General features: G+C 57.7%; 1 protein-coding gene across 4 annotated transcripts; it reads right to left on the reverse strand.

The window, feature by feature from the left end:
- Nucleotides 1-10,938: 10,938 nt before the first annotated feature.
- Nucleotides 10,939-111,025, reverse strand: MID2 (midline 2). 4 transcript variants are annotated; one of them, XM_054838965.1, is made up of 10 exons: nucleotides 110,925-111,025; nucleotides 89,066-89,787; nucleotides 41,240-41,335; nucleotides 32,391-32,498; nucleotides 27,439-27,587; nucleotides 26,810-26,937; nucleotides 25,639-25,782; nucleotides 22,556-22,717; nucleotides 16,037-16,244; nucleotides 10,939-14,424 (listed from the first exon to the last, which is right to left on the reverse strand). In XM_054838965.1, the coding sequence occupies exons 2-10, from the start codon at nucleotides 89,729-89,731 to the stop codon at nucleotides 14,022-14,024; spliced, it is 2,064 nt and encodes a 687-aa protein (XP_054694940.1). In that variant the 5' UTR covers nucleotides 89,732-89,787; nucleotides 110,925-111,025; the 3' UTR covers nucleotides 10,939-14,021. The 4 variants fall into 4 exon arrangements, with proteins under 4 accessions (XP_054694940.1, XP_054694941.1, XP_054694942.1 ...); XM_054838966.1 differs by lacking the exon at nucleotides 110,925-111,025 and adding an exon at nucleotides 90,061-90,076; XM_054838967.1 differs by lacking the exons at nucleotides 32,391-32,498; nucleotides 110,925-111,025 and adding an exon at nucleotides 90,061-90,076.
- Between the last annotated feature and the right edge of the window lie 29,538 nt (nucleotides 111,026-140,563).

The following is a 140,563-nucleotide window of genomic DNA, read 5'->3' on the forward strand; positions in this document are numbered from 1 at the left end:
TTCCTGCTGGCAGCGGTGACAAGGCACAGCGAGCTGGCTGGGTGGTTTTATCACACGCGTTTCAGCCACCGGCAAAACGACAGGCAGCTGGATCTTCTCCAGAAAGCCTTCTGCTCCTGGCTTGGAGGTGGTCTGTGGGAAGGACTGCGTCCACACCGGCCAGGCCGCTTAGGAGGGTTTCACACCTCTGCCAGCGTGTCCGCAAGGGCCGTTTCCTCCGGAGGCCACGGAGAAAACCCGCCAGCTTTGCAAAGCACGCGGTGCCCAGCCGGTCCCATGGACTTTGGGGGTCTGTAGTCAGCCTGGTCTCCGTAGCGCACCGAGAACCAGGGCCTTCGGGTGGTCTTCCCAAGTCCTCCCTGTTCCAAACTCTTCTGGAAGTTACCTTTACTATCGTAACCCTCCGGCTAGCTGTTCCCGTACAGTACCACCACAGCTTGCCCGGCTGAGCCGGCACAGCCCACGCGCTGACGCGCTGCTCCCCACCAGCAAAGCCCTGCTGATCCCCCGCAGCAGCGCGGCTCCTGCCCGTGCAGGCAGATGTCTGAGGGCTGCCTGCTCTCTGCCTGCACGGGCAAGTGCTCCTGCCTCCGCCCTGGGCACTCTGAGCTCCAGCAGCCCTTGCCAGCAGTCAGCGGCTTTGTAGCTTGTGTAAACCTGGTCAGCCGGCAGCTGGAGTCGTTCCTTGCCCTCTTGTCCTGGAGGATCTGTGCTGCTTTGCCTGGCTGCACAAGCTGCCATCAGCCCTGCCGTCTGCCATGCCAGACCGCCCCCCCCCCCCAACAGTGTCCGAACCCCTGGTCTGGCGTCGTCTGCCCCGGGGTTTCCCCTGAAGTCGGGTCAGGCTGTGAGCACAGCACAGCAGGGCTTGGAAGGGCCACCAGCCCCTCCGTCGGACCCCGTCTGAGCTGGCCGCACGTTTGAGGATGAAGAGGAGAGGGTGGAAGAGTTGCCGAGAGGGATGCGGTGCGATGGGAAAGGAGCTGAGCACCCTGAAGCCTCCATCCTGCTCCATGTGCGGGTCGGGTGAGCTCCGGTGGCTGTCGGTGCACTGGGGGCAGAGCCAGGAGGGAGCAGAGGCTGTCCTGGGGACCGAAGCGAGATGGAGAGCACTGTCCTGCAGACAAAGAGCGCAACTTGCTAGAAGATAAAAATCTGGCTGGAAATTAGAAGTTAACTCTTGCCCACGAGGGCAGGAGAGGTCCTGTGGGAGTAATATGGACAGAACCCTGATTTTTTTAATGACGGTGCTCATTAAAAGAAAGAGCTTGTCTGACACAGTACCCAGAGCTGGAAGAAGATGACTGCCAGCTCTTTCCAGTGCAAGGCTCCTCCGCTCCTCACTCAGCTTCCAGGTTTGTCCATCTCCTCTTCTCATCCAGTGCGCTATTCAATTAATTAAATATTCTCTCCTACAGATTGCTGGCTGAGGGTGACACACGTTTAATGAACAGCTGCAGGTCCCTAATCACATTGGCAATTAGGAATGTAATTAGAGCACTTGCAAATGGTTTTCATGCTGATAAAACATGACAGAATGGAGCGGTTTCACTCACTGTCAGCTGCCAGACAATCTGTTACCCATCTAATGGCAATTTAATTACAAATTCCTTCACTACCTTTGTTTCCGATTGCTCAAGTCCGTGGCTTGACTGGGCAGCTCTTGAGTTCAAGTGCAATGCTCCCCGACATCACTGGTCCAGAGCTGCGCATGGAGAAGCCCAGGTTAAGAAGAGAAGTTTCAGGCAAGCGGGTCCAAGAAGCTGTTCCCTCCTGCCTGCCTGCTCCTGCGCCCGGCAAGAGCCTCCTCACAATAATGGTTTTTTTTAACAGGCTGAGCTCAAAACCCCACGGGAGCCACTTTTGGAGGAGGTCCTGGCTGGCGTGGCAGCGAGCGAAGCGAGGGCAGGGCTGGAGCACAGGGAAACCCCCCCCGCCACCCGAAACGATGCCGATGCACCCAGGCGAGAAACATCGCAGAGCAGCAGTGAAAGACTTTTGCAGGCACATCGCAAACAGGCGTGAGAGCTGGCTCTAAAAGCTTTCAGTTTCGGTGAAGGCTCCCTTCATTTCCTCTTCGTTTCAAAGGGTGACCTGGTCTCTTCTGTGCAGTACCGAAACCTGCCCCTCGAACTCGCGGTCCCTCACACCGCGCTCAGGTCCCAGGTGAGGGTTGCTCGAGCCCCCTCCTGCCAGCCCCAGGGGTTCACGCCTGCTGATCACACGTGGCTTTTTTCCTACGACCCCGTTTTCAGCTCCCAAATGCCCTCTGCTCTCCTGGGCTTTACTCTGAAGTGCAAACCCTGCTCGCTGTGAGCTGCCGTAGCCGCAGGACAGTCTTCTTCTTCCCAGACCAACCCCCGGCTGGGCTGAGACGCCATTTGGAAGTCAGAAAGCCCCCGAGCCAGCACATGGTACTCCCGAACTGTCCGACCGTGGCTCTCGATCCATCGTGCCCCGTGCGGCACGACGTGACGGCCCTGCGCAGGGGATGGCGAAGCCGCACAGACCTTCGCCCGGTCGGCTCTTCAGCTCTGGGGCCACAGCTAATAAACCTGAGAAGCTGCCCCTGCCCCAGCGGTACCCCGGCGTTGTCTTTAGGAAAACCAAGCATCCTTTGTTCCTTAAAGCCTTTCTTGCAGCAGCAGCTCCCATTTACCTGGCAGGTCAGGAGAGAGAAAGCGAGGACAGCGTGGACAGAAGGGGCTCCCATTTTAAGGGGATTAAGGGTCAAACCCAGCGCTGGAGCCTGTACTGGATGAGGCAGGGGCTCTTCTGGGCAGCCGCAGAGGTGGAGGGCACATGGGAAGCTGACCCCAGCGCCCACGGAGCTGCATGCTCAGGGGGGATTTGCTTACCTTGTCCTCACTGCACCACAGCCCGGGGGGAGCGTCCCACCGGGCCAAGGAGCCCTTGAGGATATAGGCATTCCCCACGATGATAGGAGAGGCATCCAGTGTGCCCCTGTCATCAGGGATACTGCCAAAAAGGCTCCCATCCCATCAGTCGACCCCAAATTGCTCCAGCGCCGCCTGTCCTGGGCAGGCACGGGGATGCAGTAGCAGAGCAGGCAGCATCCCAACCCTGCCCACCTCCCCAGGCCAAGCGGTGCTCGCGGCCATTTCCACGCCTGATTTCTTGCACCGTTGTGGCGGTGACTTAAGTGGGAAGCGCATGTGGCTGTGAGCAGCGATGCTGGGGCTCAGCTGCGCCCTGGGGCCACGGGGCCAGCCTGGCTGGCGTGAAGAGCAGGGGCCGGGGCTGCAGAGCACAGCCGGAGGGGCAGAGCCGGGGGGCAGAGCTGATTCGGATATAAAATATAACAAAGTCTGGAGAGGACGGCCTTGCAGAGACAGTGTGTGTGTGTTTTCAGTGGCGGGGGGGTGTGGAGGGGAAGGGGGCTCAGGCTCCATCACAGCGTGAGGATGAAGGCACGAGGGTGTCTCAGTCGTCTCGGGGGATGCTGCTGTGTATCTGTGCAGTCGCTGAGCTGAAATAACACTGTAATTTTGTCGTCAACAGCACTTCCCCTCTCTTCTCAAGGTGCTGTGTAAATGTTAAGAGTGTGTTTAATCATTATCAGGTAGAGCAGGATTAAGAAGCCCATTTTACAAATGAAGACACTACTCGAGAGAAGTTATTCACATCAAGGTCGCGTACCGAGATGGCTGGGAACAGAACAGAGGGCTTTTAATGACAAGTGAAGGGCAAAGATCTCACGAACGGCTGCCACGGTTTTGGTACATAAAACATCAGCGCCCACGTGTCATCTAAAGCGTCGAACTGGCCGAAAGTGGTGATGCTTCCTCGTAACCGCTGGTAAACGCAGCGGCTGCATTCACAGCTCTGATGGCCTTGTAGAAAGCCTGCGGGTAATTTTTTCGCAGTTCCCTAAACTCGCAGCTGCTGTTTAATTTGGCTGCGTACACGTCGCTCCCAGCCCACGGCGTGGGCACCACGGGGAGAGCCGACGCTCCGCTCCGCCAGCCCCACCACCCAAGGGCTCGCGTCCCGGCAAATCGCCTCACCCATCGCTTCTGCCCCGGCAGCTCCGCACTGGCCCTGTGCTTGCAGGTAATTAATGAAGGATCGTCACGGCAAAGGCGCCCGCGCGTTAGAAGCAGGATAATGATGGAGCCTCCGAGGACACAGGCAAAGGCAGCGGCTGCGTCGCTCGGATCCGGGCTTGGCACCGCCGCATCGGGCTGATCAAAGGCAGCGAGCTGAGGCGGCGCAGCCCCTGTCAACGAGCGAGCCGCAATGAGGATTTTCGCACGGGCGGCCCCTGCAAAGAGAATCCCTGGCAAGGGATGTCAGCCTGCTCATCTCCGTAAATAAAAAAGGGCCCAGTTCAAGCCAGGAGAGACAGGGGAGCAGGGGCCACGCGAAGAGAAGGCGCTCGGCTCGGCGCGGGTGAGAAACGGCGGGAGGGATGCGTTTCTGGGGCACGGCTGCTGAGAAGCCAGGCAGCGACCGTGGCTGGGGGGGGATGGCTGTGCTCACGGCCTCGGTGCTACGCTGAGCCCTCGCTCCGGGCTGTTGCACGCACCGACGACGTGACTCCTCTCCCTCGGGCAGCGCTGGGGGACCCCGCGGTGCTGGCTGACACTCGGTGGGAGCCGTGATTGGGCTCTGGGGGTCCGAGGTGCCCGGGGCTCGGGACCCCCTCGCTCCCCCCCCCCCCCCATCCCCGTGGCTCTGTGTGCCTTTCCAGAGGGGTGTTTTACTTTTAAAACTCCTGGGAGCGCTCGCCTCCTGGCATCCTGCGGCTGACCCAGTTCTCACTCGTTGCCATGGAGAACTGGACTCGTTTCCATCGAACCGTCTCTGTGCCGCTCCTGCCTTGACCGTGCGGACCAGCGCCGGAGCAGGGAGGACGCTGCGACGAGCCGTGACGAGGCGTTCCCAGGAGAGGATGCCGGCTTAGCTTTGCAAATGCCGCCGAATGGCTGGAAGATGGTTCCTGGCTGCCCGTCTCCAGGCGGGTCAGCACGTGTTTCTGCGGCTGTCACGGCCGTAACCGCTCCCAGCTTCTGCCACTGGCGTGTCCTGCTGCTGAACCCGCCCGGCCGATGGCTGCTGGCTTTGGACTGGTGCTTCTCGGTGATGCTTAACATTTCGTTTGCGCTGCCCTGGGACCCCAAGAGGAACAGAAACATCTATTGGCTCCTTATGCTGGATGGGGCGATGCTTCGTGGCTTGTGATCCTCTTCCCAAGCAGAGGCCAGGTCCTGTAGCGTTGTCTGCACGGAGGCATCAGCGCCGGTCCCGTGCCAGCCTCTGCCCGTCGCACCCCGCACACTGGGACGCGCTGGCGGACGCTGGGATGTGCTGGTCCGTAGGAACAGCAATGCCGTTGCCCAAACGCTCCTCCGCGCCCCCTCCCCTCGGCAGCCCCCGATGTCCTCACCTGTAGGTGACAATCTCGGTAAGTGCCCGTTTCAGCGCACCCTTTAAAATTCAGGAAAAGGCTTCAACAAAGGCTTCCTGGTCTCATTTCGGGTATTGCCCGTCATTCCGTAGCCAGACCAAGAGAATATTTCTGCAAAGCTGTGACGTGTCTAATGATCAAGAACAGTCAATTTTAGGGGCTGGTACTTCGGATGAGTATTTAAAGTCTCAATTAGAGTTCTATTAGGGAGAACTAATTTGGGGCCAGTTCAGACAATGTAGCACAGCCACTATAAATCATTTACCCCCTGCAGTCTGTGAACAGCTCAGGGGTGTAATTTTCTGTTCTGTCCATTTATTAAACTGTTGGGGTTTTTTTGGGTTTTTTTTCAACCTGCAGTGAAATCACCAGTTAAAGGAATTTTCATTCACGGATGGAGGGACTGCAGCTTTGTATTCCTGGCTAGGATTATCACATCTCAGTGCAAGCCATTGTTGTCAGTAGACAGGAACAGATGAGGCAGTCTTTTGATGTCACTTGCTATATAAAAATAGTAATTTGTCCTGTCTCTGCTTCGCAGCTTCCCAGGGAAGGGGTGAAGCCCCAGGGCTCCCGTGAAGTCAGTGGGATTTTTGAGCTTTGGCAAGGGAGTTTTTCTGAATTTCCTGTTTCATGAACTCCAGAGGAAATTAAAAAAATAAAAAGCCAACATCGCCCTTCCCCTCAGCCCAGCCCAAAATGTGCCGCTAGCCCTCCCAAACCCATGCCAGAGCTTAGAAACCATCCTTCTCCTGCATCCCCCCACGTCTCAGCGCCTGGGGGTCTCAAGACGAGATCCCCCCCCCAGAGCCCTGAGCATCGGTGCCGTGAGAGCGACCTGCGCCGGGGCTCCTGCCCGTCCCCGCGGGAGCAGCAGCTCTGCGGGAGCCGTCCCTGCAGACCCCTCCAAGACACGGCCACAGCTCCCTTCACTGCGCTAACGGTTTGCAGGCTGATTTTTTTTTTTTTTTTTCCCCTCCCAGCTGACTCGAAGAAGCAATTTCGAGTTTGATTTGTGGCGCTTGTGACGTTGACGCCTCATGTGTTTCAAAGTGCGTTCCTGGAAAGCAGTGGCAGAGCTCATTTCATCTTCTCAGTGAAGTCTTTTTCTTTCTATGAAGCAACCTGCCATGCCAGTAATGGTTTTAAATTGACTTTCACAGGTGCCCATCAACAAGAGAGATTGTTTCCTAGAAACCAGAGGTTAACGGAGAAAGGCACCAAATAAAGCAAGAAGACAGAGGAAAAAGCTCCTTCCAGCTCTCTGGCTAGCACCAGCTGCTCCGTAAAAATAAAGATGACCAGCAATCACATCCTTTTTACAGGGTGAAGCCTCCTTTGCCTTCCAGGAAACGTGGATAGAGAGCCCTGGACCCCACCCCGCTTGCCGAGGGGGCTGAGAGGAGCATCCCGGTGCTGGGGCTGGCTGCGCTCATCCAGCGGTTGCCCTGGGACACTGGCTGGAGGGTAAAGCCAGAGGAAGGAGGGTCCCACGGTGACGGTTGCTCTCCAGAGGCGCTGGACGCAGCCAGAGGGACGTGAGAGGAGACACCGTGATGTTTCGGCCCAGGGCAGCCATCTCGCTATAGGCTGGCCCCGCGCCATCTGCTCTCCCTCTGCCCCGTACCCCCCCCAGCCTTCCCCGTCACCCCGTCTGCCGCGCCACGCCACGCAACCTCGGCGAGAGCGAGCCTCCCGCTCTGCTGCGCCAGTGCCCGCCGCTCCTCGTCCCACCGGGACCGTGCGGGGGTTTCCGCTGGAGAAGCGGGTTCAGGGTCGGGCTAACGATGCTCGGCTATGAAAAGCCTCAGCAGATAACGCGTACCTCCCAGACACGTCTCATTTCCCTGATTAACGCCGTCATTAAACGGACAATAAAGCAATCTCCGGCGTGACGGTGTGGAGTTTCCCTTCATTCGCCTGTGGTGGAAGGCCGGGGAGGGCGTGATTCCCAGCACCCCCGAGATGCAGGGCTGGCATTTCCCCGCGGCTCCCAGCGCCGGACTCACAGCCGGCCGGCGCAGCGCTGAGGCTCGTTCGGCGAAAGGGCGAGCGCCCTGTTTAGTCACGGCAACCCCAGGGCCAAGCTGGCCCGCCAGCGCCGCGATCCCTCCCGGCGGCGAAGCTGCTCGGCTGGCGTGCGGCTGGGGCTGGGCAGAGCGTGTCTGCACCGCAGGCTTGGAGGTTTCCCCGGGTGGGAAAGCGGGGAGAGCCGAGCGCCTGGCATTTCCCACGGGAGGGTGCTGCTGCCTGCGCGTTGATTGCCCATTTGTAGCCGTTCGGGTAACATTTCTGCTTTGGAAGGGTTTATTTTTTTTTTCAGGGTTTGTTTTTGGTTTTTTTTTTTCAAAAAAAACACACCCACATGCTCAGTCAATCCCTGCAATCACTGGGGTGAGCATTAACCACCACCCTCTGAAAGCGTTAACAGCTCCGAGGGACGCAGCACCCTGCACCGCCGACTCTTGACAACGGTCGCGGTCGCCTTCCTGCGCTGGGTGCCAGCGCTCTGCAGAGCGGGGATAACGCCGCTGCCTCCCGCGGGGCTCCGCAAATAAATGAGGGTTTGTGAACCGCCCCGCTACGGCGGTGCCCAGCGCCACCGAAAAGTTCACGTGGAAAGGACAAACTCTGCTTTCTGCACAGCGTGGGAGTGCTGAGGGTGGAAAGGTTTGAGAGCCGCTGCGGTTCAGCGAGCAGCTTCTCTCCCAAGGGGGAGCATCCTCTGCTGGAAAAGGCCGAGCCGGTGAGCGTGCAGGTCAGGTACCATCAGCTGATGCACGGGGGGGGGACGGGACCTGTGGGCCTCTCGGCCAGGCCTGAATTTTGACTTTGCAACGCTACCGTCATTGGCAAAGCGTTTTCTCCTCTGTCTCTCCTCTCCACACCCGTCGGCAGAGACAGCGCGCTGGAAAATTGGAAGGGAATAAATGAAAGTGAGCGTGACTCCTGCTCGGGAGCAGAGTCTCCGGCGCTGACTGAGGAGGCAGCTGAGTGCAGATTTGTCCTTGATTCGTGGGCAGGAGCTGCGGCCCCTTGTGCAGACTTGGGGAATAAGCAGATCTCGCTCTTCTCGCGTCCTCGCTGCTCCTCGGGCGCTCACCCGGGCTTGGCGCAGGGCTGGGCTCCGCAGCTTGGCGTCGCTCCTGCCACGGGGTCTGATCGCCCGTGCTAGCATCACCTCCAGCTTTTTGCACGTGAGTTAGCGCCAAGTGGGAGAATGGCCTCCTCTCTGACTTGGCCCATGCGTCATTTGAATTACCCACGTGAGAAGGCAGATTGAAGCTGCACCGAAACGTGTGATTTCACGCGCCGCTACCTCCCAGATCGTTGAGAAGCATTTGCTTGAACTCGAAAGTCGGAGGAAACATTGAATATGAAGACAGGGATATTTTTTCAAAAGCTGAGGCCTATTTCCAGTCTCGCTGATGTCAGCAGCACCGCTCCGGGTGATGTTCGCGAAAGCGGCACCAGGCTTATTTCCTGTTGAGGCTGTGTTTGGAAAGCCTGCCTGGGCTGGTGGCAGCACGCGGTGAGAGGAGCACAGAAGGCAATTTGTGCCGGAGAGCAGGTTCTCCAGGCGGTCCCCAGGCAGGAGTGGCACCAGCCTCATGCTGTGCTCCGTCCTTGATGGCAAACGAAGGTGAGAACATGAAGCAAGAGAGTGACCCCATACGAGTGACGGCTGCCTCAGCACACCCTTTGCAGCCTGACGGTCTGGTCCGGTCCTGGGCTCAAAGACCTGCAGCCTCCCGGCGAAGGATGAAGATGCTGCTCCACTGCCAGGGATGCCGTGAAGTGGGGACAGTTGGAGATGCGGTGCCAGGACAAGACAGGAAGGGCTCAGGTTGCTGTCTGTGCTCCTCCAGCTGTGTGCTGCCACCAGATTTGTCCCATAATAAAAGCAGCTACTCAATCTTGAGGCCACTTTTCATGTGCTGGTGGTTAATGTTTAATGGGAAAACGCCTAGAGCAAAGGAATAAAGTAAGAAATATTTAATCCTACAGTGTTGGTTTGCACCATATGTTTTCCACTTAATAAATATTTTAGGCACTTGTGCTCAACAAAGATGGGCTCTGTCGTCCGCGGGCTTGTGTGCCTTTGCTTCCCCTCGGCGAGGCAGGTGCTGGGCTCCCCCCGCTCTGCCGATGCCTCTGCTCCAGGCAGTCGGGGGGCGGGGGGGGGGGATTTCTGCCCGGTGGCCCCATCTCAGCCTGCAGAGCCCCTGCACAAGGTCCAGCTTTGTCTCAGCCAGGAGGGATGGGGCAACACAGGGGTCCCAGCCCACCTGGGGCTGTTGGTGGGGTCCAGGGGAGACCCCGAGGGACGTGCTCCAAGGGGGGGTCAGGGCAGGGGCTCCGTGCTGTTTGGGGCTGGCAAAGAGGGGAGCCCAGTGCTGGGGGCTGGGCGAGGGGCCCCGCTTGCATTTCTCCTCGCTGGGGCCGGCTGGACTCCTGCCTCTTGGAGCAGCTCTCTGGGGCAGATGCAGCAGGATCAGACCCCGCGGCCCACAGCCACAGCCTGTTTTACCAAACACAGCCCCACGCTGTGAGCTCAGTGCTGGGGGCTGTGCCGGGGCAGGGGGACACCGGGAACGCTGGCATGGCCCCCCTGCGACACAGCCACAGACAGCAGAAAGGGAAACCAAGCCGCAACGAGGGAGACGAGCCGGCTGTCAGACACCCCGGGAGAGATGTCATGGCCGGTGCTCGGCCCCACCACGAGCTCAGTCCAGCACCACAGTGAAGGATGGGGTCAGCCTCCATCCCTGCCCTCCCACAGCTCTTGAGGCACGGCGGGGGGGGTGAGTGGGACCTGGGCTCAGGAGCAGCAGAAAGAAGGCTCCAGCAGTATCTGGCTGGCACTCAGAGACTTCCAGCAGCCCCTGTGGCCACCAAAGGCTGGGAAAGGGAAGGCTGGAGCACTCGGTGAACTGATGACCCGGACAAGGTGCCTTCGCATGACATCCTCTGGGGGCTGACAGCAGAATATTTACATGTACGGACTTTTTTGGACAGGGCTGTAGCATCCCGTGTGACCTGCCACCCCCACAGGCTCTCAAGTCCGAGCTGCGGTCCAGGACCAGAAATGCTGCTGTCGGATGGTGCCACGTACCCCCCCTCTCCTGTGGATGCACAGCCATTTGTCTGGCAGGTCCCCCATAGCAAACGTGACACGCAGCATCACCCCCGGGGAGAGCCAACCCTCCCACCACCTCCAGCCAGGACTCAGCTGGGCTGGCTGCTCATCCCTCTCCCGGGTTATGTTAAGTAAAGGCCTTTTCCTGGTGTTGATTCATTGCTGCACCCCTGACTCGGTGACCCTGAGGTTCATGCTCCGCATTGTGTCAGCAGTTCGGGGAACGCCAACCCCGACTGCCAAAGAGAGCGTCCCAGGTCCAGGGATGTCCCACACTGCACAATCTCTGCCACACACAGACATATCCAGTAACATATATATATTATATTATATTTTTTTATATATATATATATATACACATTAACAAAGAAGTTGCAAAAAAAACCCAACAGAAAAGGGAAAAAACATAACAGGAAGAACAACCCTCCCCCAAACCAGAACGGAACCAGTATGTTACATGTGGAAGAGGAGAGTCTGGCGGGTCGCACGGTAACCGGGAGTTCACCACATCCCAAGTCTATCCAACGGAGTCACCGGGAGCAGAGGAGCCAGCAGCAGCACCCAGCCCCGGCCCCCCCCACCCGCGTCCTGCCCCCGCGGGGGCCGTGGGAAAAGCGTTCATTCATAACCCAGGGTGCAGAGCCTGGCGGGGCTCGGATTGGCTGAAACCAGTGCCGCGTCATCATCTCCCGGGCGGTTTTAACCAATGGGATCGCTCGCTCAGGGGCTGGGGGCAAAGGCGCCAAGCGGCAGCGAGGGTCGGGGGTCCCGTCCCGTGTCCCCCCCCCGGGTCCCCTCCCGGGCAGCACTCGGTGGGTCTGGCTGCTCCAAAACCGGGGGAGGGAAACGTGGGTGCCCCGAAAAGGGCTCCCAGCCCCAGGAGCGCCTTGCCGGGGTGCGGGGCTCCCCTGGGCACGCGAACCCCCCCGCTTCGTCCTCCTGCCTGGCCGGGGGACGAGACGCGAGCGGGGGGCAGGGGGATCCCGCCACGATTAGTGCAATTTCATCGGTGCAAATGTCACATTCATGGCTCGTGTGCTCTGAGTCGGGGATGCGCCGAGTCCTCCCGCAGCTGGGCCGGTCCAAGCGGGGCGGGGGCCGGCGGGAGGCTTGGCACCTGGGTCGCAAACGCTAAAATCCAGCTCCGGTGCTTGGGCGTCTGTTTGAGGGTGACACTCTGAGCAGCCCCAGGTGGGACCGGCACACGGGGAAAAGACTTTAATGACAGCCCCACGCGGCTTTGAAAAAACATCCAACTGAAAATGGCAACTGAGCCTCCTAAAATGCATTGTGTTTGTGCGCTGAGCTGCAGGGAACGGCGGACGCGACCCTGCCGCGTCCCCAACCCGGCGCTCGCGTGCGCTGGGGGCAGAAGCAGCAAATAAACCCACCCTGTCCGCTCGGGAGGGATGCACCACCCGCCATGAGCCCCTGCCAAGCACCACGGGAAGGCAGCCTGGACCGGAGGCAAAACCGGCGTCCGCTTGGCAGTGCGGGTGGCAGATCCCTTCCCCGCGGGTGACACCAGCCTCCCTTCCCACAGCGTCAGGCAGCCAGTCACCAGAAATGTCACCCAGGTGAAGCGGAGGGATGCTGTGCTGGGAAACGGGCTCTTTATACCCGCTCTCCCTGGACAAAGCTATCGCCCGGCAGCTGCCACCGCCAGACTTAATGATGAGCGTCCCCCGGGCCGGGTCGCTGGCAGGGAGCACTCGCTTTTGGACAGGGCCAACTGGCCAATGTCAACCAGCCACTCCTGCAGCCCGTGTGGGACGAGCCGCTGTCGCCCTGTCCCAACCGGCCACCTACCCCCCCTGAGGCTGGGCTTTGAGGTAGTTCCCTATCAGCAAGGTCCAAAAACCGAAAAGCAAAGGCTGGCAGAGCTCTCAGGAGGTCTCAGCCTGACAGTCCCCACGCAACGCCACCGAGGCCTCTGACAGCACCACGTCCAGAGGAGTAAAAAGAGTTTTCAAACATCACGGACCAAAGCTCAAGCACCGGCCCATCGTGGGCCACCGTGCTGCCCCCGGCATCCCCGCCACGCCGTGTCGCCTGCCGACGGTGCGACGTGGACATCGGCACGCCCACCTGCCCCGAGTCGTGCCGCGGACCCTGGCTGCAGGTGCCCACGCTGGGTCTTTGCTCCCTGCGACACGGGGACCGGTGTGCCCAGCCCAGCTCCTCCGGGCTTTTAAGCAAACATGGAAACTGAGGCTTGGCCAGGGGACTTGGTGCTCGTGGTTACTGGGAGCACTGGTGGCAGCCGAAGCGCTCCCAGTAACCAGGGGCCGGAGCCCCTAGGATGGATTCGATCCTTTACCACAGAGCAAACAGGACAGCTCCGCACTCACACCACCGTGGTGGAGAACAAGCCAAGAGCCAAGATTTGGGGTCATAAAGCGAGATATTGGGTCATAAAGCACAGAGACGGTCTTTGGGCAGGACTTGACCCTCTGCTCAGCACGGGGAGATGTGTTTTTTCTGCAGGGACACCCAACACGAAACCAACGGAGGTGTACACGCAGCCGCACGCGGCGGGGCACAACCAGCCGGACCCCGCGTGGGGAAGGAGCATCTGCCAAACCTCTGTGCCGGGGGCGAGATGCACCTCGGCTTACTCCTTAAGGGGGGGTCCTCCCTGACTCCCGGTGAGCTCCCGAAGGAGCAGACGTGGTGGGGCGGGGGTCTGCGGCTGGCTGCCCTCCACCGTGGGACTGCAAACCCAGGCAAGCACAGGGAACACGGCCAGCAGCAGCACGCACGTGGCCGGGAGAGGCAGCAGGACCGTCCTCAGCACCGCCTTCGCTCTCGCAGACCATCCACCACACCGCCACCACCACCCACCACATCACCTACGCCGGCGCTCGCCGAGCACGAGGGGTCCATGCAATTATCTACCACACCAGAGAAGCTGCCAAACTTCAGCCAAACAGAAAGTCCTTTCCAGAAGACGATGCTCAGGTCCCACCTGGCTCTCGAGACAAGCCCCCAGCGGGCACCAGAAAGCCAAGCCCTCCTGCTCCAACCTGCACCTTGCGGGGACGTGCGAGACGACCCCCTGACCACAGCAGCCCCTCACAAGGTCACCCCGAAAAACCTGCCCCGGCCTTTCCAGCCCCCAAGGGAAGACAGAACCATCCAGGTGACAATCCGCTTCGGGAGAGATCGGAGCACACCACCAAGGAGTTGCACAAGCCGCACTCGCACACAAGCGGAGCTCGCCAACAGGAGTTTATTTTCAGCCGCGGTTAGAGGTTCTTCCTCTTTCCCCTTAAAAAAAAATAAAATTGAGCTGCGTGTGGGTGGGAAGGCGCTCGCTTGCTGGAGCGTTACGGCTGCGCGGCGGCTCTCCGGCACGGCTGCCAGCAGGCTCCCGTCGGCCGACTCCGACCGCTGGCACCCGCCAGCATTGCCGGTGCCACCGCGGGGCACGCGCAGGGCTAGGGCAGCCTAGTGACAGGCTTTCATCCCTGATACGTACGGGGACTCCTGGGGCCTGCAGTTACACTCCTGCTGCTCTGGGTAATCGATGAAGTCCGGGGCGGGCAGACCCGAGAGGATCATCAAGGATTTGTTCCAGATGGTGAAGGTCGGACACACCGGTAGGATGAAGGAGACTTCGAAGGTGTGGAGGTGGAGGGAGTTGGCTGGGTCGTAGAAGGAGAGCGCATTGTTGTCGTAATCCAGGAGGACGCCGAGGCGCTTCATCTGCGGGTGGACCTCCACCAGCATCTCCTTGTTGTTGTGCCTCACCACGAAGTTGTTGTTGCAGCGGGAGAAGACCCAAGACGAGGAGTTCTTCCCGATCCACTCGTTCTTGGGGGCTGACTTGTAAGCCACGCCGATGGCGTACCTGGAAGAGAGGAGAAGCTTTGCTCAGCCACCTTCAGCGTCGGCACAGGACAAAGTCCAGCCCCGACGGCTGCTGGCACCCCGTGCTGTACGAGTCCGCCTGACTGCGGGGGCAGCACGGCAACAGCTTTCCGTGACTGAAAAGCCGCTTGCAGAGGCTTGGCTGGGGAAAGGCATCTCTCCCTCCCCACGCAACCTCCTGCTGCCAGGCGGGCGAGAGGCAGAGGTGGCACGGCTGGGCGCTTTCGGCAGGAACCGGCCGTTTTAGCCCCGTTGTGCTGCACGAGCAGCTTGAACAACGCAGCAGCTTGACAAGGCTGCTGTAACGCCTCCCGGCTCGGTGGCGCAGCCTTTCCGGGGATCTGCCTGGTAGGGGCCCTCTCTCAATAAACCCCAATTGTTTCACTTCCGAGCGTGCTTTGTGTGAGGGCATCTTTCATCCCTGGGGTGGGCGGGAGGCCGAGCCGAGGTGAGTGAGCGCTGGGAGCGGTTTCTGAGCTGGGGCTGCTGCTGTGTTTGCTCCCTGGGCCCCCCTTCCCCAGCGGAGAGGGGACAGGCACGGCCAGAAACCAGAGCCAGCTCTCTGGGCCAGGAGAGGGGTGCTCTCTGTTAGCGACCCCGAGCTCAGCTCTGCTGTTCTGCCTCAGGCAGCAGCCGCAAGCACAGGGTTCAGGGAAAGGCGGGGAGTGACACCCCTCTCCTCCAAACCCCCGGGACAAAAAGGCTCCTGATCCGCTCCCCCTGCCACTGCAGAGCAGAGCTGCCAGCGCACCGCGAGACCTTCCCTCCTGGCTCTGCCCGAAGCCCCTGGGAGAACAGCATCGTTCCCCGAGGCTTGTGGCCACACGTCGGGGGGGGCATGAAAAGAGCCACGTCTCTCTGGGCTTTGGCTGCTGCCACCCTCTGTTCTCGAAACCCCTCTGGTCAGCAGAAGAACCAGCAAGCTTTGGTCAAGAGTGACCGGCTGGGGAGAGCAGGATGGGGGAGAAGGGCAAAACCAGGCGACGATCCGTTCCCCAAACCAGGCTGGTGTGCTCTGCGTCCCTTGCGGATCTCTTTGAGGGAGAGGAGCCGTGTTTTGCAGCAGCACTCAAACACCAGTTCCTCCTCGGCTGGAGCTCCCAGACACACGTGTTGGTTTCTAGGACATCCCTGTCTCCTCTGCTTGGCCATGGCCCCCCTCTGCTTAGCCTTCCAGCTCAGACTTCATAACCACATCTGACCCAGCTAAGCGGGACCTTACACGAGACAGCCCAGGGGACGGCACTGCACGTGGGAAAACCAGCAGATTTAAAGCTCCGTGGCACCTCTGCCCTGCCGTCGGGTGAGATTTGAGCCCTGGCAGGCGTTAGCAGGTTCAGCAGATGAGGGAAATGAAGGTACAAGCTTCACCTTGCAGCCTGACTGGGTCAGACCCAAAAGCTTCTGGCAGAGAGCAGAAACTCATAAACCTCTTGAAAGCCACAGCCACGCAGATTTAAGGTCTCGACCACCTCCCTGCCCACGAGCAGCTCTGCCAAAACCCTGGCCTTTAACCCTAGGGTGTCCCACAACATCTCTGAGGAAACCCGAGGGCCTCTGGGAGAGGGAGGGGAGATAACGGTGCTGCCTACCAGGTCGAGGATCCCACCACCACCTCCCAGTAGTGGCAGCCGCTGTCAATGAAGACGTTGCCTGCCGCGCCGTAGCATCCTGTCCCACTGAACCTCTCGGGCGTGTGGCTCTTCTTCAAGGAGCTCTCGTCCTTCTCCATCTGCAGCCCGTCATTGGAGATCTTCAACTTCTTGTGAGCCATCTTGGGGTCTAGCTTAAAAGGCTGACCTGTTAGAAGAAGACACACGGATTAGGATCTGTGTTTGTTACCACCATCGTGCAGGCAGAACGTGGCAGGAAATGTCTGCCAGGGCGATCCGGACATCCTCCGTGAGCCAAAGGTTCCCCCACCAGCCAAGGGCACTGGATTGCAGATGCCCAGCACGTGCCTCGTGCATCTATTGTCACGGGATGATCCATAAGCCATCGGCCCCTGGGCTGCTCCCGTGCCCCCGGTGCCTCCAGCGGCTTCCCCAGCCCCGCTGGAAGGAGAAAGCAAGTGACTGCTGCCCGCGTCCACCGCCACCGCAGGCACCCAGCGAGACGGGGGGAGCAGGGGCGAGAGCAGCACCTGCACCTTGGGCTTATTCCCCAGCCCGGGAATCGCTCGCCTTCCCAGACCAAACAGAGGGAACGGAGGTGAAACTGGAAAATGCGGAGAGAAATGAGTCAAGGAGAGCGAGGTCCCTGCGCCCCGGGAGGATCCGGACCGGAGAGCAGCCAGGCTGGGCAGCGCTGCGTCGTCCTGGCAGGGATCCTCAAGCGAGGGGCTGGGGCATTACTGCGCATTACCCCCTTCAAATGCCTCATCCCCCATCAGAACAACTCCCCTTCGCCCTCTATGACACGAAAAGTGGCGGCAGAAACGGGGACGTTTCCAGGTAATGGAAATGGCACTGAAGATGCCATCGAGATGCACTGCGAATCGAACCTAGGCAGGGCATAGAGCCTGAACTCCTGCACGAATCCCCGCGCTGTTAGCAGTAATGAGAGTTATACGAGCACAGGGAAGGGAGAACAGACCCTTAAGTGCTCATATAACAACCCTGAATCGCAGAAGCAGCACCGCAGCATCGAGCACGTCCCCGAATCCCCACCAGCAGCCGACGCAGACTGCTCCCCGTAGCGCGCAGGCTGCTGTTACATGTTACAGGAAGCACGCCCGAGGTTTTCCAGTGCTTCTCCACTGCCAAGCAAGGTCTCGCCGCTCGGAGAAGACAGTCTGGGCCGCGCAGGCAGCGGTGGAAGCAAATCAAAGGCGCCGGCTCCAGCCCGTGTTTAGCGGCGCTGGAAGGGAGGTGTGAGCACAGGGCCAGGCAGCGAGCGCATGCCCCAGGGCTTCCTCCGCAATTAACAGAAAGGAGTTTGATGGATTTTGCAGATCTTTAATGCTGGCTTCAAACCCAACTGCAATTCCTTTGTAACGTTACCAGCACACAGGAAGCCAAACTGTTTCCTAATTGACACGCACTGGCTGTCCTGCTCACTTTGATAAAACCCTCCTACGACCCGCAAGGCCAGGGGAACGTCTGCCCTGCCTCGCAGCGACCAGCACCGTCTCCTCCGGGCACCAGCTGTGCCACACGGTCAGCCAGATGGCTGTGGCGGGAGCCGGCTCTTCCGAGCCACCGAGCCCAGCCGGGGACGCCAGCGAGCAGGCACCCTGCTCCGCCGCAGCCCCTCACCGCTGGCACCAGCGGGGACCCCGACGGGGCGAGGGGCCGCACGTCGAAGGCTGCTGCATAACGCAGCAATAGCAGGCATAAAATTACATTGCACACACAACTTAATTCTGGTGCTTCTTAAATCCTGTGCTCTTGCCTTTGCAAATGTAATGGTGTTTGTCTGCCCCCCCCTCGCCCCGCTGAGATTTTCCATCTGTAACTCCCTATTTTTTTCTTAACGGGAACTACAAAGTGGAGCCCCGATATATTGGCAGCTGCGTGCGAACCCGCACCAGCAGCACGGTTGAACTAAAGCAGCTGCTGAGCAGCAGCGACAGCGATCTCCTTCCCACGGGACAGAAAAAAAATCCTCCGTGCTGCGTCCCAGCCCACATCCCTCCGGGAGAGACGCGTAAGACGACGGGGCCGCGTTCAGCTCCGGCTGGACAGGTAACCCTGCGCGGCGCACATGTTGGCCGTGTGCCTTCTGCGGGGCCGGGCGGCTGGGACAACAAGCCACGCTCTCCTGGACGCTCCCGTTTTCGGCCACGGGCACCGAGACTCGGCAAGGAGCAATGCCCATGCCAACGCAATGCGGCGAGGGGGTTTCCAAGCCGGGGCCAGGAACCGTTGCAAGCAGCCGGCAGCATTAGCTACGGCAAGGCTGGAGAGCTGTCAGGTGCGACCCCGTAATGGAGCTCATCCGTGCTGCTCTCTGACACCTGATGGTAGCTCGTGTTGATTTTCCTCGGAGCCCAATTTGCTAGATAATTGAGTTGAGAGGCCTGAAAGTAAAGCTGCAAATTGGGAGTGACCCCCGCCTCCCTTTCCTCTAGCTATTTTAATATTTCTGTAGCTATCTTTTTCTGGCAGTAATGCAAAGAGACAAGCTCTGAGGAAGGGAGGTATAAAAATACCCGGCTCCGTCAGGACAGAGACAGTCACAGCCCTTCTCCCAAAGACGGCCCCTGTTTAAGGTCAGCGTGAGCAACGGGAGTCCAACCCTTGGCGCTGGTTTGTGCTGGCACGTCCCGGCCCAGGGGCTCGAGTAATATCTGCAGACAGCGCGCTGCGATGGGCAAGACGGGAGTTAAAAAGCACACAGGCTGGGTTGTAAAACCTCGCTCGGGACAGAGGGCGTTTCAGAGGACACAGCCGGGTGCCTGCTCCCACCCGACCCCTTCCCAAAATACCACCCCGGCACTGGGAAACAACACAGATTTCACGGAGTCTCACCGGTCCCGACCCCAGCTGCCTTCAGTCCCCGCGTGGTCCCTCTGCATTCCTGGCTGCCCGCAGCGTGCGCCCCAGGTGAAGCCGTGCTGGACAGGGGGGAGGAGGATCCACGACCCGAGGACGGCGCGGCTGGGAGAAGCAGAGGTCCCCGACACGGGGCGGGTAGCGGCAGCGGGGTTCAGCCGCCACGGGAGAGGGGGCTGCCCCACTGCTGCGGGATGCCCTCAGCGCCCCAGCTGCACCCCCATCCTGGGGCAGCTCCGCCAGAGGTGAAGGGAGAGGAGAGCGTTTCATTTTTCCTGGGCAAGGGAAGGCAAAGCAAGAGAAAAGAATTGCTTGGCACTGCTGGGCTGGACGGAGGTGCGGGGTGCCAGCCAGGCTCCCCCCACGAGACGGACACCGCTCTGCGATGCCTTCGGGGGGGGGGGGATTCGGCTGCACAAGACAGAGCGTGGGCAGAGCAGCCGTCAGGTACCTGCTCCCAGCCCGAAGCCTCCATCGCCTCCCCCTCTGCTCCCAGGTTACCGCCCCTCTCCAGCCCCCACACAGCCCCCCTGGCAGAGAGCTGGGGGTTCCGGGGGTCCCTCCCATCAGTGTTCGTTAACATAAACATCCGGGGCCGGTCACTCCGATAAAAGTTATCTCACAAATTCAGCTGGCTGGAATATTCCCTAGAACCTTTTGCTGGTTCATCCACCCATGGTGCCTGCGCGGGGCTTCAGAGCCGTGGGAGAACGGCCAGCTCCGGCGCTGGACACAGCAAGCTGCACCCTCCGGGGCGTCTGTCAGCTTAATTGGCCTTCCCTTCTTCCCTGCGAGGTCTCGAGCGGTGCAGAACTCCTGGCTGGCCTGGGGAGCGCGGGAGCAAAGAGGGAGGAGGGGGCGGCCGATGCTGCCGCTAGGAAAATCCTCACGGCTCGCGAAGCAGGTCAGGGACGTGCTGGGAACGGAGACGGGCAGAGGGGAGGTGCTGGCACCCCTGCCCGCGGGACTCCCGGCGTCCGCTCAGCTCCCCTGGACCTCAAGACTCCTGCCGCCCATCGAGGTGAGCGGACGCACGGGCTCTGGGTGCTCCTGGGTGCCCCTTGCTCCCTGGAAGAGGGGCAGGAGGGAGGGCGGCGCGGAGGCAGGAGCACGTGAGGCTGCAGATAAGAATATTTAGTTTTCTACCTACCTCAGCAGTAAGTTGTCTGCAAGACAAGGGCTGTTAATGGGGCAGCTACACTGTCAGATTTTCTTTTCCTGATGCTTCACGGAAGGAATCAATTATGGTGAAGCTCAGCAGGTCCTGCTAACCATGCCAGCTCCAGCGTGTCAAGAAAAGCCATCCAGAGGGACAGCCAAGACAGGGCTGAGTGTTGGTTTACATAAGAGCTACAGAAACCACTGGACCGAGGTCAGGAAGAGACAGAAATGTGAGAATAAGACCAGTCTGCAATGGTCAAGGCAAGGACCGTAAAATCCACCTTCCCTGCGCTTTATTTACTGCCAGAGCTGGGACCGTCCCTGTATTCTGGCACTTTCATCCACTTACGGACGCTTGCTAATAAATAAGACCTACTCAGGCCTTGACTCAGCAAAGAAGGTTTCTCGCTGTCACTAAACCAGAACTGCTCTCCCAGGCTCTTCTCTTCCGGCAGTTTGGGAACGCAGATTTAATGGCAGCACTGACAGCACTGGTGCTGCAGAAATCAATACGTGTCCTGACACTGACCTTCTGGCGATGAAGGAATCTCTCCAGACATCACTTCAGGAGCAGAAAGAGGGCTGTGAAATACGCTAATTGGCCCGTCTCCTCGTCGAGCTGCTGGCATTTCCGCCAAGGTTACAGCGGCCGGAAAGCGTGCGCTATCTTCTAATCGCCCGCTCGGAAAGGAGAAAACCCTGTTGCCACATAACGACAACCACGGGCAGGAGAAGCGGCCAGCGAGGACGCGCTGGGGATGCAGCACAAAGCGGTGGCACCTTCAGCCGGCACCGCCCCCGACGGTGAGCAGCGACGCCCCAAAGGAGCCCTCGTGCACCGAGGCTGCCCACAGACGGACAATATATATATTCTATGCACAGGCACTGCTAAATCAAACATTCAGTAATTCAGAAGTCTCCCTAAACACTGTTCACAGGCTGCAGATAAACGCCGAAGCAGCGGGGGAGAGAGCTGCGTGCCCACCAACGCCGCACGCCCCCGTCGCCCGAGCAGGAGGTGCCGGGATGGGTCCCTCGGTCGTTCGGTCGCGTGAAAGGAGCCCCGGGCACGCGTAACAATTCCTGCGGCGCTTCGGGTGAGCCTTGCTTGGGATTTTAAACACGCAGGAAGCTGCTGCAGACACAGCCCTGCAACAAGGGGAGCTCAAAAACCTGAGTGGGCTCTTATTTAATCTACTAAATCGAGTTCATCTCCAAAGAGGAGCCCTCAGCAGCGTGCCGGCATCTCTGACGACTGACACTCGTTATAAAAAAACAAACGAGCGAGCCCCGTTCCCCCGGGAGCCGCTACCGAAGCAAACCGCCCTCGCTCCCCTCTGTGCGGCTGAGTCGATCATCGCTCTCGGCTTGTCGAGCCACCCATTCCTTACTTCCAGAGCGAGCGCCTTTCAAAGCACGGGGAAGCACTTACAAACAGCAGCTGCAGGAGGGATACATTTTTAATAAACAAGGCGGAATTGGATTGGAGTTTGCTTCTCGGCAGCTTCCCTCCAGCCCCATCGCTACACCGCCTTTACTTAATTTCATTTGGTTTAAAAGAAAATGAGGAGGCGGAGGCGATAAATCATCTCGAAAGCCTAGTGAAGGCAGGAGCGACCGCAGCGTCGGGAAAGGAAACGGAAGGGAGGGCTGCGCTCGCCGGGGCTGGCAGGACGGCCTCGACGCGGCCACGGAGCAGGCAGCTTTGGGCAGGGGCCCGGAGAACCCACTTCTTACCCCGGCAGCATTTCGGGCTGTCTCGCCTGTGACACCCCCCGGCAGCTAACGGCCCCGTGGTGTTTGCGGCCCTGCGATGGGAAAAGCTTTCCCTCCTCCCACTGCAAACCCAGAAACTCCAGCCTTGCCGGGACCAGGCCGGCTCTGCTGCCCTCTGATCTTTGATCGAACCTGAATTCCCTAAACATATTTGGCCGTCCCTGGGGCGATGCGAAGCGCGTCCTCCTTTCTGCTTCGCGTGTGGCTGCAAAGCCCCATCCGCTACCACAGAGACACCTCTCAAGTCTCCTGAGCCCCTGGAACCGCAACCCTCCGGGAGCGAAGCCACGCACAAGCGCACGACTGCCCCAGGACTCCGTGCATCGGCCCCAAAAAGCCCAGTGCCATAAAGCGACCAGAAAGATGGACCTTCACGATCTCCTAAAATCCCAGCTGCCCCGGGGACCCGGAGGGACGGGCGCTGATGGGAGCAGAGAGCTGACGCGAGCCGCAGGCACGGTGCGGGGTAGCAGGAGACCATCCCTCGAGGCGGGGAAGGAGCCGAGACACGGAGTAAGACGGGCATGTCGGTGATGTAAATAACCTGGGGGTCTCCGTCACGCTGCCAGCGACCGTGGGCTCGCGGGGAGCAGCTCAGCCCCCCCCCTTTGGCCTCGAGCGCCGCTGAAGCTGCTCTCCCACCACCCCTCAGCGCAAGGCGAGCACCCGGGCACGTACTGTTTGTCTTGAGCCGGGCGGGCTCGCTGTTCCGGCTGCCCGCCTGGTTTATGGCCTTCACGAGGAAGATGTAGCGGGTGCCGCTCTGGAGCCCGTGCACCGTGTAGTGGTTCTGCTTGATGTTGGGGACGATCATCCAGCTGTCCATGGAGTTGTAGAGACCTGCGGTACGGGAGAGGGAGGGGAAGATTTATTCACAGGAAAGGACAGAATACAAAGACCACCTGCTGCCAACGCAGAGCTCACCGACCACGCGTCCCTCAGGCTGATTTACCGCCCGCCTGCGAGCTCGGAGCACCTCCGGGAAAATTTCCATAGGTGACCAACCCCAGCAACTCAAAGAGCCGCTTTTATTACCACAGGAAGGCAGTGCGTGGTAAGGCAAAGCCAGGGGTGGGACGCTGGCATCTCAGGATGCCGCTGTGGGAAGTGATGGGGAAAGGGTGCAGAGAGAGAGGAATTCAGCCGGTGGCACCTTCCAGCCAGGGCCGAAGGCACAGGCAGCTGCCGGGGCCCGGGAGAAGGCGATGCCCATCATCATCCTCTCTCGTTTCTTTGCTCCTGCAGGACAACCTCCCTGCTGCTCTGGGGGCTGCAATGTGCAATGCCGGCAGCAGGAAGGGACGGGACACGTTTGCACCCTAATTGTCCCCCCTAATTGTCCCCCCTACGTGGCACTCAGCACTCCAGGGCAGGAAGCAATAACCCATGACCAAGGGATGCTGATGCTTTGGCTCCCTGCATAGACTGGTCTGCAAAGTGAGTCAAAGAAAATTACAGCTCCCAGAGAAGGGAGTGGGATCCGGATGCCTGGAAAACATTCAGGAGCCTAAACTCTTTCTGGAAATCGAGAGGAGCCCAAAGACCTTGGAGGCACCGAGCCCTAACGCTGCAGCGGTTTGTGCTGCGGCGCCCAGCACGTACTGAGAACGGAGCGTTGTACGGAAGGCGGGACGACACGGGGCTGTTGCTTTAAACCGACAGACGAATAAGGAGGAAGCTCAGAAGCAGCAGCCGGAGGCTTCTCGGATCCAGCGGGTCCGGAGGTGAAAGCAAGACGACGCGCGAGGAGCGGGTTGTGAATCGAGGGCGACTGGAGGAGGGCTTGCAGCCTCCTGTCGCCAGCGTACGCGTGCACGGCTGGAAGGCAGGAGCCTGGAGAACGCTCCACACCTCCTCTTTTACGGCTGACACCGGGGTGTGTGTTTATCTCCGGTGGCTCGCCCAGCCGGAGGACAAGGGCAGGTTGCAGTTGTTGTCAGCCTGGATTTGGTTTAAAACACACGTGGAAAGGGCCTAGGGGAGCAGTGCAATGTTATTTGAAGTAGGAAATAGAACAGATGTGATACCGATTGCATCCTACACGCAGAGCTGCTTCCATCAGAGCACGCGGCGTTCAGCCAGGCACGGGTAAGCGTGATCTCCCTGCAGACTGGGACCAACTTCGGATCCTTCGTCAGAGAGGACAAGGTGGCTGAGAGACGACAGCCTGAGAATGATTTGGCCTCCCAAGCAGGTTTCTTTCCCTAAACAATCAAGAAGGGGTTGGCCTTGAAGACTGAGGGCTTTTACCCTTGCCAAAGCTGAAAAAAATCCTTTTTATTGCAGCTTTCGTCATCCATAAAAATGTCCGACCCCTGCTTAGCTCTTGGCTTTAAAGAGAGCGTGATGGGGAAGGTTTCCACAGGCCAACTGTGTGCTCTTAGGAAAGGTATTTCCTTTCACGGGAAGCCTCTCGTGCTCCGGCCGGGCGAGCCCTAACGCGCCATTTCCAGCGTCTCTTCATGGGTGAGTTCAGCCAGGACTCAAACGCTCTCATCACCCAGGCCTGACTGTGTTATTTCAAGTGACAATATATTATTCATTTTTTCTCCTCTGAGATGTTAACTGATGATTTCCTTACTCCTCCTGCGAAGAGCTCCCCGAGACGGCCAAGGAGGACGCTCCTGACGCATGCCCCTCCGCGCTCTCCTCCGGCGCTGTCCTTGCCGCCGCCGCAGCTCCCGTAGCCCTGCCAACGCCTCTGCAAGCCCCCACGGCCCCCGAGGGTGGCGGGGTGACTGATGCCCCAGCCCCTCGATGGACCCCCAGCCCAAAGCGCCCTGCGGGGAGAGGCGGGAGCCAGACCCTTCCCCGAGGGGCACGGGCACAGGTTGCAGCGGGGGAAACCCTGGTCAGATAAGGAAAAAGTCCTCCTGGGGGACGACCCCGAGAGCTGGGGGCTCTCCATCCTTGGAGACTGTCAGCGCTCAAGCAAGCCCTGAGCAACCTGGCTGGGCTGTAAGTCAGCCCGGCGTACGCAGAGCTGGGGCAAAGACCCTCAGGTGTCCCTGCCCACCCGAACAACCGGCCGTTCCGGCACGGTCCGCGTTTCCTCCTCAGCTGGCAAGCGCTGGGGAGGTGGAGGCTGGAGCCCGGGAGCTGCTGAGCTCGCCAGGGCTCTCGGGGCAGCGCAAAGCGCCGCAGACAACGCGCCGCGGCTGGGGGAGGAGAGCGGAGCTGGGCAGGGGAATCGGGCTGCTGTGGCACCGGGTACCCACAACTAACCTCCGGCCAGGAGGAAATACATCATCTTGTTTTCCCAAACGAGGGCAAAGGCCGGGGATGCAAGTTTGATCAGCTTCGGAAGTCACAAGCGGTAACTTTCCCTGGCAGCTTCCTGCATATTTCAAAGTGCACTTAACAGCCTTCCTGTGCTGCGACACCGCGCTTCCAGCACCGATGTCTTCCTGACCGGGGAGATAAACTAACAGCGGCCCGAGAAGTCCTGAACTCTGAGGCTTTTTGTCAGCATTTCCTACAACAGCAAGCGCTACCAAGGAAAACCGGGAATAAAACCTTCTTGCACGAGCCGTGCTGCGGGGATGCCGTGCTCTTCCAAGGCGCGACTTCAGGTCGGACAAACCACGATTCTATGATTCTAACATTTTGTTTACAGCCCCGAGCGGTGTCCTCAGAGGATCCTTCGCTGTGGTTTCCTCCCTTAATTCCCAGCCTTTAAACCTGCTGATTCTCCCCAAAAGCCCTTTTCTTCCCGAACCGGACCACAGTCCCCCAAACCGAGCCGGCGCGCAGCGACTTACTGATGAAGTTGGCTTGGCCGGTGAAGATGGTGTACTGTAGCTCATAGGAGCTGACGCTGAACTCGTCCTCCGAGATCCAGTGGACGGTGATGGTGTCGTGGGAGGCCGTGCAAAGCTCCTCTCGGACAGATGGTGGGTTGGGCGCTGCGGGAGATCACAGGTAACACACTTGGGTAAGTCTGCGCTCTCCTTTCTTAGCGTACCTCGGACTTTTTTTGGTCCCTTAATGACAGAGGTGGGGAGCAGAGCGTCTCGACACAAACCGTCTCATTTTATCTGTCATTGTGTTTCCCGCTTAACTAAAGGTTTTAGCGCGATACCAACGTGTCCAGGGGCCAGCGTGTTTTCAGGCGTGCCGGAACGAGGGGTTCTCGCCGCTGCCTCCGCCAGGTCTGACACCCCCACCCCGAAACAAGCTGAGGAGCCACTTCAAAATCCACCTATTTCTCGGCACTGGCTGAGGAATCAGTATTTTGTCCCCAAACTGTTCTGGACACATGGGTTTTGTTAACCTTTCGTCGAAAGCTGATCTGCTTCGCAATGAAGCAAATCGGATTTGGGTGAGTAACGACACTCTCGCCTCTCCGGAGCTTTCGTCCCTGCCCCTGGTTTTGCAGCACACGGCACGGTCAGCAGCAGTCGGCTGCGGCAGGGCTGCTCCCGGGCACCCGCATCGCCCCGGATGAGGCTGAGAGCAGCGTTCAGCCTGTGCCACGGGCATCGAGGCAGCGCCAAGAAGCCCAGCAAGGTCTCTGCCCACAGCAGTTCATAGTTTAGCACCAGGAGAGCCACAAAAAGGGCAGCAAAAGGGAAATGCTAAAGCGTGCAGTGCGTTAGAAGTACAATAATCGGTTAATTCGCTGTTCCCTCTCTGTAATCCACCTTCTCGGATCCTTATGGGCATCAGCCTCCTCCCCGGGTCACGCAGACCATCATTTCTGGCCAGCTTCCCGAACTCTTCCACCTGGCCCCCGGGAGAGGCAGAGTGCAACAGGAGGACGGGGCCATGGTGACAGCACGGCCTCTGCTCTGCCGCAGCCGACTGGGCGCTTTTTACCGGTCAGAACGAGCGGCAACCCAGTTTGCTTTAAAACACGCCAGCCAGCCCTCGGCGGGCCGCAGGGGAGGAGGGCTGCGGGGAAGGCGGGGGGGAGCGCGCCTGGGCACTCACCGGTGAGATAATCCAGCCCTTCCAGCAGCTTCTTCTCTCTGGAAAAATCTAAAGCAAAGTTTTCAAAGGCGTCATTAAAATTGATATCTGGTATCAGGACTTGAGAGGATGCAGTTGCCATGGCGACCCTGGAAGAAAAGATGAGCCCATCAATACGCATCAGGGTGCACACCGCTCCCGACACCCAGCAGCGGCGAGAGGGGGGGTTAAAAGGGTGCAAGCAGCCTCGTGGTGACATTACACGCCGTCGGGAAACCGGCTTGCACCTACTGACCACTGCTCTGCCCCAGGAGCGTGGCCCAGCCCGGGGACAGGTCCCTAGAGAGGTGGGGGTGCTCCATCCTTGGGGGGTCCCAGACCCGGCTGCCCCCAAGCTCCCTTCACATTGGCGTTTCCACCGCTCTCCCGCCCTGGGAACGCTGTTTGCCCCCATAGCAGATGTTCGGCTTCCTTAGGATCTGCCGTGCAACTCCCGTCCTGCGAGGGACGGGAACCGGTGACAGCCCTGACGGGTTTATTTGAGGGCAGCACGCCGGAAGGCTGCAGGGGGGGGAGGACAGGGCATCCCTGGGCAGGGAGCTGTGACCAGGGGACGGCTCCGGCTTGCTGAGCCAGGCGTGCCAGCCCACCTCTCGGCCACGTTCCTGGCTGTCTGCAGGAACCGCGCGTGGTCGTTCTCCTTCAGGATGTGCTCTGCCTGGTTGATGAGGACCGTCGAGCGCTCGAGACACTGCCGGCAGTTAGCGACCTGCTGGGCCAGCTTCCGCAGCTTCATCACCTGCGGGAGGAGCAGAGGGAAGCACAGGCGCTCAGGAGCCAGCACGCAGCCTGAGAAGCACAGAGGAAACCCCATCCATCCCCGTTCGACACGGGACGTGAAAGGACTCCAGGGACCGCAATGGTCCTATTTCTGTAGGGTCTACTGAATTAGAGGCTACGGCTCTGACAACAACATAATCGCACTTCTCTCCCTCCTGTCTCCACGTGAACACACACACACACATGTGTGCAGCCACCCCGGCACTCCCTTCCCATCAGACTGCCCCCAGGTAAAATTCGGTCGCCCTGGGGCTCAGACCCTGCAGCATCCCTTCGTCTCCCAAAGAGCGCGGATGGCACCGAGCGGGAGGCAAAGGGCTGGAAACCCCGAAGCGATGGGGACTTGTCGGAGACTGGCCAGCTTCATGCTGGAAACGGGAAAACTCAGATGTGAGCCAGGAGCAGAGCAGGTCGGAGGGAGAAGGAGGTTACAGAGGAGCCGACGCTGATTTTGGGGTGGTTCTCCTGTTGAAGCTGGGAGCTCAGGAAAGCCTGGAGCTGGAGGTGGCTGAGGTCAATACCCTGTGTTTAACCCCACCGTACCGTTGCTCCGGCTGGCTGAGGCTTTGCCTGTGCCAGAGACAATGTTTTGGTTCGGGAGGAGGAGTCCTGGGTCCTACACTGGCTCCAGCAAAGACGCAGAAGAAAGGAGGCGAATCAGCACCCTGGGAATTACATTGACAGCCAAGCTGGAAGTAATTCTGTATCTGGAAAAGCATCTTCAGAGGGGCAACGAGGCACTTGCTAATGAAAGAGAAATTCCCACTGCCCTGTTCCTGCGTGCATCTGCAGCCGAGGACCCCACAGACACCCAGGGGACGGGAAAGCAAATTTCAGCAGATGAAGGTGCACCTTAAACAGCAGATTCTGAAATGATAAATCCCACCTCCGTCCTCTGCCCTGTGCCCTGCAGCCGTGTCCCATACGAGGCTCTCTTGAACGGCATCACACAAATTTATCTTAAAATGAAACGAGTGGCGCTCCAGGAATGTGCCTGTGGCACCAACCAGAGAAACACCATTTCCTCTTGCTTATTTAGCAGACACTTGCAACCAAGCATCGTGCAGGACTCATCCTGCGAGAACGCGACGGCAGAGATTCAGCCGTGTCCTCTCCGCTCCACGCGACCACCCGCAGCTCTCCCAGCCCGCCTCCGAAGGGAGCAGCCCGCGCATCGTGCTGCTTGTCTGCACGCCTTCAGATTATTTGCTTGTTTCCTTTTTTTGACGAGGGAGCGGGACACTTGCAAGCCTCACGAAGCCGCCGTGACAGCGGCTCCCAGAGCTCCTCGCTCGCCGCCGCTGCCCTGCAGCACGCTGTCAATCCACCTGCCCGTCTGCGGTTTGAAAATCCGTCAGGAAGCAAGAGCAGGAGCTCCCGGAGGTGACGGGACGCTGCTCGAGCTGCTCTTCTGAGGTGTCAGCACTGTCAGTGCATTCACAATTAAGGAGCGTGCTAATCCCCCAGCCGACAGCAGGGCCCTGCTCCCCTGGCACGGCTGCGGGCGTCCACCCACAGCCCCTGGCACCTCCGCAGCAGCTCAAAACAGACAAGACCAAGGGTGAAAAGCCAACAGATGAGCTCTGAGCACCCCAAGCCAAGAAAAAGCCGTGACTTTGCGCCCCCACCCACCCCACACCTATGGTTGCACCCTGCGCCATAGCTGGGCGCCAGCCGGCAGAGCCCCGTGGGACCAGCGTGGCACCCACCCGGCTGCACCCACCCCAGCACCGGCCACGGAGCAGCACGCTGGGCTGCAGCAGGATGGGACCTCGGGGAGAATCACCAGCAAGGTGAGGACACTCGGCACCCTCCAGCCAGCGCCACGAGCTCTGCAAAGGCGCCCAGGGTGAGGCATCCCTTGGGAAGCACCCACTGGGTGACGGGACATCGCCCATCAGAGGTGAGGACGCCCTTGGTACCTGCCTGCTCCATCCATCGGCAGAAACACCAGCCAGACCCCGGCACCCATCCCGTGAGATTTACTGCCCGGAGCCAGCCGCGTGCCGGCTGCAAGCAAGCAGCGAGGAGGCTCAGGTTAAAGCTGGGAGGTGACGACGTGTCACGGCTATTTGCACAAGGAAGCGACTCTCCTGCTGGGGCTTAATGGGCCGATAGATGGTTCATTTTATGACCGGACTTGTCAGAAAAAAAATATCAAAATGAGAATAAGGAAGAGGAATAAGATGAGTTTTGTTTTGAGGGAGGACTCGGTGAGCTGTCAGCGTCAGGCAGGGAGAGCCCCTGCCCTTGCCACCATCGCTCCCAGGAGCTGCTGGCGTGTCCAGACCCAGCTCTCCTCGGCCACGTCCCTGCAACAACCGCAGCCTGCAGCGTTAATCCCAGGCAAAGCCTCCGCTGTGGCCAAGGGAAAAGGAGACGCAGATGCCGTGGCCCACGGCCAGCGGGGCTGGGCTGTGACACCGGCACCTGCAGCGCCCGAGCAGGCGACGTGGGTGCTGGCACCCGCCGGCCGGATCCGCGCCGTGGCAGAGAGCTCTTCAGGGCAGACCCAGCTGCCTGCTTCCCTCCTGCTCCTCCTCTCGCATCCTCCCTGACGACTTTCGCTGCCTCCCGGGTCCTTCCCGCGTATCCCCACCGCCTCGGTGCCACGTTCGCCACGGGGAGCTGCCCAGTCCCACGGGCGGTGGTATCGAGCCCCGGCAGAGCACGAACCCGAGCCCTGCGAGGTGCAAGCCCAGCTTGGAGCTGCATGTGGGCTCCTCAGTATCTAATCTCCGGGGGGTTTCCAAAGATGGGCGTGATGCATCCGGGCAGAGCTCTTTTTTAGGATTACCGGAATAAAAGACACCTAAAGGCTGGGCATGGTTTCCTTACGGCAAAGGTGGATTGTCCGGGAGCACGGCGGGCGTCATCCTCCGGACACCCTCGCTGGGCATCCCTCGCTCCCACCCGTGACCAAGCACAAACGTCAGGCTGCTGCTCCGCTCCTTCCATCTCTCTCGCTGCCTTGCAGAGGAGCTCCATCCCGCAGCTACCAAAGCCTGGGACAGAGCCGCCGGTTCCTCCCAGGACGGCACGCCGGCTGCGCACAAACCACTGCCTCGGCGCTTTTGTCTCCATTGACTTTCCTTCTCAGGCCCGGGGCCGCCGTTCTTTCCAACGCCGTGCAATCAGGCTGCTCCATGCATCCGTCGGGCCATTTGTCAGGAAAAGCAGCCCAGAACAAATGGAAAATGAAATGACAATTCAGCAGGAAAGCAGTATTTCTCGCTCCGCAGTCGGAGCGCTTCAAACCAGCCGCAGTCTCCAGCGCTTCCTCCTTTCTTTTGTGTTTGGAGCTTTTTAAACTCTCCACTGTCTGCGGCTCCTCGGAAAGGCTGCTTCCCGCTCACGCTTGGAAATCGTTGCTCAGAGGTCTCGAAAGCGGTGGAGGAAACCTGCCCAGCCTCCCCACAGCCAGCAGCACGGGGGGTACGGAGGGGCATTGCAGTGCTGCAAACCCGCACGTTTCTGTCTCCGGCCCGATTTCACCAGCAAAGAGGCTTGTTCCAGTTTTCAGGTAACTTTGGAAACCAAACCCAGTCCCCTCCCCGGTACTGCCAGTCCCACCGTCCCCAGATCCGCCTCCCGCTGGTGCGGTGCTGGGTTTGCAGCTGCACGGGCACAAGCTTGCTGCTCCTACCCTGGCAATTTATAAGCAGCTGAGCGCTGCTGCTGGTTTTGGGCACTAATCAGGGCCCCTCTCCTCTGCCCAGCTGCCAATTTGCAGGAAAATCACATCTTGGAGCCTTCCAGCTCCCTGCCAAGTACGGCTGAAACTGGACAACACGGTCAAAAGATGTTAGGGGGAGAGGGTGGGAAGCGAGAGGCAGACAGACAGATGGACCAGCAGAAGGCACCGTTACATAAAATATGTTCCCTGAAGCGCCTGGGATACAAGCAGGCATTTTAAAGCTTCCGCTCCTGCCGAGGGTGTCCGAGCGGCGTGCCGGGTGGCTCTCTTACGTACTCACGTGGCGCAACCCGCTCCCAAACCTTTGCCTGCAAAAAAATCCGTATCCAGGGCGATGCTGGTCCCTGGCTTCGCTATCGGCACCATCGCGACGGGTGCAGAGCTGGACCCTAATGCACGTTCCAGCCCAGTAAGAAAGGCAAAGGGCTCGTGCACGTGCACTGTAAACTCCCGTGGGCGCCACTCAGAGCTACAGCCGACCCCTCCAGCCTCTCCCCATCGCACAGAAACCACCGGGAAAAGCCAGAACACCTGGAACCGCTGGAGGAAGGGTCCAAACACCCCCCAAAGAAAAGGGCGAGAACCCAGCTCACCTATGGCTATGCTGCAGTGCGGAGCGTGGAGCCTCTCCTTCATCTGCAGCACAGGGCTCGGACGGCCCTTCAATATTAATTCTACATTATTATATTAGCACTGCAGTGTTAGGAAAGCCCTGAGGAAGCTGTCTGGACTGATCCAAGCAACTGCACCAATTTGTCATCCTAATCAACACATCTTCCCTCCTCCGGCCACGTCGAGCACGCGCCTTGTCCTTGGCGGAGGAGCCCTGGGGCCGGCAGCAGCAAGGGACACCCGGACTCGCACACGTTTGGGGCGGCAGGGAGGCGAAGCTGCGTGCACCGATGGCTGCCCAAAGCCTTCCCTTCACGGGCAAGGCCACGCATGCCACTAGCAGCCCCTGTGCTGGGCTGTGCCCCGAGGGGAAGGACAGACCCTGCAGCAGCCACCCCCCCGGGGGCAGGAGGGAACGCTCCGACCGCGGACGCACGAGCCGGCCCTCCTTACCTTCGTCTCCTTGATCTTGACAGCGATGACCTGCTTGCGCTGGCGGATGATCTCCATGAGCTCATCACACTCCTCCATCAGCTTGGCCTCATGCATGGCCGTGTTCACCTGGCCAGGAACAGCGAAAGCACACGCCGTTAGGAGGGACACGCTCGTCCCCGAGCCCGGCAGCCCCCCCAGCTCAGACCGGGAGAGATGCAATATATACCCTCCGTGCCGGGCCCTGGCTCTGCTGGCTGCCAGCGGCTGAGCCGGGCAGGAGATAACAGCCCTGCGACGCAGACAGAAGCGGGCTGGCTCACCTGCACCCATTGCCGCTGCAGCCGGAGGAAGGAAAAACGCTGGGGAAGGGCGTGAAGCCCTCCTTGCTGCACGCCCACGGTCAGCGCTGGGTGACGGAGCCGTGCCGGGCGGCTTGCGGGGCACACGCTCCACCGGGTTCTGCCCCATCCCTGGGACCGGGGCGGGGGCTGCGGGGAGGCGGCAGCCCGGGAGCAGCGAGCCCCCACGGCCACTGCCACACGGCCCGGCGCAGCCCTGCCGGGGTGCCGCACCCCGCGGCCACGGCCGCATCGCTTTCCAACAAAGCCTGGGCACCGCCGGCCACGCTGACACCCAGCGCCGGCCCGCGCCAGCTCCGCGCAGGGATGCTCAGGGACCTCTCCGTCTCCCTTCCCTGGGCAGGCTGTACGTTTTGGGGTGCTCCGCACAGCCGCGGCTGCAAGTGACCCCCATCCTGCCCTCGGCTGTGGTTGTCCTGCCCGTTGCGTTGAGCAGCGCAGGCTTCTTGCAGAAGCAGCGAGCTTCGCTGGCCTCTCCTCCCGAGCCAAACGCACAGCGCGCTCACGCACCCGCACCGAGGCAGTGCCCGTGGGCTAGTTAAAGCAAGAAGTTGTTTAAAAATGAATGAGCGCGCCCTGCTTGGAAGAGCAAGGGTGGCCGTGACTTCAAAGCATCTGCAGAAACGAGACCGAAAGCAACGGCTCGGTGCGGGCAGAGGGAGGGAGCGCGGGCAGAGCCCGCGGGGGGCTGCATGGCTGCGAAGGGCACATCGGGAAACGCTGTGTGGGATCTTAATGAGAGGGCTGAACCAGCTCAAGGCAGCGACAGCTACGGGCAAAGCTGGGCTGGCGTAGCCACCCGCACCCTGCTCCGGCCGCTCACCGTGCCGGGCTGCAGCCCCGAGCTCTGCAGCGTGCCGCAGGGCCCCGGGGAGCAAAACTCTTCCCCCTCCCGGTGCTGCAGGACACTCTTGGCAGGGCCAAGATACTCCAGGGGCTCCAGCACCTCCTCGGAGGCGGCTTGCAGCCCACGAGCAGGGAAGCTGGGCAGCGGCTGGGCACATCACACCGGTGCTGCCAACGCGGCGGGCAGCCCCCGGCTCCACGGACGCCTCCATTGCCCTGGTTTCCAGCCACAGCACGGGGCCCGGTGGCCACGGAGCACTCCTCGGGAGCCGCTCCTTGAGCAAAGCCTTTTACAAATAGCCATCTTCCCCCTAGAAAAGCTAAAAAAGTACCAGATGCTGCTGGCAGCACCTGCTGCTCTAAAAGGCCCCATTTCTTCACAGCGCGAAGGTTTGGCAGGATGACTGCCCAGACCACAATAAATCTTTCAGCTTTCTCAAGGCTGAAATCTCCTACTGCGCCTGCGGTTCGCTTTCTAAACTGGGGCACCGTCCCCTAATGGATTTTGCTCCGGGCTCACGAGGAGGGGAGCCTGGTGATGCTCAAACCCATCATCTCCTCCCTACGCCATCCCCTCCTGACCACGGCTCCCAAGACGAGACACGCGGCTTCGGCTGGGCCGGTCCCCGGCGGAGTAACGAGTGAGCATCAAACAGCACGTTCACGATCACAGCCATCTTCCAGGCTGCCGCTGGCGTTCCTCCCTCTCTAACCTCATTCCTGGTACTTATGGTTCAGTGGCAAAGAAACACAACTCGCTACGTGGCACAACCAGCTCTTCCCCCCACCCTGCCCTCCAGAATCGCCGCACCGAGAGGAGGGACTGGAGCCCGGAGATGAGGAGACCTCGTGTAGACCTGGGCACCTGAGTCAGTCCCAGTGGTGGACTGAAGACGACACAATCAGACTGGCCAGAGCTTCCCAAAAGTCACCTGCAGGTGTGACCGCCGCGAGCCACCTTGGACACGATCTGGCCTCTTCCAGACCAGGTCTGGTCTCCTTGTGGCCTCTGCCATGTGGACAGTTGGCCAAGGTGATAATTTTGCTACTTAGCGTCTACCAAAACATGACCATGGGGAGATCGCATGCGCTCTCCCTGCCCTGCTGACCAGCAGATACCCACCAGCCAGGCAGGGCATTACCAGCGGGCTGCGTGGCTCTCAACGTGCCTTTGGGGAAAGCAGCAAGGAGACGCTCCAGCTCCTTGGTCACGAAGGGGCGGATGCTGCAAACACGGGAGACCAGCACGTGTGGCTCCTCCATTTGGGTTGGACTCTTGAGCGACCGATTCTGAAGCCTTGCTCTGGAAGATGCTACTCCAGATGGCCTTCTCACCCTTGGAGAAAGGACCAGTAAACACTCGTTACGCCGGGCTACAGAGCCACGTTCCCTGGATGAGACAAGGGTGGGGGGCAGCGAGAGAAGGCAGGAGGACACGATGGCGGACTTGTCCCGTAAGACTTCAAAGAAGAGCAGAGAAGCCCAAGTAGGACATGCCATGCATTGACGATTCCTTCTTCACAGATCTCCCAAGGCCGTCGGTCCTTCTGCACAGACGTCACTGCTGTGCCCAGCCAGGCTCTGCCAGGAGCCCGGGGACAGAGAGCAGGAGCCCTCCCCAGGGCGCTCAGGACCGAGGTGCTGGAGGACTGGTCCGAACTGTGGCTCCCCCGGCTAATCCCGAGCTGGTGCTGCCGGCAGGGAGGTGGAGCGTGTGTCCTTCGGAGAGACGGGATGATCAGGATGCAGGTAGCAGGGGGTCAGCGAGCGGGGGACACAGGGGGTCCCTCGAACGGGTGGAGGTGAGCACGGTGTCGGCCCCAAAAGGAAACAGTGGCTTGTTTCCACAAAAAAAGCTGCATGTGTCCTGCTTAATTTAGGCTAATTAATCGCTGCTGGACCTCCTTTGCAAGCTTCAATTACACATTTTTTTTTTTTTAATGTTAAAGCTGAAAGGCAGGCATGCCAAGAGCAAAGTGAAAGCAGAGGCAGAGGTCTCAGTCCTCTGTCTCCAGGAAAGGTCAGCATCCACGGGGGATGGAGAGGAAAGGGGAATTGAGCCCTATCAAACTAAACAGCGTACCAGAGCACACAAATAGGTTTTTCTTCATTTTGTACTCTCAAAGCTATGTGAAACAGTGGAGAAGTCTGAAGGCAACCCAGAGTTAAACATATTTGAGACAAGATCTTTTTTTAAACCTGGCCAGCAGATTATGCAACACTGAAGTGGGAGACAGCTGGTGGTCTGCAAAGGCAACTCCACTGAGAAAAAACAGCAGACGATCTTCCAAATCTGCTGCAAGGTAGCGGGGGGGGGAAGTCAGACCCAGGGCTGGAGCCTGCAGCAATCTGTGCTGCCTTGCAACCCGGGACGGTCGCAGGGGACGCTGGCAGCCCGCTCGCCCCTCGAGGCACGAGTGCAGACAGGGATGGCCATCACCCAAATTTCCCGGGAGCACAAAACCGGGGCTGTTTGCAGTGCTGGCAGGAGGGAGCCCCGGGTGCCAGGACTGCAAAAACTACAAAGGGGGGGGGGCATCCTTTAGCAAGTGCCGCGCTCCCCTCCAGCCTGGCACGCCAAGCGGAGATCCTGGGCTCCTGGTTCATTGAATCCTCAATCTGAAAACCCACCCAGGGCACGAGACCTGCAGCTCAGCCAGCGTTCACGCTCCGGAGACCGAAGGCAGACGAAGCCGCAGCGGTGCCGCAGCCCCTTTGCCCAGCTGCCTTCTGTCCAAAAAGGAGCGTTTTCGAGGCCAGGGTCCCAGCCCCAAAGTGCCAGCAGAGCACGGAGGTGGGATTTCAGACCGACACAGCTCTGCTGGCTCAGGCACGGTTAGATACTGGCCAAAGCGCTCTGTGAGGATGAACTAGATCCCAGGTAAATGCTGCATTTGGGGGCGGGGGGGAGTCTCAGCGGGTGCTACGATTGTAGGAAAGGCGGCTGGGGGGAGAGCGTTTAGACACACAAAGGGACAATCCAGCCCTACGATAAAAAGCAAATGGTAAAACTCAATCCCGGAAAGAGCTGGCGCTGCAGCTGGTGGAGGGATGGGGAACATCATCTCAGCCTGAGGCGTGATTCACGCAGACAAAGCTCCTCCTCCACACCCAGGCAGCAGGAACCCACCCCCACAGCGCTGCCACCCCCAAAACCATCAACAGGGTCTTGCCCACGTAGCGAGGCAGCCGCGCCTCAGGGGACACGCACCGGTTTGCGCCGAGGCCGCTGCCATGGCGCAGAGGGCCACCATCCCACCGCGCAGCGCAGCTACACGGGCAGCACCTCCCCGCTGGGATGTCGGGGTGGGGACCATCTCTGCTGCCCACCCGCCACTTCACAAACTCGGCTTTTTTCTAGGGTGGTTACCTGCTCTCTTGGGCTCGCATCTCTCCCGCGCACCGTACAGGAGGCGGTCGCTCCGTGCAACGGGCAGCGCGGGCTCGGTGGCTTGGGGACGCTTGCGACGGTCTCCTCTGGAGTGCCTCCCGCTGCACCTCAGGGTGCTGGTGGCACAGCTACCTGGGCACAATGTGGGACCGACGTTGGACCTGCCCTGACGGACGGAGTATGTGGGGATCGCACGTGTCTGCCCCCGTGCCCTGTCCGCAAATAGCTCGACAGCAAATTCCCCTGCAATCAGACTCACGGGGGAGCGTAGAGGCGCAGAGATATTTTCTGCTTCACACTTTAACGTGCTCTCTGAAAAGGTGCCTCTGAAGGGCAGGACTGCGTGTTTAGTAAGGCTGAGAAATGTATTTCAACTGTTATTTTAAGCAGAACAACTGGCAAAGCTGAAAACTCCTAAACTATGTAGAAAATGACGGCTTAGAGGTCTGAAACTTCCAGAATCAGAAAGAAATCCCAAATAGCTTTCAATTCATCACAGGTCAGCTCATTAAGATGCTGGAGCTGGATTCAGAGGAGGAAGAGGTGTGGGAGGACGTCCCGTCATCCTGGCACATCCAGATGCACCCCTGCCCCATCCCTGGCGGGGTCCTGGAGTCAAAGCGTGACGTGTAAGAGCAGTGAGTGCTGGCGACTGTCACCAGGGCTCCGCAAGGACCTTCTGGCTGCTCCTCTGCCAGCAAGACATCCACTCGCTGGTTTACCACCGGCGCTGCAAACGCCCTTACCCCTGGGGGAAGAGGCGGCCCAAGGAGACACCTCCGACAAAAGCCATTCCTACTGCAGAGCCAAAAATCCCCCTCCCCACCACGGCGCACCGGCAGGGAGAGGAGCAGGACAAGGCGAGCAACGCAGGAGCATCGGCGCAGCCACGCTCGGGAAGGTCAGCAGTGCTGCAAAACCCAGGGGTGATTTTTCTGCTCCTTATTTCGGTGTGGAAACTCAGAGCACGTCTCAGCTCCTTGCTCCTCGCGCACCGGCTGCGCCCGACGGTGACTTGCAGCTGGCAGCGTGCACGGCACCGCTGGCACTCTCAGGAAGAGGCGTTGCACTCTCCAGATCACCGGGACAGCAACAAGGACCTTTTCAGCGAGCAGAGGACAAAACGCGGATGCTGCCTGCAGGAAGCGTGGGGGTTAGGAAGCGCCTTCCCGGCCTGAGAGCCCCAGTTGCTTTCCGAGATGCAGATGGTGAAGAACAAGCTGCAGCTCCCCGAGCAAACGCACCCCGCGTGCTTCGCTACGGGCAAACGACTCCAGTCAGCACACGCAGCGTGCCCGCATCCCCGCCGGCTGCTCGGCCCACGAGGCAGCTCGGGGCAGTCGCGCGGGAAGCCGCAGGGCTTGCATCCCCCCCGTAAGGGCTGGAGTGATCAAGGGCGAAGCAAACCACCGTCACGTTTGCTCAGGCGCTGGCAAACTCCCCCCCGAATCCACGTCAGCAATCCCTGCAGCAGCCTCGTGTCTTTATTCTCTGGAAAGGTGCTGGTTCAAGGAACCGGTGCTTAATTTAGCGACGGAAAAATCAATAGCCCATTAAGAGGAAACTAATTGCAACAGCCTCTCTCCACGTATCACTTCAGTAAACAAAGCTGCAAATTAATTTCTTATTAATTGGTACGTGCACTTTGAAACACCAGTAAAGTATTAACTGCCGCCTTCCTCTCGAAGGTTTTCCACGGGAGTGCATCGCTTATGAACTCCTGACTCCGGAGCCGCGGCCAAGAGCAGCGTCAGTCTGCTGGCACGGGCTCTGCCTGCGCACAGCTCGCACAAACGCTTCCCTTGGCGATGCAAACAAAAGATGCCTGATTGCACACCGGGAACACAAAGAGTTTTGTAGATCAAGTGGTCAAAGCAGCAAGGTCAGCGGAGTCCCTTTCTTCAGCAGGATTAAAGGTGATCTCCTCTCTTCCTCGACGCTTGCTGTAATCCCCGCCACAAAGCCTTTCCCCCTTGCTGCTGGCTTCAGCCTGAACGTTGCTATTCTGCTGCGGAATTCAGGGCTCGGGCAGGAGCGACTGCGATCGCCGTGTCCGACAGCAGGGCGGATGCAGGGGGGCAGAGTACGCGTGTTTGGAAAGCGAGCAGAAGACCAGCCACCGCAAACCGGCAGAAAGGCTGGGACCAGCCTTGCCCTGCAAGGGGAAGCTGCTGTCGCCGGAGACAACGTCCCCACCTGCACCGAGGGGCTGGGGACAAGTCACTGCCTACGCGGGCACAGCGAGGCCGGCCCCGAACCCAGAACGAACGAGAGAGATGAGGAAAACAGCCCGACCGAGCGGCGTGAGGTTCGGTGAGGACCAGCGCAGAGAACAGCAGCCAGGCAGCCTGCCGAGAGGGTCGGAGCGGGGATGGATCAGAGACTGCCTGGGAGACACGGCTGTGAAAATTGCGGCCCTGCCCTGGGATACAGAAATGGGATTACAGCCTGGAGACAGCCAGAATAACCCTTCCCTCTCTCCTCAGAGCACTGGAAGAAGAGCAGAGCATTGCCCTGGCTGGGAACCGTACCAGTTCAGAGCACCGCATCTCCAAGAAAGCGTGCACAAAACGGGGACGGTCTGCACTGTAGAGAAACCGAGAACAGTGCTGTCAAGAAATATGGAGGAAACAAACCCCAATAACAAAACTATCTCAGCCCAGAAACAAAAGAGAAGGGAGGATGGGCTGTATGTTATAGGCTGCTGGAGGGATGAGCAAAATAACTTTCCCCCTGTGTCCACAGAGAGAGGACGGGGCAGAGAGTTACAGGCTGAAACTGCAGCAGGAAAGTTCCAAGTTGGACTTGGTGAAAGCTTCCTGGCACGGAGGAGCACGAGATGCCAGATGCCACGGGAAGAGGCAGCGTCTCCGTTGCACATTCAGGACTGGGTGGGACGGCCATCGTCACGATGCACCTCGGGACAGGCACCCATGGGGGACGATCCCTTCCAGTCCTCCTTGTCTGGGACCCTCCACCTCCACATTCAGGTCACGGAGCGTTTGAGCGGCTCAGGGAAGAGCTGTGCTTTGGCTGTAGCACAGCCCCATCCCAGGAGCGGAGCCAACAGCTCGAGACAGCCCCGGTGAGAGCACACCCCACGTGTTAAACGCTTGCTAGCGGCTGTGGGGACTTCACACTGCTTCCTTGCCAGCCCCTGCAGGCACCCGTTGCGTCCCTCCTCCTCTCCATCAGGCTCTGGAGGGGACTTTTGCTCAGCCCAGCGCAGCGTGGCGGGGTCCCACCCTCTCCTTCCCAAGAGGAAGGGGTTCAAATACAATCATCACAGCAGGAGCACCCCGGAGCTGAGAAGGACCACTGCGACAGCTCCCACGCCTGCCTGGGCAGATGCAGTTCTGATACGAGCTGCAGTTACGTGACCACGACTCCCTCCTTGGGCTGGTCCTGCCCCAGCCGCGGCTGCTCCACGCCGCTCTGCCGGCACAACTAGCAATTTCCTTCCAAGCTTTCCCGGAGCCCTTATCGCTTTGATAATATTTGCAAAGCACTTGGATAACTAATTTACTTTAACAGCACCCCTAGACAAGAAAGAGGAGGTGTAACTAGCCCAGAGTTCCACAGGGAATCTGAAGCACGGAGGCATCACGGCCAAACGGATTTGTTGTTTCTGGGAGCGCAGCTGGAGATGCCCCAGCCTTTGAAGGCAGGGTGCGGGCTACAGCACGCTGAGCATCCAAAGCAAACTCCCACTAATGCCTTCCAGCTGCCGGCGAGGTCGTGCAGTGCTCAGCCCCACCGAGTCCCACCGCGCGCCGAAGGAAACAGGAGCTGCTGGGAAAACCGCACCTGAGGCAGCTATGAGAGGGGCAGCTCCGCTTCCCCTGTCCCCGAGAGCTGAGCTGTGCTTGCACGCTCCGTGTCACCCGGGCTTCCGCCAAAAGCACCCTCTGCCCCCGTGCGCAGAGCGGACAGCAGGTCCTCCCTTCCTGAGCCGGCCCAGCAGCCTGCGTCCTTTCCCAGTGACTCCCAGTCGTGCCACCGTCTCCTCCAGACCCTACAGACCCCTGGGAACCAGCCCCACATCCTCCATCCTTTGGGAATAAACTCTCTGAAACAATTCGGCCTCAGCAAAGCCTCCCACCGGCCCCTCGGCGTCAGTGACGCTTCCCACCGCACACCCACCTCTGCTCCCCAGGCAGCCCCCGGCAGACGGACACGGGAGCAATCCCGTGCATCCCGTCGCTCGAGCCGGGAGGGTCCCGGCGCACCTTCCCCATGGCCCCCCCGGTCCCCCGATCGCTCTCACCAACCTCCACTTGCTGGCAGATCTGTATCAGCTTGGCCATCTGGTTTTCCAGTTCGCTGTTGCGTTTAACCAGGTTGGTGAGATTCGTCTCCAGGGTTTGCTGTGGGTCCAGCAAGAGGAGGGGAGAAAGAGAAAAAAAACCCCAAAAAGATCAGCAAAGGCAGAGGACCGTCCCCCTTCCCCCATCAGCAACCGAGACCACTTGCCACCCAACACGCCGCCTGAGGGAGCAACAGCTTGAATCACGTTGGGCCAAGGCTCTTGGGTTTCTGGGCAGCTCCTGCCCACGCCGGGTTGTGCGAGTGCTCGGCCCGAGCCGGGGGAGCCACCGGCCCCGGCACCGCGGTGGCCCCGAGCAGGTCAGCAGCCGGAGGGGACAGCGTGGGTCTGCCCTTGGCTGCTGCTCCCTGGAGACGCTTTGAAAAGCCAGGGTGGGTTGTGTTCCTGCAGCAAAGCTGAGTTTCTCCTGCCTGCCCTGGAAAAGGTTACGGGCAGCCGGAAAAACGTCAGGAGCATCTAAGTTTCTCAGAAACGTTCTCAGACCACTCGCTGCTGCTGAACCCTCTGACGAGGCGGGAGAGACTAAACGTGCCGCTCCCTGCTTCTCTACCAGGAAAGAAGCCAGCACGGCTATTTTTGTCATCAGTTGTGTTTTGCTCGTGGTGCGGAAGCCAAACAAGAGCCTGCTGGACCATCGGAGCGGGATTTCTCTCCTTTGCAAAGCACCTCTGCCCGAGCAAGGCAGGCACGGGCAGGGAGGACGACGTGGCAGCTCCGGACCGAGCCACGGGGACAGCTCGCCCCGCGCGGGCAGCCAGCCGTCGCCGGAACCCGGCCGAGTTTGGCCGCTCCCCCCCTCCCCGTCCCACCTTTTCACAGGCGCGTAAAGAGCCGTTCTGCTCCAAGGGCCAGCCTGCCCGCTCCGAACGACTCGCCGTTAGTCCCCATCCCCGCCCTGCCCTCCTTGTCCTCTGCTGGTACCCGAGAGGAGAGGCCCCAGGGGAAGGTTTGGGGTCCCCGCACCTCCCTTCCCCGCTCCCCGGCCACGCTGCCTTTCGCTGGTGGGAGCGATCCCCGGGGATGTTTTGGCACCCGCGGGCTGCCAAATCCGTGGAGCAGAGCAGGATCCAGCGGAGTGCGGAGAAAGAGCCTGTTTGAAAAGATTTCGATACCTGTGGACACGCAGTGGACTGGTATTCTTTTGGATATCAATAATTCAAGTGACACCGCATTTCCATTAAAATACGTGGCTCCGCTAAGAGGAAATGTTTTATAACAAAGTGCTCACTACCTGTTGCAACACTTGTCGGGAAAATGATATCCTATTAATATTTTAAACTTCAGGGCTGGAAGAGGATCCCCGCGGTGTTTTATTCGTCCTCAGCTAGAAACTGCAGTCCGAGGCTTTCATCAAGGCTCCAGCAGACCCATAAACACGGCCCTTCTCTGCACACACAGAGAATTTGGGGGCTAGTTAGCCCAGAGAACTTGAATCATAGTCCTGAAGCACAGGCAAAGCATTCATTCCTGAAAGACCACCGGCTCCTGAAATACTCTGAACCCGCTCGCAATCCTGCAAATTGCTAGCCAACGGCAGGTGAAGCAGAACGCAGAAACAGGCTTTAAAATTGAAATGAAACCCAGGGTGCCTTCATTAAGTGGAAAGTGCTTTGCACAACAACGCTGTATCGATAATGAAAAAGCCAGCTGCTAACAGTTCCTGCCACCCACTTTCCTTATAGCTCAATATTATTAAACATAATTTGACGAAAGCATTGAACATTTAACTTGCTAATTATCTTCCTCATCACCGACTCGGCTGCACTGAAGTCGCAGCTTTGAAATTGCAGCCGATCTGCTTTAATGTTCCAGGGCTGCTGACGGAGGGCAGGGAGGGAGCTGAGCTGGAGGTACACCCTTTGAAGCACACGAGTCCAAAACGCATTCGCAGCATCCCCAGTTTTCCAGGGGACAGCGTCACTCCTCCCATCCAGAAACGTGCACGAAACCTGCCCCTGAGCCGTTCGTTAAGCGCGCGCCGATGCTGCAGCGATGCTGAAGCAGTCGGCAGTGGTTTTGCTCGTCGTAACGACGGCTCGAGCAGCAAGCACCCCCCCCCCCCCGTGCCGCTCCCTGGTTCCGCAGGGCTTCCTTAGCGAGGCACCTCCGGCGGCCGCAAACCCTCGTGCAGCGCGTGAAAATGCAGATGGAACCGTTTCCTCCTGTTTGATTTGCTGAAACAAATAAAACGCACTAGAAGCTTTGATTACACCAGCTGGCTATTCTGTAGGTATATATAATTTACAGCAATTATAAGGGAGGGTTTTTAATTGCTTTATAACACGCTCATAATTTCCCCAAACATTCACCTTCTGGCCTTCAATACTGAACAGTTGATTTCTCTACAACCGGAAGAGAAGCGAGCAAAGAGATAAAAAGGCAACACCACCACGTCCTTGGGCAAACGCCCTCGGTGCTCGGTGAGATGAAGGGGCCGGGTCGCCCAGGTGATGGAAACCGGCAGGACCGGAGATGGAGAATGCACAGACACGGTCACCGTGGGACAGCAGCCGAGCCTTTCCCGGCCTGAGCTGGCAAAGTACCCCGCCAGGATGAAACCCTCTCTGGCAGCTCAGTGACTGCACCCCATTTACCTGCCGGTGACCAGATGCACAATAAATACATTTGGCACCCAAGCGCAGGAGCTGAATAACACGGCACCGATGAGCAAGCGCTGATGTTCATATTTTGTTTAGTTATGCGCACGATGAGCAACAACTTCCCGATTTTCCTTTTTCTCCAGATATCAAACAGGCAGCTGAACTAAACATGAATTTCTCTGTTCCTGTTTGAAGATAGCATCAAGGCTGGGCGTTCAAGACAAGTTTAGGAATTGTAAGCGTTGGGTTTCCTCCTGGTCCACGGCAGGTTCCCCACCTCACCCACCAGCCTGGCAGCTGGTCCGCACTGGGAAACAGCCAGCCCCGTGGCTTTAACCAGCTGGGAGACGGGAGCAGAGCGGCCCTCGAGCCCACGCAGGGCAGGGGAAGGGGTCCCCGCTGAGCCGCTCGGAGCATCGCACAGACCTGGTCTTGCCGGAGCTGCTGGGCGATGGGGGGGTCCGACACCCACGGGCACTGAGCCACACGAGCCTCAGGTCTTCTCCACCCGTGGGAACCCCCGGGCGCGGGGCAGGAGCACCCGGAGCGCCCTGCGGCTGGGGAAGGCCTCGGACACGGGCGTGCAAAGCTGGCGGTGGCACGGGGGCTTTCGCTGCTGCCGGTCCGTGCCGACATTCGCTTGCAACCAGCCCCGGCGCCGCTCTGATGGGCGAGAGGGCTCACGCTGGGGAGACGGCACGGGCAGGTGGCATTTGGCTCTGCCTCGTTACAGGGCCGGCTTTCCACATTCATCCTCATGCAAAGGCAGCCAAAACTGCCGAGTGGTTACTTACAGTGATTTATTTAGGGCTTTTTTCATTGCCCTTGTTCATTTACAATTGCGCTCAGTAAAGGACACGGAGCCCTGCCCTGCTCCCTCCACAGACCGCAAACACAAACCACGCGTGCGTGCATAAACACGCGCGCACGCACGGGAAAGTCAAACCGGTGCCCAGTTTGGGGCAGCACAGGAAAGCCAGATGCCACCAGTACCTCACCCAGGGGATCCAGAGTCTGCCACGACCGCTGGTCAGATTTTAAAACCAAAATCCAAGTTCTTACCCTACAGCTGCAACGCTGCTGCAGCCCCAGAACCGCCCCCCCTCCGTGCTCCCGGCCGGCCGGGGTTACCTGCAGCCAGGTCCCAGCGGGGTCGGTCCCGACCCCATGCACCCCCCTCCGCGGTGCCTTTTGGGGAAGGAGGGCGATGGGGTGGTTGTGCAGCATCCTCCCAGCTCCGCTAACGCCGGCCGCCTCCGCGCTGCCAAACCGAGAACCTGGGTGCTGGCGAGCGCAGCGCAGCTCTTGCCTTGGCCACGGCACGTCCAGAGCCCCGGCGCCACCGGACGCTCCCGCTCCCACCCCCCGTCCCCGCTGGGCAGCGAGAGGGCTGAGCACGGCGCCCACCCACTATTTACCACCACCAACCCTGGTAGCGACACATCCCTCTGAAGTGATGTTTATAATCAACTCCCAGCCCCCAGAAAAAAAATTAAATAAAAAAAAATCAGGGAGAAAATATGATGAGCAAGTCAGCCGCTGCCTCTGCTGAAAGCATTTCCCCAGACAATGGGACAAGTGACAGAAAGACACGACTGAGACGCCGAGCAGCTCCCGCCCTGTGACACTAATGCATTTTAAGTCGCTTTGGAGCAAAACATACTGAGTAAAAGCTGAAATAAACTGCCAGCTTTCAGTGCCTGGTGTCACCCCAACCGGCAGAGCTGACCTAGAAAATCAAGCGATTTGTTACGGCGAGGTTCCGACGGTGGTTTTAATCGTGCAGAAGAGAGCCGAGAGCAGGAGCCCCCAGCCGGGCGGAGAGGCTCCGACAGTTCTCCCACCGGTCGGTCCCCCGCACGCACGGGGACAGGGGCCCGTGGAAGCGCTCAGCCCACAGACGAGGATGCACGCGGGGGTGCAATTCAGTGCGCTGCAAAGACAACTTGCAACGTCCCCTGCCCAGTCAGAGCAATGAGGAGCGGCTCTGAGTCTGTCCATGGGGTTTAAACCCCGACCGGCTCGCTCCGTGCTCACCTTCCTGCTGGCTTGGGAAGCGGCTCCGGAGGAAAGCTCCGTGGGGAGCGGGGCTGGGGTGCAGGGGACACGGTGGCGGGTGTGCCACGGCACGGGGCTCCCGCCACATCCACCCAGCACCTCCACGGGTCCCACGCAGAGTCACCCGTGCTGCCCCGGCGTGCGGTGCTCGAGCAATGTCCCCGGCCCCCAGCCCATCGCCCCGTGCGCAGCGAAGCACGGAGGTATCTCAGCGCAGCGAGTCCTGGGGCTGGATCCTGCTCTCGGTGGGGCCAATCCACCATTCCAGTGGTCGTGCTCCAATTTGCGGCGAGATAAAAGAGAGGAAGGGATCGGGCCCAGAGGGGAAGCTTTGCTGGGCTGAGCAGGGACACGGGTGCAGGGGGAGGGCAGGCGGGATCAGGGATACGTGCTCCTCCACACAGCATTTCAACGCAGGCTGCGTTAGCACGCGCTGTATCGACCGTCTCCTTGGGAAGCTAAATTTATGAGAGGAAAATACAAGAAGAAAACCCCCAAGTAAACAGGGCTAACCGAATGTAAAATTTGCAGCTGGTTGTTGTGCCGCTGCCTAATTAGCACATATTGGTTTGCATCTGATCGGCACTTCTTGAGCACCTTCTCTTGGACTGAGCTCACCAGCGTTGCTCGAACCCGTCCGATTACGGGCAGCAAACTCCTCTTCTCTCTCGCCTCACGAGCGATAACAAAACACCCCGGGTTTGTAACGCAATCCCTCCCCGCGCCACCGGCTTTGCACATACCCCCACATCCACCCCCGTGAGACACCATTACAGGCACGGCAGGGCCCCAGCAGCCCTGGCACTTAATTACTGGTTGGTCCCAAAACCAGCCTAATGAGAGCAGACGAACCCGCGCAGAAACCTGCTTAACCACCAAAGCCGCACCGCGTTATTTACTGCTCCTTCCCACGGCAGCTCTGCCGAAGGGCTCGCGCGTGGCTGCTCCCCTCCATCCTTCGGCGCATCCGCGCGGCTCCCGATCCCTCCGCGGCTGCCGAGGAACCGACACGCCGGCGCTGGAGGCCATGAGGGTTTGAGCTTGACTCCTCTCCCCACCAGGTTTCCAAGGGTCCTGGCCCGGCACTGGCACGCGCAGCCGGACTCGGCGCAGCTCTCCTCCAGCAGCACGGCGGGCAGGGAGGCAGCGCCCGGCTCTTGCGGGCAGCTCTATCGTGCATCACTTTCTTTTTATTTCTAGCAGGATCTAACGAGCGCTGCTTTGGCCGCTGGCTTGTAACATCCAGAGCTTGTCGCCACAGAGCAGGCGAGTCCGTCGCCGAAGGAGGGACAGGGAATTGCCACTCGGATGCTTGCTGGAGAAAGCGCCCCGCGGGCAATCGAATGTCCTGATGTCTCCAAAACAGGAGACGTCCCCGTTAGCTGTGAGCTAAATACAACCAGCTGGGGTGAGGAACCAAAGGGGCGACCCCTCCGCCCGCTCACACAGGTGCTGCCCAGACCATGCCAAGGGGCATCGCCCGGGGGACGCAGGGGCAGGGACCTCCCCGGGATGCTCCTGCCGTATCCCCAGCCCTCGTTTCCTGAAGCAAGGCTGCCAGGGGCTTCTCTTGCCAGGCTCCCTCTAAATGAGAAACGCATTTCCTCCAAGGGGAGGCAGCCAGGCTTCTGCAAAGCCATCACCTAAGGAGACAGTAAGATTTTTTTACCCTTCACATAATTGCTGTGGTTTTTACTGCTCTGGACGCCGGCGCTGCAGGTGATTTTCTCAGCAGCTCCCCCAGGGCCTGGCTACACATCAAGGTAAAAGTCTTCATTAGAGCCCAAATTCCTTTGCCCCATTGGTAGGAAGGGAAGCGCTCCCTGCCCAAGACGTGCAGGCAGGCACGCCATCACACGCCTGACGGAGCTTAAGAGCAGCAACATCAAAAGGTCGGCCGATTCGGAGACCCGCAGCCCCCCTGCGACCTGCCCCGAGCCCCGCACCAGCCGCCAGCGGGTGCGAGGCTGCGGAAACCTCAGCCCGGTGACCCCAAAGCCCGGCGGCCGCAGTAGCTGCTGATGCTCCCCAGCCCGCTGCCGCCCCGTGCCTGCCTGGCAGTGGGGCAGGGCTCGAGGGCAGACCCTGGGGTGCTCCACGTGCCCCAGGGTCCCACCCCGCACCATCTGCATCCCTGCAGGCGTCCGCTGGTGTCGGCCGCTGACCGGACGCGAACCGGAGGGTCTGTCAGCGTGCGTACAGCCTGCCTGAGTTACAGAGCGACTAACGAAGCACGAACAGCAAATTGCTTCGTTAGGGTGAGAGACTTGATGCCAAAGAGCAACGGAGCCAATAATGAAGACGCGACGGCAGCAGCCGCTCCTCTTGGATATGCCAAGGGACGGGAGGAAAGCAAGAGGAGCGGCCGGGGCTTCTCCCCGCACTCTGCCCGGGTGCTCCTCACTAGCCCATGGCCACTAACGACACCGCAGGCGTTAGGGGCTCCTAGGTAGGGGAGTGGGTAAGCCTCCTGCGCAGCAGCGACGACGTGGTAGTGAGAACGGCTTGTTTATCCTTCTCAGGAAATTCCTCTCCTTCTGTGGCTTCACGAGCTCTGGGTTTTGGCATGATGGGAGGGAGGATGGAAACCGTACCGGCATCGCTCGCAAGGAGTTACAGCAAGCCCGGTCCATTTACACAGATGTGGTTCGTGACCACTGAGGCAGCTGGAAAATCCCGCAGTCGGAGTGAAGAGGCATTTAAAATGAAAGGACGCGTCCTGTTTTTGCTTGCCCAGGTCAGCTTTGTGCGAGGAGGCTCATCGCGCCGCTGAAGCAGCCCCGGTGCCACGACAGCTTTGCACCTCGCAGGGAAAGCCACGTCCTGCGCCCGCTGCCCTGCGAAGCGCCAGGACACCTCGCCTCTTCCAAGATTTATAACAATACCCGCTTCTCAAGCGCGTCTCATCCTCCTGGCAAACCCACGCCGTGCTAGAGAGAGGCCCACGAAAGGCACCTTTGGTTTTTGGGGGGATGCTAGCGACAGCCAGCGCTTGCCCCGGATGCCGGTTGATGCTGCCGGGGGTGCGTGCTCAAGGGAAAAGACCTTTCACGAATTAAAGGAGCGTTTTCCTTGCCTGTTGTTAACTGGAAACCTGCAGCCTGGCAGGGCTGCAGCACCCGCGTTGGCCACGCAAGCGAGGTGGCCAGGGCTGTGGACCCCTGGGAGGGGAAAGGCAGCGAGCACAATCCTGGCTCCTGCGTCAGGACCTGCCCTGACACACCGTGACGAGGCGCGGAGGAGACACGCTTGGCACAGGGGCCAGGCACGCAAACACGAGGGAGCTTCCCTCGCCCGGCTCCGCCGACCTCCCCTCCCGCTCTCCCCCTCTCTCCCTTCCCCGGCAGCACCGAGGCACCGACCGCGCGCCCTCGCTGCCGACCTGCCCCGGCGGGCGGGACACATCCATTGGCAGGATCACAGCCGCCTTTCACAGCTCTCGGGGATGGAAGCTCCTGGAGAAGAGACCTTAAAGCCGGGACGCCCCAGGATGTGGCGCTACCAAGGTTTGCAGGCTCCAATGCACCTCCCGGACCTTTCGCCCAAGCTGCAGCAGCTTTGGCAGGGCCCCTCTGCTCCCTCTGCCAGGGACCGTCCTTGTCCCCCAAGGGGAACAGCACCTTCCACGAATGACCAGCTGCGTACTTGCACCTACACGTCTTTCTGAAGCCCACCACGCTTCTCCTAGAGCTCATCCCTCCAAACGTGGCAAACTGCTTGGACCTCTGCGTGGTCGTACCGCCACCGGGTCTGGGACCGCTCCCGAGCATCTCTCCATCCCCGCGGCACACCCTCATGTACTACGGGGACACGGCTGAAGCACATCCTCAGCTACGGCGGAGACTTCAACTTCTACCAACACAGGCACACGCACGCAGAGCTTTTGTCTTCCCAAGGTACATCTGGCTTCTCAACTAAAGAAATGAGAAGAAAAAAATGGCCATGGGTAAAACTCGTTGCCTGTCAGCAGAATGACCCAGGGTCACACTCGCCTCCTCCCAGAAACTCGTTCGTTTGGCCCCATTTCCCCAAGAAAACGACAAAATGTTTCTGCTCCTACAGAAAGGCAACCTGAGGAACGGGGTGGGGGGAGCGCGCTAGTTCTCCTATAAATCAAAGCTGTCCTGCACAGCCGGGGGGGGGGTGAAATGACTTGCAATATTTCACTGTTGTCATTTCTCCAAAGCTGCTGATTAGTTGCAGACTCGGTCCGAAGCATCATTTTGGCCAGTTTTGCCGTCTGGCTGCTCAGCGTGCGTCTCGAGGACTTACATCTCCCGTTTGCTCCTTCTGTCCCTGCGCTACTTCACAGAAACAGGGGCTTTGCTTCCGAAAACATTCCTTCAGGCAAAGATCCCGTAAGAGCCCTAACACCTGCAAGTCCTTGGCGCGAGTCGTCGTCCTCACCGCAGAGAGAAGAGGAATGGCTCGCCGGTGGTGGATAACCTCTTGCTGCTGGAGCTCGTCCACACAAACACGTCTCCCAAGGAACGAGCTGTTCCCTGGCAAACCGCGTTGATCCGTTTTGCTGGGTGAAACGAGAAAAAGGATGAGAAGGCGGCAGCTGACACCCCTCCCTGGTACAGGGTGACTAGACCTTCTCCGAAGGCACGAGGGCTCCAGCAGCGAGCCCGCGCACCCGCAGCGCGCCGAGGGGAAAGCCTGCAGCTCCTGGGCTTGCGCGTGCCTCGTCCTGCGAGCTGGAGGAGAAAACCAGGAGCTGCCCGAAGGAGAGCTCAGCTGTCACGCTTCCACCAGATGAACTTCCAGCAGAGGCTGGCTCCCTTCGCGCAGCGACGAGTCAGCGCGGGGCACAGCGCAGCAGCTTTTTGGGTGGTCTCTCTTCCGCATCCTTCATCACTGACCGAGCCATCTTGGGGCAGGTCTTGTTAACACACCCGCTCCAGGCGACGGAGGGGCAGGGACGCCCGGCAGCTCACCTCCAAGACCCCGAATGCTCCGGCTGTCAGAGGGCGCAGGCTGCCCGATGGATGCGGGAGCACCGACCGCAGCATCTCTGCCCGAGGCCGACGCGTGGGTGGGATAACTGCTGCCTGCGGCCAGAGTGACGGCACGTCCGCGCCTGCGGCCTCTTCGAGCCGCTTTTGGGCAGCCCCTGACCAGAGACGAGCCTGCAGGACCAGGCGTCCCCAAGGGCTTTATCCCTGCGCCCAGCAAGGTCCGGAGGACAGGTTACATCCCAGGTCGGACCACGGCTCTTGGGCCGGTGCCGGCTGCTCCCCTCACCTGCCAGCCTAAAGCCACCCAGCTACAACAAGGAGCTAACGAGGCACTACGGAGCTTGCTTAACGAACGCTTCTGCAAAAATACGGCAGAAATGCATACGGCTTATTTAGGTCCTTCGGTGTTGACATCCTTTAATCTTTTCAAAGCAATTCTTCTAATATTGGATATTATCATGGTTTTCTGTATCATCGCAGCAGTGCTGAAAATGGTTTAAATATTTTATTAAATTCATCCTGACTGTGACAAGCCAGTTTTTATTCCTGAAGCCATCTAACCATTATCTGCTTGTTTGAGCTGTCCTATTTAAATACTCCGAGAGTTTACTCCACGGTTCAGGCTGCGTGCTTTTCAACTTAAAAGAATGTGATTTTCAGACATCTTATTAAATTTGCTACATTTGCAATTCCCAAGCTATGGTGAGTCCTGAGCTTATTTGTTTATCTTCCACCACTTTTATTTATTCCTTTAAAAAGCCAGAGCCAAAGGAAAAGCTTTCCACTGCTCCAAGCAATGCCCATTTCCAGGAATTTTCCTCTGGCGAGCCACTTCTACTTTCTTCCAAACCAGGGGGTCTAGAGGGGATGGATCACGGTGCGCTAAAGGAGCCGGAGCCGGCAGCAGCCCCAGCATCCCTCCCCAGCCCCGGGCCACCCACGCCAGCCCCAGAAATCCCCAGCGCTCATCTCGGGAGAAGCTCTGGAAGTGGCTCTGCTGTCCCCAACGGGAACCGAGCATCGCCTGCATCCCCGCTTCACCAAGAAATCCCATCTGTCGGAAAAATAAGCCATTAATAACTATCCTGTTTTATTCTGCCACAGTTACGAAACCACGAAAATTGAGGAGAGAGCACAAAACACGAAAGAAGACACGGCGAATGTCCACCTGCTCCTTCAGCCCTCATCTTTCAGCCTCCAGACCCTTCGGGTTTCTGCCTCCCCCACGCTGCAGAAGTGCCTCCGGACCCGAGCATCCCGCCAGAGCGGTCGGCAGGACACGGCGCGGACACGGCCGAGCTCCTGTTTATAGCTCAGGGAGGTGTTATCAGACCTGGACGAGCACTACGGACTTTGAGACCTTTCTGAAGCTTCCTGCAGCTCTTTGTCTTCATCGGGGTTAGCTAAGTTTATCATCCTTTTGGGTCATCGTGGCAGAAAGCGCACGCAGCCTCGGCAACGATGCTGCAAGCCCTCCCTGCGACGGTGCACAGGGACAGCACGCTGGAGACGAGAGTAAATCAGGTTTGGCCAGACCAAATGTCTCCCACAGACTGAAATGAAAATTTTATTTCAATTTTAACCCACTCTAACAGGGGGGAAGGGTGGGAATGAACTAACGGGACCTGGGCAGTTATAACATAACCTCTACAGCTGCAGAAAGTGTTTGGGCTTCCCAAATTTGTAATGGTGAGGAGCAGGTATCATTAATAAAAGACCAATTTCCTGATGTGTGACATCAAAAAGGAGTCGAGCATACCGTGCTTCGGAAGTACCTCTCTCCCCACTGACGAGAAAGGTCATCCGATGGATTGCCTTGGATGCCAGCATCTCCAGCACACACGACTCCAGGCTGGGAAGAGCAAACCCATCCAAAACCATTCAAAATTAGGAAAATTTAAGGTCATTTCAAAGTTCTTCCTCCTTCTTAAAAAGTCACAGCTATGACAATACCCCTGCAAAATGCTTCGCTAGGAAAAAGGTGGGAACCTTCAAAATCAAGTGACTTACCACGCGCCTTCTCCGTTCCAGCCCTCCCTGACCTCCGGGCACTGACGCATGCGGCCGTGGCACCCCAGCAAGCGTCCGTCCCCTTCCCTGCCCGCTCACGCAGGTGATAAGATGACAAATCTGACAGCTTGCTAGAAAACTGTCTTCATTTAAGCAGCAAAGCAACAGCCTGACGATTTTTCTCGATCGCTCTCCGGAGGTTGCAGGGGAACAAGCTCCTCTCACCTCTCGGAGATACGGATTTGTGCGCTGGCAGCAATGCAGATTCCTTCCCGAGATTCTCAGTGTTTTCAAGACACCTGAGGTGAACAAATCCTGCTTGGCAGGGCCTGCTAGATCTCCCAGGGTCCGCAGGACCCCGGCAGGGTGGGGGGCTTACGTGGTCCCGCACCCAGAGACCGACACCAGCAGCAGCTCACGAGCCAGACAGGGGAGAAACCCACCTGACACGCGGGCACGGTTAGGCACAAGTTACACGCATGACCCTCGGGAGGCAGAACCTCAAAGGACACGCAACAAATCACAGCCCATAACGTGGATTAACAACCTCAGACACGGAGGGAGGACTAGAAACCGGAACGCTCCGAGCATCATCGGGAGGAGCCCTTCTGAATGCAAAGGAACAACTAGAGGACAAAGCCAACAACGATGCAGCTCAACGACAGATCAGACCATGAGAAAACATACCCTGCGAAGGCACTCTGTTTTACAGCTGAGGAAGGACTGTCAGACACGAAATGGGAGTGGGATTGCAGCTAGTGGTACCCTGTTACCGTTGGCTTTGAAGCCAAAAGTGAACAAAACTCCTTTCAGAGCATAAAGGACAGACAACACAGCTCCACTCCCATAAATATGTATATCCTTGTGGAAGAATCGACTGGTGGAACAGAAGAACCATCCTTTGAAGGATTTATATGAATGCATGGTAGGCAAAGACAAAGAAAACATAAAAGTTGCCCTTAGAAGCTGCCCTGAAAAGGAAGGGAAGGGAAGGTGGGTGGAGACCAACTCCAGCGAACAGGAGTCTTCATGGCTTCACTAATGACAGTGCAATTACGTTAACTGCTCCTGCTGCAGATAATGGTACGGCTATGAAGAGCACTTAAGAATATTCCTACGGGTATGTGAGAATCTCATGCAGAGATGGCATTTCCAGGAAAAAAAGCCTGACAAATACTGATCTGAGGCACACGGGGAGCATCGGAATAGCAGGAGACTAAGTGTCACCGATAATGTTTGGGATCAATTATTAAAGACAGAAGACGACAAGCTAACTAAAAGAGCATCCACAAACATTTTTGCTGTTAAGGTTTCCTAAGGGTAAAAATAAAGACCATAAACATCCCTGAACATGAAACACTAAAATGAGTTTGGATTACGAGGAAGAACACCACCACGTGGAGAAGATTTAAGGAGGAACTGCAGGAAGCCCACGAGGGGACGAACGCAGTCGGCAAAGTGGGATCCCAGCGGCTCAGGTGGGGGCAGGACAAGGCAACAGGTCTGGGCTGAGCATCCCTCGGCGTCTGCCCCTGCAACGTGCGAACCCGTAGCAGACGGGGAACGCAACCGTAGTGGGGGGCATAGCCATCACGGAAGACACGGCAGTTTTAATGGAAGATGACGTAGGAAGTCCTAGCGTGAATTATGAGCCGTTGGACAAGCGTGCCCCTGCCAGACAAACAGAAAGGAGCGTATGGGCGGTCAGAGCAGCAGTATCGTGATAAACTGAGAACTTTTTAACACACTCGGAGAACCGAAGCTCCAAATCAGAGGGAGCCCCAGCTCCATCCCTCGGGCTACTCACGCCGGCGAGGTGTCCCTCGCCCCTGCCCGCTGGAGGCTCCCCCGGGGGGGGCTTGGCTCTGATGAACCATTCGGGTGCTACCGAAGGGCTCAGGCGTTCGCTGGTTGCTTCCCGGGCTGCCCTGGCTGAAGACGCCCCTCGCTCCTCACCCTCCCAAGCTCTCAGCGTGGTTCACAACCGAGAAAGCTCCATTAGTCAAAAGCTCGCTTGCGTTTACTCTCTCGAAATTGGAGAACACAGTCACGAGGGGAGAAGCGTTAGTAGTACACCTATGTCATTGTCGTGACGGAACGATAAACAGCGCAGTGCCTGCGATTCCCTCCTCAGCACAAGCTGTAATAAGTATATAAAACCACAGCGGACCAGATCAGCTCTTGCCAGCACCTCAGACACGGTCTGGCAGCCGAAGAGGCCGCGCGCATCCCGAGGAGCTACGAAATCATCCGGTGGCCACTTGCAACACGAGGCTCGGTGCGTGGCTTGAGTTTCGAAAGGTCTGACGGCCCTTCCAAATAATTCCTGTCATCTCAAGAGCTCCAACACCCCATCTGAGGGGGCAGAAAGGAAACACGGAATTTGGCACATCATCTACACAAATCCATATTTGCACTTAATAAACAATCACGCTTCTGCTGCAGAAATGAAGCGATGAAAAAATTCAACGAGTGCTCACTCAACACAAAGTTTAGGGAAGCGCTAGAGAGAAATTCGTGGAAAATCCATACATTTCCGAGGAACATCTGGTTTCCATTCAACAACAACAACAACAAAAAAAAGACGCTTTGCGATTTTCACCAGATAGATAAAGGTGTTATCAAAGATTCACTAGTTACTTCATTCAATTTCTATCACACCTCCCAAACCAAATTAGCAAAATTCAAGCAAAAAGCAATGAAAAGGTACCTGTTATACCCACTTCTCCTCGTTGCCTGGTCTGCGTATCAATATTTAGATTCAACTGTTCCAAAACTGCGTGTGAAATGCATAAAATGAATTAGAAGTAGAATTCACGCCTAAACACCAGGGAGATATGTTTTGAATTACAAATACAAAATTAGCTTGAAAAGCGAAGCTAAAGCTCCTGCATTTCAAATTATTGCAGAGAACGTATTGAATTCTGCAGAGATCAGAAAGATACGGCATCAGAGGTCGATGACAAATGACGGGGGAGAAACCAGTTCAAGGGGAGCTTGACTTGTGTTATGACCACGACCCAGAGTTTAGCTTTACTAAGGCAAAACACTGCAGAACATGATTTTAATCTAAAATATTAATCAGCAATAAAATGCATAAATTACATCTGCAAATGGCTCCTTCTCCGGATTGCCCATCACTCCCACCTTGTGCATTTATTTGGTCTCATCCTCCTTGCACTGGTGGGTTTTACTGTCTTCATCGCCACTTCTATCCACCACGGCACGGGCATTTAACTCTTTTCCATACAGGTTCCTGCTGGCAATTCCTCTGGCCAGGAGCTGGATACAGGCAGAGCCGGATAGGATGGACGGATACAGGCAGAGCCGGATGGATACAGGCAGAGCCGGATAGGATGGACGGATACAGGCAGAGCCAGACGGATACAGGCAGAGCCGGATGGATACAGGCAGAGCTGGATAGGATGGATGGACGGATGGATACAGGCAGAGCCGGATAGGATGGATGGATGGATACAGGCAGAGCTGGACAGGATGGATGGATGGATACAGGCAGAGCCGGATAGGATGGATGGATGGATGGATGGATGGATACAGGCAGAGCTGGACAGGATGGATGGATGGATACAGGCAGAGCTGGACAGGATGGACGGATGGATGGATACAGGCAGAGCCGGATAGGATGGATGGATGGATGGATGGATACAGGCAGAGCTGGACAGGATGGACGGATGGATACAGGCAGAGCTGGACAGGATGGACGGATGGATGGATACAGGCAGAGCCGGATGGGATGGATGGATGGATGGATGGATGGATACAGGCAGAGCCAGATGGGATGGATGGATGGATGGATGGATGGATACAGGCAGAGCTGCATCCAGCGTCAGAGGAGTCCGTGCTCGGAGGGAGCGAACGCTGGAGGGGGACGGCGGGATGAGGGTTTAGGAGGAGGACAGCGCTGGGAAGGGCTGCACTTGGTGCCCACGGCCAAGGATGGGCAGAGCAGCAGGCTCACGCCGAGGGACGAGCCCAGCGAGAAACCCACGAGGAAGGAATCTCCCTGCCCGTGCGGGGGGGAAGGAGAAGGTCCCAGCGAAGCTCCCAGATTTTATCCTCTCGCGCGACCACAAAGCAGAGGCAGCTCTGGCACCGCACGCGATGCCAACCCCCCCTGCCACAGCCCCCCGGTTCCAGGCAGATCAGAGGGGCGACTGACGGCTTGGCCGGGTCCCCCATCGCATCCCAGCCCCAGCCCCAGCCCCAGCCCGCCGGGCCACGCACCGGCTCCCACCTGGAGGGATCTAACCCACGCCAAGTCCCTGAACACCTCTGCCTGCAGCAGGCAGGGCAGAGCCCGTCCCACCACAGGGCAGGAGAGACATCGCCAAAGCTGTTTAAATATTGACTGCTCCAGCCCCCCTTTCTCGTACCCTTCTCCCTCTTTCAGGGTCTCGCGCTTGAGATGGGGCACCGAGACGGCTGCAAATGAATGATAATGAAATACAGAGCCTACCAGTTGGTGCTTTCCCTCTCCCAGTGTGCCATAAAAAACTCCAGCTCTGAGGATCAAACAAGATGATCAAACGCTCCAGCAGCTGGTTTTTAATTCCCCATTGCTCCAACTCCTGCGCACGCTCAAGAGCCTTTTTTTTTTTTCCCCCCTTCCCCATGTCTCTGCAGCAGAAATAACGGGAGTTTGCAGCCACGGGAGTTTGCAGGCTGAGGCACAGCAGGAGCGAGAGAGTCAGAAATCAACTGCATCTCTTTACCTGCCCCTGTGTTGAAGGATTTATCTCCATTTAAAACCTTCTCCGGCAGCGTGGATGGGCTGGCCCTGGGCAGTGGACAGAAACGCGTGTGGGACCTGGCTCTCAGGTCTTCACCACCCAGATGAGGGGGTGTGCTTGCAGGGCAGAGAAAGCCCCGGGTTTCCCCGGGGGCCCTCCCGGCACGTGGCTCCCCAAGAGGTAAAGCCGCAGGAGCCGTGCGCAGGGCAAGCAAAGGGTAAGAACGTTCAGAGCGCTGCGGGGACCTCAAGCGTCTGCGCCCGCTGCAGCCGAGCATCGCTCCCCATGGCACGTCAGCGCCGGAGGAGCCGCAGGGAGCAAAGGCCAGAAACCTACCCTGATATTTTAGCCATTTGCCATTATTTTAGTCCCAAAATGGATGTATAGGCACCGCGCTCCGCATTTAGATTTGCAAAACCATATTTTTGGCAACAGGAGAGGATCGTCACAAATGGCAGGTAGCGATAAACCCCTCTGACGGAAGGCACGCCGGGAGCAAGCAGGAACCCTCACCGGCTTCAAACGCCCGCATCTGCCTGGCCTGTCCCCCTGAGGAAACACCGGCGCCGGGAGGACGGTCCCTGCTCTACACAAACGCCCCCGCCAGCTCCTGAGCCAGCAGTTTGGTGGGAGAGAAGGAAAACTCCCGCACAGCTGGTGGACAGTGCTGTAGGAGAAAAGATGGAAGAGTTTCCTTAGAGTCAGGTTCCCCACGCTTCAGATATATTTCTCCTCAAATTTGAAGTATATCTCCCCTCTTGGCAGGGGCAGAAGGGGAGGCGAAAGACCCGAGAAGCTCCCACAGACCCCAGAGCAAAGATCTACTTACCTTATTTCTGGGAGCAGGATTCTCCAAGGGTTCCCTTCCTTCCGAGGGAGAGCCAGCCGGACAGGAGACCCCAAAAATGGGGCAGATTTCACAGGGAAAGGTCCCTAGGAAAGTTGCACCACTTGGTGGCATCATTCTCAAAAGCCTGGGTGAGTGGGGACAGTTTGCCTAATGGGTATCGCAGCGATTAGAAGCATCAAATTATCTTCTGCAGCACACAACAAATAACGCTAATGGTAGGGATAATGTCAAGCAGAATTACATTGGATTTTAAACAGCACTGATAGCACATGTTAAGCAGACATATAATTAGCACTGTGGCGCCTTGATAATATTAATAACGTAGCTAATTATACTGATATAAATAGCAAGATTAATTGTCACAAAACATCAGTATCAGGCTTTGAAAGGCATCCCCAAACCTTGCACTGTTTGTCAGCGCTCGGGCACCGGGGCCGTAAGAAGCAAAACACTCCCGAGGGTTTGGCACATCCCTCACCGAGGCTCCTTCCCGCCAGATGGCACCGGCTCCCCCGGCACACGGCCCAAGGGAGGGGGCCGGGGCTGCCCACCCCACGGGGCACAGAGATGGCGCTCGGGGACCCAGGCAGGGGCACGTCCACCCCCCCAGCCCTGGACAGGACACCGGCCGAGCGGCCGTCCCGTCCCCCCGTGGCACCAGCAGGGTGGGGGTCCCGGCCAGGCGGCTCCGATGGAGGGAGCCGGTGCGGAGCAGACCACGAGTGGCAGGAGGGCAAAGCCCAGCACCGAGCGATGCAAAGTCCCCCCCCACCAAGAACACGCTCGAACACCCCGAGGACGGCCGGGATGTTCTTGGAGCTTCTGCGCCGTCCAGCCCTCACAGTCTTGTTCGCTTTAGATTTACCTCGCCCTGCTGAACGGCTTTGTCTGAAGGAACCAAACCCGGCTGCTTTCCCTTCTAACAACCCGCAGACAAACGAAGCGAGGCGCTGTGAGCCATCGCAGGAAGAGGTTTGTGCATTGGGGTGTTTGCTGCGTCCCTGTTTGCGGGAGCAGAAAGAGACCCCCAGGCTGATTTGGAAACCCGGATCCCAGCGGCGACAAATGGGAACGATTAAGCACAACGTGCCCTTTGGGAGACCTAACCTCTCATCTGCAGTTGTCTCCTGCCATTAGGCTGCTTCCTTACGCGGAAGGGCTGGCAGGGAGCGTGGCACCGCTACCAGCAAGGGATGGGCTGGAGGGCGACCATCGCAGCCTAAGGTCTCTCCGCCTCACCTCTCCTTGCAGAAGAACAAATTTGGACAGAAAAACTAGGATGAGCTGGGCAGAACGGGCACAAAGGTAAAGCCCACGGAGGCTGCTGTCTACATAACTTCTTCCCAAAATTCCTGCTTCGTGCGGGGCTTGCCTGCGTTGAACAAACCTTTCCACCTTTCTGGCACCAGCACGTGAAAGGCTCCGGGGGCACGTTCGAGACATCCACGTTTAGTCGGGCAATTCCACGCTGCCCTGGGTTTTCTCCAAGCCACACCGTGGGGAGAAGGAGCCGTTCAGCTGCGCTGGCTTGGAGGATGCTCCGGGCTCCCCCATCCCCGCACCTGGCTGCGGGGGCAGAAGCCGGGGCCACGGGAAGGCTGAGCGCCGGCGCTGAGCTCGCTCCCCGGCTCCCGTCCACGTCAGCCAGCCCAGCAGAGCGTTTGCTGGCAGGGCACAGCGCGAGTGTTGCCAAAGTGGGAAGAAGGATGCAAACTCTCAGGTTTCTCTTGGAAGCAGATACAACGCGCCAACCAACTGCCTGGGATGGGGCTTATTTTGGCTGATTTGTTGCTTGTGTTAAGCCACGGTAAAAACCGGAGCTGGAGATGTTGAGATAGACGCACACCAGTACAAACTCAGCCTCAGGGTAAACACACTGACTTCAGCAGGGTTACGCTGCGAGAAGACTTTAACTCCTTATGCAGACGTGAGCACCAGAGTCCCATTCCTTCTGCCTGCTTTTTCCCTTCGTTGCTGTTTTGCTGCTGGAAAAGCAAACAAAATGCCTAAACCCACCAAAAAAGTCACCAAAACCATCACTAAGCAACAGGACGGACAGCACTTCTGGCGTTTCTTCTGTGGGCACAGCCCTAGTGCTGCTTGCGGATCCCTTTTCCCCCGCAACGTGCGGGATGCGACAGCAGCCTTCGTCACGGACGCGTGGGGGATGCTGCACTTACAAAGCTCGTGCGCCCAACAGTCCCGTCGGACCAGCCAGCGCCGCGGCTGCGGCAGCAGTGCCGGGCAAGCAAGCTCACCAGCAGCGGCCGGGGCGAGCAAAGCCCCCGTGCTTCCTCCAGCAGAGCCAGGGCCGTGCAGGGATGACTCCGACGGCCGAGCCTGCAGACCCCCCCCGCACGTCCCCGCACGCTCCCCTGGGCCGCCCCGGCCAAACGCCGCTGCCAGCCCTGGCCGCAGAGCGCCTGTTTTTTCAGCTTATCCGGCAGATCTCAGGCACCAGCCCCATGGATTACACAAGCCCCGACGTCTTATAGCAACGGGCACGAGAGGAAACGTCTGAACAGGCTTTTCTTCCTGGAGAAAACAGCCCTGCCCGCTGCAAGCTGCCCCCCCCTCCAGCCTGCACTGCCGCTGCTCGAGGGCCGGGGACGTGGCGAGGCGCTGGCAGATCCCCCAAACACCTGAAAACGGCGTGTTTGGGCAGGCCGGGTGAAGTGACCGTGTGCCCAGCCCTGCCTTCGGCCAGCCCCGGCGGCCGGCTGATCTCTGCCAGAGCAAGACCCCACGGCAGCCGCACACCCGGGCAGCGCCGAGCACCCCGGGAGCTCCCCACCCCGCTCCAGGCTGCTGAATGAACTCCGCTAAAGCCTCTCCGAAGGCCACCATAAGGAGAAAAGCCAAAACCCAAAGACAGGCTCTTCAAAAACTTACAACATCTGGAAAGCGGAGGGGAGGGACCGCTGGAGCCTTCAAGCCAAGCGCAAAGGTGACTCCTCAAGCCAAAACCTGCTTCAGCTGCTTTAAACTTGGCTAAAACTTCACCCAGCGAAGCGTAAAGCTCCCCCCAGTCCGTGTTCCCTCCCCAAGAACAAGCCACATGTCCGTCTCTGATAATGAGAAAAGGAAAAATTCTCCCTCCTCCTCCACACTAGGAGGGAAAGCTCTAAAATTTCAGTTATTTCCCTAGGAAGCTCAAAGGATCGGTGCTCTTGGTCAAGGCCGAAGTTTGGAGGGCAGGATTAGCTGTTCTTCTGGAAACATCCAGATGTACCGAAGCGATGAGCTTCCGCGAGGCTTTGGTGCATCTCCCAGGGATTTTTTGGTGAGTCGTCTCAAACCCAGCCGCCCAGGCTTTGCCATCCCAGTGCCACCACTGCCCTCGCCCCGGTCCCTCCCGGCTCAGCTCCTGCCTGCCTCTGCTCAAACCCGGCAGCGAACAGCAGGCAGGACGGCGAGGGCCAGCACGGGAGGGCGCAGACACTCACCCGCATCGCCCCGCACGCCGGGCACGGACCGCCTGCGCAGCACCAGGCACCGCGAGGGAGCAGAGTGCCCAAAGAAAGGGACCTGGGGAGATTTTGGCTGCTGGGACCACAGCAGTCTCCCAGCACGTGTCACTTCAGACCTCACAAAAGCCCAGGGATGGAGCAGGACAACAGCAGAAGGCTCACAAGACACAGGACCAAGCAAAACTGGTGTTTGCAAAGCAGGGGGCTCGTCTATAGAAGAGGTATCCGGATTTATTTTACCTGTAATCATAACTGCCTGTCATAACCTCAGTCTTCCTCCAGCCCTATTCTGATATAACTAAATCATTTTGCAAAACCACAGAAACAAAAGAACCCACCAAAACCCAAAGCCAAGAAGCCCACGCCCAATTTCAGCCTCTTACACCGGAAAATTTCACCTGAAGAGTGGTGATTTGGCGAAGTTACTGCAGACGCCACCCAATAAAAGAAAGAAGCAGCGTTAGCGACTCGCCCAGCAGCACGTGCTGCTGCAGGCTGGACGCACGCTGAAAAGGCAAATGCCTCCTGCACGATGTGCGGCTGTAACAGAGCTGCAGCGCTACAAGGCAGAGGCTTCAAATAAAGCTCCTGAAGCCGTGCAACAGAGAAGTATTAACTGAGTAGCAGGTGAGCATCCAGAATAAACACAAACCGAATGCCTGGGCTCGGACCTGCAGCTGGGCTGACATAACGCATCAATGCAACGAATAGATCTTAAACTGCGTAATAAAAGCCCTATGGAAAGCATCTCGCCGCTACGTGCGGTACCGGATTTGGGGAACACGAAATCTCGGTGAGTTCAGAATGGAAAAACCTGCCGAATTTCACGTGCAGCCGAGGCGGCTCTGGAAGAATAAGCGGCTGATGAAAAACCGCCAGCAGCATTCACCTCCCGTACAAAGCCATCCACTGCGCTTCAGCGAGGCGCACGCCAGCCCTTCGCAGCCTCTGCCGCACGACGCAGCAGCACTCCGCACTGAAACGGGATTAAGCGTCGTACTCTTTCACTCGCCTCCCTCCCACTGCCAGCCCGTGCACTCGATAACCATCAGCCAAGCGTCCCCTGAACCAGAAGGTTTACAGGAATCCGGTGTTGTTGTTCTCTGCTCCCTGTCTTTTGAGTCTTTAGGGGTCACAAAACTGCGCATTTAAAAAGCGAGCTGAGCTTCTCCTACAGCCCCGGGATTCCCACGGCTGCAGACTTAAGAGTAATAAATACAGATGCCCAGAGATGTGGGGAGTGGAGCATGATCCGGCAGACATCCCCCCGTCACCTACCAGGTTATTCCCAACTGTGCCGTTTTGGGGGTCACAGCTAGACTTCATCACGCCTCGCAACCCCGTTTCTGGGCACTACGGGCAACGTGCCCACCAAAAAGCACGGACAGCCGCTGCAGACCTGCTCTGCTCCACGCTGCCCTGCTCGGGGGCTGCGACGAGCAGCGGCATTGCAGGCACAACTTCCCCCCGCAGCACCCGGGGAGCCCCAAGGCGTGCGACAGGTCGCACCCACAATGTGCCCGGGGGCCCAGTTTCCAGCTGGCGGGCAGCAGAAACCCGCACGAGGGCTTCTGACCCAAGCACGGCCAGGGCAGGTCCCTCTCATCCTGGTCCCCACCACTGCAGCACCCTCCTGCCCGGCGCACGCCGGCTGCTGAGCCGGCTGCAACGCTCCTCGGCTGCGGGGAGCCCAACAAATAAGTAAATCACGGTTGTTCTGCAGGACACAGCAACTCCACAATATACTATTTTTATTGCCTGAGTCGGTGGCTTCGAGAACAATGTTTTTCCAAGGCAGGCTGGCTCCTACCACTCCAGTGAAAAACAGGCCTCTGGAAACTAATACAAAGGGAAAGAAAGCAACAGCACCTTCCTTTGGTTTTGCCGAACTGACACGTAGCTGCGCTTGGCGGCATTCGAATCACAGCTCAGCAAGCGTGGAGGGGGTGGAGGGAGAGCGTGCACTTATCTCCCCGCTGTGTTTATACTCGGGTGTTTATCAGCAGCTCGGCAGCTGCTGCGAGCAGCCCCACGGAAAAGCCGGCACTTCCAAACGGGGGGTTCGCCAGCGACGGGGAACAAGGAGCGCTCACAGCATCGGCGGGCAGCGCGCTGGGAAGGGAAGTCCAGCTGGCCCCCGCAAGCAGAAGAAAGGATTCATTATGTTTTGCTTTTAGCTTCTGGTGCCAAGGCAAGAGCCCAGCCGCAAGCTCTGCCCCGGGGTACCGCAGATCCAGGCTGCTGGCGTCTCCCACCGTGTTTTCGAGCAGCGGTTGTGGCTTCCAGCTGCCCTCGGTGACGGGGCTCTGCCGAGCTCGGAGGGAACGTCCCCCCAGGGAGCAGCCTCTGTGCATCTGCATCCACGGGAAAGGCCCCCAGACTGGCATGGCAACAGCTCTGCTCGTCCTCTCGCCCCCGTCCCTGACCCAGTAACGGCATCACCCCTCGCTGCAGATGGTGCCTTGCCTTACCTCGAGTCATGCCACGCTGTCCGCCAGCGCTCAGGCTTACCTTGCCAAAGTAATTTTTTTTTTTTTTTTTAAAATGGTCTTCTGTGGGCCCTAGCAAACCGCAGAAGGCTGCCATCAGAAAAGTGGTTACGTGCAAACCCAAGCGCCAGGCTCACAAGGCCGGGGCGGGCGTCAGACTGGAGCCCCTTGCAGGCAGCTGCCCTCCGCTCAGCCGCTAGCGCTGAAGCCCCCGCTGTGCCGGGGTCGGAGAGCTTATCGTTTCCCTTTGCGATTTAAATCCCAAAGCCAAGCTGATTATTTCTCCGAGATATTTGGAAGCAGAAAGGAAACAGATCTGCTTTCTGGCACAGCGTCGCGGGCAGGGGTCCCGGGGCCACCCACGGACCCTGGGGTGGGCTGCCGAGGGGCGCAGTATTGCCCCCTCCTCACACACTCAAACCCTCTCCCCACACACAAGGGTTTTCCAGCACGGACCGAGCGGTGCTTCGAGCCTCGGGCAGCCAGCTTTTCACCTTGTGAGAGCTAAAGCTCAAACGCCCAGGGGCCGGGATGCTGACGCGGTGCCGAGCCCGAGCGAGCGTCGTTTGGGTCCAGCAGCGAGACGAAAGCTTTCAGAGGGGCACGCAGCATCCCCGCGCACAGCTCCCTGCCCCAGCAGCTCTGGGACGGCAGCAGAAAGCCGCAGGCTGCCAAACCCAGGCATCCAGGCGCGGTGAGTCAGAGCCCGAGCGAGTCACGAGACCGGCTGGAAAATCCCAAGAGTTTCAGAAAATAAATAAATACCTCGTGGGTACTCTTTATTTGCCTCCTAGTTCTTTTTTGCAAGCCTTTGGAGTGGATTTGAGTCAGCTTTTGAGCTTCTCTCCAAAGTCTCAGAATAACACGCAATCCAGCCCCGCGATGCTTTATTTGACGTGACGTCCGAGGCTCTCGCGTCCCCTCTCCTCCCCAGGGGTGGGCTTTCCAAAGCCCCCCAGATAACTGGGATCAGCACTTGCACCGGTGGCACCGTTTGCCCCAGCCGTAGTCCCACTGGGGACCGGGGAGGCGGGAGCTTCACCTGCCTTCGGCGCGGAGCAGCGAGGCACCGACAACCCAGGGAGAGATGCAGGGAGCTGCCGCGGAGCATCCCGGCTCCTCGGGTCTCGGGCTTGGCCCCAAACCCCAACGGGCACAGAGAAGGGGGCCAGGCAAGCCGAAAGCTCCTGCAGCAGCTGCGGGAGGAAGGTCAGCAGCAGAGCTGCTGGGAATAAGGGGAGTTCCCAGATCCGGCAAAATCGCAGCCTGGCCTCTCCGCACCCTCTGCCAGGGGACCGGGAGCACAGGAGCGCTCTGTCCTCAGCCCGGGCGCCCAGACACCTCCCGTAGCAGATCCGCGCGTTATTACGACGAGACGCTGGCACGGTGAACGCGCTCCCTGCCCGCCCCCCAGCCCCCTCCCTCTCCAGCGCCTTCTTTCCTGCGCATTCACCAATGGGTCAAAAGACTCTTTCAAAATTTAGCAGTGTCAAGGCACAAAAATAAAACCACCACATTGATCTTCCTGGCAGAGCCCTCCACAAAGAGCGTTACTCAGAAAACCTTTATCTAGTTTTCTTTTCTTTCCTTTATTTTTTTTCCCCAGTCCCCTCATCTTTCTTTAAAAGCTAATCTTTGCTAACGGGAACTTTTTGTTCCCTCTGACACTGCTAATATATGTGTTGGCAAGCATGTCTGCGAGCATACATCTTCTGTAAGAGGCCTTGTCACGGGCTTTGAAACCAGCCCAATTAGCATTTTATTTCTATTTTTCGATTGCAGCGTTTTACAACAGTTTAAAAAGCAGATATTGAGCACTAAATAACTCTCACCAACAGAGATTATTATAGGTGTAAGGGATCTTTTCGCTTACCCAGGAAGAATTATCCAAGGTCAAGCAAAGCTCAGTTGCGGATAGCTTGGAAGATAAACTCTCTGGTTGGGCACGTCTCAGATTTAAATTATTTTAAAAGCCGTCGCTTTTGCCACTCTCTGTGCTCCCTACTTCTCCCCGCGCTCCCGGTGCCTCAGCCGAGGCTGACCTCTCCGGCAGGACCACCGACAGACCCCGAAGCGTGCAAACCCGTCTGCCAGTGCCACGCCACCCCACGAGCAATCCGTAAGATCTGCAGACAGCAATTACAGCGATTTCAGACGTAACGGCCTCCCCACGCAATCCCAGCAGCGGATGTGTGCCGCTACCACAGCGATGCTCGGGAGGAACCACCCTTCAGCCGTGCTCAAACCAGCAAAGTCTTTCCCGAAGCAGGAGCTTTGCTGAGCCGAGTTACCGTTCCGCAGCCCGTCCTGCCCGGCGGGCGCCGCACCCTGCCCCGGCCGAGCCCCGCGGCCGGCGAGCACCTGGTGCCGCTACCGGCCACAGCAGGCTCTTCCCAGCGGGACCGGGAATTTCAAAAGACCTGCCGGGGAAGGTGCTGTGACCCAGCTGCCCGCCGAGAGGGAAACCCCGGGGCTCTGCACCGGGTCGATCTGGGGTTTGGCCCCGCGCGCGGAGCCCGGGCAGAGCTGAGAAGAGCTCTTCCCTCCCGCGGGCACCCAGGAGCTGCTGCCGGCCCCCCCGTCGCCGCCCCTCTGCGATGAGCCATCCCTGGGGTCGGCAGCACCCGTCGTCAGGGAACGTCCCCCCAGCTCCACGAACCCAGAGGCCGGCACGCACCCGCAGCTTTGCTGGGTCAACCTCCAGCTCCGGCACCACGCTGAGCAACGGCGGCGGCACAGCCAGCACCGGCTTCTCCTCCCAGCTCCGTCACAACCTTTCCGTGCACGGAGGCACTGCGCTTTAAAAAGATCACCCCATTTAAAAACAAAACAAAAGCCGCACAGGTTGCAGGGTGGGGTTTTTGGCATAATCGGGATTTGATGGAAACGCAACACACGGGTCGGGAGCGGCCGGCAGTCCCAGGGGACGTTCCCGCAGGCTCCGTCACAGCACAAACAGCTTCAAGCACCAAATCGTGCCCAGATCCTGGTGCAAACTAATTTTTAATTCTCTGCTTCGCTTTCCTCACCAGCAAACTCCCAGGGAGCCTGCAAGAATTGCCGGCAGCAGCTGGATGCTGCCAAAGTCCCTTGCCAGAGCTTGGTGAGCCTGGCTGCGTGCGAGCGGAGCTCCCGCGCACCACAGATCCGTACGGGCACGCGCTGGCCTCGGAATATTTCGATTCATCCCTCCCCTGTCCCATTTTAGGCAGGAAAAAAAATGGACAAGTTTTGCACCAGGAATAACACCTTCCTCCCTCCAAATCTCACGCGTGGTCCATCTGCTCCAGAAACGCTGTTTTGAGAGGGGTTGTGGCACGCTGCCTGCACGCTCGCCCTGCCCTCTGCTCCAGCCATGAGCAGAAAGGAAATAAGGGAGAGGGTTTTTGCACTTCAATAAATAAAGCTTCGAAACAGGCCCAAGCCTTGCATCCCATGGGAAAGCTCCCTCCCCCGGGGAAGGGGAGCTCGGTCCGGCGCAGCACTGGAAGCTGAGGCCGTGCCCCCCCATTTCTAACCCGCTGCCAAGCCGTGCCTGCGCGCTGCTGCCGAGCCGCGGGTTTCGCCTGCTCGCCTCAGCACTGAGGCAGCCGGGTTTTCCTACACAGAAAAGAAAGGCAGCCAGAGAACCACGGTGTCCCTGGGGAAGGAGAAGCAGCTATATCCCGATACATCTTCCCTTCTCCTCCTCAGCAATATGCGATTAAAGTCATTAGAGCTCTCACGGCCGCCCCCCCGTAACGCTTGCCCAGACTGCACCCTGCGTCTCCCCATCCTTGCCGCTCCCACCTTCATCCCCTCATTGCACCCGAAGGGAAGACTCCGCATCGCCTCCTTATCGAGGCAGGCTCGGATAGGGAAAGGACCCCTAAGTTGTTTTTAAAGGGTCCATTGCAAATGCAAATGAACTCACACTAAGGACACCGACTCTCATTCATAAATGCCCAGAAACTGTTGCGTATCCAAGCGGCAATTCTCCACGGGACACGTCCTCCAGCCAAAGCACATGCTGCTCCAACAAGCTTCTTGGCAAAGCCCCTTGGTAAAAAAGAAAAAAAGAAGATAAAAATGCAGGTGGTTCTAGACCTGGATCGTAACTGCACTGCTTTGGGTGGGATATTTTGCTATGTTTCAAAAAATAACTGCGTATTCACGTGAAAAATCCCACGTTGTCCTGCTGCTCAGGCTGTCCCAGCCCCGGCCACCCGTGGTGAAGCAGCTCTGCAGCAGAGCACCTTCCCGCTCTGCTCAAACCTGAGTTTTGACAAAAGCGGGGGGAAAACCCCAGCCATGCCTGCGCCACCCGAGCTGGGGTCAGGTGAGGCTGCAGAAAGCCCACTCCAACCTTCATGCTGCCAAGCCCCTTCCAAAAGGGATGGGGGAAAGGGGGTGGCTCCCACACCAGCTTTCATCTTCCTTTCCCAAGGCTCTGGTCAATATAAAAGGGGCTTTGTCCGTGCTGCTGTACTAAAACCGCACGGCTTCCTTTGTCAGGACGGCGCCGAGCAATGCTAGAGCGGAGGAGCTGGCTTCATCGATAATTTATGAGACGGTTTATTTCAATGACGCGCTTGAGTGCAACACCTCACCGGGGGCTGCCCATTACCAGCAGGCTGAAGAAGCTCCAGGACTCATTCAAACCCTGCAGCAAAGGATAAAACATGGAAATAAGGGCTGCAAAGCAGCAGGGAGACGAGAGGAAGGCAGCGCGGGCAGGCTTCAGCATGCCGAAATGGGACATTCCAACGGCTCCTTGGAAAGGCTGGCCCATATTGACTGTCAGAGGGAAGGTTTGGGTTCCCACGTGAGGAGCCCACCCATCCCAAGCCCATGTGTCCTCCAGCAAATCCCTCCTGGGATGCACAGAGATGCTCTGAAACCCCTCTTAGCAAGTGGTACAAATTCATCATATCGAAACCCCGTGCTCGGAGTTTTGACCAAAAAGCATCGTCCACCTTGTGCTCCATCAGAGCAGCGTCATCAAGCCAACGTTTGCCATCGCCCCAGAAGTCACGACCCAAGGGAAAGCTGATCCAGCACCTCAGTGAGCAGAAATCTCCCCTTTTATTTCCATCTGTCAAGGGATACCTTCCGCTTAAGGATGCTCCCCTCTAAAACCCCCAAAAAGCCCAGGGGGAGAGCCCGGACCCAAAATAACCCGCACAGCAACGCACGTGCACCTCCTGGCTTTGGGCTACGACTCAACCAGCAACGCACCCAATGCTGCTCCGGGGCGGCCTGGCACGTGCCGCGGTGAAGGAGAGGCAGAGCCAGGTGCCTGGCCGTAACCCCCGTGAAAATCCACCCCGCAGCCACCCCCCTCCCCGGCAGCACCAGCGGCAGCGAGAGGCACTTTGCCTTTTCATCCGCTCTTCCCTCCACGCGGAAAACGCGGCCTCGGAGCCCGTTTTGGGAGAGGCTGGTGAGGACGCTCTCTCACAGCGGCAGCGCGGTGGATTTTCCTTTACGCGTGGGACGGCGCAGGCAGCAGCACCTGGAAAAGCCACCCCACGCCAGGAGCGAGGAGCAGAGATGGAGAACGGCCTCGCTCCCCTCCCGGCACGCCTGGGAGCCACGCGGGAGGGCGAAGCACGTGCTTAATATTAAAAGAAGCAACGAAACGCTCTGCGCTGTCGCTGCCGTGGCCCTGGGAAAGGAGACGAGGACCCTTGGCATAAGATACGCACACAGACGCACGCTCGGGCTTCGGTGTGAAACGGGGCTGCTCGTCCTTCCTCGCCCTCTGCAAGGCTTTCCAGGGACAGCAGCAGCTGCCGTGCACCGAGCCGAGCTCTCACCGCCCCCCAAAACACTTGGCCGGTTACTTTCTGGCACAGCACCATCTTTCTGCTCCCGGCAGCTCCGAAGAGATGCTGAGCTGCAGCACGTCGGGTCAGCGGGGCGAGGGGAGGGTTTCGCTTCTCCAGGCACGGGGGAGAGGTGATGCCACCTGCCCTCAGACCACCGGGGCTGTCACGGGTTGTCGCTGTCCCTCCATGGCCATCTGGTCCAGCTCGCAAGGGGCCAGGCGCCCCTACAACAGCCCGGCGTGGCTCGGGGGGGTTCACCACCTGCCCCCTCGGGGGTCTCAAGGCTTCGAAAGGCTGGGAGCTTCCCAGGCAGTTCACAAAGAGGTGCTGGAAGAGTCACCCACGGGCACACGCGTTCCAGGGGAGGCCGGCTGCCCCCGAGGACACAAGCACATCACCGGAGATGCTCGCGCCCGGAGGGAGGGTCTGCAGCCCCCGGAGCTGCGGGGAAGCGGCGACCCCCCCCCAGAGCAGGGCAGCGAGCAGCGCAGCCCCCGCCACGGCAGAGCCCGTCCCGGCGGGCGGTTGGGCACCGGGAGCACGGGTCCCCGCGGAGCTCTGCTCGGCAGCACATCGCATCGCTCCACCCCGCGCAGCGGGGCCGGGGGATGACGCCGCAAGAGCCTCGCCCGTCTCCTTCCCGAACAGGGGGTTTGAGCTGCTGTTTTTGGCCTCCTCCCTTCCTTTTGGCCATCCTGTCACAGCATGCTCCCGCGGCCGCAGCGGCACCAACGCGCTCGTGTATTGCGTTAATTAAGCCTGAGCGGGAAATAAAACAGCTCAGCATCTATCTGATGCGCAACCCCCAGCCAGCGTGGCCTCAAACCAGAATTCAGAAACAAAATGAAAGAGAAACAGAAAGAAGAAAGAAAGAGAAAAAGGGGGAAAATTGATTAAACTCCAGAGTTCAGTGAGTGACGTCTTTAATTGCTAATGTTGGTTTGGGATTATTCTTTTTTTAAGATTTTTTTACCAGCCCAGCTGGTGTCATCCTCTAATACCCGGAGAGCAGCAGATTGCAGGAGACTACTTATTCTCTCACTGTTCTTTCTGTTAGAAAAAAAAATAAAAATAAAAAAAGATAGATCAAAGAAGGGAAAAAAACCTTCTGGTAATTTTTTTTCCCCTCTGTTTCCCAACTGGTCCCAAACATATTTCCTGCTGGGACTGACAAGGAACACTGTCAAATTAGAAATCACAGCTTTAAGAATCGAGTGGCATTAAATTAAACGGAAAGGCTACTTTTTAAGCAAGGGATGATGCGGAAAGGTTTGAACAAATCCTGCCCCGGCCAGATCCACGGGCTTCCCAACGCAAGGGCACTGCAGCGGTGCGGGTGCGAAGGGGTCCCTGCGAGGATGGAGCCCTCCACCTCTCGGGGGACCTGCCCCAGGGCTGTGCCACCCTCCTTCACCTTCCTCCCAACCCTAAACCTTAATATGATTTTTTTTTTTCCAGGTGGCCACACAACCCCTGTGCATCCCCTGCAAGTGCTTCTGGCCGGGAGCATCAATGGGACACGACTGCCCCAGCGCACAGGGACCGCATCCTGCCCGACTGCTGCACCGTGGGGACAGCGACAGCCCGGTGCCCGTGCCACGTCCCTGCCGCGCCAGCTTGCGGGGCACAAGGCGAAGGTGGCACCGTCGTGCCAACCCGCTGCTGCGGGAAGATGCAACCGAAGGCGCAGGCACTCCCTGCAACGCCAAAGCCATCCCTGCCACTGAAGACAACGGCGTCCAGGAAGCGATGCAAAATCAGATCCTGACTTACTCCCCTTTGAGCGCACGAGCAACGACGAGCTAGCAGCGAGGAGAACGATGCATTTACCTCATCTCGCATTTCACTGGGAAGAACGCACAAACAAACGAGCTCATGAAAACAATTTCTCTCTCTCCTCCTAGGATGTAACAGCTATGCCACAACCGAGTCAGGTCTTGGGGCTCAGAGACCTGGTGATGAGATGGTGACAGAGGAACCGGGACAACCAAACTGCGGGTCCCGGGAGCGTTTGCCACCCGCAGAGCTGTGCCGGTGCACGCTGCCGGGGAAAAGCAGTCCCGTGGGGCTAGGCTTCCCCCCGAGAGGGGCAGACCCCCCGCGCACAGCATGGGAAACGCGTCTAAGAAAGCCCGGAACAAGAGGTGAAGACCAAAAAATAAATAACCAGCCCTTCGTCTCCAACGGAGGCATCAGGCCAAGGGACAGACAACAGGATTCCTCTGTGAGCACAGCCCCGGTCCCAAGCAACCGCTGCTCCCTTGCATTAGCACAGCTCCCACGCGGGCCCCCACCAACCCCCCCGTGCACGTCCCGATGGGGAGGATGAGGACATTTCCCGGGGGAGCAGCTCTGACCCTTCGGTGGGCAAGCCGGCACGTTGCAGCTCACGCCGGGGGTTGAGAAAACTTCCATCCATGCGGTCCCTTCAGCCTCGCACACGTCACCTTTAGCCGGGCTCTGCTATCGAGATCCTACCATTCACCCTTTCTTCTTATGACTTTTAAGATTAAAGCAAAAATCCCACCGCCCTTCCAGCGCTCCAGCACTGAGGGAACAGCACCAGCCCCCTCGCACCCAGCGGCATTGCAAAGACAACCATAACGGATGCGAATCTTTGCTTCTGATGCGCTGCGAAGAGCTGACATTCAGACCGCGCGGGAAGCCTGCGAGCATCCGAGGAGTCATTTGTCACCGGGGCAGCATCAAAGCGGCAGCTTGCCAAGCGTCACACCCGTGCGAAGCCCGCGCAGGAGCAGCCGCCGCGGACACACACGTGCTCCGGCAGCAGGAGCAGGCAGAGCCCAGACTCGCCCTGCGAGCGGACGCGGCACCTCGGGTCCGAGGAAGCGGACGTGCTGCTCCGTGGTCCCCGGAGAGGTGGCCGAGCCCTCAGGCTTCCTGGCTCGCCTGCGTCCCGCAGCTTCCAGAGCCTCCGAACCTGGAGGGGGTGGCTGAGGACAGCAGATGTTGTGACCCCTTGGCTTTTGTCAGCAGATCGATGCTTCTGGAGCCACAGCGCGGACGCGGGGGCTGGGGAAGGAGCCCGGCCGCACAGGAGCGCGAATCCCGGCAGAAGCAAAGTTCAAGCCGATGCTGGCAGCATCCTCATCCACGCGGGAAGGGAGACGGCACTGTCCTCTCTCTCCTCCTCCCGGCAGGAGCATCAGCTCCTCTGAAGACAGCAGAGGAAAAGTCATCGCTCCTTCAGGCGTGCAAAAATCCACAGAAGGACCAGAGAGGCACTTTGAACGCCTGCCAAGCAAGTGCTGGGTTTCTCCAAGTTCCTCCCTGCTTGCTCTCCAGAAGCGATGCTAAGGGCTGGTAGGAGCAGCCCAGGAGCGAGCAGCAGAGGCTCTCCCAGACCAGACCGCTGGGATGTGGCCAGACCCGGCCGCGCTGCTCGAGGTGCGGCTGCGCACCCAACCCAAACCACCCCCTCGCTGTTTCCAGACAGGTCTGATTCAGCCGCGATTTATAGGTTGGACTTTGAGACACAGGAGATGGAGTAAAAGATGCTTCACGAGAAGGAGAAGGCAGGAGACTCTATTTAATGAATGATGAATTAATTGAACTTTTCTCAACCCAGGAAGAGCAGATGGAGCATCCCCAAGCGCGGGGACACATCCATACATGTGCTTCGGTGCACGTGGAGTACCTCCAGCACAGCTGGTGCTCCCCAGAGACAAGGAGACAGAAAGCAACCCCAAAGGTCTCCCCGCCCAATGAGCAAACAAAGCCCCTCTTTGCCTTCCTGCATAATATTGCTCTTTTTTTGTTTGTTTTGAGCTGACAACAAAGGACCCAAAGAGGTAGAAAGCACCCTGCTCTCCAGCACGCCTCCTGGGTGCCGACTCTTACACCACCTCTAGAAAGGTGAACAGTGAGACTTAAAACAAAAGTTGAGACAGCAAAGCATTAAGGGCACATAGCTTTTAGCTGGAAAACAGACAACTCCATTCAAAAGCAAGGTAAAGAAAAATCAATAGCTCTTCCCTCTACGGCTGAGCTCTGAGCTCAGGAGATGGCGTGGCCCTTCAGCAGGAGCTCCTCAGCCATCTTCTCTCTTTCAAATGCCAGTCTCACACAGCTGTTTTAAGGATGGGAAACTGAGGCAGAGAAATTAAGAACTTGGCACAGGCAAGCAGGGAGTAGGAGGCTGAATTACCATAAGCTGGTTTTGGGGGGTTACAGCCCAAAGCACAGCTGGCAGAGGACAGCCCATCCAGCTAGCACGAGAAGGACCACGCAGCCACGAGAGCGGGCTCACAGCCGGGGACAAAGGACTAGGACAGCATCCGCACCGATGATCTTTAATTAATTTAATCAATCTTGGAAAAGATTAACTTCTTCCTCCAAGTCAAAAGGCTCCTTGAAGCAACAGGAGGCTTCAGGGGAACGCAGAACTTCTCCAGGCTGCAGTCCCAGGAGATGGGTCACCTCCAGGAGCCCAGTCCCCCAGCCCTCGCTCGGGCAGGACCCCCAGCGCCCGTCCCTGCTCCCAGCAGAAGCTCTGCTCGCTAAGGGGGGAATCGAGTCCCAGAGGAGCTTGGCCAGGCCAAGCACGCGAGAAGCCATGCTGGGAGGAGGTGCAGCACCCCTCTTCGCAGCAGGCACGGGGGAGCAGCTCCTCACAGCTCACGCTTCGTGCTCCAAACCGCCTGCGTTTCACAAAAGACCTTACAGCTAATTTTCTTAGTGAATGCTTGTCAGATCAAAGTGCAGCGAGAGGAAAAAAGCTGAGCCAGCCGCTGCTTTGTGAGAACCCATTTAAGCTGCTTGAACGGCTCTTGCTGACATCTCTGCACGGCTGCCTTTCAGGTGGACCGCAGAGACGGACAGCCACGGGCCAGAAGAGAGTCCCTCTCGCCCAGGCAGCACCAACACACGCCTGCAAACCCAGCACCGCCTCTTTGCACATCCCCCGCCAACGCAAAGTCATACGCTCGGCAAATTGGACAAGTGACATTTAGAACTTTTTCCACGATGGAGCTTGAGCTGAGACTTGTGAGCTTCACGTGGAAAGGGACGGATGGCGCTGGGATGATCTAATGGCCTCCAGAGCTGCCAGAGACAGCCCTCCCGGGGAAGGTATAATTTCTTGCAACTTCTGCAGCAAGTCTTGATCTCAATGGCGGATGTGCCGGCAGCATCGGCGAAGCACGGGAAGAGGCCGTTGCCCAAGGTGCAAGTGCTAGCGGCCAAGCCAGCGGCACTCAGAGTCGGGAGGGATAACTCCTTTCTCTGGAAGCAGAGCGGGTGCAGGTCCCAGCTCTCACAGCTTTACCCTCCTGATTCGTCTCATAAAACGTCAGCGTTCCCCGGACACCGCTACGGGGCTTACGGCTTCCCCGAGACCCTTGCCCGGTTACCATCAGAGAACATCCAGCTTTAAACTTTTGCACCCAATAAACCCCCAAACCTCCATCCAGCGTTAATAAAAAATGGTTCCCTGCACCAGTTATCTGGGAAGAATTCCATTTTAAGCAGTATGAAAGTACTCAGGGCGAGTTATTTCGAGATAAACTTTTACAAATACATTTTAGAAAGAGCTTTCAATTTTGTTAGATGCTGCGCTGCAGACCCTGTTACCCTTGAACGGCTCTTGGAAACGTCTCCTCCTTCCCAGTTCTGGGAGAGCTTCGGGCAGGACATAATTCCTTCCTCGGGAGGCCAAAGAGGGGGCATTTTTTTGATGTTTTACATTAGAGGCTGGATTTTTATGGATTGCTCCACCACAAACATCCGATGATTGCCAGGACGCGGAGCTGCAGTGGGTGTATCCATCAGGCTCTTTCGCCTCGTGACCTGTATTTTCCAATCATCATAAAAACAGATAAATAAATAAAGCCAAACAGCACACACTGAAAGACAACCCGTGCACGTTTTCTCTTGGATGCCGGAGGTTTGGTTCCCAAAAGCCCTTTACAGAAACAAGGAAGGAATCTGGATTTATTGCTTTGGCACATCCCACACGACACACGCCTCTTCGCACATTATTTTCTGAGCTTATCCCATAAATCAGAGATGCCCCTAAGAGCGGAAAGGGGTTCAGCAGCCTCGCGAGGATGCGGCTGCACATCAGGCCGATTCTGAAGAGCGAAATGCCCAAATCCCAGCCCCTCGCAACCAGATGTGCCGGGTGCTCAGCCCAGGGACACCACGAAACCCCCCCCGGTCCCCCGGCCAGCTGGCCAAGGAGGCGAACAGGCTGCGTCAGAAGCAGCGCGCTGCCTTTGAGCCACGCTTTTTCCGTCCCCGAAGGGAGGGGTATTGGCACATGGAGGACGAGCGGGAAGCCAGGCCGGTCGCTTTTCAGATGGCAGGAGGATTGGGAGCCTCCCTGCAGCGAGCGCAGCCTGCCAAAGCTGCTCGCACACCGCTCCTTCGTCCCGCGGGACGCAGCCGGTTAATCCCCCAGCTTCCACAGGCGACAAAGGCGTTCCGTGCCGGGAGCAGCCCGGCCGGGTCCCTGCCCACGGGTCTCTCCCTGCGGGAGCCCGGGCTCTGTCTCCGGGGCACGGCTAACGAAGCGCTGCTCGCACGAGGCCGACGGGATCGGGCACCACGACCCGCAGGCGAGGGCGTCAGATATCCCTCCCAAGAACGCTTCTGGGGCAGGTCCCCATCAAAGCAAAACACACTCCCAAACCAAAAGGCAAAGGCAGGAGCAGAAGCGACGCCTAATCCACCCCCTTGAGAGGTGATCAGAGATATCTCTGCCCTTCACATCTAAGATTCCTGTCGCTGCTTGGAGCAACAACAAGGACATCGATCTACGCCCCAAACCCGGCACATCGGCTCCCCAGCTCCCAAAGTCGCAGGCTCACACGGACGCTCCCGGCATCGGAAGGCAGCCCCAATCCTGCCGCGTACGGCCAGAGCCCCGTCACAAGAGAAAGGCAGGTCAGGACAACTGACCGCCTCGTTAGTTTAATTAGTAAGCAAGAATTCACTCTCAATGCTAGCCCGGTGCTGCCATCCAGCCCGGCGGCACGGCCCACGGCAGTGCTTCTGTCTCCTGACGTAGATGCTATACCTTACACATTGGGGCACAGAAGCTATATGCTTCCGTAGCACATCGTATAGCCTTATACAGTCATGGCATCCTGCAAGGACAGGGCTCTCTGACTGCTACAGATGTGGCCTCCTGCAGACCACCTGGCCAGGAGCTCTGAAAAAACATTAGAGGTGCAAGAACTTGCTCATCCGGAAGCCAGCTCAGGAGATTTTGGGGACACACCTCCGCTTTCCCCATCACAGACATACCTGTTTGTGGATAAAGATCAAAACGGGGTGGGCTGATCTACCAGCCGTTCATAGAAATCACAGAGTCATTTAGGCTGGAAAGGACCTGTAAGGTCAAGCGACTGGTCACAGCACCCATCGTGAGCTGGCGCCCGCTCATCTCCGCAGCAGGTAACGTGCGCCTCCCAGCAACGGGACGGTCTCCCTGGACCAGCACGCTGCGAGGGGGAAAGCCGAAAGCAGGAGCTGGGACGCTCCAGGGACCGGCCCACAACCGGCTGGGAGAACAGAGCAGGTAACCCCCCACACCCCTCGTCTCGAGGGCCCCACAGCCATTTCCGCGCCCAAGACAGGAGGATTTTTATCAGCAGATGCGCCGCTATTGCACATTCGTTTCCATAAAAGGGCACATCGCACTGCACTGATAGGATATTCAAAGTAGGGGTTTTTAAAAAGCATGTCAGCCGTCATGGTAAAATCACTTAATAACACCTGTAAGCCTATTTAAGGGTCTAATGTGATAATAATAGCAATATTCAGCATCTCAGAGCATGACTTCGAGCCTGCTAAGAAATTCATATGACGCTCGCCCCGGTGCACGCAACCGATTCTCCAAATCACTTAAAGACACTGAACGTTGCTGGGACACATTTTCCAAGCAAGAGTACGCGCCACGAATAGCTGAGCACAGAACTAACGAGAGCCAGTGCCTTCCCGATTGCACGCGGAGCATAATTAACTGAGCTATGCTAATTCACGCTCTTGAATATTCATTACGCCCATAACGCAATATATCCTGAATATTAAACAACAGCTACTCAGGGCAGGAATATTAATCTTCTGGCAAAGCCGCCGGTCGTTTCAGCGCGCGGAGGACCCTGCTGAAGAAACATAAGGACACACTGCAGAAAACATTTTGGGATATGAGTGTCGCACGGCAAACACACCTACAAGTCCAAAAAGAACGAGTTGCCCCATCCCGAGAGCCCTGAGACCACGGAGTCAAGGGTGCAGCAGGGAATGGCTTGGGGAGCCACGGAGAGCTGGTGGTGCAGGAGCCGGGGACGCGGAGCACGGGAAACGCTGCCGACAGCCCAGGGGAAGGCAGGGGACCACGGCAGGACATACACCAAGTGCAAGCTCCAAGGGACTGGGTTACCAAAGCCACGAAGCAAAGAGGGAAATTCAGAGTAAAAGCTCTGGAAAAAATAATAAAAAAAAAAAAAAGGCACAGGTAGCATGAGCGTTCTGGAAGCAGAGGCACTGCAGAAGAGCTGAGAATAAACAGTCCGAAATAGCGTCATGCCCTTGGGCAAGGTTCAGATGTGCAAGGAGCAAAAGTGTCTTACAGGAACCCAAGGAAAGGGAGCAAGAAGCAGAAAACGTACCCGAGCATCCCAAAAAAGAGCTCCTGGGGGACGGGCCGCAAGGCAACGCTGTGCAGCTGCTGGAGCATCACCTCCCACGCAGGGAATCCTCCACCGCGGGGGACGTTCCATGGGATCTGCAGTTGCACTAGTTTTTTGGGTTGTTTTGTTTTAAAAAAAAAAAAAAGCCACCCTATTCATGCAGAACTGAAAGAGCTGAAGTTCAGCTCACACCCTTAAAAACATCACAAAACAGAAACCTTGAAAAGATAACAGCTTGCAGTTGTGTCAGGAGACAAAGGGACCTGTTCTGGGAAGAAAACTGTGTGCAAAGGGGTAAGTTTTCCCTGAAAGAATTTATATTGCAGAGAAACAGCGGGAGCACATGGAGAGAAGAATCAGGATTAAATGGAAGTTTAGAAACTGCAAAAGATAACACAGATTTGAGGCATCCAGAGAGATGCTATAAAGAAAACTATAACATAAAAGTATCTGTATTGTTAGCAAGTCTGTTGACAGAGGGGGAAAAAAAAAATAAATCTGTTAAATCACATGACCAAAGATGACTAGAACAAAGATTAGGTTTGACGGGAACATAAATTGGCTTGAAAAACTACGGGGCCACGGCTCAAGGACTGGCACAGATTTGTTTATGCTGGAAAGTAGCATTAAATATCAGATCTCAGAGATTATTCGCCTTCTCCAGAAACAGCACTGAGAACTCAGCTGCCGAAGGCTCAGTCCCCTCAGGCGTCGGGCTGTTTGATGGGCACCACACCAGCTGCACGAGAGCCCAGGGGCGGCGACGAGGGGCCAGCGCAGAGCCGGGCCACCAGGAAAAGCCCAGCTCCCGAGCAGGATGCACGCTGCTGTCTAACACTTTCCTCCGCACAAATTATTCCCACCCAACTAATCGCCGAGCAAGAGTCAATCATCATAAGGTATAAAGTTAAGCAAGGACTTCACACCTGAAGATCCGGAGCTGCTGCACTCGTACAACTTGATGTGCTCTTAAATTTTTCATTTCTAATTTACCGGTGCAACAACTTCTGCCAGAAACGTTCCCCGTCCCCCTGCGGTAAGTCGCTCCTGGTCAGCCCCCTGACGAAAGCACCGCAGGGCCATTCGGGGTGGAAACACCGTGCTTTGAGCCCCGTTTATTTGCAGAGCAATGACAAAAATCACATCTTCAGCAGAGCATCCCCGAGCCGGGTAGCCGGCAGCGTCACAAGAGAGCACAGAGCCCACCGGTGCAAAACGCACCGTTTGCTGGGAAAGCAGCACCAGGGGCACGGCAGCCGACGTCTGATCACTGCCCATGCCGGCATCTTGCCGGCGGCCCAGAGGGCAGCAGCTAATTAAAATTAAAGCAAACCACCACGGCAAATACTACTCATAAGGAGAGCAAGGGATGGCACGGGGACGTTAGCCGTGCCCCTGCAAGCGATAACGTGGTCTGCACATCCTCCGGCCGCGTCCTTGGGCACGAGCAGACGCGTGGCCCGCGCAGGCCAGGCAGCGGGTCAGTGGCACGTTCCCTGTTGCCTTCGTCTTCCCAAAACAAGTCGACTCTCCCAGCCCACCGGCCCCCCAGCCCGAGCATCTCCCCCAGCCGCATCCCATGCCCGCAGCCTCACGCGTTCCTCAGCTTTCGTGCCCCGCCACCTCCGTGCTCACACGGCAACGAGAACCATCAATTCTGGTTTATCGAGCCCAGCGAGGGTCAAATTCACCCATATCCTTAACCCCCACCTCCAGCGCTTCCTGCTGCCTGAGGCTGATGCAACAGGCGAGCAGATCGACCGCCGGCCAGTTCTGAAGTTACGGCATTTCGGAGGAGGGGGACACTAGTAAGAGGAGGTGACACTTGCTATTTAAAAATAACTTCATCTGCTTACCATCTTGCTGCTTCCACAGACTCGAGTTCTGGCCTGCTATCTCGCAGGACACAAAGGCTGGAGATTAATCCTTGAGCTTCACCCCAAACGCTGCGCCGTTGAGTGACTTTTGCACAGCTTTACGCTTTCATGTTCCAGTTCAAGCTGCTCTTGAGATAGTAACGTTGAGATCAGCTTGGATGTGAACGTAGTTTTGGAAAAAGCAAGAGATTAATCTAACCAACGCAGTTTATCAGGGCCTGCTATCTCAAGACCAATAATAGCTTAGTTTAAAAAAAAAAAAAAAAAAAATTAAAAATCCAAACCCTCCCCAAAAAGCAGGTTTCTAGAAACAAATAATCAAGGATCCCAGCAATAAGCAATTTCCGGCCCCTGTGACCTACAAGCAATCAGTAGTTAAACAGTTACCAACATGTGCGTCTTCTGTGCCGATGGAAAACTTAAACGGGGAGCTACATCACGCACCAGGGCGCGCGCGGGTCCCTGTCCCGGCACGGGGCAAAGCAGCCAGGAAGATGTTGTATTTCCGTACAACTCACGCTCGCAGGTAAACGCTTTGGCTGAAGCCGCGCCGTGCTCGCACCCGCCCCGGCGCGCGCATCGAGCAGGTTTTCTGTGAAATCAGAGCAAAAGGGCAGGGGCAGCCCAGGCTGCGGCGCGGGGAGGACGCCGGTCCCAGCTGCGCTCACAAGCCTCCTCCTGCCTCTGCGGCGCCCGGGCAGCGGCTCCGAGGAAGGCGGACAGACCAACACGCAGACGGGCAGACGTCTCTACCGCCCTGCGGCGCTGATGCGTCCCACCGCACGCTAACAAAACAGCGGGGCCACTGCTCCAAGCCTTATTTTCACCGCACGGCAGGTCCTGGGGACCATCCCCTCCACAGGGCCGAGCACGGCACCCTCGGCTCGTGCAGATGTGACGGACCGCCCAGGACATTTCGCCATTTCCCATTAAGGGCTCCTCCACTGGCTGCAATTCCGGCATCCAAGCCGTAGCGCTGACCGGCATCCGAAGGGCACGCCGAACTGCCAGAGGGAGGCCAGGGCGGCCGCTTGATACGGGAACCTGGCAGAGGATCAAAGGCCTTTATCCGCATCAGGGACAGGCAAGATGCTCTTCTGCGTGTGTTCGACATCGGTTAAGTGCTTGCTGCTTTGCGAGGCATTTGGCTGCCGCTGCCGGCAAAGCGACGGAATGGTAACCCTGTGCTGGGGACCCTGGTTTGCACCCCAGGTCGCCCCTGCTCAGAGACATCTCTCGTAACCAGTCGCTAAATTACAAATTCAACCAGAGATAACAATAAAACCACGCTGTGGGCTTTCCCCCCCACTGTCTACCTGCCTCAGGAGAAAGAAGCCGATGCTAAACAGCCCCAGGAGCTTGCGGGAGAGGAGAGATGCCCAGACCTGTGCAGAGAAAGCAAAAGAAACGTCAGGGAAGGCTGCGGAGCAGGCTGGCAGGGGAAGGCAGGGCTCTGCTCGCCCCGAAACGCCTGTCGATAACCCCAGCTGCTGCCACCCCGGCTCACAGTCCCGCAGCTGCGGCAGGTCGCGGCGCAGGCGCCTGGATCTCCGGCACAGCCGCAAGGGATGGACGTGCCGGCGCTGCAGCCGCTGTAGGCGAGCTCGAGCTGTGGCTGAGCCAGGGCTGCGGCCACGGGGGCTCAAACCCCCTCTGCCAGCACGGCTGGGGCTGCGGCACCGGTTGCGACTCGCACCACCGCAGCCCTGGTCTGAAGCAAGCCCCAGCTGGGTTTGCACCTCCTTCTCCAAGCGGGTCTCGAAGAGAAGCAGCGACAGCGCGTCTGGGGCCGGCTGAGGGCAAAGGAGCCGACAGCTACAGCACAACCGGAGCTTTGTACAGTTTTGCTGGGAACAGCCCCCCCGTGTTCTGCGTAGGAGTCACGGCAGTCACAATTGTAACCCTTGTTCCCAGCTAACTCTGCTTTGTGAGGGGGAAATACATATATATAAAAGATTCGGTTTAGCCCCATGGCGGTACAGTAAATTATAAATTAAGCAGCAATCTCGGTGACTCACAGAGCGCAAGTGAGAACACATTCACAAGTCCCAAGGCGAAGAAGTCCTACGCTGCAGTGCGAAGGAAGGTTTTTTCCCCTCATTTTTCTACCCCACCACTCTCAAGAGCCTTGCAATAAATATCAACTTTCTGCATACAATTTGTCTAGCACAGGGATTTTATTTTTTTTTTAATCCCGAGTCCCACTCACGTAAACCCACTGGAGGCAGGACACCTCTCAGAAGCGTAACAGAAGACAGGCTTTCCACCTGCCTTATTGCTCTTCCTTTAGCAAAGAGCAAATATAAAAGTGTTACAAAACACACATCTCTCTCTTTTTCTGTATTTCCAGCCTGTCAATCACCAGGAGCCTCAGCAACGGCAAAGGAAGAGCCTCCTCTGAGCTGGCCCTTATCGGGTTCCTGCAGAGGGCACAGAGCAGATGGAGAAGCGAAGGACGACAGCGAATAGTTACGGCAAAATCATTTCTCTGCAACCTCCTTCCACCACAAATCACGGACGGAGGAGCCGGCCAGAGCTCTTCAGTCAAAGCCTTTCCTGCTGTAATCTCCCCCTTGCAGGAGTCGCTGCGCAGCGTAACCTCGCACCCGGCACGGTGGCAGCCACCGCCGGCACAGGCGGGACTCGGGGCAGGGCAGCGCTCCGCAGAGAGCATCGTAATTAGGAGTTTCAAGCAATCTGAATTTATAATTGGCTGAGATTTTACTCCGCAGATAATGTGCTGCTGTCCTAGGCGCTCGCTTTATCTAGGTCAAGCCATTAGTTTTGCTCTTAATCTACATACATTTTTAATTTGATCTTCAATGTCAATTTTCAGCCAGCAAGCCGAGCTGATGGACTCCTTTGCCACCGACCGCGTTCAACGTCTCGACCCTTCCTGAGCACGCAGAGGGAAAACAAGCACCAAAATCCTGACGCGCTTTGACTACTGACAGCCAAGCTGACGGATCAGGAGCGCCCACGCTGCCCATCGGGTCGGGGAAGTGGAGGCCAACGCTGGCAATGAGCAAGCCACCGGTCCATGCTGCCGGCAGATGCTTCACCACCGCGAGAAGGGCTGCACGACGCGGCAGGACTGGTGCTCCGAGGCTGAGCAAGCACACGCAAGCAGCGCGCGCCCCAAAGGACACACTCAGGTGGCACCCCAGGACCTCCGAGAGCTCATGCCGGGGAATTCGGGCAGCCAGCGACTGGTTTGGGTACCGGCTGCAAGAGGACAAGAGATACGAAGATGCCTTTGAACGTGCAATCTTCACTTAGGTCCACTTGACTCTTCTCCCAGCTGAGCAGGAGCCGCCTCAAAGCCGAGCGGGTGCTGGAGCCGCCTGCTCTGCACGGAGGTAATTACGCCACCAAACGAATCCTCACCCAGGAGCGTGCCAAGGCTCCGCCTGAAGAGCCCAGCACGTGCCCTCTCTCGAGGCTCTGGACAAGCAGGCCAGCTCGAGGCAGACAGACGTGCCCGCTGTCTCTTACCAGGGTAAATATTACCGTGAACACCAGCTCGCCTGGTGAGGCAGAAGGGAAGGAGCACTTCTTTCGCAGCTGCAAACGAATAAAAGGCGGCAGCACAAGGTAAGCACTTCTTCTGGTTGAAGAGAAGCGTCTGTCGGCACAGGATTACACATGAATATTTCAGCACAAGTCTCGGCACCGTGGGTCGCACTGCGGCAGGACCCGCTCAAATAGGTCACTACTAGCAAATACCAAAACCTCGAAGCAAGCAGAAAACACGGCGGAAATCCAACCCCTTAAAAGCATCGCGCCTCTCGCTTGCCCTCCCTCCGGGTCCCTCTCGCATCACCCGCTTGCCTGTCCTCACCCACACCGCTCGCCTGGCAAGATGCTCCTGCTAAGTATTTCTTCTCCCGCATCCGCAGCTCTCCGAGCGCGTCAGTGCGGCGCTGGGAAATAGCCACTCTATTACGAAGCACTTTCCTGCCCAAAGGGCTGTTTTTCCCTTCCCTCGTGGTCTCTGTAGCTGACAGCCCTTGACATGGAGCCTTCCCAGGGAAACGGGATGCCACCGCATCCATCCCAGCTTTGGAAAGCTCCTGGACACGCTCCCGCACCGCACGGGTGAGCCCAGCGCTTCGACCTCCGCCCCGTCCTGCCCGGCATCCCACGCGGTCCCCTCTTCAATTCCAATGCTCCTTGAGCCGGGCTCCCACCTCACAACAAGGGCCGGGCTGTGAATCACAGCAAAGGGGAGGAGAGCTGGGAAAACCCCCCCGTCCATCCTAAAAACAGGTGGGTGCTTTCGCTGCAGAAAATCTAGCGGCGTTGGGCAGCCAGGGTTGAAATAACTGCAGTTTATCCTGCGTTGTCAGCATCCCTGGTGCTTGCAACATTTCTGCCAGCGGCTGTTTGAGCTGGCAGACGACGGCCGATGTCCGAGGTGCAGCGCACGGCAAACGGAGCCGCTTTTGTGGACGAGCCAACTCATGGGCTTGAAAGAACCGAGTGCGGAATTACGCGCTGGCAAACAGCGGCACAGGCAGAGCAAGAACTGCTTTACCCCAAAGCAATGGGCAATACGTGAGCAACCACAGAGCAGGTCCAAAACCTCAGCCCGGCGACGTTCACAACTCAGATTTACCGCAGTTTGGGAAAACTGCTAGTACTTACCGGCTTCTTTATAATATAAACAAGTGGAGTTGAAGATGCGCAAAATAAGAAGAGATTAAAGATGGTTCCTAAACCACCTTGAGGTATACAATATGGTACGGACAGATCGCTGCAGAGCCTCCACGGGAAAGCCACGCTGCATGCACGCACTAGAGGTTTCTGATGTAACACAAGCTCGGAGGGGAAGGGGAGCGCTGGGAGAGGGTTTAGGGTTTAGACACAACAGTATGGTTTTCAGGCATCCAGCTCTTCTAAAGAGGGAAGAAAAAAAATCCCCCACCAGAGATTTTTGTGGAAAGCACAGCCCTTTTGACAAAACGAAATTACTCGGTTCAAAACCCAATTTTCCATCAAAAAAAAAAACCAACTTGAAAGGCGTTTCCAGCTCGCTCTAGCGACGGGATCAAAGCCAGAGATTAAGAGCAACTGCTCACTGCTCAACGCCCAAGCGCACCACAGATCTTCAAGAGCAGGCTGGCTGCATCAGGATTCACCCATTAAAGAGGGAAAGGAGGGGGCAGAGCCCTGCCGTGGGGCACGGGGGCGCTTGGGGCAGGCACGGGGGGCAAGGCGGCTGCCGTAGGCAGCAGCCAGCTCCATCAGCCGCAGGTTCCCGCGCAGCAGCATCCCACCAGCAGCATCCCACCAGCGCTCCCATCCCAGCGCGTCTTTAATGATTTCAAGCATTGCAGATACTTGCAAGGATTTCAAGCGTTGCCAGAGAGCGCGTTGTGGTCAGAACTATAGACTGAGGCCGTACGAGGAAGGCGACACAAAATGCTAATGCAAATATTGACTCTGCTGGTGAAGCTCGGCATCGATCCCGTGCAACTCTTGCAGTGGATGCAGAGCATTAGGAAAAATGCCACCCACAAAGAGCCCTGCACAGCCGGCACCAGGGATTACGGACACCTAACCGAGGTCCCCCCGCGTAGCTGTGCCTAGGAGGAAAGCCACCGGCGGGCAGAGGCGTCGCGGCCCCTCTCCCCTGCTCCCTGATCCAGCTACAGCTCCTGCAGTTGAACAGGGAGCTGGGCAGGATGAATAGCACAGAAAGAATGTTTCTAGCAGAGGAGAGCTTCCTTCCTTGTCCAAAATCACTTAGGACTGTTATTTAACAGAGAAAAAAAAAAAAAAAAATTGGTGTTCTGGCAACCTCAAAATTTGGCTGGTTGAAGAAGCAATTTAGGTTGTCAAGGTTTTTTGTCTTCAGATGACTTTGCCTGGCTAGCTGACGTGGGCCAGATCAGGGGGAAAATATTAAAAGGGTTTTAATTTCTATCCCCGGGTTTTATTGCGTGCAAACATACACGGTCATTTCTTTCTAAGGTTTCCAATTTGCTAATTGAGACGTTTCCTCATGGAAAAAGAATGTCCTGGGCTAAGGACCGGGCTGCTGGCACTGCTCCGCACACCAGGGGAAGCTTAGGTGAGGCACGATGCGAGGACGAGACAGGCACATCACGGTCTGAAGGCAAACATCAGCCACCACGGACCCCGGATGCTTCGCGGGCACACGCCGGCACCAACGCCATTTGGCAGCACCTACCGAAAGGCAGACCTCGTGCCCGGAACACGTCGGGAGACAGAAGTAAAGTACGGGACACCCTACGGCACGTTCCTCCTGCTGCTGCAGATGTTTAAGTGACATCACTGGGCAAGTCACACCAGGTTTGGGAGATTTTTGGAGAAGGGCAGGTGAGAAACCAGCCCAGGAAACCGGACATCTAGAAAGATTTCTTTCCAGGCATCAGTTTGGTTAAAAAAAAAAAAAAAAAAAAAAAAGATCTGGCCTGCACTAAAAAAAAAAAAAAATCTGTATTTTTGCTAGAGTGATAGAAGTATTTCTTCTGCCCTCAAAAAATGCAAGAGCAGACAAATCGATTTTGTTCAAAATATTAACAAGACAAAGAGCCAAGAAAAGCACTTTTGGGTCAAAACAAGCCCAGAACATTAAGGGAAAAAGGACCAAGGAAGAAGCAGCTGGAAAGACGAGAAGGGTTATAATGGGAATATGACTGCTGCCACAGTTACAGCCTCACCAGCGTGACCTCCAGTGGGACCAGCTATATTTTTTTTTTAATATTGAAAAAGAGGAATTAACACCGTTTTGCAGACTCATGCGGAATGCACAGGGGAAGGAGAGGGATTTCTAACTTTATATAGGTCAAACATCATCCATACGGGTTCACATAACATCCAGTACAACCACAGCCACTGCATAAAAATTAAGCTTCAAAGTACTCCGGAGGAATCCCTGGGACGTTTGCTCTCTCCTACCCGAAGAGCAGCAGAACGGTAATTCGGTTTGGATCAATACGTGCTACGAGCGAGGGGGGCTGGAGAGCCGCTGCCCATTTCTGCCGCTTCAGCTCGGGGGAAACCGGGACGGAAAACACGGGCTGGCGTAGAGAAGAGGCTCCCCGCCACGGGAGCTCCCCGCTGCTGGTCTCGGCAGGAGGCGGGTGGGAGGAGACCCCAGGCAACAGGGCCATGGCGGGAGGTCTTCAGAAGCCTCCAAACCCTGGGCAGCCTCCTGCCACCTTCTCCACAAGACGGCAGCCTCCCTTGGCATGGTCACCTTCTCTTCTCCAGGCTGAACCACCCCAACTCTCTCAGCCTGCCTTCACAGCAGAGGGGCTCCAGCCCTCCGATCGCTTCTGTGGCCTCCTCTGGACCTGCTCCAACAGGTCCACGTCCTCCTTGTGCTGGGGACGCAGCGCTCCAAGGGGGTCTCACAAGAGGGGAGCAGAGCTCCAGACCTGCTGGCGACGCACCCAGGACACGGTTGGCTTTCTGGGCTGCGAGCGCACACGGCCAGCTGAGGTCCAGTTTTTCACCCACCAGCATCCCCAAGTCCTTCTCCACGGGGCTGCTCTCGACCCATTCGTCATCCATCCCTTCCCAGAGCCCGGCCCTCTCCTCTCGCACGGCGGAGAGGCTTTGAGCAAGCCGGCTAGAGGAGGACACGAGAGCACTCCCCGGAGCACTTCCCAGGGCACAGCGGTCCTCGGGCACGGGCAGAGCCCGTGGGGGAGGTTTTACGGGCAGCGGGGGGGGTCCCAGGCGCTGCAGGCCGGAAGGCTGCACGGCGGCTTTCCAAAAGGAAATGCCCACGGTCACGTCCCGCTCCCGTCCTCCGAGAGGGCCAAACAGGCACAGCCCGAGCACGACAGCCTTGGGGACGATGCTCACGGGTCCCCAGGCCGCTCTCGGCCACCCCAGCTCTCCCACAGGACAGGGCGAACCCCGGCACAAAGCCACGCTGCTGGGGCAGCGGCCACAGGGCACCTCGGTGCCCGACGACGTTCCGCTGTCGGGCCATGGCACACGCACACCAGCAGGAGAAAAATAAAATAGCAAAGGCTTTGCCCTAACCGTGCAAGACCCAGCTCGGCCTCCCAGTGCCGGAGGAGCCCCCAAGCTCCATCCTGCAGCCCACGTACCTTTCAGGAGTTGTTTGGCTTAAATAAGAGGTGCCGCTCAGGGCACCCGGCCCACGTTCTGCTCTGACAACCGTCCCTCCGCAAACACCAGCCCCTAGAGCCGACCTCGCCGGCGGGCTCGCGGCGGCCGCGCTGGGTGCTTACCTTCAGCTTCTCAAAGCGATCGCTGAGCGATGCCACTTGGTGGTCCCGGTGGCGGCCCACCAGTTTACATAAGGCACAGATGAGCTGGTCGTCAGCAACACAGTACATGTTCACCTTCTCGTTCTCGTGCTCCAAGCACGTGAGTCCTCGGAAGTGAGCGTCGGGCACGGGCTCCACCAGACGGTGGCTGGTGAAGGGCTTCTTGTTGGGGTGGGTGGCCCGCAGGCAGCGGTCGCAGTAGGACACCTCGCAGGTGATGCACGTCTTCACCGCGTCCCGCGGGGGATCCTGCTCGCAGAACTGGCAGGCGATCCTCTCGCCGGCCACGGACATGGTAGGGCTGTTGCGGTACGTCCTCTCGCGGCGGCTCTCGCTGGGGGAGTTGGGGCCGCTCAGGGACGCCTTCTGGAAGCGGTCGATGATGTTTTGCAGGGTCACATTCCTCTTGAGGCCCTCCAGGCCTCGGTGGTTGAGGGAGATGACATAGCGGCACGTGGGGCACTGGAAGGCGGTGATGGGCTCGATGGACTCGCTGGAGGAGCAGCTGGACACCAGGACGCGATGGGCGCAGCTGAAGCAGAGGCTGTGGGCGCACGGCAGCAAGAGAGGGTCTTCGAATAACTCCAGGCAGATTGGGCAGGTCAATTCTGACTCCAGTGTTTCCATCTTTAGTTAAAACGATCCTGATTCAGCATCAAAAACCAGGGAAGGTGGTCTGGTACCTGGGAGAGAGGAGAGCAGAGACATGAGACAGCGGCTCTCCAGGGCAGCCGCTCTCCGCCAGGAACAGGCGCCCAGGGGTCAGACACATCGCCTCCGCAACGCCCCGACGCCGTTACCACAGCCCAGCCAGGCTCACGCAAGCGCGTCGGCGCGGCTGAAGCGTCTCGCCGCACCGTCTGCCTGAGCCGAGTCGCCGGCTCGGACCAGCACCCAGAGGTGCTGCGGGACAGGAGAGACGGGCGGAGGGGCAGCGGCAAGCTCCTCTCCATCACCTTCCCGCCCAGCCAGGGAAGAGGACTTGGACAGCCAGGCTGAAGACAAAACCAGGAGAAATCACATGATTTCATGCTTCTTTTAGCGAGCGCTGCCCGAGACGGGAGCGGGGGGCCGTGCTGGTTTCCCATGCGTAAAGGCTGTGCTGCGCAGCAAAGACAAACCTCTAAATATCCCCTCTAGCAGCTACACAGTCCCGTCCCCTTTGGTGAAGGGGAAAAAGTGAATCATGTCCTGGAAACTCTGAGCAAAGTCAGGAGCTCTAACATACTCTCCTCCTGCCCTCTCTTTCCCCCAGCCGTCGCCTTTTAGGAGCGGGGCGGGGAAGGAAGAGCACCAAATTAGAGTCTGCAGACTTCCATCTCTCAGCTGTCCTCCACTGCACTCCAGCAACAACCAGGGATGCCCAAATCGACTCCAGCTGGAGGCAAACAAGCTCGTATTTTTAGATCGCCTCCCCTGCACGAAGCTGGAAGCGGGCTCTCTGCAAGCCACCACCAAACTGTTCCCAAGCTCCGGTTTTGCAGAGCACCAAGTTGCACCACGAGCGCTGGCCCGCCCCTGCCAGCGTCCCAGCACGCTCCCAAACGCCATCCCCTCCATGCACCCAGCAGCCACCGAGCTCCTTCTCCAGCTGGGCTGGAGGACAAGCCAGCAGCGGGCACCGGGGCAGCACATCGACAGACCCGTCTTCACAAAAGCCCCACGGCACCTGCAGCGGGCACAGGCTGCGAACCCACCTCCAGACCTCGCACCGGCTTCCGGCAGGTCTCCAGAACAAAAGGCAAGAGAATAACAGCCTGGCAGGCACTACGAGGAGAAACCGCACGCTTCCCGCCGCAGCCACGCGCGGTGATGGGCACTAATTAACGAGGAGGGGACGGGGTGGGCTCCGTGGCAGCCCTGCTGCCTCCAGCTCTGCTCTGCATTAGAGGCAAACCAGCAATCAATTAATCAGCCCAGCTACTTCCCCGCACGGACCCGGTGCAGGGAAGCGCTTGAAGAGCTGCTCTCTGCTCCGAAATAGCACGCCACCGCTCTGGGTTGACACCGTCTGGGAACATCTCCCACGGGGGAGAGGCAGCGTTTAATCACCTGGGGAGGGGGAGCGCGGCACGTGCCAGGGGTGCGCAGGACTCTGGCGCTGGTACCGCAGAGGTGGGAGAGACGTGGCTGGGGGTCACCCCCTGCTAGTCACCATGGAGCAAGGGTGCCTGGCCCCAAGCCGTCACCTTCTCTTTTTCAAGCCCAAAGACCAACAGTACATTCCTCTCTCCAGCCCACACCTCAGCAGCCTTCACCAGGAATGAGGCTTTGCTTTCCAATTAAACCACAGTCAGGAAGAGACAAACAGCAGCAGCGATCACCCAGGGGAAACCGCACGCTGTCGTGCCCCAAATCCCCCCGCCCCGGCTTCTTTGGTTGTTTCATTCCCGTTGCACATCACCGCTGCTGACCAGCGGCTGTCATCAGTGACAGCTCCTGGATCCCAAATTCGAGCTACAGCCCCAGCAACCCCTCGCCAACACACAGAGCGTTTCTCACCTTGTTCGCCTGCAAGAAGTGCTGCGCTGGGCACGACTGCAGCCCGCTCCGATTGACCATCGAGTTCAGGCTTTGCACGATGGATGTTGGGCCAGGTTTGAGAGCTAAGCATTGCTCTGCTGCCTGCAGACACCAAAAAGCCACCCAAAGTCAAAGCCTGGGTAGCAGAGCTCTGCCCGTAACCGTGTCTTGCCAGCGCACCCATTACGAGCAGCAGGAGACCGATTCAGCCTCTCCTCTCTCACCCATGCTCCGGGTCGCTCCTGACACGCAGCGCACACACGGTGCCTCCGGGACTCCTTCGGCCTCAGCGAGTCAGGCTGCGAGCGATGCCCACCCCGACGCTGCAGAAAGCCCCGAGCCCCCCAGGGCGGCAGGGGAGGCGGCAGCAGGGCCAGGCAGGCAGCCGGGGAGGCCCAGGCGGTCCCACCTTTTGCAGGTATTTTCCGATCCACCTCCTCCCGCCAAGCGGCTTCGGAGCCGCGAGCGATCCCAGCGCTCGCAGCGTGCTCCGGGGCCAGCTCCAGCCTCACCCGTAAGCGGTGCTGGCAGCCGTCCCCAACCACAGCAGGGGGACCCTGCCTGCCCGCCCCGGGCGGACGGCTGCTTCCAGCGCCTGCAAACGGCAAACCAGACGGGTGCCCTGCTGGGACCTGCCTGCACCGGTCCCTGCCTATCGCACCATCAATTCCTAATTGCCCGAAATAGGATTTGCAAGTGCCTGGAGGAGATCTTGAGCTCTTTCCCTGCACCAGCTCAAGGGGCTTATAAAATTAAGCAATTGGATATTCAGATATGTTAATGCTGCAGCAACCTTATCAAGGCCTGCCCAAACGCAGCCTTACACATATATATACACAGACATATTTTTAAATATTTATTTTTTTTTTAAGAGACAGGGGAAAAGCAGCTGCATCCAAAAAAGCTGAGGAGCGCAAAGGCTCCCAACAGCTTCCTCCCTGCAGCCCCCGGTGCTTTTCTCGAGCCTCGGAGCCCGTCTCAGCCATGGGAAAGCAGCGAGGAGGAAACGCTCCTGGCCGCCTGCCCGGGAGCTCTTGCCCACTCTGCAGCGGCCGTCCCCTGCCGCACGCCGGATCTGCCGGGCTCCCCGCCGCGCTCCAGGCCTGGCAGGACGAGGGGGCTCCCATTGCGCAGCCGCAACACCCCCCATCACCATCGCCGCAGCCACGGGCAGCTCCCCGGCACTTCCTTTTGGGCGCTCACGCTTTAAAACCTTACCAACTGCCTTTGGCTCTGGGTCGGTCCCTTGTTTTGCCGGGAAGCTCCAGGTAGAGCAGCTGCCTCACCGCGAGAGCCCGACGCTCCCGGCTGCACGTACAACCCCCGCACGGGGAGCAGAGCACCTCTCACCTCCCCGATCCGCCCGCGGGTTCTCTCCAGCCGGTGAACGCAAAGAAAGAAAAATAAAAGGACAAGAACAGGATTTGTTTCAGAGTCCGACCATCATCAGGAAAACAGTTTAAAGGATTGGTGCGAGAAGCTGCCCAACAGCCTCTGCAGAGCAGCGCGAGAGCCGCTCATCGCGGGGCCGGTTCCCTCGGAGCGAACCCCGCGCTACCACCGGCCTTTGGAGCACCATCTGAGGCGAAAAGATGCAAAAAGTTTAAACATCCTTCTGCTTTGTTCCTCAGGGCCATTCTTATGTTAATGTTGTTTTCCTTGCTGGGCCAACATCCTTTAGATCTGAGATAACCGAGCGGAGCCTCACAACCCGGGCTGGAGCAGAAGCAGGGACGAGGAAGCTCGCTCAGAGATGCACCTGGGCGAAGCAGTTGGCGCTGCCGTCGAAGCCTTTCATGCCTCTCACTTTGATGTTCGCTTTGATGTCCAGGATTGATGTGGCACGAGGAATCGCTGATTAGATTAAAATCTGCTTTGTTTGGAGCCATTAACTCCCTAAATATAAAAATTACAAGACATTACCGTGGTTGACGAGCAGCCCTGTGTCACTTGTGCCCAAGGGTCAGCCAGCCCCGGCCACGCTCCCGCCGGCCCCTGGGGAAGCTCCTGGCAGCGGGCGGCTGGGCAGGGCTGCGACTACGAGCAACGGCCGTTTAACAAAGCAGTAACGTAAACCCATAAACATTTTTGCCGTGGAAATGCCTGGGTGGTATTTCTCCCACCACATAACACACAAGCACGCAGCGTCCTCGGTGCCTTTGCTCGGCACGACAGCAACGACGAGCGGCATTCGGTGGGTGCCGGTCTGCGCAGCAGGCGAGATGCAGGCAAAGCACCCACCCGCATCACTGCGCGGAGCCGGAAGGGAAGGGGGAAGGCAGCAAGCGCCAGGGCGAGCCAACGATGCTGTGGGTACCGTGGAGCCAGTGGCAGAGCCGGCTGCCAGCTCCACTGGGTCACAGAGCGACCGGAGTTTTTACTTTGAGCCCGGCTTTTGGTGCGCTCTGAAACCCACGCGCTGACTCGGAGCAGCACGAGCGTGGCGAGCCCCAGAGGTGCTCAGGATATCTGTAGCAAATTATACCAAGGGTCATTTGATACAAAGGTTCCCTTAGCACCTCTCACAAATTATTATTTTTACAAGGTCAAAGCCAAACACGCTCCATTGCTACCTTGAGCTCAAAGGTTTATCATAAGCGATGCAGAGGTCTGCCACCAAGGAAAGGAGGAGAGAGAGAAACAGCAGGAGATGATGCTGCTCACATCACCCCATCTACGCCTGGGAGGGGACATCCCGGTGTGCATCACCTAAGGCCATGGGCGGCCAGCCCAGAATTCCCCTTGATCCCTCTGACCATCGTCGGGCAGCCCAAAACTCCCCCTGCTCCTTCTGCAAGAAAGCTCTTGCTCACACATCCACGCCAGCCCTGTGCCGTGGAGCTCGGATACCAAAAATCAGTCCGATGCTTTGTACCTGTATTTAAACCAACGGCTGCAACTTCTTGGGCTCGGCCACAAGTTCATCTCCAAGTCAGCCCCCCCACCTCTGCCCACGGCCAGACACAGGGCGCAAGGAGCGCCGCAGCTCGTCCCCACCGGTTCTGGGTTTATTTAGGGTGCCGTTTAGTGCTCTCCAGGCATCAGCGTATAATCACTGTCTAACTGCGGATGGTTTATCAGGCTAAAACCCCCAGTCCCGCCCAGCATTCGGCTTCACTGCCATTCGGCGGTGACAGGTCAACGTGCCTCGTGCGCGGCAAGCGTCAGCCTTTGCTGAGCTGCACGCAGCAGCACCCGCTTTCCTAAACGGTCGCGGAGAATTTTAAACCCAAGGACGTACGCCTGCAGGTCACGCTGTCCCCTCCTGACCCCTGCCAGCCCTCGCTGTTTGCTCGGTCCCCCTGAAGCTCCTCCTGGTCTCCCCCAGCACCGACGCTGGGCAGGGCTGTGCCAGCCTTTCAGAGCCCCACACCACAAACCACCTCTCCTCTCCGGATCTGCTCAGGCAAACGCTAACCCTTCAGGTTGGTCTTTGCCACACCAAGTGTGATTATTGTTTTTCTTTTTTTTTTTTTTTTCCCTTTTTATTTTCCCCCCGGAAAAACTTCAGCCTAAATTGCTCAGCCACTTCCAAGAATGAAGCTAAAAAAAACCCCATGTTGCTCCACCCGTACGTTAAAAAATAAATAAAAAATATGGCAACCCTTTCCTTAATTGGCTCCACGACAGCAGGATATAAAATCTGGGCAGCAGTTGTCTGTGTGCTTTCTGTTGTCCTCGGGAAAAATAGCTCAAAATTGGATCGCTGTTCAGGGAAAAAAAAGAAAAGCCCCATCCAGCAGCCCCGTCCTGTCCCCAAAGAGCCCAGGCTGCCCAGCGCAGCCCCTGCTCCGGCTGAGCGCGACCCTCCCGCGGCGGCAGGGACCCAATTTGATGGGGGAGAGGGGTTCCCCCAGCCCTGCCGACACTGCACTCCTGCAAACATCGGCCTTTCCAATGAACTGCCCTAAATTTGCCCTTGGGATGGGTCTGTCCCAAGAGAAACGGGGGTCCTAAGAGGGAAAATAGCCCCCGACTGTGTAATCAGCAACAGCCTCCTACCTAACGAAGATACGGGGCGGGGGGAGGCAATCAGGCTCATCCAGCCAATTTAGACCTAGCGTTACCTAATTTTTCTGAGCTTGACTTGCAACCTTGATAAGCTGGCGCATGTGGAGCTGCTATGCATATTTAACACTAAATTTCAAGCTTAAAGCCGCAGACGGTGAAGAGCGTCCTCTGGCCAGGCCGTCGCTGCAGCACGCGCCTCTTCGCTTGCTCTTTCCTCCCAGTAAATCTGAAAACATCGAACAGAATTTGGCCTTTCCTCCCCCAGCTCCTGCTTTGTTTCCTTAATAACTTAGCAAATTTGTCTGAGGCTTTCTGAAAATCCAAGTAATTCGTGTCTCCCCAATCACCTTACTGCAGTACTGAAAAAAAGAAGAAAACCCGAGTAAACTGGATTTCCTGTATAACAGCCATGCATCGCTGTCCTTCATCTATCACGCTGAAGCGCAGGCATTTCCACATGAGCTTTAATTATTTTCTCAGCCAATTTGCTTGCTGCTAAAATAAAGCTGGCTGCTCTGTAATTCCCACAGTTCTTCTCGTACCTCTTTAAATTAAGGACAGAGCAGAAGAGGCTGCGCTCCCATGCAGCAGTTGCTTTTAATGAGAGATTACTTTTTGCTGGCAGTTCAGCCGCTTCGTTGTTGAATTCCTTCGGAAGAGCTGGCTGGAGCCCACCAGGCACTGGTGATTTGTTGCTCTTTAATTTCTCCGTTTGCGCAGCACCTTATTCCCCTGGGGAATTTCGTCTTCATCGCTGCCTACGTTGCCTTGGCTGATGGGATGAAACCGTTTCGCTTTGTCACAACATCCTCTGTCTTTCTCCCGAACTTCTCTGCGCTGCCCCAAGCCAGGCGCTCCAGCCCCCCCGGCAGCACCACCAGCCCGGCACGTCCCACCGGCCACCACCCGCATCCCAGCTGCAGCGGCCCCGGGCTGCCCCCCGAGCTGCTCTGCTTCGGGGTGCTGCGTGTTCCACCCCCCTTCTCGCTCTTTTCATCCCGATAACATCTCTCCATTTGTCAAGCAGCTCCACAAGCCTCCGCCACCCGTCACCCCCCCGGGGATTTCTGTAGTTTCTGCATACACCAGGAAGCCTCCGCCCCAGCGGGCTCTCCCCCAGTTCTCCCCCAAATACGCTGCCCCCAGCTCAGCACCTTCTGTGCCCAGCACCTTCTGTGCCCAGCACGCCCCGCTGTCCTTCCCCTCCTGCCAGAGCTTAATGTTTCGCGTTGTTTTAAACGGCTAATAATACTTTTACAGCTGTGCAGAAATCAATTGATTACGCTGTTTGTTCTGGCGATGCCATGAAACCTTCCCATCTGCAGCCGCCTCCGATTCTCGCCCGGTGTGAAACGAAGAGCCACGCTCCTGCGGGCTGGAAAGCACGACGTGGGAAGGGCTCACGGCAACGGGAGGGTTTTTTTGGCCTCATGTTAAACCGTCAGCTGCTAATGTCGTATTTGTCTAGCCTGACAGGATTGCAGCATAGGATGAAGTACAAAGATTGCGTTGTTCTTTTCCGTCGGTCGTGACCGCACAAGAACACAAGGCATCACCAAGCTGTGCTCCCCAGCCACCCGTACCAGGTGCCAGCCCTGCAGCGTTATCTTCTGGATTTCACGGAGATCTTGAGAGCACCCCAAACCCACCGGCATCCACAACAGCGCTCCGCAGATGGAGCTGAATGCTTCACCCATAGATGCAGAGCCTTCGGTCCGAGCCCAGCACCACTCGCGTTTCGGATGAGCTCACTGGGGAGCAGGAGGGTACCCGCATGGGGCAAGGATGCGCTGGCCAAAGCCCGCGAGCCTCATTCACCTCCAAGACATCAGAGAAGCAAGCACCAAAGCTCATCTGTTTTTTCTCCATTACGTCCTGGTCAAAGGGAAGATTTTACCTCTTTCCCACTAACAGCGCCCAGCTCAGCAGCACGCACGAGGCACTGCGCTCTGCCCTGCTCGGCGAGGGGACAGTTCCCCGAGCGCTCCCACGGGAACTCGGCACAGCACATGCCCACCAAAGGCTCCCGGGGGATCCAGCATTTGGAGTTTACGACTTACAAGGCGGATTGGGGAGAGATTTCCTGCAATTTGCTCACCAGCTCTTGCAGCTGTGCAAGCAAGAATTGTGCCGTACGGATTTCTCAACAGCTGGAGCATTTCAAAGAAACCCCACGCAGCAACGGTGCACATCACCCTCTGGGAGCCTTCAGGGGCAATTCCCACGGACACGGTGTGGGAACCTTCCCCCGCCACCTCCTTCGGTGGCCTGGGGGTTGACAGGACACAAAGAGGTGCAGGGCACCTCTCTCCAGCCCCCTCCGATTCGGCAGGTCCCTGGAGCGCAGCAGTCGCTTTTGATTCCTGTCGAACGCCGCAGGTCCCCAGGGCCCCCCATGCTCCGGCACTCAGTAAACCCAGGGGCTGCAGCAGCCAGGCCCACCCTCCCGCAGCCACAGCCCACGGCAGAGCTCCTCTCCACGCACTGTGCCGCGTCTGTCTGTCCATCCCAGCCTCCCCAGCCGCGCGTTTCTGCCTGGCACTGCCCAAACCCAGCAGCTCCCGCCCGCCGCCAGCAGCTCGGGGGCCAAAGCCCCGCGACCGGGGGGGTCACGACGATGCCGGGCGGCCCCAGCCATGGTGCCAGAGCCATGGACACCTGCAGGCACCCGGCTCCGAGGGCTGCGGCGGGCGCAGCCCCACCTTCCCAAGACCCACACAGATGCGAGTGAGCCACTTCCAGCCCGGTCATTGAGAAAAAGCATCTGGGGACTTGGCACGCCACCAAACTGGCACGTCCACTGCTCGTGGCACCGGCAGCCCTGCCGTCCCCCTGCAAGTCCTCCTTCCCCTGCCCGCCAAACCCCTCCTCTGCCCCAGGTCTCACCACCTCCCTCCCTCCTTCACCTCTCCTGCGGTTATCTGCTCTCCTGTCACCCTGGTCTAAGGGCTTCTCCTCCGCTGCCCAGCACGGTCAGCCGCTGCTGTAAGGCGGGCGAACAAAACGCAGCACGCACGTCAGCACCGGCAGCTCCCAGAAAAAGACCAGCGCCCAGCTGGCTCCTGCCAGACCACACATCGCAGCAGATTTTTGATCCAAGCCTTTCTCCAAGCGCACCCCGCAGCTCTACATCCTTCTCCTCTTCCTCAGCCACCGCCTGCAACGCAGCTCCAGCCCAGCAAGGACCCTGCAAGCAGCCGGAGGCCCCTGGCCCTGCCAAGACCGGAGGGCACGGCTGCAAATGCAGCGCAGCAGCTGGTGCTCTTGGGCTCAAGAGCAAGTCCTGCCCTTTATCCCCCGGACGGATGCTGCGGACAGGCACCCAGCCCTGCAAAAGGCTGCTGCAGTGAAAAGACCCGACCGACGCAGCAGCACGTCGGGCCCCGCAGCCATTAGCTACAGGGCGAGCAGAGCCCCCACGCCCCCACCCAGCACCCCACTTTCTACCCGCACCAACCGTGAAAGCTCAGCTCCTTCGCTGAGCCAGAAGCAAGGCGAGGCAGCACAGGCGGCTGCGTGTAAATCCCCCGCTGGCCTTGGGGTGGCCGAGGAGAAGCGCGTTTCGAGGGTGAACCCCTCGGTCTCTCCGAAGGCTGGAGAAGGAGGAGGCTGCTCCAGCGCTGGCAGCTCCAGTGCCATAGTGGGGGGATGAGCATCTTTTGGGGACTGCACCCTGTGACCCATGCCGGGGTTGGCTTGGCACCCCCCCGCCCCGCTCCCCGACCCACGGCGCAGAGCGGCACCGGGCAGCCCCGCAGGGGAAGGGAGAAAACCGGAACGGGGCCATGCAAGCAAGGCACGGCTCCAAAAGGGCCAGGATCTGCTGCCTGGACCGAGGCTTCCATCAACCTCTCAGCCTGCTACGGGCCACGGTGCGTCTCCAGGAGGCAGCTCAGGCAGCGCTGCGTCAGCCCCGCGAGCCCATGAGAAAGCAACCTGCAGACGATGTCGCTTCATCCCATTTTGGTGCTCAGCACCGCCAGCAGGAAAAAGGCTATTCCAGCCTCCCCGCAGAGATCCCAACCTCGCACGCTGCTAACTGGAGGGTGTGCAAGTCCGCCCAGAGCCAGCCGCGGCCACGGAGCCTCGCCGGGCTGCCCCAGCCAAGCGTCCGCTCCGGCCTCCAAACCCCAAAACCACTAAACACGACTGATGCCGCGGAGTCGGGAAATTCAAAGGCTATTGTGCTGCTTTGTGCAAGTTTAAATATATCTGCACAGGCTCCTTGGGGTTGCATTCCTGGTGAAGCGGGTAAGATAAACAAGGCTTCCTGCAGGAACTAAAGACAATAGGGGAATAATTAGCATTGGTCCCCAATGCAGAAACAATGCAGGTAGCAGATATTTTGGACTTTCACACCCTGCCCCCCACTGCACTCAGGAAGAGGCACCCAGACTGGTGTCACTTGGCCCACAGCTCGAAGACACAAACTGTTTAAAAGGAGAGAAGCAACGCGCCACGGAGCCGAGGGATCAGCTTCACCCGTTCAGGCTCCCCCTTGCAAGAGGAGGCTGGCACACGAGGCACGCGTGTTGGAGACGTGTTCTTCCCAGCGTAAGTGGCTCCGGGCACCGCCCGGGCTCACGCTGGGGGCACCCACACGACAAGGGTCCCAGGGCAGAGGGTTTGCCCCAGCCCTGCTTCTGGCACGGCACAGCCAGCGATGCCGGGCCAGAGGATGTCGGAGATCCTCTGCTGCTACAGTTCCCTCACCACCCCTTCATTTCAGAGAGGGACAAATCAAGGCTTGTTTTCAAATCACAGCAGCTTTTTTAAACCGTTTGCCTACACCAGCCCCTTGGGAGCGCTCCGTAAGTGAGCCACATTTCCCAGTCCTCCTCCCAGCGCTGCAGAGTGACCGAGGGACCTCAGCGCTCCCTGGACGTTTTGCCAGCGCATTAAACAGGTCATCTGAAGCCTTTCAAGGCGAAATGCTCCTGTGCTCCGAGGTGACTCACAACCATTAGCATCCCTTTGGAGAGGGCTCTCCAGCCCTCAATCACTTCTGCACATAAGCACTTTTACCCTTCATCTCAAAAAAACCCCAAAAAAACAAAACCAAAAAACCCACCCACCCACACACCCACGCCAGAAAAAAGCACCAATTCAACTGGCTCAGCTTTCCCCCAGCTGTATTCCACCTAGCACTGAGATGATTTTGCAAGTGTATTTGCACTGCTTCGCTGCCACGCTCCCGGGGCTCACAGCAAGGCGCTCGGGGAGCCCGGCGGGCCCCAAGCACCAGGCTACCGGATCTACGGGCGGCACCGCAGCGGGCACTGCACGCGCCCTGCGTGGCGGCACAGAGCTGCTGCCAGGTTCCGAGCTTCTGCATCTCCCGAGCTGATGCCCGCCGCAGAGTGAACGGTGCTGGCTCTGTAGGAGCTGGATGTTTTCAGCTCGTCGCTGCTATCGCCGCTGTGCGATGCCCGCTCACCTGCAAGCGCTAAGCTCTGCTTCCTGCAGCTCCAACTCGGCTGAGTTTTGTCACGGGTTCACGGCACTGGCTCGGAAACACTTGCACCCTGCATCCAGGCAGGATCCGGCACGGGCACCAGGGACGGCTCAGCGTTACAGGATGGGGGGGTGCATGGGCACGGCAGCAGCCTGCTTCCAGCCACGTTCCACCCCTCGGCGCTGCCCCGAACGCCCTGGGCATTTATCACTGCGGCATGCTACAAGGCTATATCCCACGCAAAGGAGCTCGTGCTCTACAGCGAGAGCGAGGAGGCTCCAGCACGCAGAGGGGACTGGTACCAAACACCCACAGCGGAGGTCCCTCACGCTTTGTGTGGCACGTCGGTCCCCAGCACAGCAGCCCACGCTCCCTGGCCAGCACAGCCCCACCACGCTGCACCACCTGGCGCACTCCTCCCTGCTCCAAGGGCCAGCCGGGATCGTTTTGCCAGCGTGCAGGGTCTATGGATCTCCCCGCCGTCCCTTTCAGCTCTCCTTAGATGCAATTCATGAGATGAAGCAGGTAACTACAAAGGTAATTTCCTCCTGCCATCCCCGCTCCCTCCCTGCCTGCGGGCTGCCGGAGGGAGGCAGAGGATGGCTTTTAGTCACAAGAGGCACAGCACAGACAATACCTGCTATATAACACTGAAGTGTTCTTTTAATGATCCGAAAGAAAAAGGAAGTGCTCCGTATTTTGCATTTGTAATAATCACAGACTCTGCAAGAAGCTCGCTGGAGATGGGGTTCGTCTCCGAGAGCATCCAACTGCCTTGATGCTCCATGGGAAGCCTGCTGCGTCTCCGGGAACGGACGGCAAAGCTCGTGGCTGGTGAAGAATAATAAAAGCACGCAAATCCCAAGGATGCTAGAGGGACCACAGCACTTTGTAGGTCACGCAGGGACCGCACCAGTGGCCGGAGGCTTAAGAAAGTACTGGCAGGAGTGAAAAAGTTCCAAAAAAAATTTAAAAATATATAAATCAGTTCAGCCTGGCATGCCCAGACCATGGACTTTCGCAGCCAAGGGCTGGAGCATTGAGCAGCTTTCCAGGCAGCGGGGAGGATCCGGAGCCCCCTCTCCTGCTCGCTGTCCTCCCCACATGCAGCGAGGACATTGGGGCGAGCGCAGGAGCTGGGTCCTCTCCCACGGCAGCCCTGGCGTGGCAGAGGGCATCGCCACTCTGCGGCATCTCGATTGCCATGACACACGTCACCCTGCCACGAATGACGCCCGCAGACCAGCCGGAATCTCCTCCCCGCAAGCAGGGCGATAACACCGCTTGATGATTATTCACGAGATGAAGCGCTGCTAAAGGACTTCAGGAATCAGATAAAAGAGTCAAAAAAAAAGAAGGCCGAAATATTTCATGCCAGAAAAATGCAAACTTGTCACGCGTGGAGACAGGGGCCCAAGAAGGCGACAGCAACCAACACCCAAAAAGGCATCCTCCGATGACAACCAGAAGTGGGTTCCCTCCTTTCAAAGCATAGCAAAGTCAAAGACCAGTGCACTATTCTTCTCAGAAATTAAGTTTTGCGCTATACGCAGATTCTTGCGGCTGGCACACCGGCAACCCAAACACTGTGAGTCCGGGCCGGTGCCTGGGATACCAAAACCAGAAGCCACACCACCCGTGTGCTTCGCTCGGGTGGCACCAGTGCCCAGGAGTAAGCTAGCAAGGGCATGCAAGAAGATTTACCAACCTCCTCCTCAGCAGCAGAGCTTGGCACCCCAGCTTTGTGTTTCGAGCCCTGCATTTCGTGCTCCCCGGGTGAACACGCAGGGACTTGCTGCCTCCCTGTAGACCCAGTGCCCATGCACAGAGAGGGTAAAGAAGAGGAGCCTGTCCTCATCGGTGAGGAAATAAGAGATTTCCCCGGAGAAAAACAAGCCTGAGGTCTGGAGCACTGAAAAGCAGGGGCTCAGGAGAACTTCGAGCACGGTCATGGGGCCAGCGGAGATCTCAGAGGACATCTCCCACCCACCAGCCATGGAGGAGGAACGTGCCAAGCAACAAGATGATTATGGCCAGGATTGCCCGAGTCGTGCAGCTCGGCACCTACCACCCTCCTGCAAGACAAAACCCAGCTGGTTCCTCCTTCCTACAGGCATGCAAACGCTTCCAGCGTCAGGGAGCAAGAGATGGAGCCATCCGCAGCCAGAGAAAACCTCCAAGCAAAAAAAAAAAAAACAACAACAAAACCCACCAACAAAAAAACCCAGAGCACATTTCTGGGAGGGGAAGAAAGCAACGCAGGCAGGCAGAGGCACTGGCAGAGAGCGCCGAGGCCAGGTCCCAGCATGCCACAAACATACCGTGATGCAAAGCGCAAGCCAGAAGAAATCAGGGCAAATTTGCTAAACAAATGCAATTGGGTTTGGCTCATTCTCCAGCACTCTGCTGCAACTGAGAATCTTGCAAGCAGAGTTTCAGAGCCGGTTGGGATCCTTGTTCTCTGCTCCAACCCCTCTACAAACCGTTCGGCTCTGGGGGAGCTGCTTGCAGCAACGAGAAGACAACGCGAGCACCAAAGCAAAGCCACCAACGGAGAAGTCCTTGGCAAGACAGGCGCTGCCTAAATGAGCCTGCCATGTTTACAGACAGGGTTCAGGAGACAGCCGACGTGCGTGCAGGCTGCTCCCGGGACGTGCTGCCAGAGGAACTCCAGCAGCTCCCGAGCGCCAGCTTTAAGAACGCGTCGGATGCTTTAAGACAAACAAAATGCCTTTACGTGGCCGGAGCCAATACATTTCTGCGACAATTCAGAGCATCTGGATTCCTTCTGCACCTGGAGCATCCCACCACCCAGCACAGACAGGAGGAACTGGGCAAAGGCAGCACTGCTCTTCTGCCCACCTTCGGGTGTAACCCATGGGTGGCCCTGGGCAGGGCAGCTGTGGTGGGCTTGGCACAAGCCCACAGGAACAGACGCCAATGTTGGCGGGTCCTGTGCTCCACAGACACCCACACCACCGTCCCTGCGGGCACGGCTTGTCCCCTCCTTCCTCACCCCGGAGGAGGGGGCTCCCAGCAACGCTGTCCCTAAAATAGAAGGTATCGACGGTCTCTTGGGACCTCTGGGGATGGGGACCAACCCCTGCTCACGTGGGGTCACCTGGAGCATGCCGCCCAGGACTGTGGCCTGTTGGGTTTTGAATATCTCCATGGATAGAGAGCCCACAGCCTCTCTGCCAGCGCGTTTTCTTGCATGAGATTTCAGCTGAATACAAGAGGTAAGAAGAGGCGCAGACACCTCATCCAAAGCCACAATACCAGGGCAGCAATCACCCAGCAGGTACTGGCTCGAGGACAGGTCCAACCAGGATAAATCTCCTTGTGCAGGAATTCTGAAGCCTGGATCCACATCTGCTTCCTTGCACGGGCAGCAGGTCCAGCTCCGGGGCTTTGGAGCACTTACGGGAGGGATGCGAAGCTCCTGTGCCTGTCCTTCCCCCCTGCATCGGGACTGCAGACCCCTGCCACCCTCGCTTGCCACATTCCCTCCCTCCCAAAGCATCTGCATGCAGCCACCGCTGGAGAGAAAGCGCTGAGCAGGACAGACGGACAGCAGGTCCCACATGCACGCCGGAGCCCTGGACACCACGGCTGGGCAAAGCAAAGCCCCGGGGGCGGGAGGGGGGCGCAGCATCTCGGGCAGCATGACCACAGGCACAGCAGCCACCAGTGCCAGCATCACACAGCGTCACGGTGGGGCTTCACGGGGGTGCTCAGCATCGGCACCCGACAGCGGGCTCCACAGACGGCAGCCTGAGCCAGCGCAGCATCCAGCAAAAAGCCCAGCCTGCTCCCTAACCAGGCGTTAAGCCAGGTTGCTCTGCAGCGCAAAGAAGCCCCTCCAAAATCCTCCCTCCCTCCCAGGACACCCAGCCAGGGCAGCGAAGCGGAGCGGCTGCCCACAGCCTCACGCCAGCGCGCCCAAACGCCAGCGCTGGGCTCTGGGGGGCCGCCCCGGCCCACCCCCTGCTCCAGGTACTTGAGCATAATGAGATGGCCGTACCCTGCCTAACTGTAATCAGCCCAGTTACACAACGAGATTTAGTGAGGCTCTTCTGACGATTGTCCGTGAAACACGTGTAACTCACTCTGTGCCTCTCTGAAAAAGCAAAAAGCTAATTTATTCCACGTCACCTCTGACTTGCTGCCGAAGGATGCCGCATGGCTGCATTTCAGAGAGGTGTGCGTGCACGCATCTTCTCTTACAGATCTTCAGCCAGCTTACATTTATTACGCTGTGCTTGAATCCTACTTCAGGAAGGCCTCTGCCTGCTGTCTGAAGTTAATTTTTTCCCCTTCGGTCAACCAACTCAAAATTGGGTTTGCATATTAAAATGAAATTTAATTTCTAGGCCATTACCCCAATGTGGTCTAGCTCCTGCGTCCGCAAAACGCGGAATAAACAAACAGACCTAGCAATTCATTTCCCTCTTAGACATGAATTCCAGTCATAAACAATAGTAATAATGTTCTGCAGAGGCACAGAGCCCCTTTCTCTTAGGGATCCCAAGCCACATCACGGGAAGCAGGCAAAGCCTTGGGACTCCTGACACACGCCGAGTCACTCACGTGCAGAGCTGGCGCGCAGACCTGCTAAATGTTTCTTGCACGGCCTGCAAAAAGCACCTCTTGGATTTGCCCTCAGTTTCTCACCGATGTAGCAGGCTTCCTATTATTTCCCATGTTCGCTTTTCACAAGCTACTGGGATTTCCTCTTCCCTCTCAAGTAGCGAGTCCAGATAGAAAGATATATAAAATACAGTTCTGAGACCTCAGAGCTTGCAGCATCCAACTGCAACAACCAAAAAACCCACACAAACAACAACCCCCACCCCAGTTCTACTTAGTCCCTCTACTCTTAAATTTTAAGAGCAAAAAATCCGGCATCATTTTTAACTCCGCACCGGTGACAGCAAGCGTCCCCATTCATCCACAGGGCACTCCGGCTGAAGATTGCATTCGAAACAGATCCCACCCGCACCCTTTCCTTCCCGGAAATCCCACAGGAAATGCCCGAAAGGAAACAGAACCAGCTGCCAGCACCCAGCCAGGGAAGAGCAGGCGTCTGCGTATCAGGCCGGGTTGCTTGCAGCAGGCTACCAAGCACGCTCCTCCGCTTGGACGCATCCCAGCCAGCACAGTTTTAAATAATAAACACTGTTTTCATAGGGAACCACTCTCCGAATCCTGCAAGTCATTTCCACTTCAATTTAAAGACTCCCCTGTTCGGTGCAGCCCAAAACGTGCCCGGACCATCCCTGGCCAAGGCAGGGAGCAGCCTTGGAGCTGTGGAGCACGCCAGGCTTTTCCCATGCACGGGGGCGACGGGGGGAAGTGATGGCAGCTGAGATGGTGCAGCATCCCATCCCTGGTCCTGGGCTCTTGCAGCAGCCACTGGTGCGACACCAGGGGACGTTTGGGACTGCCCACATCCCCTACGAGCACCCCCGTGCAAAAGAAGGGGACATCACGGAGAGAGCGAAGGGGAGGCAGGGACGCAAGAGGGACGACAGCTGGAGCCTGGCTGCGAGGAGGACTCCAAAGGCGAGAGAGGAGCAGAGGAAAGGGGTGGCAGAGAGATGTCCCCTGCCCTTCCGGCACCCAGAGGCACGTCAGGTTTGTTTGCTTGGGGAGGAAGCCAAGCCCAGCCGGTGACGTGGGGACAAGCGAGCTGCGTGAAGGCAGACCGGCACCACGGAGCTGAAAGAGGGCATGTGGAGAAGAGAAAAAAAAAAAAAAAAAAAAAAAAGAGAGAGGTCCAACCTCACACGCAGGCATGCCTGACTTCCCCCACCAGGTCCGGGGGCACCCCAGCCCCAGGGGCAGGCTGTTACCCAGCACAGGGCGAAGGGGTGCAGCCCGGCCAGGCTGTGGGGGGCAAAAAGCTTCACCCCAGCGGGCAGGGGGCAGCGGGGCACGCCAAGCTTTCCGTCACCAAGCCCTGTCCCCGCACCGGGGTGGCCCTGGGGGGCAGCACCCCGCTCCTCTCCGCGCTGTGCCGGTAGGCATTGCTGGGGGGGGGGGGGGGCTGCCTTCCCGTCCCCAGCAGCGGGTCGGGAGCCCCGGCTGAGCAAGGGCAAGCGTGTCCCCGTCCTCGCCGCTGCCCCCGGGCACAGGAGCGCTTGGCCCCAGGGCCGGTCCCTGCCCGCCGCGGGCAGAGGGGGGGGGCAGCCCGCAGGCAGGGACAGAGGAGCGGGGGCACTGGCGGAGCCGGGCGCTGCCAGCGAGCACAATGAGCCGTTTCCTGAGAGCGGCCGGCGCGTCCGGAGGCACAAAAGGAGCCATTCTGCTGCCGGCCGCGCTCCCAGCCTGCTCGGGACTGGGGGGGGGTGAGGGGGGGACGGCAGAATGCCGAAGGCACCGAGCGCTGCCCGTCGCACCGCCCCCGCCCCGCAGAGCCGGGCTGCAGCGCGGCCCCCCCCGCCCCGGGTGAGCTCCAAGGAGGAGGCAAAGCCGCGGGGCTCAGCACCGTCCCCGCTCCGCACCCGGCAGGCGAAGGGCAGGTCCCGGGCCGCCGGCGAGCAGAGCCGAGGCGATGTTTGGCAGGGGGTAAGGACGAGGAGGGCGGCACGGATCCCCCCCCCCCCCAGCCCCGCCCGCGCTCAGCACAAGGCGGCTTTCAGCGCCGCACAGACGCCCCGTTCTCCGGCCGGTGACCCCCTGCCCTGGCATTTTCGGGACCCCGGGCTCTGCCCCGGCAAGCAATCCTGCTGGAAGAGGCCAGTCACCGGCTTCCCCGCCGCGTCCTCTCGTTAACCAGAGCGGCCGCGGGAGCTGCTCGTTTGCAAACGATGACGGTAAAGCCAGGCGCTCATTAAGCCGCAACACGCACTCGTTTTCCAGGGGAAGAACATTAAAAACAAGCAAAAGCAGCAGCACAGGTGCAAGCCCTGGCAAGGAGACCAGACCCTGGCCCCAAACCTGCCCAAGGCTGTTTGTCCCTCCCGAGGAGGATGCTTGGGGACCCTCTGCAGCCGCAGACCCCCCTGAAACGCTCTGCTGGCCCCGGAGAGGGGAGCGCCAGCCTGAGGGAGATTTCAAGCGAGCAAAGGTGGGTACGTTATCGGAAGCAGTAACTCCCTCCAGAGGTACAAATAATCAAACTGCTTATTAGCTTCGTTTAAAGAACCGGCTGTGCAGCCTGCAGAGAAAGTCCTGGCTCCAGCGTCTCCGAAGGGACAGCCGACAGCCGCGGTCTCCAGCAACCAGCCTCCGAGATGTGCTGACTCCCAGAAGTCAGGAGCTGACCTGAGAGATAACAGGCTCAACCCCCGCTCTCTCTACTTCTGACAGCCCAGCGGCCCCAACCGCTGACTGCACAGAAACCCCCCCAGAGCCACAGTCAGGGGGCTGGGGATGAAAACCCCAAGTGCGGGTTTGGAAACCTGCCTCCCCATCCCCTAGAGGAGATGATCAAGAAACAAGACAATCCTGATTTTGAAAACAAGTCATTTATCAATCTCAAGGATGATCCCACCCTGCTTACAAACACGTGTGTGTATATATATATATATATGCAACAACATACGAATGGTTAGCACATCACCCCCCGAGCTGTGCCTGTGCCAGCGAGGCCACTGGAGCACAGCCCGCCTGCAAGCACACACTTCAAGGGAAGGAATTTATCACCCACTGCAGCTTAATTTCTTTTTCTAAAGCGAGGTTTACAAAACAGGCAGCGCAGCTCTCGGGACCCTGGCTGTACACACGCACTACTTGCACCCGATGCCGCAAAAGGCTCCGCAGGGCACAGACCTGCCTCTAATCGCTTGCGAGGCAGCCGGCACACCCAGGGCTCTGTAGCAACACCACCACCTGCCTGAATCGATGCAACTGCTTCTGTCGCTGACGTTCATTCTGCCTCCTCGTATTTCTATCCCACTCGTCATCTTTTCCCAGGAGCATCCTCAAGGAATACCCCCTTGGGTGCAAGAGCATTCCAACACCAGTGCCCGGGGGCAGGGAGACCACCACAGCCAGCCTCCCTGCCTCGACACCCCCCACAAACCCCCGTCTCATAGCTAGTTTTATTAAACCTTCATTAGGGGCAAGAGCCAAATGAGGAGTTTCGAGCGTGCTCCTAGCAGGTGAAACGCGGCAGCAACAACCACAGCGCAGAGCCCACGGCACCTGCAGAAGCCAGAGGGCTCTGCCCACAGCCTGCCACCCAGCTCTCCACGGGCAGCTCTGCCATGGCCCCCCCTCCAGCACGAACCGAGTGCCGCTGTGCACCACCACCTCGCCGGAGCAGCGGGAGACAAGGACGGGAGGGCATCGCTGATCTTACAAGGGTCAATTTGCAGCTCAAGCCCCCGCTCGACCCCATGCACGCAAGGCGATGGGTTGGCGGTGCTGCCCGGCTTTGCCAGATGCTGCCCAGCCGATGCAGCCCAGGAGCCAGCGATGCCCCAGCGCGACGCGCAGCGCTCCAGCAGGCACCGGCTGCCAGCTTCAGTCTGGCTGCAGCAGCTCCTCAAGCAGAGCCGGTCTCCTTGAAGCTGCCTTCCAACAACAAAGGCTCAGTCGAGGTTTCGAGGCTCGCTCGAGAGTGCGAAGAGGCCTGGGCGAAAGCCAGGCAGGGCAGGCAGAGCCGGAGCCATTAACACCCTGGCGTGTCAAGACTTGAGGAAATTATGGAACAACAAGAGCCATTTGCCCTCTCCAGAAACTCCACAACCCGTTCAGCAGAACGGCCCTTTGCCGCCTGAGCTACGTTACAACCATCTTTAGCTGTGCACATTAGAGCAATAAAATATGCGGTTGATATGTTTTTGGAGGCAAGACACATAAATAAAGCGTGAGGACGAGGAAATTCAGCTCTCGCGTGTCGCTCAGGCGCGTTTTCTAACAGCTCAACAGATTCTCAACGCGAGCAAAACATGCTCCGCTTCAAGACTAGCAATAATATCTGCAAGAACGCAGGCAATAAAATGCCAGAGCGATATCCCGAGAAATACTGCCCAGCCTCTGGGTGCAATGGAGGGGTTTGCATTAGTAGATAGATTACACGTGCCCATTTTTTCCCTCTTTCTCTGCAAGAAGCCTGCACAATTCCTGAAGACGCTGATCTCGGGAGAACCCGTTACCTTTTAACTTCCATTTAACTAAACTTTATCACGACTAAAGCCGTGCCACACTGCTAGGAAGGAAAACGGGAGCAGCCGGAAGGCAGCCGCTCCGCACCGAGCTCCCTGCCAACAGCAGTGGGAGCCTGGAACCGAAAAATGCAGGGAGTTAAAATGTAGTCGCTGGGCTCAGAGGCAAAAACGATGCGACACGCTGTACCTGGGGGGGGGGGGACACACGGACACGGGACAACACCGGGTCATTAAACCGGCTGGCAGGGAGAGTTGGAATGGCACGAAATGGCAAGTTAGTCCCCTCACCCACCGGGTAATAAATCGCTGCTTCCCAGCAGGACAGTTCCCAGCAACCAGAAAGGGCCGGGAAGGACGCGGGGTGCCTCGCTGCCCCCCGCGGGAAGGGGAAGGGGGGGGGGGGGGTGTCGGAGCGGCATGCCCCCCCCACCCCCCCGAGCGGCGGAGGACACCGGGGCAGGTTCGCAAACGCACTTTGCAGCCGGGAGACGAGCGGGGGGGGGGGGGGGGGGTGGCGGGGAGCTACCACCATCTCCCGGGAAGGACAGGAGCCCCCCCCCCTACCCCCGCCCTTTCCCCGCCACTTGCTGCAAACCCTCGGGAAGGGCCGCGCCGGAGGCCCCACGCTCCACCGCCGGTCTCGGTACCCCCCTCTCCCGGTACCCCACCACCGGTCGCGGACCCCCTCCACCCACCCAGGGCTGCTACCTACCAGCGGGCTGCGGCAGCCTCTCCGCCACTGCCCGGTCATCTTGCAGGCGCGGCGGCAGCGCGGGGGAGACGGCGGCGGCGGCGGGAGGCGGCGGCGGCGGCGGGGCGGGGGGGGGGGGGGGGGCGGTGCCGCGCCGGTTCCCGCCCCCCCCGCCCGCCCGCCCTCCCTCCCCTCCGCAGGTGAGGCCCTCCGGGGATGCCGGGGCAGCACCGGCATCCCCGGAGGATAATCGCCGCGGGGCTGGAGCATCTCATCCCATCCCGTCCCCACGCACCCCACCCACCGCGTTTGGTCTCAAACATGATGCGTTCTTGTGTTGTGGAGGCCAATATATGTTCTTATGTTTACGTTGAGGCTCGTTTTACTTGGCGGGGAGTCTTTCAAGGTGGTTTGTTTTACCGTACGGCTGGAAAAATAGGTGAGGTGAGGGGGTTTGGGTTTGGTTTTTTTTTTTTTTTTACTTTCTAGTTCAGCAAAGTGGAGGGATGTCCTGGTGTTCTCCATACGGTAAAAAGGCTGTTGGGTGAGGCTACGTTGTTATGCATAAAGCGCACATATACATATATATATATGTATCCACGGCAGTAACATCAAAGAGAAGCAGGGGAGGGGGGAACCCAGAGGTGTAATTTATTCCTCGGTAACATGGATACGGGCTGTACAGGTTATTTATATTTGAAGACTGCCCAGAGTGTTAAATGAGCCGTCTCTTTAAAATAAACATGAGGAAAAATACATCCAGGCTCCTGGTGCTCCTTAAGGTGAGATAGGAAGAGATTTTTGCAGATGCCGGAGGAGGGTTTTGGTGTGCAGAGACCTGCAGCCGTTTCGTTTTCTGCCCTTAACGCGCTGCGATACCATCCTCACTGCACACACGCACACACAGACGTGCTGTATTTCTACAGTCAGACACTGAGCACATGGTAGCTGTCACGCTGTGACTTTCCAGCAGAACAAGACAGCTGTACTCCACCGAGCAGTGGAGGTCAACACCACAACCACAGCCAGCCTTGTTCTCACCTAGTTCACCGCACGGAGGAATTACAAATCCTTTTCCCTAGGAGCATCTGACAGCGGGATAGTTAATATGCGCCACTTATTCTGCATTAAATCCTATCTCCGCTTTTCTGGCAGCAAAAACACAGCCTGCACGGCTGTGGCCAAGTCACGTAACTCATAGCCGTCCTGGGACCGGTCCTCGTTGTTTGCATCTGTGCAGAGAACAACCAGCCAGAGCAGAGCCTGACAGGGCCCGATCCTCCTTTGGTGGGACAAGCAGGAAATTAAAGCCACTTTTCTGAATTCAGTGCTGCTGGCAGGCCGCAGCAGGTAGCCAGGGTCAGATTTGGGCTGCTCAGTGCACCCTGCGCTGGTGGCTGGGGTGAAGCAGCGATGGTAATGGCACAGATGTGCAGCCCCGAGCCAAGGCACATCTGGCTGCAGGAGAAATGAGGCCACTAACGACTAGCAGATGGCTGGAGATCACAGCAAAGCGCCGTTACCGAGGGCTCCGTGGGTAAGAGCCGGGCTGCACGGGGCTCTGCGCAGTGACCGGGGCTGCCAGGGAGCAGCTACTGCAGGAGGCTGGCAGCTCGGCTCGGGCCTGAGCTCAGAGACGCTCAGGCTTCCTCCCTCAGCACACCAGGGAGAAATAAAGCCCAGACAGCAGGCAGCGTGCGGCGGTGGCCAGCCAAGTAGCACGACGATATCTCACATCAGCTCCCAGCTCCGGTGAGAGCCTCACCACGGAGGGTGAGCGAGCTGGCGGGGCTGGGGAGCACGGGGCGGGGGGGTGGAGTAGCTGCTGGGGTGACGCGACGGAGATCAGCCTCGGTGCCTTCCTCTGCCCTCCAGGAATCGGCTGCTGCTGGTGCTCTCGCTCGCAAGCCGAGGAGCAGCGACGGGTGTGCGCAGCTGCGGCTCCAGCTGTAGAGCAGATCCGATGCCGGGGCCCAGGTGGGCTGGGACCCACCAGACCACAGCTCAGTGACAGAAGTATATTTTTTTTTTTAAGTCCCCCAAACAGTTTTCCTAAGAGATCACCAGCAGATGACAGCCCTGCTCGCAGCTTGATCAGCGCTGAGATTAGCCGGGCCTCCGCATTAAAAGCTGGAGGTGTCAGAGGTGACCTTGGGCAAATATTTACAATTACAGCGGTGTTGTGTGTGTGCATGTGTTCAAAACACAGAAGGGATCAGGTTCAAATGGAACTTTAATTGAGCAAGCAGGGCAGCAGGAGGGTAGAGCTCTTTATGCTAATGTGCTAACCACTCCAGAGTGAGTCACATTCATTAGGGGTGGGGAGATCATCTCCATCTGCCCACGAAGTCATTTTGGAGTGGCAAGTGCTCAACAGCCCTTCCAGGAGGACTTGTGCATTTCGAACAGGGACTGCCTTGATTTTTGTAACACGCAGCTGCGAGCACGTTGCTGGGACTCGGGGAATCGTGATTATCCTGTCCGAGGCCGGTACGCGTTAGCATCCGCGTTTCACAAACGGGGAATGGAGACACTCGAGTTGTACTGCGTGCCTGGGATGCCTACTGAATAAATAACACAAGGTTATAAAGCAGGATTCCCCCTCGAAAACTTGTTCTTACAGTAGAAAATCCTTTTAACTTCTGAATCCCTCTTCCTGCTTCTTCAGAAGAGCAGGCGGGCAGCTGTAGAGACGAGCAGGGATAGATGAATTCCCCGAGAAGAATCTCTTCTCGTTTTCTTTTTATGTTTTGATGACTTCATTCTTCTAGCTTTCATTAGCACCTCCTTTATCTCCAGCTCTTCCCCAAAGGCATTCAGTTCTTCCTCCTTGCTGCCGCACAGGGAGCGGCGGCTCCCGGTTCGTGGATGGGAAGTGGATGCTTTGCACCACCTCATGTTGAGGCCTGGAATTTCAGAGCCTGATCCAAACTCCAGCTCTCTCCCACGATGAGTAAGCCAGAGGCCTCACCTGCCCCAAAACAAGCTCTTCTGGCTTAGCATCCGCTTGCCCAATGCCTCTTCGTCTCGCAAGGAATCGGTCGCGGTGTCGCGCGCTTCGTTAAGGCTTCGTTGTTCAACGCCCCCCTGCAGAAGCACCAGCAGCAGGGCTGAGCCGCCCCCGCAGGGCTGACGTCCAGAGAGGAAGAACTGTTCTCGCAAGCGCACGGCGCATCTCTTCTCTGCACACACCCCAGCCCTCAAGGCTTTCTCAGTCCAGCCCAGCTCTTTACAGAGGGTCAAAGGGTGGGATTTTGTACCACCTTGTTTGTGAGCAACCCCATCCTTCTGCCTCCCCGGGACCCTGGAAGGGAAATTCTCACCTGGCTAAGGAGTCAGGGTTTGATAGGCAAGGACTACCTAGACAGGTTTCAAGCCACCTTCTGAACATCTCCATATTTCAGCGGCTTGTTTGCAGCGCCCTTACGCCAGCGTTCAGCCATCCCAGTTAGTTGCAGGTAAAGCGGTTTTGCTCAAGGCGAGCACAACCATTAGCAAATCCAACCCTCGCCAACGAGGAAGCCTCTCTAGGGAGAGCCCTTCTCTCTCTCCTCCCGAGGAAGAGGAGGCCGCCAGGAGGAAGGGGAGGCACTGCAGTGGAGAGCCCAGGAGCAGTCCCCAACTTTGCTTCTGTACTTCTGGGGAGCAGCAGTGGGATGGACCAAGGCGCTGAGATAAGACACTCATTACCTGGGAGCTAGCGCAGGCGAGGCAAGACACGAAACTGGAGCTGGAGGGAAGCAGGAAACTCCCCACAACACCACCTGCAAGAGCTGCTCCTTGGTTTTGGAGCTCCTGGGCAGGGGGGTGGTGGGTGTCTCCAAACCCTCCCCTTGCCATGACGAACCCCAGTCCGTCCCCGTTCCCAGACTGGGCCGGGCGGGTGCATTGCACAACGCACCCCAGCCGGGTCTCCCCTGCCTTGCTGGGGTCACTGCGCGGAGCCAAAACGCCTCCAAAGTAAAGCAGAAGTTCTCTGGTCTGTATTTCTTGTTTCACCAAGCCCTCCCTAACCCGAAGAGTCCTGCTGTACAATAACTGCTTCCCCCACAGCGACTCCAAGATGAAACTACTCCTCGGTTCACTAAATAGGTTCAGCTTCACAGACTTTCCACTAAAGCAAGTTTGCAGGGGAGCGGAGGAGACGAAGCAGCACCAGTGCCCACTGTTTTCCCTTCCAGCTTATGGACACCGCGGTGCCCAGGAGCTCCCAGCCTGACCATCAAACCCAACCACCCCCTCCGGCTCTGCTGGGGGGCGGGCAAAGAGAGGTAACAGCCACCCCAGCCACAGCCAGGGCTGGAAGGGCCTCTGCTGCCGCAGCCAGAGGCGCTGGTGCTGTGCATCCGCAGGATGCACGTGCTGATTATCCACATGGGGCACAGAATGGCTTCACATGACAATCTGATTTTCCCTCTTCACGCTGGTTTTTAAGCCCAGGAAAAACACTAAGGAGCCCTCAAACTATGAGGTTAGGCACCCAAAAGGGCAGTGTCTGCTCAGCCCCTTCTGCCTGTGCATCGCAACCACCTTTCATTAGCTTTTCTAACTCTGCAGGGCTCCCTCATCGCTCCTTGCAGAGGACGGATGCTGCCGAGGGAGGGGGCCAGGTGGTTTAGCGAATGGGGCCGCTCTCTGCAGGGACCTCTTTTGCTTTTTGGTGAAATGAAAAAATGCCTGGTGGCTGCATGCGGAAAAACCCAACGTGATAGAGCATAGACAGTTCAGTGCCACCCTGGAGAGCTGGGGGTTTATCAGTGCAACCACCGCAGAGCTCCGGTTCAGGAGTGGCTGCTCCTATATCGCTCGTTCTCCGAGTGCCCGTGTCGGTACGAAGCCTGGTGAGCACAGCATGAGCAGGGCCATCAGCAGATCTACGCACAAAGTCCTGTCCTGCCGAGCACTTTGGGGGTAGGAAAAGGTCAGGCAGAGGGACCACATGCTGTCTCTGCTTTTCCCTCGTACCTCTGGGCCACGGGTCCCAGCTTTCAGATATTCACTTGTTAAGCTTGTGGAGCACATGGATAAGTTATAAGCTCCAGGGGAAGCACACAAGAAGATATCCATAATTTTGCATTCAGCACAGCTTTGCGCCGGAGCTCAAGAAAAACCTGGCTAGGGCCACATTTTGGAGAGCAAAGATAGAATTGTTGCATGAAAAGCCTGACCAAAGGGTACAGGGTCCTGAGGAAAAAAAACTGCCAAGGATCCCGTAGTTAAAGAGTACCTCGCCATTTGTATGCATGAGGGGAAGTCATGTAAGGTGGAAAGCTCCACTTCCCGGTATGTACAAGCTGATCCTGCAGCCCTGAGAAGGTGCTTTTAAAGACAGTGGTAAAACAACCCCCGATCTAACACTGGCACCGAGGAAGCAGGTAGAGCGAGCTGGAGGCGAGTACGGCCCTCTCGTTGACATACAAACCAGCCGTAAGGACTCATAGCTGGGGGCAGAAGCTGTCCCATCACTCCATCAGCATCCTACAAAGGTACAACAGTGCCCACCAGCTGCAGTGGCAATGGAGGGCTGGTAACTAACTCCAACAGGAGATGAGTGGTCCTCAGCCCAAACAGATGGATCTCACTCAACCTTGAGCAAGGTTCTCCAGCAAGCCGGAACAGGGCGAGAGCCTCCCAAGTCACAGCCGGTTTAACTTATCAACCGCCCCCCCTCCAGCCAGTCCTTAATAAACCTCTTCCAGTGCACAAAGAGAGAGAAAGTCTTCCACCCACTTTGAACCTTGCTGAACCATCCCACGTGCAATGCTAGCGTTGGTAGCCTGAGCTGAATCTGTACCAGGCACCCAGAGAGGAACTGTGCCCCAACCCACCCAGCCTTGCACCCAGGGAGACCGATTCCCAAACCAAGCAATTCAGTAAGAAGTAAACCAAGAGGAAAGTATGAGAGTTACTCCCGAGGTCAAACACTGCAGAACATAACACTACACTTAGTAAAGGGCTGTACGGTAAGGAGCAGGTCACTGCTACCGAAACGTTTCCCCATGACCTTGTTTTCAGGCTGTCGGAGCTGCTTTACAGAGCACGGAAGGGGAACGTTGTCTCCCAAGGCACAGGGATTTCTAAGGATTTCTACCGAGGTTTCTCTTTCCTCTGACACACCCCCAAAGCCACACGAGGAAGCCCCCTCAGCCACACGCAAGCCCCCACGCAGGCACAAAGGGAGAGCAAGGTTACGCTCTGCACCCGCGCTCCCCAGCTCTGCGCCGGGCACAGCTCAGGCTGCCGTCACGGGGCTCCCGTAGCACGCGATGCTGCCTTCTAGGATGCTTCAGCCTTGCGAAAGAGAAACTGGGTTGCAGCAGCCAGAACAGCCTCCCACCTCCAGTCAGCCCCAGACCTAGCCTGACCCCACCACGCTGCGGGGAACGTTCCCACACTTCCCACTTCACTGGTCACACGCACTAGGAGCGGCCCTTTAAAGGTAACTTGCATCTCTCACTTTCTTTTAGCCTCACATATCAACAAGTAACACGTACCCACTGCTAGATTTTCAGCCTAGCATTAGGCTAAACAAAGCCTGACTTAGGTCAGGCTCGTAACCAGAATGAAAGCAATAGACTCATGCACTCAAATTTTTCTCAACATCCATCATCTGCACTCCAAGGACCTTGACCAACTCCCACCCTTCCAAAAAGCAAAATGCCTCCCCAGCTTATTTCCCATCCCCCAGCTTAGCCTCCAACACTGGTTTAAATCCTCCTGGAGGGTCCACCTGGGTCTGTCTGGAGCACTCAGCAAGTGATTTCTGCTCCTCGTTCACACCTAATCAGCTGTAAGGTGAGCAGAGGAAATGAATGCTAAGCTTGAGGGAATTTAAGGAGACACAAATCACAGCAGATCTCCTCCTGGAGTTCAGAGTAACACCTTTAGGCAGGAGCAAGCGAGTGAGTATTGGGCAGGGAGTTGGAGCACCAGGGCTGAGGATCCTTGTTGCAGCTGCCCATATCTGCGTGTGTGCGGGGCTGTCCGGAGCCTGCTGCCCGCCAGCAGAAAACAAAGCATATTCCTAAACAGCACTGCCTTTGTTAATGAGGTAGAGGAGGGAGCAAAAGGCACCTTGAGGTCATTCACTAAGTTAAGATGTGAAATGAGGGGCTGTTGCAAAAGGCAAGGTGGACTCAGAAATGAGTGCGGGGGATTGCCCCGGGCTGGCCTCTTCCCAAGCAGTTGTACAAGGCAGGCAGGGCCCCTGCCGAGGTGCAGGCGTCCGGCGGGTGAAGCTCAGATGTTTATCTGGGGGAGCAGGAAGGTGCTGCGAAGAGGCAGGCCTCCCCGGGAGGCACCGAGCCTTAGGAAAAGACACAGCGCGCATCTCGTGTGGCAGAAACCTGGAGGAAAGCTGGACACAGACTTGAAATGGGACGCTGGTCCTTCTCCAGCAGGGAGAGAGGCCAGCAGCTTTTAAAGAGCCCAGAGAGAGCGGAACTGGCACTCTGATCCCACCGCAGCAAGCTAGTCAGATGAGATTTGGGCAGGCACATGGCAGAAAATAACAAAATGCAAATCAGAGCGAGAAAAGCTCATCTCAAAAATAATGTGATACGCTGCTATTCAGCGAGAGGCAAATGGGAGAGGCAGCGATGCTGAAAGAAATGGAAGCACAATCGTGGAGTCTGCAGTCTAAGGTGGCAAGGAAAATGATGGATGCAGCTGGGACTGTGCTCACCCCACAGCGGGCGAGAGCGTGCAGAGGTGATGGTCCCTCCGCTGATGGCTGTGGGGTGGCTGTGCCTGCACAAAACTGTAACAGGGAAGAAAATGAGCCTGGAAAGAAGTGAAGGAAGGGCAAAGCAAGAGCACAGGAGAAGCAGGTGTTGCTCCAGAGGGAATGCTTTAACCAGAGAGTTAACTATGCAGTTTCACTAAATGGTGCTGGAGGACCTGTCTGCAAAGTCCTGCAGTCCCAAAATGATTTGGTACTGGCGGAGTAGTGCAACCATCCCGCGATGAACTCCTCGCCCCTTGCTCTGCATCTTTGTGTGCTGCCCTTGCGCTTGGGACCGGGTCACGATGCGAAAACGAAAACCTGATCCGAGCCGACAGAGCCCGGCAGGAGGAGACCCTCCCTCCCAGTGACGATTGCCGCCACCTTATTACAGGATGTCACCCCGCTCCGTGCCCCCGTCCCAGGTGCGAGTGCAGCCTTCCAGGGCTCCGGGCTCCCTCCCCAGCGAGCTGCGAGACTCCCGCGCGTCAGGACAGGAACGCCCTGTCTGACAGGCACCCTTACCCAGCAGGTCCAACTGGGAGCGCTGCCTGCCGCTCCTCCCTTTGCGCTGCGTGGTGAATGGAGCAGCTATGTGCTGACTTCTTAAATTAATGCTCAGTCTTAATGGGAAGTTAGTCTGGAGGAGGGCTGTGAAGCTCTGCACGGGTATACGCATTTATTGACTCGCTAATCCCTCTCCTTCAACAGACGTCGTAGCAAGCACCGATGCCAGCGCGACTGCGCAGTCATCCACCGCTCTGCTGCGCGTGGAATGGGTGGTTTTAAAAGCTCATTTTTAAATAGCAAGTTTGGGTTAATCGAATGCAACAGTTTTGGAGGCGCTGAGGAAGGCACTAGTCACTGGTGGCTTGCTTTTGTTCCCTACCTGTTCTCATAGCATTTACCTCGTAGCTAGATAGCTTTGATAATTCACGCCTTATTACTGAGTTTTGGCTGTTCACCCAATCGCCAGACGCAATGCACCTCCCATAGCCACAGTTTCTCCATTGGCTTTTGTGGTTGGGCTGCTAGGACCGGAGGTGGGGGTTTTGGAGGAGGAGGGGCGGTATACCAGGGGCAGCAGCAGGCATGGAGGACGCCTTATGCTGCTGAAATCCCTCCTGGGTCCCTCTGGCACCGTAAGACTGTGTGCATCCTCCTCTGGATCACGTGCCATAAGAAGCGCTCATTCCACAGGCGTTTTAGGAAGCCGCTTTAGCACACACTTTTGCAGAGACCTCAGAGGACACAGGAAGACCACAGGCGAGTTTGGTACCGGCGGGTCGAACCTGCGCTCTTGCGTCGTGCCAAGCTGAAAGGGCTACTGGCACCCCGGGCACCGGGAGAGGAACGGGGGGCAGCACCGGGACCTTGCTCTGGTGCTGGTGCTCTGGTGGCGGACCTTCCGCTGCTGCCCGGCCTCCAAAGAGGGGCTGGTAAAGCAAAGGAGCACCCTGGACAAGAGCTGAAACTACGCAGAGAGGCTTAAAAGCAGTCATGAGATCGAAAATCTCGGCCGCTCACTGAAGCAGTGGTTATGGGTGACTTCAGTCCAGCCCACGGAAACCTGTGTGGGGAGCTGCCGCTGGATGGGAAAAGATTCTTTCATCTAATACAGGTCTAACAGGAGACAAGAGCTGGAAGTTTCACCCAGAAATTCAGATGAGAAATACGACGCACGCTGCTCATTATGAGGGCGATTAGCTATTCAAACAATTTACTGAGGGATGTGGTGGAGTCTCCATCATCAGAGATTTGAAAGCCAGCCAGATCAGTCTCCTGTCCCAGTTAAATGGGACCCAAAGCAGAGCTGATGTGTGCGATGGAGCGCCCCGGTCATCCCGCCCGTCCTCAGACCCTGGGAAGGGTTATGGTCCATTCAGCTGACATGGCAAAACAAAAATATTTTTAACTTGGATGGAGATAAAAGGTAAAAACTTCACATCTAAGAGCTCTGAAGTATTACTGTTGAGGTGGTTTATCTCCTTGTTTTCCTGAGAGGCTCCTGCTAGACTAAACCAATGTGCAGCTCTCCAAAGATCGTAGTCTCCAGCCAGCGACAAATTCCTGCAGAGCAGGGGACTGTCTCACACATTTTTATTTTTTTTTAAAGCTCCGGTTCCTGGAGCCACGGGAGTATTTTCATACCTCACCTTCTGCTTACTACGTCAGGCAAGTTGCTCGCCTTCCCAGCAGCTCACAAATGAGCGCAAAGAGAACATGAGTGTAAGTTTTTAAAGAGAAAAATGACCCAAATCCAGGCAGCGCTGTGAGTGTCGGCAGGCAGAGGCAGCACCGCTGCCGTGCTCTTGGTGGCCGCAGCTCTTCTGGGTGGCGGAGCGAGGCCGGCGCTGGCAGCCTTCAGCTCTTCCAGCCACGGTCCGGCGCGGCATTGCCAAGCGTGCACGATGGGGAGGACGGACAGATGGACGGCGCTGGTGATGCTGCCCGCAGAGTCCTGCCTGCCCGGACCTGAGCGCTGCTACCGCAGGACGATGGAGGGAGGAGGATGCTGGCGCCGATTTGGTGAAACCGTTTCCGTAGGCACGCTCTCATGCCGGTCATATCCTGCGGTTTGCGGAGGTGCTTTGCTGCTCACAAGACCTGCTGCTTGAAAAGTTGGTCTCACTCTAGTGCAGCTTATTATTGTAATTGCACCTCACAGGGAGAAGGGAAATGTGCTCCTTAACAGGCACATCCATTTTAATGGATTCTGCTTCGCTGCTGAGAATAAACAATCACAAATCATGGTCTACAAGGGCCTTTAGAGAACCCTTCTGGTTCAGATACTTTTTTTCACTTTGTCAATGAAAGAGCACTTCTAAATACCATCAGCCAGCCAAGAGTTACCATTTGGGGAGCACATGGCTTAATGGAGTAAGGGGGGAAAAAAAAAAAATCTTCATTTTCATTTTTATTTTCTTACTGGGAAGAATGCTCCCTAACTGCACTGCATAACAGCTTCCCACAGCAGGCAGCTGCCGTGGAAGTACCTGGATGCAGCCCTTGCAGATGATGCAGTAGCTTGGGTAGGTTTTTTCCAGCTTTACATCCACCCGCAAAGGTTTACAGGCTTGAAAAAAAACCAATTTCCACTAACTGAGGAGGAAGGGAGAGCTTGCTCGCGGTGCAGGATGCTGTTTCCCCAGGCAGCATCCTGCTGTCAGAAGGGAGTCAGTGCTGGGTGGGCCTGGCAGCGGGCAGAGCCCAGCACCTTCCCAGGGTGTTCTGCAGGGAGGGAGGAGGTTGGGACCTGCCTGGGTCCTCGGGGGGCTGCTTGGCGGGCTGCAGCAGGCAAGGGAGCTCTGGGGCTGCCTGTAGCCTTTGCAGAGCATTGCCACGTGCTCCCGGGTCCTGCCTGCCCTGATGGGAGCAGCAGCGCAATCCAGAGAGGTCCTGAGGGGCCGAGTGCGTGCTGAGCCTAAGCACAGACTCGGGCTGGCAGACAGAAGGACAGAGTGCCACCGAGATGAAAGGAGCCGAAGCTGAGCTGAGGAGCAGATGTGCTTCATCCTCAGCTTTCACCCCCAGCCGTGAGTGCAGCGGCGTGGGACCGTGGCGGGGGCAGAGCACAGGGGTCACTTCTGGAGGAGCCGTGGCCGAGCAGGGACCCCAGCCCCGTGCTGAGGACAGCAGGGATGGGGTAAAGGAACCCTCAGGCCTCTTCCTTCCGCAAGGTGCGTATGTGTTGCAGTGCGCGGAGAAGGGCTGGCTGAAGTCATCCTCCACCGCCTCCTTCCAGGTCACTGGTGGGATTCGCGTCACCAGCAACCCCGCTCTGATGGCAGCGGTGCTGCGGCGGGGACGCGCGGAGAAGCGCTCCGCAGCCCTGGTTACTCCCTGCCCCGCGATCGGCCCCTGTTCGGTTCCTACCCTGTGCTCCTGCTATCTCAGGGTGGGATCGGGCAACGCCAAGCCCTTTCTTGGGAGAGATGCAGCTCTCCTGGCCCTGCCCCGAGGAGGAGCTGGGAACCGCTCGCCGGTGGGCTGGAGGGCGGAGGTGCGCTGCGGCGGCACGGCTCACTGCCAGCCCCTTACCGCGTAATTAGGCAGCTGCGCACGCCGAGCCTGCTCCAACCGGATCGCATCGCTGCCGCCTGAATCACCTGCGTGCGAGACCATCCAAGGCCAGCCCGTCCGCGGGCTTTATCTTCGCGGGGTCTTGCTCTCCCTGCGTTCGGAGCAGAAGCTCTTTCCCCTCACGCGTTAAAGACAAAAGCCATGGCGATGGCACTCTCGGCCACACCAGAAGGGTCAGCACTGCTGTTTCCACGTCTCAGGCAATCACCGACACGAGCGGCACCGCTGCGCGTCACTGTAAGGGCGTCTAAAGTGGGGCCCCAAACACCGTTGCCCCGGCAAGTCAGCCCCGAAGACGTCTCTGTCCAAAGCCTAAACGATGCCCAGTCAATCTGGGAATCTAAAGAGGAGCAGAAACATAGCCCGGATTTTTTTTTTTTTTTTTTTTTTGTCTCCCTACAATGGAAAGCAAAGTTTCCTCTGGGCATCTGCTGTCAGCGTTCACGCCCGGGATGCAGCGGCTGGCACTGCTCTGCAGGAACCAGGAGCTGAGACTTTCTGGAGGCCTGATGGGGGGCAAAAAAAATCCGCAGCATGGAAGTCGGCAATAACTTCACACTGCTGTCATGTCGTGATGAAAGGGCCAGAGCTCGTCTTTCCCACTGACTCATTCCCCTGGCTGCAGACAGCTTTCGAGTTCTTCCAAATTTAGCTAGATTCATGGTGGTTTTTTAAAAATCATTCATCAAATAACTTCTGCAGATAATTATGAGTTTGTTGCTCATTTATTAGCACTAGGCTATAATTACTCAGTATCCAGATGATTTGCTGCATGGATCATGTGGTGTTGAGTAGGTCAGATGAGTACAAGGCTCACAATTAGGATTTTAAAGTGTGTTTTCCCGCGCAAGTCTGCAATGCGTCTTTAAACTCTGCTGTGTTGTCAACGGTGCGTTACCGGGAAGGCAGAGGCAGACAAGGTGAATTTGGGCATAAATATGGATAAGCCTTTACAGACGCCTTTGCTCACGTTTTGCCCAGCGCCAGCTATAGCGATGCAGGTGCAAGGACTTTGTTCTGTGTTTTCCAGGGCTGCGCCGCGATGGAGTCCCTGTGCATCAATGTGACAATTCTCCTTTCTCCAGCCGGTGCCTTTTCCAGGGCATTTTGCTTTTTACTGGCCAGATCCAGCGTGTAAATGGCAGCGTGAAGCACTTAGCGAAAGCTTTTCTCCCACGACGCGGCAGCTGACCCTGTGCAACACCACCTTCAGCCTGTTTCTGTTTCCCACCTCTGCGACCAGCCCTGTGGCTGGGAGCTCCTGGCCCCGAGGCTGCAGAGGTGCTGGCAGTGTTTGTGCCATCAGGGCACGCAGGCGATGCTCCCCAGCTTTAGGGGGAGAGGGATGGCACGATGCTGGTACTGTCCAGGACATGGGGAGCAGATCCTTTGGCAACAGTGGCAAGAGGAACGGTTCTCCTTTACGGCTCCGTTTGGACACCGTGATTGCCACAAGGAGCATATTTTGCTGCGGTGACACCACGCAGCAGGGGCGTAGCGGGAGCAGGCTTTCCGGCTCACACAGGGAAACCCAAGGCCCCAAGAACTAACAGGGCTTTTAGGAGATCACATGCATATGGCAATTCAACCTCAGCCTCCCCGTTCCCCGGCCGGTGCTCGCGGCAGGACCCTTGCTGCCACTTCGTGTCCCCTGGGCGCTGGCTCGCTGACGGTTGGTACCAGTGGAGGCAGCTCTGGGCAGGACGTTGCATGTTGGAGCTGCATGGGACCCCCCTCCTTACCGTGGAGGTGAGCAATGCCATCCGCTCTGCGTGCCAGGGAGGAAGCAAAATCCCCTAAGGAGACCCAGCACGTGCAGGAACTGGGAGCGATGCTGCAAGACCAGCTGCAGGCAACGGGAACCCGCGTGCTCGACAGCTCGGAGCAATCAGCTTAGCCACTCGAAAGCGGAGACCAGAAGAGAAGACCCACTTCCCACAGCTCCTGGATGAGGCTGGATGAACGGGACCACTGCCACTCCTCACTCTTGTGATCACATCGTCTCTGTGTGTCACTAACACACTGACTCCGTGTGGGGGAGAAGGTGCCTATTTTGTTGGGTACTTTTCAAAAACATAGTGAAGAGGAACTGATGGTAAGAGCTCATTGTAATTACCTGCGCCCAGAAATAGGTGGGAAGGTGGTATCCTTCCCCCGTGGTGCACGAGCAGGTAGCTACCTGGGAGAGACTTGTCCTGGTCCTCTTCTGCTGGGAGACAGGGATGCTGGCTGCCTGGCCAGGTCGTCCTGCCTCCAGCAGACACAAAAGCCCTGTGCAGGAGAGGAGCCTGTGCATCCAGAGCAGCACAGCTGGCCCAGCTCTGTCCCAGTGCCGTCTGTGGGAGTTTTATTGCCAACTTAAAAGCGAGCAAAGCTAGACCGACACCAAAGGCGCTGGAACACCCCACCCATAAGAGGCTTTGGGCTTCTCTAGGGTGAAATATGAGCCACAGTCGTTAATAATCATCTGCTCGTTAATAATCATCTGCTCTTTCCATGCCAATTACGTGCAGCCCTTGGGTTCCTGGCAGACGGCAGGCATCTCCCGCGGTGGAGCCCAGCCCAGGCAGCCATAGGCAGCGGGCACTTGCAGCCCGGCGTGCCGGTGCCTGCTGGAAGCACTCCCTGCGGCAGCGGGTGTCCCGGGGCGCTCCTCCATGACAGAGCATGGAAGGGCTCACAGGGAGATCCTCTCCCTTAGGAGGGCCTTGGCCTTGGCCTTAGCCTTAGCCTTAGCCTTAGCCACGGGGCAGCTCCCGACCAGGGGCCACCTCTGTGCCCAGTGAGGCAAAGGGGGTCTGTGCCTTTCTGCAGGGAAGGACCATCAGCCATCCAGCGTGGGGTCCCTGGCTTCGCAAGGGGACAGGGCAGACTTGGTGTGGCAAAGAAACTTCAACCAGTCTTTTTTTTTTTTTATGCATCTTCCATTTTTTATTGAGCATCCCCATTTCCAAGTGGCTGCTGCCTTGGAAGGGGAAACACTCAACCACTCTTCTGGACATATTTCATGGGGCTGGGGCATTTCACTTTCAGCTTTTCATCCAGATTTCTGGTTTTAGACATGAACCAACAGGCCGCGGGGGACAGCACCCACACGCACGCACACACGCATCTTCCCCAGCTGCCTGGGCCTGGCTGGCAATGCCCAAAATGAGCAGCCACAAGTCTTTACTCCTTACTTCCAGCGCTTAAACAAACCGTCCCGGAGCAGAGTGTGCCGGGAGCGACGCGCACCTCCTGCCGTACGACCAGACACTAGAGGGCAACGCGATCACGCAGGCTATTAAGCGATGGACCTTGAGCGCTAATGAATTTGCTCATTTGCACACCGAGCGCTTTTGGACCTGCACGCCTGTTTTCAGCGTGCCGTATGCTGTTCTGCTGGGACTCATGGATGCAACGTGAGACTGCCGGGTCTGTCCTCGTACCGGTGTGCCAAGATGCAAAAAGCTCTAGACTGATTTTCTGCAAGTTTTGCAGAAAGGTTTTCTGTTGTCTTTTGATCAAAACACATTTTTAGGCCAATGCAGTCCTCCAAGGGAACGTGAAAGGGGCATAAAATAAGCCCACTCGCAATTTGGAGAGCTGTCACTGCTCATCGCGCATCCCCCATGCTGGCTGTGCCTGAAGAACCATTGGAAGGGGAAGATACGAGCTGCTGCTTCGCCTCTAACGCATTCATGCCAGGATGGCAAAGAGAGCTTAAACATCAGCTTAAACATCGCACACTGACAACAGGATCACAGCTGCTTTACACGGACTGCCACGGTAGCCAAATCTCAGTCTGGTCGAATCCATCGCTAACCACAAACAATTATGTAAGTCAGAGTTAAGGCCATTAAAAAAGAAGGTGTTTATCCATCTCAGCGAACGGCTGGGGAGAAGAGAGGGTGGAAGCTAGGAGGTTTGTGTGGTCTCTGAGCTCGGGCTGCTCCGGGTCTCGTGGAATCCGGGCTGTGTCCCGCCGTCCCCTCGCGCCGGTGGCTGTCAGCCCTCCAGTGCCGAAAAACGGAGATGTCTGGGCTGACAACTCAGTCGAAGATAGGAACTTGTCAAGAAATGAAACAGAAGGATTGCCAGCTTGATTGGTCGCCTCGGGGAATCTTCCATTAGCGGCTTTAAAAGACACGTGTCGTTTATTCTTTCCCCGTCCCTCTATTTTTCTCTCTTCTCTTTTGGAAAGAGCTGAAACCTTCCTGGGTTGAAATTACTGCAAAGATCCCCTTCCCGCTCCTCGGCTTTAAAGCTTATCTGTCTGTACAAATTCCTCCCCGCATTACACATAGAACCTAACCTAATTTTTTTAGAATCGTATTTATGGTTTCCTAATTAGAGGAAGAATCATTGCAGGGAAGAAGAAAAAACAGATCCAGATCGGGGCAAGTTGGTGTCCTGGGGGTGCGCACAGTGGGTGAATTCATTAGACACGAATGCCTGGAGTGAAACACTCTCAGAAATCCTTTGTACCATGGACTCGGGGGAGTCCGCCCTCTCCAAACCGGGTACGCATCCTTAAAGAAATTACCATTACCGTTCTGGCTCTGCAAATCGCAGGATTTTCCGTTTGAAAAGTTCATTTGAGGAGCTTTTTGTCTGCATCCCTGGCGCACAGTCCGTGTCCCCAGAACAGCCCAGCTAGCACTAATCCCGGGCGATCAGGTGCCTGCGTGCGGAGAAATGCCGAGCGCTTTTCATGCTTTCTGCCCAGACTGGGTTTTAAGAAAAAAAAAAAAAAGATGCAATACTGGGAGTAAAACCTTGCTAAATCCCTGTGATGCACGGAGAGCTAACAATCCTCAAAGCCACCTCTGCTCCTCCGGGCTTGAAAGGGAGCGTGCGCAGGCTGCGCACCACCGCTTTCCCTGCGAAACCCGCAGATCCATCCGTGAGCCGGCCCCAGGGCCAGCTGGCCGTGGGGCCCCTTTGGCCTCGTCTCTCCAGGGAGCAACCAGCCCTTCTCCTGCTCGAGGCGGCTGCTGGCCAAACTGTGGGAAAAACACCCAGGGTGCTGTTATTCTCTCGGGCCAGCGCTCTCAGGCCACTTCTGGGTCTGGGGGCTGTTGGATTGGTGGTCCATGGCTTGGGATGGACTGTGGAGCAACAGCTCAAAGGCAGGAAGGTTTTGCTTCTACCGTGAAGTTTGCAACGTGCCGGGGAGAGCGCGATTCCCCGGCTCGGAAGGGACGCGTCGGAGCTTTGCTCAGGCGCAGCAGGCGGGAGCGCTGCCCGGGCTGCAAGAGGGACCGAGCACCTGGTGCGATGGGGCAGTCACCGGCTGCATCCCGGCGGATCCGAGAGATGGGGGACATACAGGCCCCCCGAAGCCCAGACAAGCAGGGTCTGCGCACGCTGGTTTTGATTTCTAAAATAACCAATCTGAGGCTCCTGACTCCCACGGGACTCTCCCACACCCGTGTCGTCCCAGGCCAGTGCGGCAGGCTCCTGAGTGACACGGACACGGAGTCAGCTGCTTTCCAGTTCCTTTTTTCTGGAAGAAATTGCTGCCTGACCTCCAGTCAGCCAAAAACCCTGGAGCTTGGGAACTGATCTGACCCCTGCTAACACGGTCGCTGCTTCCGTGCTTTTCCTCCACAAACCGCTATCCCGTCGTGTTGTGTGCGCACCTCGGATTAACCAGCCTTCCTGTAATTAAATGAATCCGTAGTTTTATTTCTTGCCCTCATGCAAACTCTTTTAGGTTCGCAGTATGGGAGAGATTAAATAATAATCCTTCTTGGTTCTCTTGGCAGCGGGCATCACTTTGTAAAGCTGTGCCGTATCTTCCCTCCCTCCCAGGGCTCAGTTAAAGCTCTCAGAAATGCCGATGTACTGCTGGAGCCCTGTTTCTCAGGGGGCTGCGTGGTCTCGGGAGGAGCAGAGACGGTGGCCGGTGCCGGGGTGGTTCCTGCACGGGAGGTGGCTGCATCCCAAGCGTGCTGCTGAGCACGGATTTGGAGCGAACAGCGCAGCGCCGGGAGGGACGGAGCGTCCTCCAGCGCGTTGAATACTCGCAGCTGGGTTCTGTCATTTGGAAAAGGGGAGCAACGTGGCAGGTGTCATCAGGGTTATATCCCCCGCTGAAGAAAGGTCCCTTCTGTGTAACTTTTGTCCCTGTGGAAAAAGTTCAAATAATGAATCTGTCTTCTTCTTAAAGAAAGTGTCCCCTTGGAGGGTTATCGGGGGAAACTGTGCTGCTTTCCTCCAGCTCACTCTGCAGCGAGTACCGCACTCCAGGCTGTATAAAGATACAGGCTTTCCTTCCCCGAGAGGAGCGCGTCCCTGGAGCAGACAGGTCTGTTGGCATTAGACAAACCCAGCGTGCTCTTCACCCTTACCATTACAGCGGCTCAGGAGTAGATGAGCGCATGAAGAAACCAGTGTGAGAGGTTCCCACCCTGAGTATTTCAGTTTCTCTGGCTGCAGATGCAGGAAAGTAGAATATATTCCCGGTATTTTTCATCGTATGCGAAATCCTACACAAAGTGAGCTGAGTGACTCGCTCTGGTACCACCTCAATGCTTTTCTGTCCTGCTGCTCCTCCCCGTGCGGGGAAGCGGTTGCATTCCCCCTGCCCCATGTCCCAGCAGAAAAGAGGAGCATGAGGAGCCTGGAGCAGAAGTGGGGCCAGGACGCAGGCATGCCACATCCCCCACACGCGTGCTTTAGCCACAAGGCTGGCCCTCGCCATTGGTTGAAGCAGACTGGAGCTGGACATGCTGATCCTGCTCAAAACCGCGTGGGACACCCGCGCAGACAAGGCCGATGCCGCGGCGGGGGCTGATCACGGCGGGGTGCTCTCGGCAGACAACTCGCTTATCTGGTGGCGGGAGGTTTGGATGCTACTTGGTGACTTTTAGCAAATCGCATCTCTTCCAAACACTTCGATTCCCCTGCTGTAAAACAACGATAATAATGTTTACGTACGTTGTAAAACTCCCCATCCATGGGGATGAAAGTGTGAGGCAGCAGCATTTCTCCAGCCCCCTGTTAATGGCTGGAGATATTTCTCCTTTACGACTCACGTCAGCTCGTACTCTCTTTGCTCGGATTCCCAAATGATCCCTTACAAGCATTAACTCCGGCCCTCGTTTACTTCTCTTTTAGATGTGCGGCTCCCTGAACATTTCCAGTGGGCACAATTTTTTCCCCCAAAATTATCTTTCCATCAGGTGTGAAAGGTTTGTGCTTTGCACCTCTGGCATGGCCGTCTCAAGCTGCAGCCCCCTTGCACGGGGCTCTCGCGTTCCCAACTCAGATCTTGCAGAAGTTCGCGAGAAATTTGCAGCGTCTGCTGCAAGCGAGCACACAGCTCGTCACAAGGTAACGGTGATCTATCACAACGTCACTCAAGCCCACCACGCTGCTCGCACGCATCTTCAGGAGGCTCAGCACAGAACTACGCGTGCTGTGCAGAATATTTCTCAATGCTTACCATCGTACGAGGTACGGGAGCGAACAGGGCTCTCAGGATTTGGAGCGACTGGCGCTGCCATCTGCAAAAAGCACATTGGCGCGAGGATTAGCTGAACCAGACATAAATTTTCATTAGTTCCCATTTGGCGTGTTTGGTCAAGTGGTGTGTTCGTTCCCCGCAGCCAGTTCAGGGGTACGTGCTTACGCTGCGCTCAGAGCGCTGGATGAGGCCCTGCTGTGAGAGGCAAAAGGAGGTGATGCTCACCTCACCCGGGCCCTGCTGGCGTGGCAGCGAAGGGCACGTGGAGGCAAATACCCCCTGGATCTGCAGAGCAGGCTGCTGAGCTCACCAGCACAGCCAGGCACTTGCTCCATGCAGGATGCGTGCAATGGTCCTGGGAGCCCAGGCAGCAGGCTGACAAGGCAGGATGTGCTGCAGCCACAGGACCAGCATGGATCTGGGGGGAAAAAAGCCATAAAGAGGCTTTTTCCATGTCTCCTGAGCTGCCAGCATGCCTGTCTGGTGTGTCCCTGGCAGAGGAGCGGTACCAGCCCAGCGCAGACCCGTTCCCAGCTCCCCAGCAGCCTCGTCCTGCTCCAGTGACAGTCTCAGAGCACTGGGGTGCTTTTGCTTTGGAGCCTTTCTCCTCTCGAGCAGGGGCAGCCCTGGGACCAAACCACCTGCGCTGTTTGCAGGACTCTTCCTCCCAAAGCAGGAGAGAAAGAGTGAGCGGCTGTCGTGCCGCACTGCGTGCGGAGCAGTATTTGCTGTCGGCTGGATGGAGAGCCTCCTGGAAGGAGCGTCGTTAAACCACCTGCCACCGCAGCCAGCGGCCGTGAATCAAACCCCAAGACAAACGGCTCCACTGCGGTCGTGCAGAGTTGATGCTCGCCCTGGTCTAGCACTGCGTTGTGCAATGAAGATGGAGCGTTCCCAGCAGCCCCAGCTTCTCTGGGGTAGTAAAACCATACCTTAAACATCATTGTCTCTTAAACAGGCAAGACTTCTTCCCGCCCCTCTCCTAAAGACTGCTTAGGGTTGTGTCCCAGAAGCGTTCCACAGGACCTGCAGTGGTTTTGGTCAGGACAGAGCCTGGCTCGTGCTGGCAGTGCCCAAGGCAGGACGGAGCTCATCGCCTGTCCCAGCTCCCCTCTCCACTGCGCACAGTCTCTCCGTAGGTCCAGTGCAGAAGAAGCACAGACTGCTGAAGGAAGCAGCCCATGCTACATGCACCAAGCAATCGCTGTCCTCTACGGAGCGTTACTGCCTGCTGCGGTGCCAGGCGGAAGCCTCCAGTCGTACCTTCTGCCCAGGGGCCTTCCGTCATTGCCTGATGGCTGTAGGTTTACCGGTGGTCAGCTCTATCTCGGGCTCAATTTCCTAGATGGACCTTGGACCTATACTGACTTCTGAACGGGCCTCTGGGATGGGTGTTGTAGCTCCTGGACGGACTTTGGACCCACGTTGTTAGCTGTGTCTTGACTTCTGCATCTGGCTCCATCTCCTGCTGCTCTTAGATAGACCTGGGACCTGATTCATCACCTTGCCTCATCCGGGGCTGCCGAGGGACCTTGCTCTGGAAAAGGGAGTTTCCAAGTGGCTAAGGACTGTGTCCCGGCTGGGGAGGGCACTGCCTGCACTGGGATGCCTGCTGGCTAAGCAGCCCTCAGGGAGCAGCCAGCCCTTTCTGCTCCCCGGCACGCTGTCCTGGGCTGTCCTCGGGGGCTTCAGGGCAAGACGGCAACAGGTCCACTGCCGCTGTCACCAGAGCGATGGAGGAGGTGGGTCATGCTTGTGCCCAGACACAACGTGCCTTTCAGTAACGCACCTGGATACCTTCTTCTGCATCGTGGTTCCCTTCTTCTGCATCGCGGTTCCTTCTGCATCGCGGTTCCCTTCTGCATCGTGGTTCCCTTCTGCATCGCGGTTCCCTTCTGCATTGTGGTTCCCTTCTGCATCGTGGTTCCCTTCTGCATCGCGGTTCCCTTTTGCATCGCGGTTCCCTTCTGCATCGTGGTTCCCTTCTGCATCGTGGTTCCCTTTTGCATCGCGGTTCCCTTTTGCATCGTGGTTCCCTTCTGCATCGTGGTTCCCTTCTGCATCGCGGTTCCCTTCTGCATCGCGGTTCCCTTTTGCATCGCGGTTCCCTTTTGCATCGTGGTTCCCTTCTGCATCGTGGTTCCCTTCTGCATCGCGGTTCCCTTCTGCATCGCGGTTCCCTTCTGCATCGTGGTTCCCTTCTGCATCGTGGTTCCCTTCTGCATCGTGGTTCCCTTCTGCATCGCGGTTCCCTTCTGCATCACGGTTCCCTTCTGCATCGCGGTTCCCTTTTGCATCGTGGTTCCCTTCTGCATCGTGGTTCCCTTTTGCATCGCGGTTCCCTTTTGCATCGCGGTTCCCTTCTGCATCGTGGTTCCCTTTTGCATCGTGGTTCCCTTCTGCATCGCGGTTCCCTTCTGCATCGTGGTTCCCTTCTGCATCGTGGTTCCCTTCTGCATCGTGGTTCCCTTCTGCATCGCGGTTCCCTTTTGCATCGTGGTTCCCTTCTGCATCGTGGTTCCCTTCTGCATCGTGGTTCCCTTCTGCATCGTGGTTCCCTTTTGCATCGCGGTTCCCTTCTGCATCGCGGTTCCCTTCTGCATCGTGGTTCCCTTCTGCATCGCGGTTCCCTTTTGCATCGTGGTTCCCTTCTGCATCGTGGTTCCCTTTTGCATCGCGGTTCCCTTCTGCATCGTGGTTCCCTTTTGCATCGCGGTTCCCTTTTGCATCACGGTTCCCTTTTGCATCGTGGTTCCCTTCTGCATCGTGGTTCCCTTCTGCATCGCGGTTCCCTTTTGCATCGTGGTTCCCTTTTGCATCGCGGTTCCCTTCTGCATCGTGGTTCCCTTCTGCATCGCGGTTCCCTTCTGCATCGCGGTTGCCTTTTGCATCGCGGTTCCCTTCTGCATCGCGGTTCCCTTTTGCATCGCGGTTCCCTTCTGCATCGCGGTTCCCTTTTGCATCGCGGTTCCCTTCTGCATCGCGGTTCCCTTTTGCATCGCGGTTCCCTTCTGCATCGTGGTTCCCTTTTGCATCGCGGTTCCCTTCTGCATCGCGGTTCCCTTCTGCATCGCGGTTCCCTTCTGCATCACGGTTCCCTTCTGCATCGCGGTTCCCTTTTGCATCGCGGTTCCCTTCTGCATCGTGGTTCCCTTTTGCATCGCGGTTCCCTTTTGCATCGTGGTTCCCTTCTGCATCGTGGTTCCCTTCTGCATCGTGGTTCCCTTTTGCATCGCGGTTCCCTTCTGCATCGCGGTTCCCTTCTGCATCGCGGTTCCCTTCTGCATCGTGGTTCCCTTCACCCTGCACCGGTATGTCCCTCACCAGACACAATTTGGCTTGGTGCTGCTGGTACTCGCGTGAAGCTTGCTGGGAGGTTTCGGAGCAGCTCTGCCTCGTTGGGCTGTTGTTAGAAAAGTCCTTATTTGGGTGCACGGTGAGGAGGGGAGGCGTCGGGGAGGTCTGTCCCCACTGCTGCCGCACACTCGGAGCCTGGCCCCGTCTCTCTCCAATGGACCCCAGGGCTGGTGCCTGGGGGGTCGTCCCCGCAGAGATCGGGGCTTTCCCCCTGAGCCGATCAGAGGCAGCACCAAGCCAAGTTCAGCCTGTGGCAGCAGAGCCGGGCCCGGGGGAAGGAGGAGCAGCGAGAAGGGAGTTGGGCAAGAACGAAAGGGAGACACCGGCATCTGCTCCTCATTCTGGGAGCCGGTGTTAAAGCAGAGGCTTGGCAGTGGTCTCACCCCCCAGCAGAGCTCTGAGCGAGGAGCAGGGCTGGCATGTGTCTGCACGGGACGCTGCTCACTCCTTTCCATGCCCAGAAGCCAGCGTGCTGCAGAATTCACTTACATTTCAGGGCACCGTTTCCTGAGCCTCTGCCTTCTTGCGTATTGCTCTCCTACATGCTCTGTATGCAGCTGGGTTCACTTTTATATTCCCACTTATATATTTCCCAGTGTGAAAACTGCTGGTCAGCCTGTAGCGCTGTAAAGGCTGCTCCCACGGTCCTCCTCATTTTGGGAGAAAAAAATGGTGAAAAGTTTTAAATGGCTCCAAATCAACGCGGAGTTTGTCAGACAGATAAAGTGTAAGTGGTTCAGGCAGAGTTCTTCCTGCGCAATCAGCAACGGTGAGGTTACAAAACTTTTCACCCTGCTTTGGGGGAGGGAAACGTTTCCCAGAAGGTTCTGCGGAGGAGGAAAGCCGTCCCTGTTCAGCGCCGCTCGCTGAAGCCCAGCGAGCCCCCACTCCCCCACCATGCTCCGCTAATGGCAGGTAGCGTGGAAAGCCCCCCAGGAGCAGCGCTGCCGTCCGGAATAGCATTAGCACGACGTGAGTGACGGATCCAAGGCAGAGCTTGTCAGCTCCCTCATCCACCAGGTGCTGGAAACCTAAATAGATGGGCATCACAATCGTTGAAAGCTGTGGTTTAGAAGAGGCTTTCAACACTTCTGCTTGAAACTGGCTAACCAGGCTATAAACCCCTTTGTCTCTCTTGCAGATTACCTGCCATTCCCGCTCTGATTAATGTCGCAGGCAGACATCTGGCAGCTGCCGGTTCCCTGCCTGGGACCACAGGCCGTGTCGCAAACGTGATGGAGGAGGAAGAGCTCGAGAGAGGTGCGGGCACACAAAAACCACTGAAGTCACTAAAGAGACGGTCCCTGTTGCACAGGAGCTCGTGGGGCGGCTAGCTGGAGGGAAAGGGCACGGGGGGAGCAGCGAGGGGATGAAGTCGGGGAGGGGGAGTCAGGCTGGTGCAGCCCTGAGCTAAAGCCCCTTCGGTGCCAAAGACTCTCAGCTGCCTTTTGTGGGCTCTGCACGCGCCCTGTACGTGGAACTGGTCCTGCTCAGGGTGACCACAGACGGCTGCTGCGTGACCTGGGCAGGGGGAGCACGCAAGAGAAGGCATGTTCCCGCTCTCAACGATGGAAATCGGGTTCCTCTGAAACAGTTCCCAGGCACAGGGCTCAGGGGCTTCTCCCTTCTACAGGAGAGGGGAAACAACATTTCTACCTCAAGTGAAGTTTTTCCCTTGAGCAGCACTGCCTGGGCAATGCAGGACAGGGATGTGCTTCGTATCGCGTGATCTCTGCGGTGGGAGCATGACCCTGCCGGGTCCCACAGCCAGCGTCCAGAAATAAGTTCTTAATAAGGTTCCCATAAGGCCAGGAGAGGACAGGGTGAAAAACAGAGCCATCAAAGCAGGAAAAGCCAAACGCACCGAGCCCTTGACCTTTTCACTTCGGATTAACGTAATGGTGCCCCTGAGGGGTGGACATCTGAGCTCATCCTGCTGCGGTTACGCCGGTTGTGGGTTTGGCAGTGCACTGGTCAGCAAAGCCTTTGGCTGCACGGTTGCACTGCTCCACCAAAGCCCCGGAGGGGCTGGGACCGAGGGAAATTCCCTGGGCCAGCGGCTCTCCCGTCCTTTCCACCGGTGCACAGCTCTGAGGGACACCGAGCCCAAATAAAACTTGCTTCCTTGAGCCCTTTCCCTCCCACACAGGCAATAGGACAAGGACCAGCCCTCCGTGGAGGTGAAGAGAGTTTAGGGGACAGCTGGGTGACGGTTCCAGAGGCACGTAAGCGTGGGGCTGCTTGCTGCCTCCGCGACCTGTTCTCCCCAGTTAGCAGATCCCTTTCCTAGGATGTGCCGGCTGCGAGGGGACAGCAGGTCCCCCTGAGGCTGGTGGGTCACCACCACTGGAGACGATGATGACCTTGGGGGCCAGGGGACGTGTCGGGCCGGGCTGCCTGCGGCACAGAGCACCGCTCTGCGGGACACACTCCCCTGCGCTGCTAGCCGAAAGGACCGGAGCCCGGCAGCGAGCGTGTGCCAGCCCCGGCCCCTGACCTTCGCAGCAGAAAGCAGCAGGCAGCCGTGCCCTTACAGGCTGCCCAGTGCTGCCGTCACGCTCCGGGACCGCATCGCAAAGTACCCGCTGCCTCTCCGAGTTACGCGGGGCCGTGCTTACGGACAGGCAGGTTTATGAATGAAGTGTGGGATGTAATAGTGCCGGCGGTGGCCCTGGCAAGCAGCATGCTTTGTTTAAATTACCCCCCTGCACAGATGGTTTCGGAAGGTATCCTGTTGTCAGCGACAAGGAGGATTCAGGCCATATGGTTCAGCCAGCTCTGGCCTGGAGCAGCAGCCCCTGCTAGCCCAGACTGGGGTTTTTCCCTCCTTGTAAATATTCACAGGCTTTTACTACCTCTGCCTGTTCCTGGCTCCAGGACCCGGACTGCCAGACTGGGGGCTGCCACCTTCCCTCCTGGCTGCTGAGGGGGGCAGGGGACAAGCAGCCCCCAGCCCACGGAGCCAAGGCTGGGTGAGCTGGGTGTTTGCACGCATCATCCGGCGAACAGCAGGCAGAACACCTCAGCGTTAGAAACCTGGGCTGCAGAGCTGTTAGGAAGTGCGCTGCAGAGCATCTCGTGATGGCAGGGAGGATGGGTGTTGTGCAACAAGGCTCTGCAGACCTCCCTGCTCCAGAGCAGAGCTGCCAGAGGATGGGGCGCAGAGCCCCCCTGAGCCGCAGTGCCCATCGGGAGAGAGGGGTCAGTCCCCAGCCGGTGCCCTGAGATGAGCCTGTACGGTTGGTATCAGGCTGCCGTGCCGTCATTCCGGTGGTGGAAGGAAACCTGGGCCAGCAGTTGCAACATGCCCTCGGGCCGTGGGTGGGGATGGGGAGTCTTTCACAAATTCCTTGCACTTCCCAAATTAATGTTGGCCTGGGTTCCCACTCCTCTTCCTGACTCAGATTGCCCATGTTTAGCGCCCTGCGTGCTCGCTCCTTAGTGCCCAGAGAGCAAGAACGTTTCCCACACTCCTGGGCGGGGATGTGAGGCAGTCCCCACGCTTTAATCAGAACCTGGAGTACCAAAGCAGGCACTATTACTGCTAACGAGCGCCTGCCAGACGGGCTCCGCCAGTCCCGGCATGTTCTGCGCGTGGCTTGAGGATCAGAGACCTCCACGCCCCTTGGTCCACATTACCTGCTCCAGGGCACGAGGAAAACACCCGAGCAGACTTGTTTCAGCTCACGCTGTTGCAACGCGCTGGAGGGAAAACCCAAGATGGGCCCCAAAGCGGTGAATGCAGCAGGCACAGCCTCACACCACGCTGGGAACCGTGTACAAGCAATGGCGCTAACTGGTAACCCCAGGCAAGGAGTCCTCCAGCGACCACCAGTGCCTTCCATCCTCCCACGCAGCACGGACCACCCTGCAGAGACCTGTGGGCTACGGACGGTGGAGTAAGGTGTCCCCTTCCCACGTGGCAGGGCACAAACGCGTCCGTCCCAGCAGGCAGGGCAAGCACAGCCTCTTGCAGGGCAAGTTTAGCCACGGTGGCCAGGTACTGCCAGAACAGTGTCCTCGTGTTACCGTTGTTCCTGGCTGACAGCGGGATTTAACGCACCCTTGCCAGTGTTGTAACACCACTGCTGGTGCAAACTGGTGTGACACAACCCCATCTGACTGCCACGGTCTGCTAGGGCTGGTGCGCGTTGAGGACAAGAGGGATTCCTGAAAGCAATGCCTCCGGGTTTGGGAGAGCAAGCTACGGACCCGTCTGCACCAAGGAAAGACCTTGGAGGATGGGTAAAGGCAGATGGCTCCCGGTGCCGCTGCGTGCCCCGGTGCGGCGTGGGGCAGGTGGAGCACGCAGCTTTCCTGGGGGCTGCCTTACAGACCCCGTGCGCAGCTCGGGCGCTTCCTCATCTGGATGCAGCTTGTGCTGAAGCTGTTTCATCCCTCTGCATGTCTAATTCCAGGCTGTTTGTATCTGGACAGTGAGTGAGTTGGGTTTTTAATGAATGTGAAATTCTTGCTCTTGCTGCAGTACTTTGCCAGGGACCATGTTATTTCATGTATCTAGGTCAAGCTTATTCCTTCTTTTGTAGCCTGTTTCAGGGAGCTTGGAGTGCTGCCCTTCCCCGCCATCTAGCCATGCTTCAGGTCTTGTCACCCTCCATCCAGGATGATTCCTTGGGCCAAAACTGTCTGTGGAGCATTTCCTTCCCAAACAGGGGCTCCTCCTCACTCTCACAACGTGAATTTCACGCAGAGCACCTGAGCTCAAACCTTGAGTCGAAGGCCAAAGCAGAGACCGAACGCATCCACGAATCCCCCGGTACGGCGGGCGCTCTGCCGCAGCTGGGCTGCTCTGGCCCAACGGGACAACGCTATCCAGGAACCAACAGCTCTCAGTCCACTCCCAACCTCTTTGGCAAGACTTGAACGTCTTGTTGGCGTAGCAAGGAGGAGACCAACGGCTTGCCCAGACCCGCTGCTCGCTGCTGCCTGTTTGGGGCATTGCGCTGCTCCTTTGCTAGAGGAGGGAGCTGGTAAACCTCTCCGAGCACAGCTTGTTTGCAGGAACGATGGGAGGTTTGGAGTGTGATAACCTTCCTCATCAACATGCTGTTCCTCTCGCCTGCTCATGCGGCTTGTTATGGGGAAGCTAAAAATAGAGCGGTGAGCTGGCTTTCATTTTGCACAGAGAAATTAAAAAGAAAATACTGGGTTTTACTTTCATTGAAAAGCATTTCCAAATGTTCTTGTGTCCCTGTAAAAAGCTATAAATAACGACTGGTCTTCAAAAGAAGGTTTTGACCATCAGGAAAGACGTGTGGGGCAGGTGGGGCAGGCTTGAGCCGGTGTGGGGCAGACACCTTGGCCTGGCCATGTTAAAATTAGTGAGCCGCTCTCCCCAGCGCTGTGAACGGCCCTTGGCTGCAGGGTATTTCTCAGTGAAATCTCTGCAAAGCAAAGTAAAAATGATGCCGAGACCTCACACGCTGTGGGCATGGGTGCCTCGGAGGGAGACAGAGGTGGGTGCTATGGTGTCAGCCTCCGAGGCTGCCCCCGGGTCCATCTAGCAATGGAGAACGGCAGAGACGGTTGTGATTCAAAGTCACACTCCTGACATGCGGTTTGGGAACGGCGATGATCACGTTGCATATTTTCTTCTGTTTTCTTACAAATCCCTTAATCCATGCATAGTAAGGCTGTAGCTAGCGGCTTTTATGGGACTAACCAGTGGAGCTGGGGGGAAAAAAAGGCTCTCGGGTAGACCTACCCTGCTTTCCCAGCTTGCTAGCTAATCTCCTTCACAAGATGTGAAAATATTCATAAAAGCAGTTTTTCCCACTTCAGAAAGCCACCGTAGCTTGTCATTTGGGGCAATTGCAGGTGCTCAGCTCCTCAGCCATTTGTCACACACGTGGCCCGCTTGGTCACACCTTCTTCATGTGAGAAAACCCCAGAGGAAAGCTCTGCAGACAGTATGAAATCCTGTTGATTTGCCTCTAGCTGCTGCTGAAGTTTTAGGCAGAAATCGCGGTGCAGAGAGCATCATGCCATGACCCGAGACCCCGCAGTGGGAACAGCACAAAGGCCACCGTCACAGCAAACGCTTTGCAAACTGCCCATCAGCAGAAGTGCTGATGTAGCGAGATGTTCTCTGAAGAACTGAGAATAATGAAGAAATTTCTCCAAATCAAAGCCTCTTTGCTGACAATATGCAAACAGAATAGCTGCCTTAATTCATCAAATGAATCACGGGCCCAGACGAGCTTGCTCAGCTCTAATCCTCGTATTGAACCAGGATCTAAACCGGTTTAAAGAAACTCCCCCCTTTCAAACAACGGCAGGAAGATGCCACAGATGCCGCCTGCTTGAGAGGTTAGCGTTCCATGGCACGCTCATATGCGTGTCTCAGCTGTGCATCCCTATCGAGACCGAAAGCATCCTTTCCGCTCCCACGGATACCCAGCCCTCTGCCTGAAGCTCGTTCTCGCAAACACCGACTGCCTCGCCATACAGCTTGACCTCAGAGGGACCCTTCCTTCCCCTTACGCCCTTTGGATGTCGGTGTTTCCCAGATGTGTTCTGCCCTCTAGGAACTTCTCACGCGAAGTGACAATGGTGCTGCGAGGAGCAGATCTGTTACAGCGTGGGGACACAGTTTGGGGCTCACGTGTGTTGTTAGGAAATGCCAGGCGGGCTGCTCTAATGTGTCCCTGGGATTTCTCCGGCTGCCGAGTTGCGTAAGCCCTGAAAAGGATGCTTTGGCCAACCTGGCTGAAACGTGCAGGAGAATCGTGGGTAGCTGGGCATGCAAAGGGGAATATCACGGGAGTGATAAAATCACAGGACAGAATCATAGAATCATTCAGGTTGGAAAAGACCTTTAAGATCATTGAGTCCGACCGTTAACCCAGCACTGCCAAGCCCAGCACTAAACCATGTCCCCAAGCACCACATCTACACGTCTTTTAAATACCTCCAGGGACGGTGACTCAACCACTTCCCTGGGCAGCCTGTTCCAGAGCTTGGCAGCCCTTTTGGTGACGACATTTTTCCTAATATCCAATTTAAACCTCCCCTGAGATAGAC

This window comes from Grus americana, chromosome 12 (assembly GCF_028858705.1).
Source record: "Grus americana isolate bGruAme1 chromosome 12, bGruAme1.mat, whole genome shotgun sequence".
Taxonomy (NCBI): Eukaryota; Metazoa; Chordata; class Aves; order Gruiformes; family Gruidae; genus Grus; species Grus americana.

Bases quoted from the DNA above. Each gene is read 5' to 3' on its own strand.
- MID2 (XM_054838965.1), bottom strand. From the start codon at position 89,731: ATGGAAACACTGGAGTCAGAATTGACCTGCCCAATCTGCCTGGAGTTA. The intron at 26,938-27,438 runs GTGGGCTGGCAC...CTTTTCTTCCAG, and splicing joins GCCAGGAACGTGGCCGAGAG to GGTCGCCATGGCAACTGCAT. The intron at 25,783-26,809 runs GTGAGTGCCCAG...GATCTCCCGCAG, and splicing joins AGGGCTGGATTATCTCACCG to CGCCCAACCCACCATCTGTC.